Source organism: Eublepharis macularius, chromosome 5, assembly GCF_028583425.1.
Source record: "Eublepharis macularius isolate TG4126 chromosome 5, MPM_Emac_v1.0, whole genome shotgun sequence".
NCBI lineage: Eukaryota > Metazoa > Chordata > Lepidosauria > Squamata > Eublepharidae > Eublepharis > Eublepharis macularius.
The window spans coordinates 118715216-118859394 of record NC_072794.1 but is presented as its reverse complement, the minus strand read 5'-3'; positions in this window follow the sequence as shown (position 1 = coordinate 118859394).

The window sequence follows — 144179 nt, the reverse complement described above, 5'->3', positions numbered from 1 at the left end:
GTGTGGGACTGGAGTAGAAATGGCGAAATGTGATATTAAATTTGCATTCTGCCTGCTCCCAGTACACCCAGAGGACTTTGAGCTCCTGGGTTTTGCTTTTGAGGGGAAATATTATATGGACAGGGCCCTTCCTATGGGCTGCTCTATTTCTTGCTCAGCCTTTGAACATTTTAGTTCCTTCCTAAAATGGGAGTTGTGCTGATGGCGTAGGTGTGGGACATGGTGCATTATTTAGATGATTTTTTGTTTGTAGATCGGGTGGGCACTGCCCAGTATGCCAGGTTATTGGCTGGTTTCGTCTCCCTCTCAAGGAAACTTGAGGTTCCCTTAGCAGATAAAAGAACCAAAGGCCTAGCACAAGTTTTGATGTTTCTGGGCATTGAACTTGATATGGTGTGCCAGACCCTTCGACTCCCGGCTGATAATGTTAGTGCCCTTAAAGATCACCTAGATGAGTTTATAGGTAAGTGTAAAGCTTCCCTGATGGAATTGCAGCAGCTCGTAGGCCATTTGAATTTTGTGTGCAAGGCAGTTGCCCCAGGCAGACCTTTTTTGCACAGGCTGTGTAATGCTATGTCTTCACTATGGTTCCCCCACCATCGGCTGTGTATCAGTAAGGGCACGAGGGCTGATATTAAACTTTGGTATGAGTTCTTGAGATCCTTTAATCGGGTGACCTTTTGGTGGGATGATCTCCTGCTGGGAGATGGGTTGCAGGTGGCATCGGATGCCTCAGTATCCACAGGATTTGGGGCTTACTTTAGAGGACATTGATGTGCTGACCAATGGCCCAAAGAGTGGTCAGCTAGTGAGTTAGTGAGAGACCTTACCTTTCTCAAGTTTTTTCTCATTCTGTCTGGTTATGGGGACATGAATTATCCAACCACGTTGTGCACTTTAAGTGCAATAACATAGCAGTGGTGCTGGTAGTTAGCACCCTCACTTCCAAATCTCCCAGAGTAATGAGTTTGTTATGGGCATTTACCCTGAAATGTCTCCAGCTAAATATTATGTTTAGGGCTCAGCACGTTCCAGGGGTTGACAGTGGAGTGGCGGATGCTTTGTCTTGCCAACAGATGGAATGTTTCCAGCAGCTAGCCCCTGGGGCCGACAGTTAGCCTCCCTGAATGCCCCCAGAGCTGTGGCAGTGTCACGTATGCCTGCCTGCAGTACATATAACAGCAAAAAACTACGTGGTGTGTCTGACAACAATGGAACCAGTGTATTTAATACATAAAACACATTACACAGTAAAACACATAATTCTAAAATAGCAATTCATAAAACAAATACTACACTCCACATATACAATACCATTAAAAAAAGTTGCTAAACTACAGGTACCATAAATTGATAAAGTGCTGGTGCTACAAACTGCTACAAAAATTCATTGCACATGTATATAGTTAAAGTGTAAGTGCATTGTAACAACTCAGCATATTCTTTTTTCACAGGTCCTTGTATGCAACAGTCCAACAACGAGTGGAGGGTTCCAGTAAAATGAAATCAATCTCTTGTTGTATATTGTTTCTTGTTATTATTTCATATTGGCTGTAAAAAATCCAAAGGTAGTCCTCCGACGGGTTATCCAGATCCTAATGTGCCCCGTTTCCTACAATCTTTGTCAAGGAGTACACAATACTGAAAATTCAAAAGTAATTATCAATAAATATAACCATCATTAAAATACAACAGGTGAAATACAAACAAGATATTTTACTCATGTTAAAAATCCATCAATATCATTCATAGGTAACCATTCATAAAACCACTTCTTAGTGCTGTGTAACCACTGTCAGTAACAAGCTTAATATATCCAGCTGCTTCACACCCATTAGTTTGCTCATTTCTTAAAGGGAACTTTAATAATAGTCAAATACATCTTACTCTACTAGTGTTTAGCCCAAAAAACAAGAATAATCATTGGCAATGTTTAAGCCCACTGGAGTCAAGCTGTTAAGCTTGAAAATCCAGTATGTTTCTTTCCATCTAAGTTCCTTTATTGCATTTTCCGAAGTTCTCTGTTCTACTTTATACAAAATTGTAAATTTCATATCAATTTCCTTATGTGCAAGATCACTATAATGTTGTACTAGAGGTGCCTCCATAGCCTTATTTTTTATTCTGGACTGATGTTCATAGAGGCGAACCTTTATTGGGCGAGCTGTGCTACCCACATACAATAAGCCACATGGGCACTTTAAAAGGTATACTACATACTCAGAGTTGCAGTTAGCAAAGACTTGTGGTGCTCTGATGTTAAGCTCCTGCAATTCGTTCTCATTCATAATTAATTTGCAATGTTTGCACCTGCCACACTTATGTAAGCCCTTTGGAAGGCATGAACTCGGATTTACATATTTCAACTGTGTATCAGAATGTATAATTATATCTATAATGTTGCATGTTCTTCTAAAAGCTACAAAAGGAGGTTCTTGGCATCCTGGGATCTCATTAATCAATGGCCAATATTTCAAAATGGCCTGCCGTATCTGATTAGCCTTTGTGCTATAGTCCAGAACACAAACGGTATGTTTAGGTTTGGTTCGTTCCCTCCCTTGCTACTGCCTGCTGTACATGCCATGTGTATGTTATGGGCAACCTATTAATCCTCTGAAACTAAGGAGAGTTTTGAGTACTTTTCAATGCCTGTTATTTGGAAGTTCAGTGTGTTATCTCTGCTTTGAAGTTAAACTCTTTCACTTCTGTAGCCAACGGCCTTGGGGCCAGATGCAGCTAGTCTGAACTGTATCATCCCTGAGAACAAGGATGATTTCATACCCAGTTTGCTATTGTTGCTTATAGTCATCTAAACTCTGATACTTTTTTGTCTGTGGCATTTGCAACAGAATTTCAATGGACTACTAACCTGGAGGTGGGGCATTAACCTATAACTAACCATGCTTTCCTGCAATACGTCACTTTTGCCAATTTCACTGTCTGAGCACCTTGAACCTGATAGATCTCTAATAAAAGTTACCTCAACCAAAGCACCTGTGTGATTGATGTGGAGAACCTGGGGATTTACTTGCCAAGGACTGACAGGCAGCTTGGGAAGCGGAAGTGAGCAGAGCTATCCAGCTGGCTATTGCCCCCAGCACTCAAAGGGCATATGCACATACGGTAGAACAGTTGCTCGTGTTTAGGGAGGGGGGTGGGCTTGATCAGCAGTGGCCTATTCCTTTAGAGCACCTGTTGTGGTTCTGCATGGCTCAGTGTGAACAAGGTTTGGCTGTTAAGTTTATCAGGGGTCAGCAGGTGTTTGTTAGAAAGTCACAGGGATTGCTGGAGTTTACTGGTGATTTTCAGGTCCACAAGAGGCTCGAAGGTTGGGTTCGGGAGTCAGTTATGTCAAAGGATGAGAGAGAGCCCATTTCCCCAGCCATCCTTAAGGGCTTGGGATCTGTTTGGGGAATTGTTTGCAGCTCTGCTTTTGAAGATAAACTCTTCCATGCTGCAGCACTGAAGGCATTTTTGGGGTCCTGCGGGTGAGTGAACTGATGGTTCACTCACAAAAGGACACATCAGACTGGGCCTTGCTAGCCCAGGATATTACATTTATTATGAGAGGGTCTCGATTAGGATCAGGAGATCTAAGACAGATCAGAAACAAGTGGGGATGGTTATTATGGTGAGTCCCTGTTCGGCGAAGGGGTTGTGCCCAGTTAAGGCTCAGGTGTTAAGTTGCAGTTAGGGGCAATGACCAAGGGGTGTTGTTTTGCCACAGTGATCAATCTCTCCTGATGTGTTATCAGTTTTGGGCAGTGGCAGACAGGGCACTGTGCCGGTTGGGTCTATTGGGTGTCAAATTTGGCACCCATTCCTTTCAGATTGGGGCTGCCTCCACAGCAGTGGCCATGGGTTATACTGGTATGGATATTCAGAGTGTGGGCAGATGGCGATCATCTGCCTATCAGTCTTACATTCGTCCCCTGACTTCATTTGGTACTCATACTTTGTAATTTTTTTCCTAGGTGCGACGGGTCGCCTTGAAAGGAAGTGGATCCTCATTGCCGGACATAGTATGGTGTTCTGAACGGCTGTCAAAGCCAAAAGGATACCGGTTGCATCTCAGCTTGGGCTGAGTGAAGAAGCCTCAGTAGAATGGCTGGGCCGGTGGGGCCTCCGGTGGTCAGGGTTACTGCCTCTCCCATTTGGGGGAAGGATGGGTCCTCCCCTGCATGTTGTATTCATCCACTTGGGTAGTAATGACCTGGGTTTGATGAGAGGCAGGGCCCTGTCCTTACAGGTAATCACTGACTTTAAAGTGATCAAGAGCCGGTGGCCTGGGGTATATATTTTCTGGTCCAAGATGCTTCCTCAGTGGGTTTGGAGGGAGACACTGGACCCTAGGGGCATGGCTTGGGCTAGGTGTAGGGCCAATAGGGCCATACAGAAGGCATTGGGGGGAGGTCTTGGGATTTACCTTCCTCATCCTAGGATTAAGGCCACATTTGCCACCCTATATAGGGACAGCCAGGTTCACCTGTCAGTGGCTGGCAACATCTTCTTAGATGACCTGCGGCAAGGGCTCAGGTTGGCACTAGGCCACCTGTGGGACATGACGGCCTAAGCAGAGGCTTGGCCATTCACATTGTCAGGAGAAAGTTGGGTAATGGGGAGCGGGCCAGTGAGCACCCCTTTGGCAATTCCCCATTGGTGGTCTGTCAGGAGGGATGGTATGCTTCATGGCTACCACCACCTGTAAAGACCGCCTCCAGGAAACCCCCGGTGCAAGTCCTTCCTTCATGCTGTACAGCTGAGGCTTTAGGAGCATGATGGAGGGGAACCCTTTGCCTGGCTGGCCAGTTGAGGCCATTCCAAAAATGGCTCACACTTGGGGCAGTGGGTCTTACCCAGACAGGTCAAGGTAGAGATCTCGGAGTGACCCTGTGGCTTGGCCTGCACCACCAGTTTGCCTTTGCCATAGTTTAGTGTTGATGTTGTATTGAATAAAGCAGCCCTTAGTTCCAAAACCTTGTGTCTGTCTCATTCTTCCAATTATTTGCCAGTGCCACAATATTTAGTTCCCTACTGAGCAAACTAATGGTGAAATCAGAGCTGTTTTTGCTTGGCACTGACTCCTTTTCTACTCTCTTGGTACTGAACATACATCCTCTAGGATAACTAAAATAAATTCAGATTTCAACCCACCTCAGAAATGGTTGAATTCAGACATTTGCATACGAATTCTCCATATAGTGTGCCTTAGCAATAAATTACTGCACTGTGAAAAGGCATGCACTTAAAAAAAAACAATGGAAGGTAAAAGGAAATGATGAGCAAACTGTCCTAAAGCAAAAAATTTCCCATTGTTGCTCAGGGTCATTTTATCCTGAATGGTGATCAGTAGCTTCTGCAGCAGTAAAAGATGGGTAAAAGGCCTGACTAAAGAACAACAAACACATAACAGGCAGCAATCCCATCATATTACTTAATGTTCCTTCTGTTACACCTTTTCATTTTATTCTGGTCACCTTTTGGCCATGTAGTCCTCCATCATTTAAAAATTTATTAGTGACTTGATAGAGTGAGACCGCTGTGCCACCTAATTAAAAAATCTCCACAGAGAACTTTTTCTTCACCATCATTTTTTGGAGATGCATGTGACATTCTCAACGCAACTTTCATCTCAAACTCATGCTGTTGCCATAGAAATTGTAGCAAGGACTGCTCACTCATGCCCTCAGGGATTTAAAATGCTCCGAGACCTTGTTGCTTGATGTCTGCCAAGCTCCCTGCCATTTACTTTTTGGAAAGACCCGTCCCAGGTTCAAGTCACATGCAGAGTAAGAGGCAGCTTTGCAGATCCAAAACCAGGGTTATCTAAACATCAAAGATATTTTATAAAACAAACCTCAGAAACAGATACAGGGATACAGATGCCAATAATGCATTTTAAAATGGTGAGAATAAGAGGAAATGGTGATGGTAGGATGTCTGATGCTTTAGATGAGCCCATTATTGAGGAATGCAGAGCAATTTGCAGCAAAATTGCAAATATATTCAAAATCAATGTCAATTTACTGAATACAGGACCAAGTTTTGCCTCCATGTGAGTGTTTTATATCAAGTTCATACGTCTCCTGAAAAAGGGGTGGGGCAATTTTCCAAGTTCCACAAGTAGAATCAGTATCTGGCAAGATTCCCAGCAATTTTCTTCTTCCCAGCAGTACTCACCAACAGGTAATGTTCCTATGCCATTGCTTCTGGAACTGACAGAGGAAAAAGGAAGCATGAACTTTCATTCTTTTCCACAAATGAAGGGGTTGTTTTTTCTGCAGATGAAATATTGATGAAAAGCCACCCTTTTTGTTTTGGCTTAGCTCTATTAGTAATGTTATACAACTCTCAAGAATCTCGTCTGCTTGCATTCTGCTCTAGAACTATTTTTGTCGGCATAACTGAAAGGACACAGAAAGCTGAGAGGTAAGGGAACCTAACAATAAGGGGAAAAGATTACATGAAGGTTACCACATTCACAGGTTTCAGGGAGAAAAATACATTTTCCTTAACAGTCTTAAAAATGACTTAGAGGTAGTATTTTGCACTGGGAAAATGGGAGGGGAGGAAAGGATTAAAATGCCATTCTGGCCCCACACAAACCTGCTCTGCCTTGAGAAGGCAGCTCAGGGTAGCTATATTAGGAAAGGGGGTGTCTTTTTAAATGATCAAGGAACTGTATTTAATATGTAGTTCCACCTCAAAAATTAAACCTTGATTGAAATCATTGGGAACTGCCAAGCATTGGGCTGTGGAATTTATTATATCAATAAAAGCTTATGCTTAAATACATTGAACTGTCTGCAAGGTTGTAACGAAACCAAAATTAATGAAAAAGGAAGCAGTTATCTTTTGAGCATTTCATGGACCAATTGGAAAGAGGATTGCAAAATCACTGATTTTTATTCCACAGAGAAAAACATACCAACTGTTCCTTTTCTTATATCCTGAGAAATTCGGCTCTCCCAGCCGCGGCTCGCCGCGTAAGCTGGGAGCCGGCAATTGGAGCCCTTGGAAGGAGAAGGAGGCAGACTCCCTCCCTCTCCATCCGGGTTCTGGGAAGGGGCGGAGCTTGGCGCTTTTGTGCGCGTTCTGCCCCTTCCCGGCGTCAGATCTTTCAAGCGCTCGGAGGACTTGCTTCGTGCTCCGGCGCTTTGCAGCACAGCAGCAGGGAGCTTGGCCGGGCCGGCTGGGCCTGCTGCGGGCTGTGCACGGCCCGGAGTTGTTGAGCCGCCGCCGTGGTAACGGCGGCGGAGTGTGTGGGGCGCTGCCGCCGCGGTATCGGCAGGCTAGGCGCGGATCTTTGCGGGCCCTGGGGTTTTGGGTGGGCTAGCCATTTCAGGGCCGTTTACGGGTAGTGGCCCTGGTGGGCTTGGCTTTGCCCGCGGCATTCCTCTTTGCCTGGTGCGCTTTTCGGGCCCGCTAGGGGCTCCCCCCCGGGGCTTTTATTCCCCCCATTGCCCCTCCCCCATTGCAGAAGTCCGTTGGCTTTGTAAGTGGGGGTCATTTGGCTGGGTGTGTGCGGCTGACACCATCTGGTGGGTGCTAGCCGCACTGCAGGTGACTCCTGGTCCTGTTGCTGGGGAAAAGTGGTGTGACATCTTTGGGGGTGTGGTCACTGCAGCCTTGGCTTGTTGCTGGGGAGGTTTGGGCGACTCCTATTGGAGAGAGCTGTAACTGGTCTGGCAAGGGCTCCTGGTGACACCTACTGGGACAAGGCTGTTACTTTTGTTACTTGTAGTGCATCTTGAGCTTGCTAAAGCATGCCACCCAAAAAGGGAGGGGGCCCTGCTAAGGGCAAACAGCCGGTGAAACGGCCTGCACCCAAGAAACCTCCTCCAACTCTGTCCTCATCGGATGATGAGGATGGCCCTAGTAGGCAGGAGTTGATGGAGCGCATGGCTGCCCTGGAAAAACGGGCAGCGGGTTTGGCTGCGGGTGGGGATTTACCCCAGCCGCGTAGGGGTGCGAAGCGAGTCGCAAAAGTGGGATTTAACAAAGACTTTGCCTCTCGTCTGTTGGCACTAGAGAAGATGACAGCCCTGAGTACAGGGGAACCCAGCTCCAGTCATCATTATCCTACTGCGCCTGAAGCGGAAGGAGAAGGCTATCTGCCTGGGCCTGGGGACTGTGGACAGGTGGCTGTGGCGGTGGACTCTCCTCTGGCTGAAGGTACGGAATATCAGGCGCACTTGCACACACACCAGAACGCTGTTTGGCCGTGGGGGGCTGGAGGGCAGTCCACTCCTTCTGGGGTGTCGCTTCCTTCTACCTCTGGCGGTTATAACGCACAAGTTTGGCCCCCATTAGGACAGCCCATTTGGCCTACGTGTGCCAGTGGCTCTTTGTACCAGCAGTTGCCGTCAGGGACCGCTGCCTGGGACGGGCAGGGGCATAATCCATCGAGCACTGGTTGGCCCTATGGTTACGGGACTCAGCCTGGCCTGCCCCCCTATGGGATGCAAGGATTTGGTGTGGTTCCGTATAGGGCCCTACCTACGGGGGATACGGCGCTGCCATTGGGGGATCACCTGACGCAGGCCACCCGTGAGAAGATTTTGCGGGGAGAATATGTCGATGTCTTTACCCTTCTCTTCAGGGAACTGGAGAAGAAGGATAAAGATGATCTTGAGGATAGGGACAAGGAGCGGATCCGCCGGAGGCGGATCGATAGAACCTGGGCCCACTGGCTTCCAGGGTTTTTGGTGTATGCGGGTGTTCTCGCCAGGGCGCAGCCGCATAGGGCCCTTCCCCTGTTTCAATACATGAACATTATTTACAGGGGTTATACTGATTTTGAGGGTGGGGCCTGGCTGCGCTACGATGAGGAATTTCGAATGCGGGCCGCCTTAACCCCTAGTTTGCCGTGGGATCAGATTTGGGTCCAGCTTTGGGTCCAGGTCATGACTCCTTCAAAGTCAACGGTGGGGGATAGGACCGATAGCGGTCATTTGATTATCAAGCCAGTTCAAGGTTTGGGTCCCCGCACCCCTGCGGGGCAGCTGGTTCAATCACGGCTGCTCTGCTGGGACTTCATGTCCAAAGGGGTCTGTTTTAAGCGAGCATGTAAATTCCGGCACGAGTGCCCCACTTGTGCTGGACCCCATGCCCACTCTGCCTGTCCCAAGGGACGGCAGGGTGGCCAGGGAGGAAAGCGATTTGGGGGCGGCGGCGGCCAGCAGCCTGGTGCTGGCAAAGGGTCCCAGCCCGGTAAGGCTGAGGGTACTTGAGGAATGGCTTCAGGTTTACCCGCGGCGTCGGGACGCTGAGTATTTAATTTCGGGTTTTAAGTTTGGCTTTCGTATTCCGTTTCACGGCCTTAGGACACCTTTCATGGCAGCCAACCTTAAATCAGTGGCTGGCATGGAAGATGTGGTGCGTGGTAAGATATTAAAGGAATGTGCTGAGGGTAGGGTATTGGGCCCTTTTGATGCCCCCCCTGTCCCGTCCCTCAGGGTTTCTCCTTTAGGGGTGGTGCCGAAGAAGGCGCCGGGGGAGTTCCGCCTCATTCATCACCTCTCTTTCCCAAGAGGGGGCTCGGTGAATGATGGCATACCCGAGGAACTCTGTTCAGTGCATTACACCTCCTTTGACCAAGCAGTCAAAGTGGTGCGACGCTGCGGGGTGGGAGCCGAGATGGCAAAGTGCGACATCAAGTCTGCCTTTCGCCTGCTCCCCGTTCACCCGGGAGACTTTGATCTCCTGGGTTTTGCATTTGAGGGCAAGTTCTATATGGACAGGGCCCTACCCATGGGGTGCTCCATATCTTGCTCTGCATTTGAGCGCTTCAGTTCCTTTTTGGAATGGGAGTTGCGTCGCCGCTGTGCCTGCAAGGACACCTGTCACTATTTAGATGATTTTATGGTGTCTGGGCCTGCGGGTTCGGGGCAGTGTGCCCGGCTGTTGGCAGCCTTTACTGAGCTTGCTGAGGAGCTAGGGGTCCCCTTGGCCCATGAAAAAACGGAGGGACCGTCGGTGATCCTGACGTTTTTAGGTATCGAGCTCGATACCATGCAACAAACTCTGCGGTTGCCACTAGAGAAGGTGGCAGACCTTAGAGCGAGACTGGAGGACTGCTTGAGTAGGGACAAGGTGTCCCTCCTTGAGTTGCAGCAGTTAGTTGGCCATTTAAATTTTGCTTGCAAGGCCGTTGCGCCCGGCAGGCCCTTTCTCAGACGGCTGTGCGATGCTATGGGGAACTTACAGCTACCTCATCATCGCTTACGAATTAATAAAGGTATGCGGGAGGACCTGCTAGTCTGGAAGGAGTTCCTTGCCGCATTCAACGGGGTGACTTTCTGGAGGGAGGATTTGTTGCTAGAAGCTGAACTCCAAGTCACCTCTGATGCCTCCGGTTCCACTGGTTTCGGAGTCTTTTTTAGGGGGCATTGGTGTGCTGACCAATGGCCCTCTGATTGGGTGGCCCAGGGATTGTCCAAAGACCTTACGTTTTTGGAGTTTTTTCCCATGGTAGTGGCGCTTTGGCTGTGGGGGTCTCAGTTGGCAAACCACGCTGTCCACTTCTGGTGTGACAACTTGGCGGTGGTACACGTGGTCAACACCATGACCTCCAGATCCCCCAGGGTGATGCGGCTGGTGAGGGCCTTTGTACTTAAATGCCTACAGCTGAACATACTTTTTAGGGCCAGGCACGTTCCAGGCGTTAGCAATGGTGTGGCAGACGCTTTGTCTCGCCAACAGATGGAACGATTCTGGCAGCTTGCCCCTTGGGCCGACAGGCAGCCCGCGAGGATGCCATGGGAGCTGTGGGAGCTTGGACGGCAGAGGTAGATAGAGCAATCCAGCTGTCCATTGCTCCTAGCACACGCCGGGCCTACGACCGTGCGGTAGGACAGTTTCATCCGTTTAGGTCGTCAGCCAACCTCCAGCATGTTTGGCCCATTCCGCAGGAACATTTACTGCACTTTTGCGTCGTGCAGAGGGACAGGGGACTTGCAGTTAAATCTATTAGGGGCCAACTGGCCGCTCTGGCTTTTGCCAGCAAATCACGGGGCTTAGCGGAATTTACAGGGGCCTTTAGGATTAGGAAAGTGCTGGAGGGATGGTCTAGGGAAAAAAGGACGCCCCCTGACCCTAGACAACCCATATCTCCTTCGGTCTTGCGGGGACTTGGGGCGGCATGGGCTGAAGTGTGCTCATCCAGGTTTGAGCATAAACTCTTCCATGCAGCAGCGTTAACTGCATTTTTTGGGGCCCTGCGAGTTAGTGAGTTGGTTGCTTCATCGCGCTCTGATTTATCGGGTAGGGCCTTGATGGCCAGGGATATTAAATTTGTGGGAGACAACGTCTCCATTTGTATCAGGAGGTCTAAGACGGACCAGCAGCAGCGCGGAATCACCTTCCACTTGGGCCCTTGTTCTGAGGCGGGCTTGTGCCCGGTTAAAGCCCTCAAGGAATACACCGCACTTAGGGGTGATGCCCAAGGGCTGTTGTTCTTACACGAGGACCAAGCCCCTTTGACCAAGTATCAATTTTGGACAGTAACTGAGAGGGCGCTCAAGAAACTAGGCTTGTCGGGGGTCAAATTCGGCACTCATTCCTTTCGGATTGGTGCGGCCTCCACGGCAGCAGTTTTGGGATACCCCCCTCAGGCTATTCAGAAAGTGGGTAGGTGGCGGTCGAGAGCTTTCAGGTCTTATGTCCGACCCCTACAGCAATTTTAAATGGCGAACTAATTGCTCTTTCTCCAGGTGCCGTGTCGGGCCATGAGAGGAGGAGGATCCTGATATGTGGCCACAGCATGGTGTTTTGGGCGGCCAATCAAGCTAAGAACACGCCGATTGGATCCCAGTTGGGCCTGAGTGCTGTGGCCACAGTGGAGTGGCAGGGACGGCGGGGCCTCAGGTGGCCGGGCCTCTTGCCTCTCCTGTTTAGGGGGCGGTTGCAGCCGCCCCCGCACATTGTGGTCATCCACCTGGGTGGGAATGACCTTGGCATGGTACAGGGTAAGGCCCTGTCAGTGCAAGTAGCAGTGGACCTAGCATACATAAACGACCGATGGCCTGGTGTGCTGGTTATATGGTCCGAGATGCTACAACGGCGAGTTTGGCGGGAGGCTTTGAATCCCAAGGCTATTGAGAGGGCCCGCCGTAAGACCAACCATGACATCAGGAAGGCCTTGGGGCAGGGCTTGGGCATTTATCTGCCACACCCCAGGATTAGGGCCGAATTTGCCCACCTCTACAGAGGAGATGGTGTCCATATGTCACCTGAGGGCAATGATTTATTTGTAGATGACCTGCGGCAAGGGCTTCGGGTGGCGCTATGCCACCTGTGGGGCGCGAGGGTCTAAGCAGAGGCTTGACCCTTGCGTTGGCAGGAGTTTTTGGGAATAGGGTGCGGGCTGGTGAGCCCCTGTGGCATTCCCCAAGGTTGGGGAACAGGGTCTGCTGTTAGGGCGGTATGCATGGGCGGCTACCGTCAGGGAGGGCAGACGCCTGAGGGGATCCCCGGGAACAAGACCTCACCTCATGCTTGGCGGCTGGGGCGCAACAGGTGCTTGAGTGGGATCCCAGGGCCTAGCTGGCCGGGTTGCAGCCATTCAGGAGATGGCCTACACCCGGGGCATTGGGGGCTCGCCCAGACAGGCAAGGCGGTGGTCAGGTGCTGACCCCAGGGCTTGACCTGTACCGCTCAGTTAGCCCTTGCCGAATGTTATTGTTATGGTCATTTAATAAACGGCCCTTTTATCCAAGCCTGTGTCTGTCTCTTACATCCGACTGGGGGTACAATTCGGCTCTCCCAGCCGCGGCTCGCCGCGTAAGCTGGGAGCCGGCAATTGGAGCCCTTGGAAGGAGAAGGAGGCAGACTCCCTCCCTCTCCATCCGGGTTCTGGGAAGGGGCGGAGCTTGGCGCTTTTGTGCGCGTTCTGCCCCTTCCCGGCGTCAGATCTTTCAAGCGCTCGGCCCACCCACCTCACCCTGTTTTTAGTGCAGGAATAGCCGGCTGCTATTTATGGGCCAGGTAGGAATTTTTTCCCTCCTTCCCTGATTGGCGTTGTGGAAGGGGGGTTTTTCGCCTACCTTGCACTAATGGCGGTGGTATGAGTATTGTTGGGTTTAGCCGTCGGTGGTAGTGGCAGGAGTTTTTGGGAATAGGGTGCGGGCTGGTGAGCCCCTGTGGCATTCCCCAAGGTTGGGGAACAGGGTCTGCTGTTAGGGCGGTATGCATGGGCGGCTATCGTCAGGGAGGGCAGACGCCTGAGGGGATCCCCGGGAACAAGACCTCACCTCATGCTTGGCGGCTGGGGCGCAACAGGTGCTTGAGTGGGATCCCAGGGCCTAGCTGGCCGGGTTGCAGCCATTCAGGAGATGGCCTACACCCGGGGCATTGGGGGCTCGCCCAGACAGGCAAGGCGGTGGTCAGGTGCTGACCCCAGGGCTTGACCTGTACCGCTCAGTTAGCCCTTGCCGAATGTTATTGTTATGGTCATTTAATAAACGGCCCTTTTATCCAAGCCTGTGTCTGTCTCTTACTTCCGACTGGGGGTACAATATGCCAGCCAAATGATTCATTATGCCATTGTGACTCCCCCACCTCCGAAACGCAGCCATATAATTTTGAAAAAGAGACAATGCCTGCTGAATTGGACACAAGGTCACCTAATCAGCATAGCTAGACTTGGCTCATTTGCATGTTTAGCTCCAGATATTCAAGAAATGGAAGACAGTCCACTAATCTGTTAAGGTCAGACTTTATGACTCTAACCTTTAGAGCCTTGCTTCAAGTATCTATGGAAGAGGTAGCCTACTGTGCTGGCCACTGCAACCTTGAATATTACTGCTAGTTCCTAGATGACTGGCTTCAAGCAATACTGAAATATCACCGATTACAAATAAAAATAAGGATCACCCACCTTTGCAATAAAATTGTTTTTGTCTGAAATGTTGCTTACTGAGCAGCTATTATTTTATCTCTCCATAGCTTTGTATATGCCAGATTAGCTACAGGGAACACATTCAACTTTACCACTTCACTGGACAACTAGTGCTATATCTGTCCCTTTAGGAACTGGGGAATCAAACAGACTTGGTTGTAGGGGCAGACAGACACGTTTGCACTACCAGGTTCATAATTTACCAAAAACGGAGTATGGTTATATGTTAGTCAAGGAGCCAGCTTGAATTTTATGTTACTATTTTATTTTCATACTTTTAAAAAAGATTTGTTTAGAAATTGCTGTTTAGGTGAGTGGGAAAACAATCTCTTGGGCACATAACATATAAATTTGATCCCATGGTAAAGTTTTGTTTCATATAACCCATCTTGGACAGCCATCTTGCAGCAGTTTATGCCATTTTATGGCAAAATAGGGATCCAGTTGCCTCACACACTAACCACTATGGATCTATGCTGCAATAACATCAAGAAAGACTAGACAAAGCACTCTGTACTAGTCTTTCCTCAAAGTCAACTCAGAGAATCCAGTTGGTGCAGAATGCTACTGCTCAGTTATTATCAGGAGTTAGGCAGAGCATGTATATTAGTCCCATTCTGCAGTCACACTCATCAGTTACTGGGCTCAATGCAAGGTGTTGGCTTTCACATACAAAGCCCTTCCTGGCCTTAGTCCTTCGTATATACCAGAGCACATCTCTCTCTATACTCATCTGAATAGGGCCTTCTGCAGGAGCCACCCTGCAAATGGGAAGAATCAAGAGTTGCACATACATGCAGTGGCCCCATCTAATGGCCTGCCTGAAGAGGTCGGGAAAGCTCCCACTCTCCTGGCTTTACACAAACTGCAAAACCAAATTATTTAGCAGGGCTCACTTATACAGGTAATAGGGCTGTGCTATAAGGAAACGTTTCAGATAGATGCACTGGTACAGGGATAGGGACTGTTGACTATACTACTGTGTAATGCCTGTTGCTGTAAATATGCTCCTGATATGTAATTTCTGTATTGTGTAATGCACCATGTTTATATATGCTTATGTTTGGTTTTTAATTCTGTTTTTAGAAGTCTGCCTGTTTTCAGATTTTTTCCAAACCCTACTGCATCGTTCATTGGATATCCCAGCCATTGATCATATTTGTCCTACACTGTGTAATCCACCTGGAGTCTTCGTAAGAAAGTCAGGCTATAAATAACTTTGAACAACAACAACAATATATCACAGTGGTTTGTCTTTGGGATAGTCTTAGCAAATAGACCATTCCCAGGGCCAAACTACATGAGAGACTGACAGATCCAAGAATGGATCTACCCAATATTTTCAAGGTAAATTGCAGCAAGAGGAACCCAATTTGATCAGAACTGTGGCACAGAGAAAGACAGGGTTTTATCTTGCTCCAAGGATGGTTTTCCTTTTTTTTTTTTTAATAATTTTTTATTTTTCAATATCTAACATACAAAACTACAATGACAGTAACTACAAAAGACTACAATAGCACAGGGGAAGGGAAAGAAGGGAGAAAAAAGAGAAAGGGAAGGGGGGGTGGGAAAAAAAAGGGAAGGTAACTTACAAACACTAAACGCTACATTTCAATGCTTTCCCTTCATACTGCCATAGTAAAAAAAATAGCTTAATAAAGTAGTGACGGAGTGGTTGATCATACAAATTACAAATTACAGTTCAAATTAAATCTTTTTCCCTCCCCTGGGCCTCGGACGCAATTCCCTCTGCGCAGCTACCGCCGGAGCGCTCATTGCCTCCCCCCTCCCTTCAGGCTTCGGATCCTCTTCTTTTTGCTTGGTGTCTGGTCCAAATTCTGGATTTTTATCCACAAAATCCCTTAGCTGATCTTCCGAATTAATCTTGTGAGCTTGATCTTTATAACTAAACCCGATTCCTTCCGGGAGTAGCCATTTGTACTTCATGTCACGTTCCCTCAAAAGAGCTGCCAACTTCTTGTACTTAAACTAAACTAAAAATGGAACGTCCTTCAATATCTTGACTTTATTTCCCAGAAAATCCAATTCCGCATTGTATGAATTATATAGGATACTGTCCCGGACCCTCTTAGATGAAAACGCGATAACAATCTCGCGAGGCAGCTGCCGCTTCATTGCATATTTTGAAGATGCCCGACGGACTCCCAAAATGGCGCTTTTCACTTCTTCTTTAGTTGCCCTCGCGGGTGTCGCTAAAAGTTCCGAGGCGAGATCCCACAAATCCTCATTTTCCTCCTCTTTAACATTCTGGAGACGCAAAATGGTTTGTGTTCACTCCACTTGCAGTCCGATCAGCTGGTTTTCCACCAACTTTAATTCCCTGTTCGTTGCTCTCGTAAGTGACGCACTTTCTCGAGCAGACTTCTCTGCCCCCCCCCGCTGCTTCTTTAATGGCTTTCACATCGCTTTCAATTAAGCCCACCCTTTGATCTGTTTCATTCAGCTTGTCAACAAAGGGTTTTATGGCTTCCATAACCACTCTTTTAACCAGTTCCTCAAGCGTCTCGCCCCTCTGCAAGGCAGCCGTAACTGACTTGCCAAGAGCAGGACTCTGCTTTTTCGCTGCCATTTTAGGGGGGGGGGGGAAACCGCCAATCTTCCGAGACTCTATGGGGGGGGAGAAATCCGAGTCTTCTAACCTTCAGACCCCCGCACTCCTCACATACGCTTGTAGTAACAGAAGGGATTCGCTTACTTGCAGGCTTTCGCCTAATCCTGTTCCTTGCCGTTTTCCATAGCCCGGCAGCACACTAGGTGCCGCGCTCGTCTGCCGGCCTCCATAGGGACAAACAGGCAATTTACCCCCTGCCTCGATCTGTCAGAGGGCTCTTCCCGCCGCGCCCCGGACTCAGACTCCCTGCCTGAGAGTCTGGGGGCTAACCTTTGCAGATCAGCCGCCCGGCCAGGCGGCTCGGCCGCTTCTTCTCGGACCTGCTGAGAGGAACGTCCGACATGGCTGCGAAAACGAAACCGAATCTCCCAAGGATGGTTTTCCTGATTGAAACTGACCCACTCTTAACACTAGAAGGGGGAAAAACAGGCACCTTCTCTTTGTCTTTTCCCTTCAAGGGATAATAATAGAATGGGAGGTTTGTTTTGATTAAGTGAAAATGTAGGTTTGAATGGTTAAATCCCATAATTCCACTCTCCACCTCTCTGTCACCACTCCTACACAACACACCCTGAGTTCCCTACTGAGCCTGCCTTTATAGGGCTTCTCCCAACTTCCCCCTCCCTTCCTCCCAGGCTCTGCCCTATCCCTGATGCCCTCCCAGCTGGGTATGCCCTCAGGTGTTTCCTCTCTCATCCCAGTCTCTCCCTGCTCTCCTATTGTTTCTTGCAGGGTGGGGCTAGATGTAACCCAGCTGATGGCACCCTCAAGTGTTCCTGCTCTCATTCCTCCCTGCCCCTTTATCCTTTCCTGCAGGAGGGGACTGGCAAGGCCTTTCCAGGCAAATGTGGCTTGGCTGCCTCTGCTCACAAGGAGCCACCCTGGCCTCCTGGGTTATCCTTTCCTGAAGAATGGGGCTGGCAGGGCCTTTCCAGGCAATGTGGCTTGGCTGCTTCTGCCTCTGCTCACAGGGAGCCACCCTGGCCTCCTGGGTTCTGGCCAGTTCTACGGGGTAAACTTGGCTGCTGGTTCCCCCCAGGACATGGGCAGGGGCATCTAGCCCATTTGTCCTTGCATTAGCATCCCAGGTAGGCATGTGTGCCTCTTGCCCTTTAAGGCTTGGCTAGGCAGCACACACCTGGCTGGTTTCTCCAGCTGGCTCCTTTTCCTCCTCCCTCTCCACTGGCTGGTGCTGTGTCAACTCCTCTGGGCTCTCTGTGCCTGCTGCTGGGGTGCCATTGGTTTGCAGGTAAGGGGTCTGTGGCAAGTCTTATGTGCTTGGGGTACTCGCCCCCAGACAGCACCCAAACAAATAGCAGGTTCTGCAGCTGCAATTTGTCTTTAAACCCCCTTAGCAGTGATGTCCTTGGCTTTTACAGCAAATTATGAGAGATTATGATATCTGTGAAACTGGCCCTTGTGCCTTCAGACCTTTGTTCAGAAGGGATACAGATGAGATTGGCCAGGCAACCAGTTTCAGCTTGTCTATGTTTGAAAGGAGATGCCTTGAAAGGGGAGTCTTAAAAAGCACTGTTAGAAAGAGTTGACATAAATGGAGATACCCAGATTTGCACAGACCAATGGTTTGGGCTGACCTTGCAGGTCAAGGTTTATTTTTAAACAAGTAAATATAATACATTAGCCCTGACCTGTATGGCCCAGGCTAGTCTGATCTCATCATATCTAGGAAGCTAAGCAGGGTTGGCCCTGGTTAGTATTTGGGTGGAATACCACCAAGGAAATCCAAGGTCTCTGTGCAGAGAAGGGCAATGGCAAACCACCTCTGTTCGCCTTTTGCTTTGAAAACCGTAAGTCAGATGTGACTTGATGGCACTTCATACATAAAAAAGATGACATGAATTACCCTATGATTCGGATGATATCTCTCCTTTATGAAACCTGAGCTCCTATGGGGACTTATTCATGGGGGGGGGGACTGTTCTTGTTTTATTGCCTCACTTCCCCCCTCCCCATGATTTGATACAAATGCTCTGGAATAATCATCCCTTCAGCAATTTTTTGCAATGCTTTGACTCTCCCAAACCCAGCAAGACCTTTCCTGGACTTTAATTAATGAGATAACAAAAAGGAAACATCCAATGAGCCATCCCCCCTCCCAAGTTGAGGACTTTATCTGCTTTTTGCAGCTGCATCTTTCTTTCTCTCCTCATCCCATTTAAGCTGCATTCCAAGTCTCGTCAATACCATTTCCCATTAAGTTAAATAGCTTATTGACTAGTGCGAGACGTGGCCATGAGGCTGATAGGATCCTCATGCAGCACTTTCTCAGTACAAACAATCACAGGTCACTGCACAGTAAATCAGTTGGTAATGGAGTTTGAACTCAAGGAATCAGTTCTGTGTACCCTTTTTATTTGTTTTTAATTTGTATCAATGGTAATTCTGTCGGTTCCAATTTATGTGATGGTAGCAGGTTGAGGAGCAGCAGAAATGCTGTTTGACTTCTGGTTAGCCATTGCGCTCACAACATCTTGACAGCCAAATTTTTGACACAGTTTCTAAAATACCATGATAACCTCTCAAAGTAATAGATGCCTTTCATTTTGTCTGTCTAAAACAGAAATATTACCAAGGCACATGTTGGGGCACTGTGACCAGAGATGGACAGTCACCCAGATGTTTCAGTTCACAAACTGTCTGCAAATTGCAATCAACACAATGAGATGTTCAGCAAACTTATGTGTATTCCAACAGTTAACATATATTCTTCCCCAAAACTGACTGGACACGTGTTCTCATATTGTTTCCCTGTACCCTTTGTCCCTTCTGCTTCCACCTCTGCCTGGTCCTCTCTTCCTATGCTCTTCACCACATTCTTTAAGTACATAAATCATTGACATTTCACAGTGAGTGACTTACAGACATTAGGTATCTCCATCTTTCGTTGATGGCTACCTGATCTGGTTTTCAATAACATAAAAAGCAAGCAGTCCAGTAGCTATGGGAGCATCTGGTGGCAATACCCCCCTGAAATATGCCTGGCCAACTGTGAATTCCCATCTTCCATTTTTTAAAAAATAATATAAACAAAACTGTGTAAGTAGTTTGGCCAAGAAAGGAATGGTGGAGGAAAAGAGACAGGTTTGCCGCAACTGAGTCAGTTAACCCTTTACTGTCCAAATTCATTCTTGTCTGCTCTGACCCCTCACCTTTCCTTCCTGGGCCCTTTGCTTGTTTCTTGTTTGTTTCTGTCTTCTTCAGTGTTCACAGTGACAAGTGAGAAACATGGGCATGTTCCCAACTGGTGTGGCGCCATCACTTCTGTAAGGGATGTTGTTGCACCAGCCATGGGAACGTTCCCGCGTTTCCTTTGGTGCTGATTTGGGTGCCAAACGGGCTAAATCAGCCCCATGCTGAGCATGGGAGCACTCTTGTGGCCAGTGCAATGATGTCACTTATGGAAGTGACAGTGCCGTCCAGCCAGTGTGATGACATCACATCCAGAAGTGATGTCATCACACCAGCTCTTTGTTGCCAGCTGATGGCAACCCTATATATAAGCTATTTCTGCGTCTTCCACTTGCTGCAAGTTTGGGCCTTATAGGGCCAAAGAGAACTGGGGAGAGGTTCCTTCCTTCAAACTGGTAAGGAAGGGAACATTTTTTCACCTGTTCCACATGGTTCATAGGGTCTGATTAAACACAACGATTTGAAGTGCCAGTTCTTGCCTCTAATGCCCAAAATGCTTCACAACCAGGGTACTTGAAGGATGACCTCCTCCCATACTGCTAGTCCATCACTTGAGATCTGCCTTCCAAGCCCTGCTTTCTGTGCCTCCAGCAGCAGGGTGAGGCAGTAGCGACTTGGGACAGTGCCCTCCCAATTCCAATTCCTCTTACTGTTGTTTAGGCACCAGGCCAGAACATTTCTCCTTACCCAAGATTTTATCCAAGGGCTTTTTGCTGTATAGTCTGCTTTTATGCTGTGTTTTGTTAGACTGTTTAATGTTTTTACATGATGTTTTTATGCTCCTAACTTGGTTTTAGTTGCTTGTTTTAAATACTGATAATTTTGTTATTTTCTTGTTGAGCCACCTCAAAAAAAATTCTGAAAAGGTATAATATAAATTCACTAGACCAGGAGTCCCTTGTGTGGTGCCTTGGATGACATGACACCTGCCAACACGACACCTTTTCTGGGACCTACCAAGTGTTTTTAGAAAGTGGGCAGGGCCTGGTGGGGCTTTTGCCCAGCAGGGCTTCTGATTAGCCATGGATCTGATTGGCTGTGCATATTTTTTTTAAAAAAATTGCTTCGGCATAGCGGCCGCCACAGCACAAGGTTCTTCACAATGTGATAGAGATGGGCACAAACCGGATTACGAGCATCAAAACCCCACAAAAATGGTGATCACGCGATCGTGACCCGGTGGATCGTGATCATCCATGGCCAACGATCCAGCGGTCGGGAGAGGCTTGGATTGTGGTGTTCGGGCTCGGTTCGGGAATCCAGACACTCAAGCGCCAGCAATCTATTCCCCTGGCAACGGAGCCAGGGGAATGCCTGAGCTCTGTTTGCCCTCCTTCTGTCACCCTGGAAACCCGAATGGAAGCCCAGCTTTCCTTGATCAGCAGGGCTTCCTTCCAACCATGGAGCAGCAAAGCAGTTACAAGTTGGGAGAAGACACCCAGGGGAGGGAGGGGGAAGGGGGTGTTATGTAGCCATGGGCACTCCAATCTCATCCCTGCAAACCCTGATAGGCACCTCTGATAGCCAAACACAGACCTCCTGTGTTGCTGAATGGGACCCATGCTTATGAATAGCCATGGTCTCCCAGGCTGGGTTTCACTTTCTGCGAGCAGTGGAGTGGGACAGAGCTCTTGCTTGCCACTTTGGCCTCCACAAACCATGATCCGGTTTGCTAGCCTTTGGAGAGAGAGACTGAGAGAGTACAATTGAGCTTGGCTTTGGGGGATAGGGATCTATCTCCTCTGGTTCTAGGGCTGCTGCCTGGCTCTGGGGCGCCCCTCCGCTTTGGCCTTCACAATCCATGATCCACGATCCATGGTTCGGTTCAGGAACGGGAGATGTTCGTTGCTGTTCGGGAATTCGGGATCATGGTCTGCACCGAACCATGATCCTCTGGATCATTAATTTTTTTTGGTTCATGCCCATGTCTAATTCAAAGTCAGCTGTGTGTAAGCAAGAAAATACTTTTCAACAATATGTTTATTTTTAAAAGCATCCTGTTAATCAGAGCTTTGACCTGAAATATTGAAGTGTTACTATTAGTTATTCCATAACCTTACTTCCTGACATTTTGTGTTTGGCTCTGCCTCTTGTTTCAGCCATTTTGTGTTTGCATCCACTACCTAGTGTCAAAATTCCAAAGGTGCCTGCAGGCTTGTAAAGTTTGGGGGGCCCTGTACCAGACAGATAGATGGATGGATAGATGGTCATTATGACTAGTTAGGCCACAACGAAGGACAAGAACATTGTAGGTTCCTACAGCAAAGGTAGAACTAATTGGTGAGCACCCTGATTAGGGTTCCCAGGTGCCCGCCAATGACAGGCAAATTCCCAGGGATTTGCCCCCTCGTCCGTTGATCGCCCAGCCAAGTTGGCCCTGTGCTGAGTGCAGAAGCACTCTCATGGCCAGCATAATAACATCACTTATGGATGTGACGGTGCTGCACAGCCAGAGTGATGACATCACATCTGGAAGTAATGTCATCACGCCGGATCTGGAATCGACACAAGGTAAGTGCCAGGTCCCAACCCTCCCACTGGGAGGAGAGGGACCTGGCAACCCTAACTCTGATGCATCTAAGGGTAAAGGATTGTTCATTGTGTACAAGGATTGTGCATTAGGTATCCTGCCAGCTTGGACTGATTATGATGACCCATCACTGCAAATAGTGTAGTTTTAGCTTTGGTAGTGTCTTACCAAAAACTGATCAGGCTGAACCATATGCTTAATAAGAAGATACACATATTCATATTTCCAACCGCTGATAGGAATAGAAGCAAGACCTGAGCAGACTTTTCCCTATACAGCCAGTATAGTCTAGTGGTTAGAGTGTCAGATTAAGATCTGGGAGACCCAGATTTGGATCCTCCTCATTCTACCTTGGAAGATTGTAAGTTTTTCATTCACAACCTAGCCTACCTCAAAGTGCTGTTTTGTTGCAAAAGGAGGAGTGAGAATGATGTTATAAGTTGCTTTGGGTCCCACTGGAGAGAAAAGCCAGGTATAAATGTCTAAATTAGTAAACAGATGCAACATGCTAAAACAATCTTTTAACTGAACCTTAACAAAGTTCTAGGAAATTATTTTTAATGATTGCACCTTATCACCACACAATCTATGAGGACAAAATCTAGAAGGGTAGCTAAATTTGCCTATCACAGCAAAAACAAATGGGTAACTTGTGGCACCTTAAAGAGTTATAGATTTGTTGTGCCATAAGCTCAATCTGTTGCATGTTGAAGTACCCTACATTTTAAGAGAGATTTTGTTTTTTAAACTGAGGCATTATCTGAAAGAACCTTAATAAAGATTGTCTCATTCGTTGCTCATGCATTCAGCTGCTTGGAAGCCTTTAGCTGCTTAATGGCTTGACTGAAGTGATAATATGAGGTGATTTTGTGTCAGGATGTTAAAACAGTGATAAGACATTACACTTGAAGAGCATTATCTCCAATAACTGCACTATAATGGTCAGTGAAAGCCTATGGAATTACATAGACAAAGAATCAGTAAGTTAAAGCTTGGCTGTTCATTTCCAGGACTGCCAGAGCAGGGGCCATCATGGCAGCTTCATGATGCTTTGCATGCATAGGCAAAAATCTGTCAGCTACAATGTTGATTCTCACACTTAAAGACAAACACACGGTATTCCTTAACAATATTTTGGAAGCGTTAGAGAAACTGTCATGTCTATAACTTCTTTGAAAACAGGGTGTGCTTCTTCATTTAAACAACATTATCAATCATAGCCTGGGACGGAACCAGACAAGCAAAAGATAGATACACTTTTTTGAAACTCACAGAGCAAGAGTTCAAAACTAAATTCAAAATACAGAGTGCATGTTACCAGATCTTCTGGGAGTCTAAACAACATTTTGCAACTAAGATTTTAATGTACATTAAACTTTCTGATTCAAACAAGTTCATAAAATAAAATGCATTTCGTTACAAGCCCTGTGCTTGTGGATCTCCTTCACACGAAGTGGACAAATGGAAATCACTCAGATTGTCTCAGCATGTGTTTAAAATGGTTAAAATACAAATTGCAATCAGTTCACATCATCCACACAATTAGGTAAAATAATCTTATTCCTTCTTTACCAGGAAGAAGAGCCTCTTTTAGGAAAGTCATTGTTGTTCACATATTATAAAAATGAAGGCAACTAAAAAGATGAAGTTCAAGTATCATCTTTCTGAAGACTGGCTAAAGCGTTTATGGTACTTTAGGTTAGAAAAATGACAACATAGGAGAGTTCATAAAATTATGCATAGTGCAAAGAAAGTGGATAGAGATGTTCCTTCTCTCATAATTTTAGAACGTAGTTCTAACCTAATGAAGTTGATATACTTAGACAATAGATTCAGGATGGCTAAAACAAAGCACTTTTTCACTCAATGCATAATTAACATACAGAATTTTTTTGCCACAAAATGTATTAATGACAACTAGCACAGATGGCCTTAAAAGAAGACTGAACTAGTTTTGTCCAGTTTTGAACCTGACAGTCTGGTATTTGTGCTTGCTGGGAAATAAATTGAGAAAGGCTGGACAAATAAATGTCTGGTATTTTCTAATTAAACTTCTGATGTACTTAAGAGTTGAGGGGACAGCATGAGGGTGACAGTCAGGCTGTGAGGCTGGCATATGATGAGCAGTGAAGGAGGGAACACCACCACACCTATGCAACCAACCATCTGGGCCAGAATGCATGTGGCATAATTCAGGGCACCATCATGCTATGACAGCTCAAGGAAACAGAGATGGGGCAGCAGCTTCAGTGTTGCCCTCTGCTACAACTCTGGAGGCAAGTCTGAACTCCATTGCCATACAACGGTCTGATTTGGTAGGGCAATGGGCACCCCTGCAAAGGAAAATCACTTTCTGCTGACTCCTTTCTTTCTCGCCCCCATCTCAAGCATGGCCTGGCTCAACCAAAGCAGCCGCTGCCACCCATTCAGCCTCTCCCTTGACTTGCCACTTTCATGATAAGGGACTTCCCCTGTGCAGGATGAGCCTGGTTTAAAATGCCCAGGCAGTCAAGGCTGGGGGCCCGCTCATGTTATTCTATCCTGCCAGTAGCCAACCTATTTACATTACAACCTCACCACACCAATTAAAACCTTCCCCAAGTAAGGTGAGCACTGAAGAAAGATTACAGTTCTGCTCACTTGTGTTGCTGCAGGAACAGGCCCAAGAGATGCATGTCTAGCATGCGCTGTGGGGCTCCCAGCTCTTTCCTCCATTGGCAGTGAGAATAGTTTTCCCATGACTGTGCCATGATTGTCTCAAGTGTGAGTTTTGTGTACATGTGAATTATACATTGCTGGAGCAGGGAGAGAGGGGAGAAAATCCAAATGGCACCAGTTCTCACTGCCCCTTCTCATAATCAAAGAACAGGCATCAGAGCACCTTCTCTAGAATGGAAGGCTAAGCAGGGTTTGCTTCCCCAGTCAAAATCAAAGGCAGAGACCAAGGCTGGGATAAAATAAGGGACACTTGATTAAATACAACATAACATATCCTGTCATTATGGCAAGGGATCTCACTGCGGTACAGGTCAAGCCCCGAGGTCTCCCTGGACCTCTGCCTTGACCTGCCTGGGCGAGCCCCCACTGCCCCGGGGGTGTTCCATCTAAAGGATGGCTGGGACCCGGCAGCCAGGCAAGTGGTTCCCCTTTAAAGCACCAACACTCCACCAGTCATGGAGCCTGGGGGCGGCCTTGTCAAGGGGTCCCACCAGGCGGTCTGCCCTCGCAGCTGGCAGCCATACAGCCTCACCGGCTGCTCCTGACAGACCCCAATTCCCGCCTAAAGGGAATAAGCTAAGGGAGTCACCAGCCCGCTCATGTTATTCTATCCTGCCAGTGGCCAACCTATTTACATTACAACCTCACCACACCTTCCCCACAGTACAAGGTAGGCAAAAAACAACTCCCTAGTGAGCCAATTAGGGAAGAAGAAGAAATTCCTACCTGGCCCTGATAAACGGCGACCAGCTAATCCTGCACTGCATATAGAGAGAGGTGGGTGGACCGAGCACGAAGCGCCGACTGCAAGTGGGAGAGGAAGAACAGGCTAATAAGCCCTCGCCTTCACCACCACCACCCCCGCCAATACCCGGATGCCCGGGAAAAATTAGCTGCCTTTTCATCTTCCGCAGCAGCAAACCCGGCCCCCGGTTTCAGGCCTTGCAGGCCGACTGAGAGGGCCACATTCTTTTTAAGATTAGAACTAATGGTCCATTGTATGATAAAGAGTTATAAAGTTAAGCATAATATGGGGACTGGGAGCTTTTTTCCTCTCTCTCCCCAAATACTAATAATTGGAATTGTTTTCTCTCAAACTAACCTTCCTCACAGGGGTGTTGTTGCTGTGATATTAAAATGCAGGGGTGAGTGATACTGTAAGGCACTTAGAGAGTCAGAGCTGACTTATGATGGTCCCCAGAGCATGCATAATCCCAGCCAGCCAGTACACTGTGGACATGTCAAAGTAATGGCTATCCAGTCACTCGCCATGCTGAATGCCACCAACTGTGCAATGAAAAACCACTTGAAATCCTCCTTGTTTAAAACTGTGAATCATCAATGCAATTCTATGACTACTCCACTCAAAAGAAAAGAGCCAATATGAACAAGGCAACTTTGATTCGTGACTGTCTTATTTTGGAAAAATCAAATAATTACTAACTGAAACAGACATACAAACAATCTGACAGCCAACTATGCTTCCTGCATGAAGACATCAGCTGCCAGCAGAAGCTATGGGCGCACACACTCACACATGCACACACATATGGTGTTGTGTGAGTGTGCCTGCATCCTTTTTACTGCCAGTTTAGCATTTCTGGATGCATCATGCTACCCTTCTGCAGTTCTGCCCCTGGCTTTATAGATCCAGTCATCTCCCAGGCAGCTAAGTAACTCACTTTTCTCCAACAAGAATAATGTTCAGAGGCACAGCCCTCAGGATATGTGTTTTATAAAACCTTCACATCAGCAATCTGGTCCCTGTTGAGCATCTTTGCAAAGTAAACAAACAGGATGCAGATTTGTCATGGCTGGAATGCTAATTGCTGCTGAAGGGACAGAGAGGCTGTCTGTGCCTCCCAAGTGTGGGCTGTGGCTGTTTTTGTCTCCTTCCCTTTCATGTAAAATTGGAAGTGTAAATAGAGGGCATATTTAAGAAAATAGTAATGGGGGAAAGAGATAAAAATGCTGCCTGTCAGTTGTTTTGTGACTCAGGAAAAAAATGACGAGGAATTAACTAGTGTATATGCAGATGATTTTTAGCCCCTAAAAATTATAACGTGTTGGTATTTGAATGTTGGTGGTTTGCATTTCCTTGATAGCAGGCCTAATAAATCAATGCTGCTCACTAGAATACTTTCACTACTATCTTTTCCTTAGTCTTATTTGGAGCCCCAAAATTACAAAAGTGTTTCATCTTTGTACATGAGGAATCTCAGAAATAGACACCACTCGATTCACACCTTACAGAGCACATAAGTGGGATCTGGGTCGCCACACAATCTTACGATCCAATATGAATTGAGGGTGCCCTCAATTCCCTTGGGCACAGTGCCTGATTTGGCACAAGATATTCTTTAAGAATATCTGAGGGCCAAGCTACACATGACGAATGACACTTGAACGGCAAGTGAATTGAGTGGAGGGCAAGTGAACAGGGAGAAATACACTTGCTGTTCAAGTGTCATTCGTCATGTGTAGCTTGGCCCTCAGATATTCTTAAAGAATATCTTGTGCCAAAGCATCACTTCGGTCTTGTCTGGGTTTAATTTCAATTTGTTAATTTTCAACCATTTCACCATGGCTGTCAGACAGCGAGCTAAGATTTCTACTGCATCCTGCAGGGACCTGGATAGCAAGATATAGAGTTGGGTATCGTCCACATATTGATGATACCCAACTCCATAGCTGCGAATGAGTTCTCCTAAAGGTTTTACATAGAGGTTGAATAATTATAGTTATTTCCTTATTATAATTTTGCTTTTTGTAGGAGATTGTTTATTTCCATTATTTTTCTTCTGTGCAAAATAGAAGCACAATCTCTGTGCTGTGGATGGCCTTTCTATGACTTATTTGTCATGTTCTCAGGATGTTGTATTTTGGTACATGTTGGAAAGCATAATTCCAGCTGTCAAACAACACTCGCCTTGCCTTGGTCACCTTTAAAATAAATAGCACCATTAAATCATTACACTTTAGTGAATTGTCACCATTTTATTATTTTCTAGGTTAGATTCATAGAATCATAGAGATGGATTGGGCTTTACAGACCATCTAGTCCAGCCCCATGTCCAATGCAGGGAGTGGGTAGGAATTCAGCCAATCATTCTGTCCACCTGCCTGCACTTGGATGATGAAGAAACTCAACAGTGAGAACACCCTGCTTTGCAGCAGAACACTGAGCATCAAAAGAAAGGATTTAGATTTGCCCTTCATTGCAGGAACAAGACTACAAAGCGCAAGAAAATAGCAGCAACAGGCAACAGCAGAATGAAAGGGTAGTAAATTATTGGCACTATAGAAAAAGAAAAAAATGAACATGAAGCAGGATTACTTTTGAAGTTGCTGCATTGCACTGGTTGGAGTGCTCTCCTACTTGGGAGCACCTTGCTGCTGCCTCCCTCACTGACACTCATCTACTATGGGCCCATTGCTGTGTGTGTATATTATTGTGCTTGAGGTAAAACTCAGTGGATCAATGGTTTACACTAGGAGGGGGACTAATGGTTGGTGCTGTTTTTTAAAAAGTGATTGCTGTTTTCTCAATGACTGCTCCAATTCAGAAACCTACTTTTCTCTTCTTTACTAATGCCATGATAGCCAACGTCTTCCTGTTCTGAATCACACACCCTCATTCAGTATGCCCATCCTAAGCAATGTGAACAATAGAAAAAAATTATGATGTTACTAAAAAAAATGTGTAAGCAGAATCAGTAAGACTCTCCAGCCAAGGGACTTAGTTAGAACACTGCCATGCACTGCATGAGACACAAATTATTGGTGAAAATAAGCCTCACTGAATATAGTGAGACAAAAACATAAAGATGTTTAATGGCAGAAGGAAAATAGGGCCGGTCATATAGTCTCAGCCTAACCTACTACACAGGGTTTATGAGCAGGGGAAATGGAAGAGAAGAGAATGATGTAAGCTGCTTTGGGTCCCCATGGGGAGAAAGATGGGGTGTTAATAAAGTAAAAAATAGAAAAATAAATACAAGGCAAGAGGGCACATTCAGGATTTCCCCACAGTTGACATACTAATAATCTGCAACAGCCCATTTGGCAAAAGCTTATGCTTTCTTAAGTCTTCAAGGGACTACAAGACTGCTTGCTTTGACTGATCTGTTTTAAGTGATCCCAAGTGAAGAAAGCCTTACAAATAATCACACATAATTTAACACCCTAGGAGTTATTTTTATAAAGCCCTGAAGAAAGAAAAAATGCACCACAATAAAGGAGCGGGGAGAGGGGGAAAAGGAATTGAACAGAAATCCTAAAGCAGTTGAAGATGAGAAACACACATAATTTGGAGGAGGGGGTGAAATGAGGACTTCAGCCCACAGACTTTTTCCTCCTCTGCTGTCACATTAAGAAACCCTTCTGATGGGATCTCAGTTTACAAGACAGCTAACCAACTCCTCACAAACTTCCAAGAATAGACAAATGGAGTGGAGGTGGTTCAATTAGGCATGTCTAATTAGCCACTACTTCCTCCAATGGAAACTGTTAAAGACTATATTGGACATGCTTTTAAGAAATATCCCCTGCCAAGGCCTTCTGGGAGGCATGCTGAATTTAAGTTATACTACTCCTAAATTCACTTGAAAATAGAACATGCATCAGAGAAAAATATATGCAGATGTGGCTGCCGAGGCTGCACAGTAAACCTCACCCAAGATTTCTCCCTCCCTTAACTGCAGTTGCAGTAGAACCAACATAATAACTTTTCTCACCTCCAGAATCTTTGGCATTCCACGTTGCTGGTTCCCCTGGTTGCAGCAGTAGCTACAATTAAGCATTGGCAGCCACACATGCATGTCTGAGCAACATGAAGAGATTGCTCAGGGCCTGGGAGGCAGAGCATAAACTGACTCATGTGCTTGAGCTGCCTAGTCCCAGCTTGCACAAAGGAGCAAGATTAGGCTGAGGCTGCAACCAGGCCATGTCTGCTTAATGTCTCTTTATACAAGACATCTTACACAGGGATGCTCAAGTGAAAGAACTTACACTTGTCCTCCCATTAAGGATATACATGCACTGCTAGGGAGACAGTACACTTGAATATAAAACCACACAGAAAATAAGTCCCTTGAGAGTCTCTCTGCACGAGATGAATTACACGAGGATGCTCAAGTGAAGGGAGACTCAATGTTAATCAGGAAACCAAGTTTTAAAAGACAGATCGGAAGGCTCAATCAATTTCCCCTCTCTACAGAGCCAGCAAAGATCACTCCTCAGGGGGTTTGTTTATTTCCTCTTTGCCTCCCCAAAGGCTCTGTCAGCTTCTCCTCCCCTTCTGGGATGCGAAGAGGAAATAAACAAACCCCCTGAGGAGAAATGGGGCTAAGCCACACACTACAATGGAAATTAGTCCACCCCTCCTCAGAAATAATACCTATACTGCAGTGCAACCCTAAACAGAGTGCCCTGCTTCTAAGCCCATTGATGTCAATGGATTTAGAAGAATGTCACTCTGCTTAGGACTGACAGTTCCCTGTAAGACACTTTTTTATAAATGCCAATTTACAACCCACCACTTATTTATTTACAACAATTTAAACATATATTGCTTGAGAATTCACTATAAATTTTTCTTCCACAAACTGAACCTTCAGTTTCTATTATATTTGTTCTTTTTCCTCTCATCTTCCCACCTTTGGATAACATTTTCTTTTATAACTCAAACCTCAGGCAATTACTTCGGAGGAAAGCTTCTCAGTCCTAGAAGCAAAACTCATAGCCCAGAGATGTAAGGTTCACCCAGATAGTCTAGTTTTTAGGGGGGCTGTCCAGGGAAAATGTTTCCTCAAAACCAGACATGTGACCTCCCCTTTCCCCCTCCCCTTTCCCTTTCTGTAGCTGCATGGTGGCACCGGCGGTGGCCCAGAGAAGAGGCCAGTCAGCCTAGGCACCCAGGCAGCCTTCTGCTGCAGCACAGCACTGCCCAGGAGTGGCCAACCAACCCAGGTGCTCTACCATCCTACTTGTAGCTGTGTGGTGCCACCCAGGAGCAGCGCCCAGAAGTGGAGGCCAGCATGATGACATCAATTCCTGCAGTGACATCATCATTCCACCTCAGGAGCTCATATGCACTCCATTCATGTACATTGCATAAAAAAAGTAAGCTCCCCAGTCTCCTCTGGGTATGATATTAGTCTGGACCCTGTCTGGAAACTCTAAGGTCCCTGTGAGTGGGCACATGGAAGGAAACACTTTTGTGAAATACCAGAACAGAAATTAAACTGAGGACAACAGACATTTTTATCCATTGAGTGGAACTTGTGCATTGTTAAATAAAGTTTCTTTGCAAGAATAGTCCATACAGTGAGAAGTAGGAAATATTACACTTATGTCTCTGCTGTCTTCCTCAAAATGAAATGGATAGTCAGCTACTATCCTGCATTCTTCTCTTCTTCGCCTACATTTTATAGGGCTTTACAATCAAGTCGGTTTAAAGTATTATGGAAAAGATAATTTTGCATTTATTAGGACAAAAAAAAAGAAATTTCTCCACTAAGACCTTCTGTTCACCCTAAGATTGCCAGGTTCCCTTACCCTCCCAGCAGAGGGTTGGAACATGATACTCACTGGATAGATTATCTTTGTGTATGCACAATATGTGCACATACTCCCAGCGGTGACATGATGATGTCAGTTTCAGGAGTGATGTTATAGTGCTGGCTGCAAGAATGCCCCCGTACTACATGCCAGGCCAACTCTTTAAAAATTGGCGCCAAGCAAAGTGAGGCTGCATTCTTGCAGCAAGCACAATGCTGTCACTCCTGCTGCAGGTTTGCCCACTTTTCATGCCCTACCTCTGCTGCTCATCATTCATTGCACATATTTTAATTATTTAAAACATTTTAAAGCTGCCTTTCCACCCTACTTATGGTCCTTAATGAGGCAAACAATAAAAACATTAAAACTCACATTAAAACACATACACACTTGTATATACATATAGACAATTAAAATGTGGATGTGTGAAAGGCCAGGAGGGTCAGAGAGCGTCGGTTAGGAAATGCCAAACAAAACAGAAAAACCTTCATCCAGTGGTGGAAAACAATGCTAAAAGATGACAGATTAATCCCCTGGAGAGGGAGTTCCAAAAATTTGGTGCCATGACTCAGAAGGCCCTTTCTTGGATTACCTCCGCAGATGAATTGGGCACCTGAAGCAGGACTTCCAAACATGACCATAGTGGCTGGATAGGTTCATATGGAAGTAAATGGTTCTTAAGGTATACTAGCATCAAGCCATATAGGGCTTTTAACATCAATACCAGGGCCTTGAATTGGGCCCAGAAGCAAATTGGAACCTTGTGGGCTGCCAGAGGCAGAGGTTCCAAGCATCTGAAACCAGGCAGCACTGAAAATTCCATAGAACATTGGCTCACAATTCAAACCCTGAAAGGCATTCCAGAAGGATACCATGAAGAATGGTATCAAAAGCTGCCAGCAGGCCCAGGGAAATCTACAAGATCACACTCCCTCATCGTCCACCTGGTGCAGGTCATCCATTACAGTAACCAAGGCTGTTTCTGGAAAGGTTACAAACAATCCACTTCATCCAGAAGTCCAGCAATCATTGATTCAATGGCATTGTTTAAGAATGGTACATTTGAGACTGGAGATACAATCATAGAATCATAGAGCTGGAAGGTACCTCTAGGGTCATCTAGTCCAACCCCTTGCATAATGCAGGAAATTCACAAATACCTCCTCCTCTCCCACATACACACCCAGTGACCCTTACTCCATGCCCAGAAGATGGAAAAACACTGTCATGATCCCTAGCCAAACTGGTCTGGGGAAAATTGTTACCTGGCCCCAAGGTGGCAATCAACTTACCCTGGGCATGTAAAAAGGGTGTAAGAAGGGGCCACGAGAACTAAGCACTGATTTAACCCTTCCTGTCCTCCCTCTCATGATATGCCTAGGTTCACAGAATAATTATTGCTGTTGGATGGCCATCTAGTTGTTCAAGCCTCCTAGATCTGTAATATACTTCTTTAGGAGTGGGTGCAGCACTCAAAGAGGAGATCACCTTCTCACTCAAGCAGGCATTCAATGTCGTCTCAACACAGACCACCCAGCAGATTCGTGCAATTAGGATGGGCAAGGGCCATATATGCAGATGGTAGTTCTTAGACTTCCAAGAATCTTGTCCACATCTTCAGAGTGAATACACTTAACTGTATCCTATAGAACTTGACAAGCCTGGTGCCCTGGCACCATTTGATCCTATCGTTACTAATGTAGAGTCCAAATTGGTACAGATGTGAGAAATTTTATCCCCCAAATGTTGAGCAAAATGGTTGCAGCAGACTGATAAGCAGTCTACCATATCCCACAAGCCAGAATTATCTTAATTAATTCTTTACCTCTGTGGAGTCTTGGCATCCTTGTAAGTTTAAACCCCAGTAGGTAATGATCTCTCAAAAGTATGACCCACACATTTGTGTGGGGCCTGTTATTACTTGAGAAGGACTTGTCACAGAGGCCATGAAATCTTGAACATCAGATAGCCTCAGCTTGGCTGTTTATGTTCTCCAGGACAAAGCCTAGAGGTCTCAAAACCACCCAAGAAAACCCCTTCTAGCTCAGGAAAGGAAATGGTTAATCAGTGAATTGTGCGGTACACTAACAGAATCCCAATCCTATCTCACACTGGGCGCATATACTATCAAAACTAGAAAAGTCCTGGACAGCACACTGCACTAGAGGAGCAACACTGCCTTTCCCACCCTCCAAGCTTGTACTGATATATCACAGGGAGGCACAGTTGGGAAAGGTTAGCCCCTCCACCCTCCTCCAATCAGATCTCAGCAATTAATGCCAGGTCAACCCTCTCATCCATGATTAAATCCTGAATGGCTCCTGTTTTACCTAAGACTGACCTAGCACAGAAGAGCAAGATTTTATAGCTCAGCAAGTTGTTGATAAGATTTCCAGCATTATCCTAATGCTGGAGAAAGAACTGGAATAGACAACAGCCTGTAAATGTCTGCTGTCCTTTCCCATTTTCTGCTTTGTTCATTTCCTATCACCATACCTCCCCCTACATCGTACCCTATTGATTTTGGCACCATTCCAACCACTTTCTGCCCCCCCCCAAAAAAAACATCTCTTCAACCAGCAGGTATGACAAAAAAAAATGCAGACACATTCAAACACTAAACAAAGGACCAAATATCAACTGTCATCTGGTTCTGAATACAAACACACAAGTCCACAGTATACTTAAAATATATATTTCCTGATTTTGTCCTCTGAAGTCATATCCTTATCTGTCTGTAAGTACATTGTCATTCATTCCATAATTACCTAAAGGTTGAACTATTGCAAAATAAAATAAACAGCCTGCCAAATACTACCATCATAGGGTTACCAACCTCAAGGTGGGGCCTGGTGTTCTCCCAGAATTACAACAGATCTCCAGACTACAGAGATCAGTTCCCCTAGAGGAAATAGCATGTTTGGAAGATGGAGTCCCTCCCCAAACGCTCCAGGAACTGCCCCCAAATCTCCAGAATTTTCACAAGCTAGAGTTGGCAAGCTAAAGTGTGGTTCCTTCCTATAAAAGATTTGTGGATATTCACTTTGTTTCAGTAAAAATGAAAGAAAAACTGTTTTCGCCTGCAGAAATGAAAGTAACAAAATACAAAACTGCATGTTGAAACAAACTCATTGAATTGGCAGTCACTCTAGAAACATTACCAGAGATTTTGGCTTTATTAAATAGCCTTAAGTTATCATTGAAAAGCAAAAGGCAAAGCAATGGAAGAATAAAAAATACCTAGCTTTTTAAAAATTAATATCCTGTTTTGGAACTAGCAGACAAAAGTGGTTGGAATCCCTTCTGGTGGTCTACTCCTTCCTGGAAGAAAGTAATATAATGTCACAAACGTGTGAAGACATTTTTTATAATAAGAAGAAAACACAAAATAAACTCCAAGAGCCCCTATACTAAGTCTTTTCAGGGAGAATGTTACAATGTGAAAATTTCACTGTTGTTCAAAAGCTTAAAGGATTCCTTGCACTCTAACTGTTTTGCTTCTAGTCCTCTTCACCACACTGTTTTGTTCCAATTTTTGTTTGGGAGGGAGGGATATCTTGCTCAAATTTAATTAGTGTGATTTCTACAGCTGCCATTCTTCAGGGTTCAACTCTCTCTAGGGTCTCAAGAAGTTAAATTAAATCTCTCTCTCTGTATGTGTGTGTGTGTGTGTGTTATACTCTAGTGTAAATGCATGCACATGAACACTAACACAGCCTGTTATTTCAAGCGCAGTTGAGTCTCATTTTAAATTTTAAGTAGAAGAATGTAGGACAATAATGATTTTTTCCCCCTATGAAATCTTTGACCTAAAGAATACCCACCAGGCTTTTAAAACAGTACAGGGTTGAATGTTGCAGGATAAATACAGCTAGTATAAAATAATGGTCTGAGATGTGTAATAGGAAAGGTTTCTGGCAGTAATCCTTGCTATGACAACAACGGCTCTACAGCAAGCATATCTGTTTTCATCCATGAAGAGTTGGAAGCGGCAGGATTTTCAGTACTTCTCTTCTAAGAATTGCTGTTCACCTTTAATAGGTACCAGTATTTCAAAGCCATCTACAGCCTTAATTTTGAATATCTCCTTTGGCAATCTCCCTTATGCATATAATATCCCATCTGTATATCTAAAGCAGCACCATTTCGGACTGTATCCATTTTGGAATTTTAGTGGATAACATACTTATGATAAAATACTAAAGTCTATTCCGTTTGAAAGGCCCCATATTAGAGGCTCAATAGCACAGCTGACATACTTTTTTTTTTTTAAGCGGTATTCAAAGAGCCTTGCCAGTGGAAATGCTTCTTTAGGCTTCTGTTTGAACATCAAGGACTCCTCCTGTGCTACTCTTATTAACATCATAACTCAAGGAGCTTTCCCATGTCTGCAGCAAACTGTAGAGACTGGGGGTCTATAGGCTTTGGTTTTAACAATGCAGTGATCAATATTTAAAGAGGCTCCACAATGTGTCTCTCTCCTCCCAGCTGCTATCTGGAGATAAAAATGGGGGTGTTAATCTATGCTTCATTCATGATGACCCTGAACCTTCCCGTGCTTTCTAGTAGTAGAACCTTGGCAACATAAATGAGCCCTGAGACTGACTGGAACAGAATTAAAAGCAATCCTTGAAAAACTCATTTATATTATCGATAGTAACAAGTTAGCACAATTTCTGTATTCCCAGGCATGCCTAGAGTACCGTCTTACCCAAACATAGAAATTCATTCCAAATGAGAGTGGGTACCAGCTGTTACAATGGAAAAATCCAGTGTTTTAAGACTTTAATAACAAACTGGCTCATTACGTTGTCAGAAGAACCTAACTATAATTAGGTTCATGAATTCATAATAATTTTTCCCCTTATGCAAGCATAGAGCCAAGTGCACATTTAGAATTTGGAGAACTCTGACAGGGCCCATGAAAGAGGCATGGAGGATTTCTAGGATCCAATCTGTTCAACTGGTCCATTCCACCTTAACCCCTTTCTTCCTGCTTGATTCTGTTTTTTTCAGAAATGCTATGTTAGAGAGGAAAAAAGAAAGGATTTCTATATCTCAACACCTTGGTAGAAAAACAGTGAACAGTGTGTGAAACAAGAACCCTCAGTAATGTAAAGGGTACTGAAAAGTCTGGAGACAGAGTTCACAAATGAGGTATGAGGCAGAGACGGAGGGACAGCTTTGATTCTTCATGGGATTGTATTTTGGTTTTTTTGTTTAAAAAATATCCCCAGAGATTAAACACTTGACAGTATTCAGGCAGACTAGTGGCATGCTCTTTTCCTGATATCTGACAGAGACCTGACAAGTACTGGAACAGGTAGTGCAAATGAGTTGCACACCCTGTTTTCACACTTTTTCCATAACATTGAAGGGAGCTTGCGAGCTTGCAAGCTTGCCAACTAGATGTCATGAATCTCACGTAGAGTCCTATTCCAGTAAGAAATTATGTACAGAAATAAACAATGAAGAGGGTATCATGAAGCTAATATGGTAGATAGCATTCACACAACTTGTGCACAATGCAAGCACTCGCCTAGTGCCAGGAAATATTAAAATGAAATACAGACATTAGAGATTCAGAAGTAGTTAATGCTTTACACTGTTAGTTTAGATGTTGCATAGAGGTTTAATTAAACTAACAATGGTTAGTGTGTTATCTGAGCTCAGCCTTCTCACAAGGCATGGTTAGTTAGCCAGGATCTGAAGTTGTTTATTAACTAAGTTACTGTTAATTGTGGTTTTGCAGAGAATCCTAGATTGATCCTGGCTTCTTTTCACATTTCCTGGATTCCTGAGGAGCTGATCAAAACTGAGATTGTTCTCACTTTTCACTTCCTTCCCCTAGTAGTCTCCGTGTCTATACCTATTAATTCTCAAAGGAGCAGGATTGCTAGTATGCTTTATCCTTACATACATCAATCAAAGGAAGTTTAACTTTTATCATTATCCAAACTTAAGGTCACCAACCTCCAGGTGGAGTCTGGAGATCTCCTGGAAATACAGCTGATCTCTGCATGACAGAAATCAGTTCCCCTAGAGAAAATGGCTGCATTGTGGGTGGATTTTATGGCATTATAACCTCCCCAAACCATGCCCTTCCCAGCTTCCGTCCTCTCATCTCCAGGAATTTCCCAACCCAGGTATGGTAACCCTAAAGAGTAGCACTGGAGCAGGTCTGTCTCACTGCTGAAGCAAGGAAAGGCTAGCCTCTAAAGAAGCGGTAGGGCAGGGATGGCATGTACACCTGTGTTGTGCCACCACCAGCAGACTCTCCAAGACTGCATTTTTCTGAAGCAGGTAGAATGCCACAGGTCTAGAAGGTATGGCTCCATTCATATATGTACCATTAACAGAAGGCCTAGGAAGTGTGTCACCCCCTCCCTAGTCCTGCCTCACCACCATTGGTGTGTAAGGTGCACTCTAGCAGCAAAAATAATGGAATAAGCTTGTCATCTGTGGATGAAATTGGAGTGAGGTTTGCTGGAGTTCGTGTGTGTTGTGCAACTTAATTGGGATGCCAGTACCACCAGCCAACAGAATATGTTATTCAGCTGCTATTTTTAAAGGAAAAGAATGGAAAAGCAAGAAAGCACTTAAACTAGGAAAGGGAAGATTGTCTTAATGATCTGGGGGTTGAATCCTGGACACCATTAGAGAGCCAGTTTGATGTAGTGGTTAAGAGCAGCAGGACTCTAATCTGGAGAACTGGGTTTGATTCCCCACTCCTCCACTTGAAGCTGGCCAGGTGGTCTTGGGTCAGTCACAGCTCTCTCAGCCCCACCCACTTCACAGGTTTATTGTTGTGGGGATAATAATAGCATACTTCATAAACTGCTTTGATTGGGCATTAAGTTGTTCTGAAGAATGGTATATTAATCGAATGTTATTAATATTATTTTATTATTATTATTAAAATAAGTAATGGCTTCATGTTATGTTTGAACTGAGCTCGTATCTCCCATGACAAAGAAGTATGCCCAGGGTGGATGACATAAGTTCAAAATTCTATGGATGACAGCACAGGTGAAATCAATGAGTCCCACATTGATAGACACTAAGAAAGCTTTGCTTGCCCCATCTTCTCCCCTTTGTATAGCACATGGAAGATTCTTCATCCTATCATTAAACAGATATTTCCATGGCCAGCTGTAGGTTTTGGGTCACCATGAACAAGATGTCCTCCAATAACTTCCAAGTATGCTTCCACCACGTCATCATCCTCCACTTCATCTCTCCTGCACACACACAAAATAAATGAACTGGAACCTGCTGGGTTGTGGGAGCCAGACAGTCACTACTTCTCTCCTCCAGAACCTCTCAGAGCAGTGTCTCCGAATGCTACTATGATGACTTCCCATTTCCTTGGGGGGAAGTACAGCCTGACTTCTTTTGTGCTCCTTTTAGCCCTAACAACCCCAACAGGATAAAAGTGGTATTAAAAGTAGCCTCTTCCAGATTCCATTCTCATCTGGAAAGAGAATCCTGTGCTAGAGGTTCCTCCAGTGTTCTTGGGGCAGTCTTTCATTTCCTGATGGGACTGGATGGGCACAGCATACCTGGTCAGAAGTGTGCCATCTGCTGGGTCATCATGAGGCCCAACAGCTGCCCAGCTGTACACTCCTAATACTGGTCCTGATAGTGTTGTTAAGGGAAATTCACTTAATTCCTCTTTAGTCTCTCCTTAAAATCCAACAATCCTTTTCCTTTCTTCACTTTCCATTTGGATCAAAGAAACATTTGGAGAGAAGAGGCTGGAAGGGGAGTTCTGCAAACATTCTAATTTCATTCTGTATGTGCTCAGAGCCAGACAATGTGTTCCCAAACATAAAACAACAGCAAGGGCTGAAATTACAAAGGGGTACATTAATTTCCCTTCAAAGAGAAATCCAGAGGGGAAAGTCTTTTAAAAGAGAGGAAAAAACAGAATAAGAGGAATGAACCGCTATATATAAAAATTAAATTTCAAAAAAGAACACCACTGGTCCTGGGTAATTCTGCAGGTGAGATATGAAAGTCCTACTTCCCACACTGATATAGTTAAAGCAGGGAAAGGGAAAGTCCTAATCACTCTGCCTTCCTCATTCTCTGATTCTTTGTAAGATATAATATGGTCTTAAGAAAGAGCAAGAAAAGCTATTTGCAGAGTGCCTGGTTGACCAACATCCCTCCAGAAAACTAGGACATTTCATACGATTACATCTTGCCACCTTTTCTAGTGGCCCACTCTATCTTTTTAAGGAGTATGGCATGTTTCAGCAGTTATTGTCTCCTTTCTTAAGGTTAGTTTTATTATTTTTTATTTATCACTAGATGCTGCAGTGACAATAACTCCAATCATACCTACCGACCTGTATCTGACCCAGCCACAAAACAGACTGCAAGTCTATTTCCCACCATAAGGACACATAAAACTACATATTGTAGGGCTTTCCCTATGGTGCATGATTTTTCCCTTACTGGCCTAAGCAAGCAGGGCTTCTGACTCTCCATGTATTTACTGCCAAGTCAAACTTGTACATGGAATTTCAGAGAGGCTCACATTTCTGGCTGTTGGCATGAGCAGCTAAGCATTTAATGCTCATTGTTGTAAAACAAAAGGAAAAATAGATACAAAGGTCTCAAACACCAGTGGCTCATTTTCCCCTATTTTAAACTCCCTCTTTGACTTGCTCCTTTTCTGCTAATGCCTAAACCTACAAACTGATCAGGACTTCAGCAGAAGCCTTATTTGCTTTCTCTCTACCTAGAGGCAAGTCAGGCTGCCAAAGAATTAAAGTTAGAGAAAGGCTAGGGAATGAAAGAGCAAGAGTTTAAAAAACAAACACAAGAGAAGGGGGGGGGGTGAGTTGGTGGGAAAAACAAATCAGTAAAGTCAATATTGTACAGAGCAGCCAATATTCCTCATCTTTTGGAAAACTGCCAGCTAGCAATGGGGTAATGGCAGGGAGCGATAGAATAAAATAACCATACATTAGTTAGTAAAATGCTCTTCCCAGCATCTCCATTTGTTTTTGAGGAGAGGGGAGTTCAATTTACCCAACCAATCTGATTTTCTCATTAAAAAATCAAACCTGTTAAGCAGCACATGGTACAACAGCAAAGTTAATAGTGTCAGAAAGTCCTTATAGAAGTTGTCTTTGTGCCAAGAAGCTAGACTTCGCCATTAAGAGAATGAAATTGTGCTTGTTTTTCATATGTCATTTAGCTGAAGGGATGCACATATTCCATTCCAATCCACTTACAAGGACAGTAGCACAGGAAAAACAAGTCTAACACCTGTCTATCTCTGGTCATTCTATGAAGATAGTTCCAGGTGGGCACCTGTGTTGATCTGCAGTAGAACAGCAAAATTCAAGTCCTGTAGCACCTTAGAGACAAACAAGACTTTCATGGTATAAACTTTCGAGAGTCAAAGCTTATACCCTGAAAAACTTGTTGGTTTTTAAGGCGCTACTGAGCTCAAATCTTGCTGGTCATTCTATGAGACATTTAATTGATATTAACATTTCAAGACACGTGATGTATTTATCCACCCAGAGATGTATTTATACTGTCCTATGAAATATAAAAAGACAAATGGCTCCTTTGTACTCAATGCCAGGAGTGAGTAAATCTAGGATTTTCAGTAACAAGAAAACACCTAGTCCGTTTGGATCACAGTCAGGGCTGTATTTGCACTGTATTTGACACAAATGCAGGAAAACAACGGAGTACTGAACTAAAAATTTAGCTTCCTAGGGTTCTCAGCTTTGCATACACCTAACATATTAGCTAGAATTGGGAAAATGTGGAGGACAGGTGCCTTCATAGCATTAGATGGGATGTGCAATGTCAATAAAATGTACATTAAAATAAAATAAAATAAAATAAAAGAGGAGGATATTGTTAGGGAATGGGTAGAACTACTCATATATTTGTGTGTGTGTGTGTGTGTTTGTGTGTGCAGCGCCAGATCTAGGGTTGCCCATGCCCGGGCAACCTTCGGCCGGCCACCTTGCACGTGCGGCTCCCCACGCTGCGTGATGATGTCACTTCAGTGACGTCATCATGCAGGGCGGAATGGAGGCAGTGTGCGGGGCTGGGAAGCCGCCCGCGCCATTCGCTTCCCTTCAGGCGAATGGCACGGGCGGCCTCACAGCCCCGCGCACTGCTTTCACCTGCCCTGCAGGACAGGGGGCGGCAGGCAAAAGGCAGCACAGCCACCCGCACCATTCGCCTGCCCCACAGGACAGGGGGCGGCTGCCCCCCTGTCCTGTGGGGCAGGTGAAAGGCAGCGCGGGGGGCTGTGAGGCTGCTCAAGCTTCTGCCTGAGCCCTCTGGCAGCTGGCAGCTGCTCCCGGCGCCCCCTCCCTGGTGGCGCCGGCGGCAGACTACACCCTCTGCCCCCCCTCAATCCGGCCCTGCGTGTGTGTGTTTGTTTAAGAGGTGGAAATAGTAGAGAGGATGAGGGATGACAAGGGATGACAAACAACATTGTGGAATGACTGTCCAAACAAGCATAAGTGCACTGGCATAGATCGGTGCCTGGTTTGTACTTGGATTATTGGTAACTCTTCACTTCTTTCATTTCCATTTTTGTAAATCATCTCTAAGAAGCCCTTTATTCCCATAAAAAGCTTTCCGCACCATTCCTTTTACACATTAGATAGTCTGATACCCCACCTATCCCTGATATACTTTAATATAAAGATTTTTTTTTCTTTTTGAATGTTCTGAGTAACATTTCGCTCTAGAGCTCTTTGCTACAGTATTTGTATATTTGTGGCTATATTCACAAATGCATGTGAACAAAATTATAACTGAATTTACCAAAAGATTATGGGCGGGCTATAGGAAGAGTGCTTGAATATAGTTTCTTAATACTGAAAAGGGAGGCTCATCTTCATTGGGTGCATTTATTCTGTCAGGCACCACCCAATCAACACTTAGTTTGGATAGCATCCATGACGCCCAGAGCTGCTCCAACCAAAATGATTTTATATGGCAAAGCTAACTATGTATGACTATTGATTGTATAGCTTTAAATATGCAATGATTGATTGAATCACTAGCATGTCTGGAGGCTTGATATTTGTTCAGGTGGAGCCAATCAAGAATGATTTTCTCCTTTAGCCTCAGGACATGATCTATATTATGCCTCATTTTGCTGTAGCAAAATAATGTTTGGTTATGTTTTCAAAATAAAAGAATTTAGTATGTTTTAAAGATCAGTGTTTTGTGAAAAGCCTTTCAGAAGATGAATTCAGCCTTATTAATGAATCACAGTGACTCACATCACATTTAATTATCTGAGAACTGCAGAAATGATTTTAGAACTATTGGAATAAAAAACAGGAAAGTGAGAGACAGCAATTCTGCTCCCAATCTGTGAGCTCCAAAGACAATGTTTTAAGATATCAGATGTATAGCATGAAAACTCTGAAGATAATTATTGGATACACCAGCAGGATTTACTTCACTATGACAGACGAGGCCAAGGACAAGCAGTTTTCAAGGTGTATGTTGTTACCAGAACTGCTCTTTTTGAATGGGGAATTAGCTAGCAGTCTGGAACCAAATTTAGTGTGGATATTTTAACCAATATATACCAGGGTCCCTCTCCAAACGCTCATGCAATAGAGGCAGACTAAATAAAGATACAACGTGTTTTACTAAATAATGTGGCGTATGCCTGAACTAGTACACGCATACAAGGTTACACACAAGAGCTAGGAAAACAGAGTAGGAAAATAGAGATGGTTGCATTAGTGGGGTAGCCCACTTGAGAGCGATGAAGTTGGGTATACTTACAATCCTGAAGCGGAGCAAAGACGTAGCAGCGAGGTGGTCTAATGCCTGCACTAGATCCGAAGCAGAGTGACAGCAAGGAGTCTGGATAGGAATGGCACGCGCACCATGTGGCCTGGGAGACCAGCTTAAATACCCCAAAACGTACCCTGGGGCTGGTGCAGTTTCTAGTGGTTTTCACAGGCGAAACAAAGGTTTTAATGGCTCTACTATTACCCTAGATGGGCCACTTTAGGAATCTGATTGACATTATGACACCTTTGGGAAGAGGGGACAAAGGAGGGAGGGGGAGATCCGGGCATGTTGAATGGATGTTCCAACGGACAGGGCTTGTCCCAACGTCATCAGCTCTGGAATGCAGAGGCTGCTTTGAGATGCATTCTCTAAGCGCTTGGGATGGTCGGCACTTAGCTTCTTCTCCGGGGCGGCTATTAAGATATGCAGAGCAGGGGTGAGGCTCGCCGCTGCAGACATGGTCTGCTCGCTTCTCTGGAATGGCTTCTCTCAGCAGGCTGCTTTTCTGGGTCTTCTGGCTTCCTGGGAACATGGCTCCTGGCTGGGCATGGCTGGGGCTTGCTAGCAGGCTGCTCGGTAGCGAGGGCAAGCTGGGTGCCTGGCCCGCGGGAGGCTTCAGACAGGAACTGGCCAGGGGGTGGCTGGTCAGGCTTGCTGGAGGTCTCCCTGGCTGGCACCTGGCTGAGAACAGCGTGGCTTGGGCCCAGGGGAGGCAGGGTTCCATAGAGGCAGGGAACAGCAGGTATAACACAGTTGATAGCAGAGATAGGAACAGCCCAGTGTGGGTAATCCGTAGTAGAAATGTAAGCAGGAAACAGACACGTGTATTAGAGTCCAGACACATGTGAAAGCAGGATTCAGGCATGGGCAATGTTGCCCAGAAAGAGAGTCTCTAAGGTGGCTTTAAAACAGCAACGCAGGTAACTGACACAGTCCATTGCAGGCCTAAGACCAGGAGAGGGGGGCTCCTTGGCAACAATGTAGAGGTTCCTCTGCTTCACAAGGGCTCCAGTTTCCCTAATTAAATGAACTAGGCTGGAGACCAGGGCCTGTTGAACAGGACCTGTTGAACTAGGGCCTGTTGACGTTATGTGAGAGAGCTTCAGATTTTCCTACTTCATGTAAAGTATAATTTTCTGCTTCATCTTAAATTATTGTTTGAAGAACAAGGCTTGCCAACTCTAGCTTGAGAAATTCCTGGAGATTTGGGAGTGGACCCTGATGAGTGCAGAGTTTGAAGGACAGAGCTCTGCAGGGATGTGGTGTCATAGAGTCCATGCTCCAAAGCAGCCATTTTATCCAGGGGAACTGGTCTTTGTAGTCTGGAAATCAGTTGTAAATCCAAGAGAATTCAGGCCCCACCTCCAGGATGGCAACTCTAGCACGTGCATTCCAAAGTTTGCCAGTATGGACACAATGGCAAGCTAGCATATGGTTTTTATCCTATTTTTCCCCTGGAGATGATGCACATGGTTCTCCCTCCTCCATGCTATCCTTATGAGGTAGCTTAGGCAGGGTAGATTAGGCCTCACAACCTTGTAAAATAGATTAGGCTGAGAGACAGTGACTAGCCTGGTCACTGTGGCTAAGTTTCAAGACAAAGCAGGATGAGAGAGCTGAATCTGATTATCTCTGGTCACAATCAACCACTTTAGACACTATGCCACAGCAGCTTCTAGAGATTATAAATGGGGTGGAATTTGGTTGTGTGAGATCCAGACAAAGGACATGAATCCATGACTTGTTCATGTAACACTAAACCATGTTTTGACTTTACATGTAGTCTATCTTAAAGTTTATAGAGAGAGAATTTTCTAAGTGGACATTCTGCAGCAAGAAACCAAGATTGACTATATTTTAAGGTTAAGAGCTACACAAAAGCAAAAGATGTGTCTTTCAGCCTTTGATATTCATAGCTTCAGTAGTTTACAGCAACACAATTTACTCTTTTTTACTATGTTGTCCAAGAGGAAACATTAAACACAGATTGGATATTTTCTTTATGAGGGGAACAAGAGTGTCTCTGTCCAGCACACTGTGGCTCCTATCAGGATCGGGGCCCTCATGACATGTTTAAATCAATTTAAAATGGTAGTGTCATCTCAGTGGTGAACTCAAGAATTCCATCACATCTAAGACAAGGAAAACCTGGAAGAAGATTGGTGGCTGTTGTACAGCTATAGGTGATCTTTGAGAAAAATGAAAAGACCATAGCTGAATGTCTTTCAGAAAGTCATCAAGGTTTCCTGTATGATGGATACTGGTATTCTGGTTTTGGAGCAGAACAATAGCATACCAAACTCCAGTTAATTTCAGTCCTAGGCCAGAGGACTGATCTAGAGGTCTAGCACAGCCTGGAGTTACCCTTAGACCATGTTTGGTCTCAGTAATCTTGTGCCATAGCATCTATCACATTATCAGCTCAAGGGATCCAACAACATACTAGATACCTTGCCACATATGATCCTCTTTATGAAACATTACTACAAAGCATTACATGAGATAGTTATGTGAGAACTGTATCCAGGTCTGTTCTGGATGTAAATCCAGATTCTTACAAGCCTTTTCTCCATCTTGGCCATTAGTTATGCCATCTGTTTTTAGCAACTACTATGAGCATGAAAGTGCCAGCCCACATCTCTATGATTATGTAATAACCTTGGTCAGGACTAGAGATGGGCACGAACAGCAATACGAACTAAAAAAACCAATGAACAGCCCAACCTGCTGTTCACAAACAAGCTGTTCATGAGGCCCCATTCTAAATGAACAGGTGGTCATTGCAAGCCTTGTTCATTGCTGTTCATCAAACCAGACAGTCTGGCACCTGCAATCAATTCCCATGGCAACTCAGGGAGGGATTATCTGAACTCTGTCTGAACTCCTGCTATTGCCCTGGAAACCCCAAACTAAGCCCAATTTAGCTTGATAGGCAGGTCTTCCTTCCAAGTGTGGACTGGAGCTCCAAATTTGTTATAAGAGGAAAAGACCGGGGGAGGGGGGCTCCCAGCTCTGGCTTTCAGGGAGAGACAGCTGCTGTTAGAGAGACTGGGTGAGTGCATCGGAGCTTGAATTTTCTTTGTGTGGTGGGATAGGGATCTACCTCTTCAGCTTCTAGTGCTGCTGCCAGGCTCTGGGGCCAACCCAAATAGTAACAAACCAGAGAGGCAATTCCCAGCACAATTGCTTAACCAGAAAGTGGAAAACCACCCAGGAATAGTAAATAAATCTATTTAAAGTGACAATGTTCAATCTGTGCTCACAGTTATTACACTCATTACACTCATAAGTACACATCAATGAACATACAATTCAAATGCAAGTACAAAAGAATAGTCCAGGAAGGACAAAACACTCCCCTTCCGTGTCTTCAAAGGAAGCAGGATAACAACTCTGAGTTCAAAATGCAAGGTAAGTGTCAGTAGTTTTATGTCCTTTTTAGATGTTCAAATTTTCTCTGTTTTTCCTTTTTGCAGATGTCTTCAGCTTGTTTCCAGAACCAGAGATCCACAGAGATAAATGCCCAAGCTGAGGCCAGCTGGAATGTCAGATTTCGTCTCATGGACTTCCTCAGGGGCAACTCCGGATCACCATACAAGCCTTCAATTCTTTCTTTGAACTCAGATGGTGACAGTGACACAACAATCTAGCATCTTTTTTTTTTTTTGTCGTGTCAGCGTCACCCTCTGAATGTAATAACTGTGAGAATGGATTGAGCATTGTCACTTTAAATAGATTTATTTACTATTCCCTGGTGGTTTTCCACTTTCTGGTTGAGGCTCTGGGGCCAAGCTATTATTTATTATTGGTGCCTTTCCTGCTGCCTGCTCAAGTAGGGTTTCTGGGAGTGGTGCAGTAGGCATCTTGATGGCTGCAGGAGTGCCTGCTGGCCCCCACAAACAATGAACAATGAACATGTTCATGACAGGATCATGTTCATCAGTGTTCATTGTTCATAGATGGCAATGAACAACGAACACCATGTTCGGGTTTTTTTTCTGTCCGTGCCCATGTCTAGTCAGGACACAGTGCCTTTGCAACAGCATATATTATGCTAGCACAATGGTCTTTGTTCCACATCTTAAATTTAGCGAGCACACTGATGCTTTCTTTCTTTCTTTCTTATGCTACATGAAAGAATGTTTTAAACCCAAACACTAGGGACATTACATCCAATTAATCTGAATCCCATTATCTGAAATATACTTTACTGATTAGATTTTGGAGGAGTGAATTCCAACTGAAACTTGGCTGCTGCTGCTGCTTTCTGTCTTTAGCAAGTGGATTACTCATACATCAGACCTTCCTTTGTACAATGTAAAGTTCTGCACGAGTTGCTTTCAAGGCAGTGTTCATCCTTAACTTCATCCAAAAGCACCACAGAGCATTTAGATAATCAAACTCTATTTTGATAAAAAAATCCATATTGTGCAATTACTTCTTTCAAAGTGATGTTATCATTTAAATGCTTTGGGTGAAGGCTGAGGCCATAAAGGGTCCACAGGTAAAGATGTTCAATTCTGCAGTTATTCATTACCACACAGTTCTGAAGCATGCAAATATACTCTAATGACAATAGGATGACATCATGAACATGGAAAGATGGGCTGTGGTGCCAGGGTTTTAAAAAAGTCCTTAAGGTCCATTTGCCCAGGAAGAGGAAAAATTTCCTGGGAATACATTTGGGATTGATTCCTATGTAATTATGAGTGCACTGAAGCATTTGAAAATAAACAGCTAGAATTGAGAAAAGGTCTTATAGGATTTTTCTCAATCTTAATCACATAAATTAGATTAAAAAAATCTAATTAATCTAAAGGTGAAATAATAAACTCTCTTTATCTCAGGTATAGACAAAGAGGAAATGTTCTAAGGTGTTCCATTTCCTGTTTCAAGAAAACTGGCATCCATTTAGGGTTGCCAACTCACCCCCCCAAAAATCTCAGCCTACTTTCAGCATTAGATGGATCTTCAGAAAGCAGCTAGTGAAGGTTTTCTCCAAATAGAGATAAAGATATTGAATGTCTACAGATCAAGTTGCATTTAAATGCACAGTGGCTAGTCCATAGACAAAAGACAGTAACCCTCCCTAATGATCAAAACTTAGGTTGCTGGAAAGATGATTATAATTATCAGATAACTACTCAACTAAAGCTTTTATCACATGGACATTCATGATGAGTTTTTATATCACATACTAGCTGTAGCTATGAACAAAGATGAAAATGCCTGGATGATGAAATCATCACCATTCAAATGGAATGTGAAGAGGTCCCATGAATTCATTCTAAAAAGCCTTGCATGCAGCCTGACCAACTTTCAAACACTGCAATTCCCTCATGCCAAGTCAAACAAACAATCAGAGATGGTTGGTAGCATGACACCAAAATCAATATTAATATTCAGATGAAGCTTGTAATAGTTGCATTTTACCTTTTAGGGTGATCATGCAAGCCCCTATGATCCCCTTTTTGTTATGTATATATACCCTCCTCAGTGACATCCTAAGGAGAGTTACACCATTCTAAGTCCTTTGAAGTCAACGGGCTTAGAAGGATGTGATTCTGCTTAGGATTGTACTGCTTATTGTTGTTTATTTTCCTACATCTCTCTATCTCTCTTATTGTTCAGGTCACTCTAGTCTATTCCAGTAGATTGTGATGGGAAAGGATCCCTGCTGTGATTTAGGGACAGAAGACACCATAGTCTGGGCTAGGTAGGGTTAAGCAGTTCTCTCACATGGACACCAAACTTAATTAACCATAAAGTCATTTATAACCATGGGCTTAAGATGTATTCTTTATTCTCGCTGCAAAATCTGAAGGTTTTGGATCCACAGCCTCTGGCTATATCTATACAGAAACCAATTTCATATATGATGCTTAATGCTTCATATTCTTGTCCCATGCAGTCATAGAGGAGTTTAAGCAACGTGTTTAGTAGCCAGATGGAAACTAAATTGCATTCTAACCTCAGGATGACAAGGATAGCATGACATTGATTGAAAATCTTCCTACAGAGTGACTAATGCTTGCAATAATAAAATATAATTCTGTATCTCAACCTTTCCCTCCCATTTCTTTTTGGGAAAGAACTAAATTCATATAAATGAAATTAGAATAGCCTTAGTATTTAATTAATTTTTATTATTAAAGGTTTAGTGCAGCAGACATAATCTGAGCAGAGGCTCGATTACTGCTTCAGTTTAAATCTCCTTACATAAAGCCTGAACTTATCTCACCAGGATTCTCTCAAGCAGCTTCTGAACGTCGGATACTGAACAATTCCATGTCAGCTGGCTGTATACATTGGCTGGAGGTGAAGGAATCCAAAACTGTAGGCTATTGTGCTGGATTGTTTTAAGATGGTTATTTCCTAGAATATGGACTGGGGGAAATCCTGTTTGGATCCACTGAAGCATTTCTGAGCATGGAAGAATTTCTACCTACAGGCCAGAACATTCTCACCACCACCCTCAGGAGCATTTCAGGGGGACAGTTGGGGCTGCAGCAGGAGAGGAAAGCAAGAAAGTCGTGATTTGTGAGCAAAACTCTTTCCATCCATGAAAATGCTCCTGTAAATTGAAGCCTATCACTATCAAGCCTAACACCTATCACTATTATATATGTGACTAAATTATGATACGAAGCTCTTGTTTCTATTTGGAATATGGATGGAACATGGGATTCTTTGACCTCCAATCCCTTCCTTTGGCACCTCTCAAACAACTCTTAAATACAACAATAATGAAAATTAATTCTGCTGTTGATAGAAATTTATTTTCATTATCTTTGGTTCTTTCTAACTTTCCCCCCTTGGGGGGGGGGAATAGGGGATAGAGAATAAAAAACAGCTGCATGCACATGCAGTTGATAGGTATTCTTAGTACCTACTGTATTTCCATTTCTTTGGTTTTGTATTTTAGTTCTCTTCATGAGCAGCAGCACTCCCAATGACATCCCTTCTACATAGCTTTGCCATTGTCTTGTATGGTAATGATGCACAGACAGGTCACAGATAAAAATGTGACATCTTGACACAATTGGGTTATACTTGTGCCTAAAAATTAAGATGCAGTATAATTTGTCCAAAATGCACTTGGACAAGTCAGGCATAAATTGTAGGAAGTCTTTGAAAACAAGCAAAGTATTCCACAAAAACGAAACAACTTAAATCAACAAAATCTCTCAATGCAGAGCTGAAACATCCTTTTTTTTTTTTGCTATGAGAGCAGGATACCGAGACTTACTTTAAGAAACATGATATACAGTTATTAAAATTTTTGGATGAAGGAGCAACTTTTAGCATCATAGACATTGAAAATTCTACAAGTAATATAAGATGGGGGGTTGTTCTTAACTATTAGAAACTAATGACAATGTTCCATTGATTTAAAAACATATATCCAATTTAAAATAGCAAGCATTATCCATCAAAAGTTGACCACTTTCAAGTCTCATTGGTTGCAACAGGAGACAATTAACCACATGCTTAGCCAAACCGGTGGAATCAATGGTACTTGAAAGTTTTTAACATTGGCATCAGCATACCTATTTTTTCCAGATTGTTTCATTAGATCAGTCTTTGGGTTCCATCAATGGACACAGAAGATGGTTTTACTTTCAGCATTAAAGAATCTAGCCTGTCAGTATTTCATAAGGAGAGCTGGATTCATAAGGAAAGCTGGATTAGATCTAGAATAAAGTGGAGTGAAAATTGGTGGATGGAACCTTAACAATTTGATATATGCAGATGATACCATGTTACCGGCAGAAAATAGTGAAGACTTGAAATTACTATTAATGAAGGTTCAAGGAGAAAGCACCAAAGCAGGACTACCGCTGAACATCAAGAAAACCAAAGTAATGACTACTGAGGAATTACAACATTTTAAAGTTGACAATGAGGAAATTGAAATTGTTCAAGTTTTTCTATTCCTTGGCTCAATCATCAACCAAAAGGGAGACTGCAACCCAGAAATCAGAAGAAGATTAAGACTTGGAAGAGCAGCTGTGAGGGAACTAGAAAAGATCCTTAAAGATAAAGATGTCTCTCTGGGGACCAAGATCAAGATAATCCAAACTATGGTATTTCTCATTTCTATGTATGTGAAAGCTGAAAAATGAAGAAAGCTGACAGGAAGAAAAATGATTAATTTGAAATGTGGTGCTGGAGGAGAGTTGTGCAGATACCATGGATGGCCAAAAAGACCAATATGTGGGTTCTAGATCAAACCAAGCCTGAATTCTCCCTAGAAGCTAAAATGACACAACTGAGGCTATTGTACTTTGGTCCCATCAAGGGAATACATGATTCTCTGGAAAAGTCAATAATGCTAGGAAAACTGGAAGGTAGTAGATAAAGAGGAAGATCTAAAATGAGATGTCTGGATTCAATAAAAGAAGCCATGTCCTCCAGTTTGCAAGATCTGATCAAGTCTGTTGATGATAGGATGTTTTGGAGGTCTTTCATTCATAGGGTTTCCACAAACCAGGAACTCCCACAAACTGGGGCAAGTTCCCAAACCAGTTCATGGTTCGTGAGGTTTAAATGCCCCTTTCTGGCTGCTTAGCAGCAGGGAAAGGAGCATTTAATCATTTAAAGGGCCCTTTCCTGCCACTTGCAAGTGGCAGGAAAAGTTTAAATAGTCATTTCTCTGGGGAAATGGCCATTTAAACTGCCCTTTAAATGAACCAAACGAACCAGTAGACCAGTTCATGGAAGTTCGTGGAAATGAGCTTCCACGAACCACTGGTTCGCGAACCACGAACTGGGCTGGTTTGTAGGTTTTTTTGGTTTGTATTCAGGTTCGTACCCATCTCTAGTTACCATAGGTCGAAGGCAATTTGAGGACACATTACACACACACCCATCAGTATAAAATAAATAAGCCAGGTAGCAAGTGAATAGCAAACCCTAACAGACTAATTTTATGACATTTGCGATCAGTAGCACATAGAGAAGGGAGCAGGATTATGCCAGTGCTCCCTCCTCCAATTTCCATGAGTTCAGTGGAACATCTGAAGAGAGACACCATGTGTACTGCTGTAACCATATAGGCTCTGTTTGTGTAACCATTTATACCTGCCTCATACAAAGATCTCTTTCACACAAAGATAGTCTGCAGCTTGTACCGGCATACATCCTACTTTCATCTAGTCAGAAACACAGTTCCACTCATGCATTCAGTGAACATGGGAAAGGCTCAACTCTCCTGTTACTGAGATCTGTGTTGAAATGAAAATGATTTTTCCCTTTTAAGAAAGAAAGACAGTCCTAAAGATGGATGAAAAGCTTCTTGGAAGTTATCTCCTGCATGGATGCCCTTGTGAGACTGCTGAAGGTATCTATTGGTATGTTTTAATTAGCTATCTGCATACATTCCAGCTGTTTGATTGTTGTAGCAAGGCTGGTAGAAGCAACAGGGGGAGGGATGTTTCCCCCTTCAGTATCCACACTATTGCTTTAACTCAACCCACATGCAGTTATACACCTGGGAATGTTTGATATTCACATTGAATCAATACTATGATTTATGCATAAAAGCCGAAAAACTCAGTCACACAATTGCACAAGTAATTTTTCATGAAGCAGACTTTAAGCACTTGCCAACAGGCTAAATTACCCTCTTGTTAAATGTTCTGTTTTGCTTTTGCCTCTTTCTTCTCTTGCATGTACTCCTTAATATTGATAAGTGTTCTCCAGCACAAGAGAACATTAGCATTTTCTGCTAAACATTGTACTGTCAGATGCACCAAAGGCTTCCTTTGTTCATTCTCTCTCCTATTCTCTCTCTCTAGAACTTTTTCAAAGTTCAGATGTTGCACTGGAAGATGTAAGAAGTTGAACAAAATTGTCTTTTAGTTATTCATTCTGCTTCGGACCCTGCTGAAGTTATGGATGAGAAGTCATGCAAAAATCAGTGAGTCCAAATGCACAATGAACAAAAATTGAATAGCCCAATTGGCACCAAGGGACATATCCAGCCAGTTCAATCACTCTAGAAGAGTATCACAGTGTGGTTGGGACTGTGTCTCTGTGCATCTTCAACAGAAATGAAAGGCTTATTTATGCAAGCAGTCTCTATTGGTGGACTGGGGTATCTGTGTAAATAGTGGTCACTGGAGATAGGCAACTTCAAAATGTCTTCTGCACTTCAGTAAAACGCTTGGCAATCCCTGAAAGCTTTCCCACACTTTCCTGCAGATTAATGGACTTGTAGGCTGCTTCCACACACGTTGGATAATGCACTTTCAATGCTCGTTAGTGAACATTTGAAACTGATTTTCCGTGTGTGGAACCAAAAATCCACTTCTAAAGGATTATGAAAGTGCATTGAAAGTGCATTATTCAATGTGTGTGGAAATGGCTGTAAAGTCTCTTTCCAATTCTCCTCAGCTACAGTGCCTTCCCAGACATTTCTTAGGATAAGGTTATACTGTGTTTTTGATGGTGGAAAGTGCCATCAAGTCATAGCTGACTTATGGTGACTCCTGGTGGGGGTCTTCATGGCAAGAGACAGTGCAATGCTATGGAGAGTTACTCCAGTCTAAGCCCATTGACTTCAATGGGATTAGACTGGAATAACTCTTCATAGGATTGCATTGTAAGAGAGGTGGTTTGCCAGTGCCTGACTCTACAACCCTGGTCTTTGTTGGAGGACTCCCCTCTAATTACTAACCAAGGCTGACCCTGCTTACCTTTTGAGATCTGAGATCAGGCTTGCCTGGGCTATCCAGGTTAGGGCATACTGTTCTTTTATAGCTCATTTATTCAAAGAATTTTAACGGGGCATGCAGTTTATAGAGGGAAGACAGGGAACTTGAAGTGAATAGTCACACAGAAAATGTTCTGAAATCATTTGAGTTGCTAACGTCTCAGGTAGAAAAAGATCATTTTTATATGTTAATGTATGCAAAGGTATGCATGTTTAACAGTTGTCCATTAAAGGGAATTTTGAAGAGAAAAAAACACCTCACTTGAAAAATAGCTATTCACAGAAGACAATCTTTGCTTCTTAAAGATGGAATGTTGAAGCATGCTGGGTTTTTGTCACTCAAACTTGCATGGACATCAGTCACACTGTATTACCAAGAACTCATAAAGACAAAAGTGGTGATGGACAGAATTTCTATGGGAAACCAGTTTATACTTCATGTAAGCTTGAAGAGAGCAAAGGAAATAGGCAGACATACAATCCTCTTCAGCACTGCCTATTTAAAAAGAAAGAACTGATGAATCTTCTTGTAAGAAACACACTGTTATTGTAGCTTTACTTAGTCGTATAAAAGCTAGAAATGTTTTGTTGATATTTTAAAAGGCCATCAGTAAAAAAGATACCTGAAGGATGGCATTTACTTCTCATCGTGTTAAAAAAAGATTATTACCTAATTTGAATAACGGCTGAATTCAGTGCTGAAGGAAGACTCTTTTATGGGAGAAAGAACTTTCTTATCTCAATATATTGAGAGGGGTGGTGGTGCGAGTCCAATAGCATCAATAAATAAACCCTAGAGATCATGAACGAAGCATGAGAAGCGCAGGGAGCAAGGTTTTAGTTGCTATTATTTATTTATTTGATTGATTGATTGATTGATTGATTGATTGATTGATTGATTGATTGATTGATTGATTGATTGATTGATTGATTGATTGATTGATTTCTAGACCACCCTCTCCGTCAGACTGGCTCAGGGGGGTGTAACAGCATACAATTTGCAACATGCAGTTTAAAAACAATAAAAATATTATAAATAAACATTAAAACACTATTCCATATACAATAAAATTTCTCGATTGGCAGAATAAATATTAAAATACAGCATTTTAGGCACAGGGCTTGGCTCTTACATCATGCCCTATGCCACACTTATGAGCTCCTACATGGGTGGTGGATGGTCTTCAGTGGTATGGCCGGCAAGAGGACAGCATACCCCCACCGAATGCCTGACAGAACATCTCCATCTTGCAGGCCTGACGGAAAGATAACAAATCCCGCCAGGCCCTAGTTTCCTCAGACAGAGAGTTCCACCAGGTCAGAGCCAGGACTGAAAAGGCCCTGGCTCTGGTAGAAGCCAGACGGACCTCCCTGGGGCCAGGAACCATCGACAACTGCTTATTAGCTGATTGAAGCGACCTCCAGGGAGTTTATGGGGAGAGGTGGTCCTGAAGGTATGCTGGGCCCAGTCAGCATAGGGCTTTGTAGGTCAACACCAGGACCTTGAACCGGACCCGGTACTCAACTGGTAACCAGTGCAGCTGACGGAGGATGTGTGTTATATGTGCCATGATTGGAGCTCTGACATCCACTCATGCAGCTGCATTCTGAACCAGCTGCAGTTTCCAGATCAAGCCCAAGGGAAGCCCTGCATAGAGCCAATTACAGTAGTCTAATCTGGAGGTGACCGTTGCCTGGATCACTATTATTCTCCATGAGTCCTTCAAATTCCATAGACTCCCAGTACGAGCTATAGCTGGTATTGACTGCATGTTCCTGTCTCTGGGAAGTAAAGATAGACTGGGTATCCTGCTTGTTTACTGACCACCCAGCTCCCCAATAAGCACCCTTTCTGAGCTGGCAGAGCTAGCAGATATGGTATTGGAGACACCCAGACTTAGCATCCATGCTAAGTGTCCCAAGATAGGCCCAGCTCAGGAATTTATAGCTTCCCTGGCAACCCTAAGCCTCTCTCAAATTGCGGCAGGTCCTAAACATGAAAGAGGCCAAACCTTGGACTTAATATTTTGCACTGAGCCTTTGAGGGAATGTCTTGGTTCATTGTTGGAGATTTGGCCTGAACCATGGTCAGACCATCATCTGCTGAAGGCAAAAGTGAATAAGGCCCCAACACCTTGCAAAATAGGGGGTGCAGTTAAAATGATTTTCTCATGAAGGCTCATGGACCCTTCTAGATTCCAAAATCCCTTGGGAGATTTTACAATTCCAGACACATGCTCCATAGTAGCTACTGTAGGAGTGTGGAATGTGAAGCATCTTGAAGCTATTGACACCATTGCTCCTTGTCCACAATGGGAAAACCACATTCACTTGACTAACTCCAACTGAACAACTGCTCCTTCATTTGTTCATTCCTGTAATGGTCATACAAACTCACACAACCTAAGAACCCCTGGTAGATCTACCTACACTAACTATCCCCCACCCCCACCAGTTGGAATGAAAAGGCAGACACAAGGTTTGGAAATAAAGGGCCACTTTATTAATCTAACATCAACCATTAAATACAGCAAGGGCCAACTAGCAGTACAGGTCAAGCTACGTGGTCACCCTTGGACCACCGCCTTGAACTGTCTGGATGAGCTCCACAGCCCCACATGGGAGCCATCAGTGCAATGGCTTTACCCCAGCCAGCCAGGTGAAATGGTTCCCCCCTTCAGGCTCCTAAAGCCTCAACCGTACAACATGAGGGAAGGACTTGCACATGGAGTTCATTGCAGGAAGTCTTCAGGTAGTAGTAGCCATCACAAGCATACCATCAGCTCCTGGTAGACCCCATTTCCCCACCAATTGCTAAGGGGTGCTCACCAGCCCGCTCCCTGTCCCCAAACTCTCTCCTGCCAGTGACTTCCAATGATGCACCATCATTGCCAATTACTTCAAACCTCTGCCTGCTGTGCAAGGTAGGCGAAAAAACACCTCTTCCCCTTGCCAATATGGGGAGAGGAGAAAAAAATTCCTACCTGGCTCTGGGAACAGCAGCTGGCTAATCCTGCACTACTGCAGGGTGCGGTGGGTGGGCCAAGCATGCAGAGCAACTGCAAGTCAGGAGGATAGAGCTGCCTTCTGAAGGCTCTGTCTTCACCCCTCGGCCCAATCCCTGTATGCCTGGGAGATACCTCTGCCTCCTCCTCCTTCTGAGGGGGCAAAATACAGTCCCTGGCTCAAGCCACTGCATGGCAGCCAGGAGTACCATATTAGTACTCCTGGAGAGGGACATAAAATGTCCTAAATAAATACAAAATATGCACGATTGAATAAAAACAGTCCCGCTACTACAGTCTCCAAATGTAGTGACTGAGCTACCAACATCAGGAATTAGCAAGCAGCAGGGCTATAGATTCTTTTTGAAAGCATCTATGTATTGTTTGCTCATGTGAAAATTACAGAGTAGAAGCCACTGTCTTTTCATTTGGTGCCTCTGACCACCAGAGAAGGTAGTAAATAGAACCAATAAAAATTCTGAGCCTAGCCTTGGAGCCTCTCTTTTTCTTCTCCTCTCCTCTCCCTCACTAGTTTATTGTGCTTCAGGCCAGGCCACTGCAGCTGCATTTGCTGCAGGCTGCCACCTTGAGAACTATATTCCTCAAGATGTATGTTTGTGTTGTGCTTCAGATGCCTTAGAAAAATTATCCAAGGGGCTAATGAGGTGGGTAAGAAAGAGATCTCCTACCTTGTCTCATCATCAGGCTTCTCAGCCTGGCCAGCAGGCTATGATAAAAGCAAGAAGTATATAAAAAAGAGACGGAAAGAGGAGGTAAGCTTTGATCTCTGTGAGAACGAGTGAAATAAAAATGAATGAATGCTACAATAAATGGAACAAAAGCAATATATTTTTTAAAAATGCACACCTTTATTAATACTGTATCTTTGATAGAACCTTAAATTGACTTGAGATTTTATAAATATCAGAGTTTTATTCAGTGCAGAATAAAAAAGTATAGGACTTTTTACAGGACTTTTTAGTGGAGAATAGAAAATTTAAGAGTTGTTTTCATTGGCATTCTAATCAGTAAGTTTTTCTTTCATATAGTTGTGGTAAAAATAGGAGGGAGTGGGGCATCCTCTGTCCCAGCCTTTCACTCCTCAGCCCTGCTTGCCAGGCCAGTGGGAAAGAAGGAGTGTAGAGGCAGACTGGAAATCACCAGAGGACATAGTGAAATGGTCAATGAAGCACTTCTGGAGGAAAACTGGAAGCCATACAGGGCCAAATTACCCCTAAACATGTGAAAATGTTATGTTTGGGGGTAATTTTGTCCCTGCTGAGACCCTATCACTTCCATTTTTTCAACTGAAAGTGGGGCTTCTGGATCACATTTGTGAGGAATGTGGATCAGGCCCTTCCAACTGCCAATGGACCCCCTCCCCCCTCCAGTCCCCTGCTTTTGAGGTAAGGGGGACTGGCAACCCTAGGGAGAAGCAAAATAAAACTGTAAGCGCATTACTGAGAAGCATTTGCATTTCTTTCTCATAAACATTTGAAGTGTTGAATATTTTGGTCTTAAAACATTTTCAGGCATTAGTTAAACATGTTATTTTGCTGCATGAACACACTAGAAATTTGAAGAACCTACACATAATTTGCATGAACATGAGAAGGAAACTTGCTACAATCAAATTGCTAATTAGGGTCAAGCAGTTAAAAGCCAAGGATAGTAAGATGATCTTATAGTATCATTGGAGATGACCTTTTGGCTTCTTCCTGGCTTGCGGCTTTCTGTTCATAAAGGTCAAGTCAATTCAATTTTGCTAAAACCTCAGATTCCTGATAACAATAAAGCTTATTCCAGTTAAAGCCTGGTTTATCTCTAACAACAAGCTTGTGCTTGGCTTCAAAATCTTGGAATATGGAACTAAGAAATCAAGGTTTTCGTTCAGCAGAGAAGCACCATAGCACTATTATGGTTACCACTTAAGCAGTGATTTTTCTTTTATAGGCCATTTCCACACAAGTTATCTGCCCCAGGGCTTATAATGCTGTTGGGAAGCAGGTTTTGTCTCCCTCTTGCTTCCCCACAGCATTGTGGTACATTCACATACCTGTAAGGGGTTCCCTGGTTTTTCTCCAATCTTTCTCAAACCTACTTTGTGTTAGCTACAATTGCGTTGGATTGTTCTGTGTGAAGTTTAAGTTAAGGAAATTTTTATTTTAACTCAATTTATCTTGCAAGTTCTCTTTCTGTAATAGCCCCATAGAACCCACACAGAAACAGAGTATACCTTTATAGGCTCTATTTATGATAAAAGTTTTAAAAACCTACTACCATATAAATAGCAATGTCTCCATTGCCCCAGGTTTACACACATGGCGAATTGTTACCAGAACTGCTCTTTATTATAATGGGGAATTAGCTGTAGCAGTCTGTAACTTAATATTAAGCGCGGATCATAACCTATGTATACGGAGGTCCCGATCCCAGACACTCTAGTGAAAAAGAGGCAGACAACAAATAAGTTCCAAACACGTGTATTTAGTGTGGCGTAAGCCTAAACTTGCACAAGCATACAAGAAACACACAAGATCTAGGAAATACAGAGTATGAAATACAGAGACGTTCGCATTAGCTGGTTCCCAACGATGATAGGGGGAATACTCACTTATCCTGGAGCGAAGCAGAGACGCGACAGCGAGGGGGGTGGCCCAATGCCAGCACTGGAACCACAGACGGACAGCAAGGAGGTCTGGATAGGGAATGGCCGAGGCACCGAGTGGTCTGAGAGACCAGCTTAAATACCCCAAAACGTACCCTGGGGCTGGTGCTGTACTTGGTGGTTCTCACAGTTTAAAACAAAGGTTCTAATGGGCTACTGAATGGCTTGGATGGGCCACTTTGGTAATCAGATTGTGATAAGTGACACCTCAGGAAGAGGGGACAAAAGAGGGAGGGGGAAATCCAAGTGGGCTGAAAAGATGTTCCAGCGGACAGGGCTTGTCCTGATGTCATCAGCTTCTGGAATGCGGAGGTTTCTTTGAGATGCATTCTCTAAGTGCTTGGGATGGTCAGCACTTAGTTCTTCTCCGGGGCGGCTCCTAAGATATGCAGAGCGGGGCGAGGGGCTCTCGCTGCGGACGTGGTGTGCCCGCTTCGCCGAAATGGCTTCCCAAAGCAGTCTTCCTCTCAGGGTCTTCTGGCTGCCTGAGAACATGGATGCCGGCTGGGCATAGCTGGGGCTGGTTTGCAGGCTGCCCGGTAGCGAGGGCAAGCTCGGGGACCGGCCCGCGGGAGGCTCCAGGCGGGAACTGACCAGGGAGCGCCTAGCCAGGCTCGCTGGAGGTTTCCCCGGCAGGCGCCCGGCTGCTAGCAGCGGCTTGGGCCCATATGAGGCAGGCTTCCATGGAGGCAGGGGGAACAACACTTTAAAACACAGTCCAAAGCAGGGAACAGGCACGGTCCGTGGCAGATGGCAATGCAGGCACGGGGCACACTTGTAACAGAGTCCAAACGCACACTGGGAATTCCAGATACAGGTCAGGGCAGGGCTGCCCAGAAAGAGAGTCCTTTGTGCAGTTATCCAAACATGGCGTCAGGGAACCACACAGTCTATTGCAGCAGTAAGGCAATTGACACGCAGGCAGGAAACTGACACGTGTATCAGAGCACACACGTGCAAAGCAACATTTGTGCAGCAGTGAAACAGTAACGCAGGAAACTTTAACACAGTTCATGGCAGGCTTTAAAGCAGGGGAGGGGGCCTACTTGGCAACAATTCCCCCCCTCGGAGACCCCGTGGCGTCAGGCGCGCGGGTCTCCGAACTTGACTTCAAAGGCGAGGTGGTCGGCAATGTCCGGTGGTCGAGCTTCGAGCGGAAAAAGGAGTGGGAAGGGAAGGAGGGGGAGGCGTCACTCAAAAATTTAGTTTGGAGAACCACCTAACCGAATAAGTGCAATTTAGATCAGCCAATGGGCTGCAGGTCTCTGGGTTCACACCAGGGGGTGTGCTAAGTGCAATCGTCAGAATAAATAGCAATAATTCATAAGTAATAGCAATTCATAGTGGTATAGGCAGCAATGAGCAATTCATGTATACAAGCAGCAATAATTCATATCTGTGTACATTGATCAATTCATACATGGGAATACTTCATACGTACTAAAAACCAGGAGCAATTCATATACATGGATTAATTCATAGGCATAGAATTAAAAGCAAAGGCAATTCATGGATACAATTCATGAGTGTAAGAATAAAAGCAGGCTACTTCATAGGAAGTTAAAAGCAGAATTCATAGGTGAGGGAATAATTCATATAGGAAAGTGCAAGTCAGGCATAGACCAATTCATAGAGGGTAGAGCAATTCATAAATGGTTAAAATCATAAATACATATATATATGATTAAAAGCAATAAACCAGGAAGTTAAAACCAACTCATAGATAAAAGCAGCAATGATAAAAGCAAGTGCGAGGAAATAATTCATGAGGGTAAGCGGCGGAGGGGCTCATAGGGGGCAGAAAAATAAACTTTGCCATTAAAAGGCTAACTCATGCAGCCAGATTAAAACCAAATTCATAAGATGATAAATAGGCTAAAAATCACTTCGGCGGAGGGAGTCAGGTTAAAAGGCAATTCATAGGGTTAAAGCAAATTCATAGGAATAAAATTGATAGGGGGGGTGATTAAAAGATCCCAGTTCATGGGAGGATCATGGGCGCACTTGCAATAGATAGAGTGAGGGATTAATTCGGGGCTAAATTCATAGGGGTGAAATTCATAAAAAGCAATGGCAAGAAACTCATAAGACCATAAAGCAACAAAGATCACAGATGGCTCAGTCCGCAGTACAGCTGCTGGACTGGGTTGCATATTTACAGAAACAAGCAAACTTAGTCCATGTGTTCCAAAACACACTTCCACCCCCCCTTGCTGTCTGCGTCAATCTGCAGAGCAGGGTCGGCGGGCGGCGAGAAGGGCTTCAGACACACAGTACTAGTCCTCATGGAGGTGGCGCTGCTGGCAGGCGTTCGTAGGCGGGCCGTTGGCTGGGAGGCAGAGAAACAGGTCCCCCCCTAGTCCACAAGAGGGCCTCGGAGCGGTGTCCAGCAGCAAAGCGTCCATGGGGCTGGCTCAGGATCCGTACACATAAAGGCACAAGCATAGTTCATAATCACACAAGCAACAAAATAAACAAGGGCTAAAAACGGGGCGCCAAGAACAACCATTAAGGCAAGAGGAGGTCGGGATTGTAATGATCCAAACGGTAGGACAGTTGGAGTTGCTGGAGCTGTCGGCGGCTCCAACAGCCCAAATAAAGCAGTGAGGCACACAACAAAGCTTGAAAAGCCAAAATGACGACGATCGGGTGCAAAGCCAAATTGTAAATTCCAGTGGCAGTGGGGCTCCAGCCAAAGAGGGTTTCCCACCACGAGTGCTCACCAGTGGTCTTGATCTGTTGGGCAAGATCCAAAATCTCCTTGCCGTCATGGGACACAACCAAAGCAGTGGTATCCCCGTCCCTCTGGATGCTCTGGAGGGTGCGGTGGAGCTGCGGGTGGGTCAGGAGCTCGTGGATTAGCTCCAGACCGATGCCAAGGGAGATGGGCTTCACATAGCGATAGATGGAGGGTGCCACCAGGATCTCTTCTTGGGTCCAGACCGGTACCGTGTAGGTGAAGTCGCAGGCTGCCACCGAAGACAGGTTGCAGAAGCAGCGGTTGACTCCTGGGATCATGGGCTTAAGCTGGAACGAGTTCAGGATCACAAAGTCGCAGGCCGTTCGCACGCAGGCACATCCTTTCCCAAGGTAGACCACAGCGGAGCTGTTCTCCCGGACGACCTCGAAAGAGCACTCGTTGAGGGCGTCGACTTGCGGGGCTACACAGGGGTGATGCGGTGCAAAGGCTTGGTCTTGGCAAATGAAGCCGGTCTGGTCTCGATGCTGGCACCCTTGGAGGCTGACGAGCTGCCATCCGGTCGGGGTGAAGCGGGCCCAATGGTCGGGGTGACGGGCGTAGAGGACTTCGGTGTCGCTGACTTGGAGTCCCAGAGGCACGACTGGATACACATGGAATGACTCGTGCGCACTGGCCGTTAATAAAAATAATTTAAGCTCCTGGGTGGTCGGTGAGAATGAGGAATTTACAAGAGACCACCAGGATTCAAGCTCCAGTTCAATGGGTGACAATTTGGGCATAATCAATCTTTTAATTTCCAGGGGCAAGTGCCCGTCCGTAGCTTGCCGAATTAGCCCCATGGCCACAGCCTGGTTTAATTGTTGGGCTTGCATACATGCCATGGCTATTGACACGTTGCGTTCAAAAGACTGTGTTCCTTTGAGCAGCAGAGAAAAGTCTCTTTCAATTTGACTCTCCCAGTTAACTAAAATGGAGCTGATCTCGTGTTGCCCATTCGAAATGGAATTTAGGGACTGCACCACCGGTTTACCTAAGTCGGAGATGCTAGTCGTGACATGGGCAAACTTATTAGCGAGAGTCTCAATGTTGACCGAATCCATGATTGCTAAGCCTCCGGCTGCAGGAGCAGTCCAGTCGGCAATGCTTCGTCTGGCACGCGAGAGAGAGGGGGAGGGATCGATCCACAGTTGTAGCCATGCATTCCAACCCTTGCTACCGGCCTCCAGATAGGGAGCGCACTGCGGCAGCCTCTGGGTTACATTCAGCTCAGCTAAGTCTATGTGGATCTCTTTTAAAGACATTTGCGGGCGGACTAGAACTCTCTCTCGAATGTCAGTTTTCAAAACATGGGAGCCCACTATATGCGTGCCGCCTTGGCTTAATTGTTCATTGCTAGCAATCAAAGGGTCAATTTGGATGGCGTGGGTCTCCTGGGTCCGGATCAGCAGGGAGTAATTGCCTGGTTCATGAGTCAAATTTACAAAGAGCAGCCCAAGCCGGTGAAATTTCTCTACTAGGGGCTTGGTTTGGCATTCGGGCGTCTGTTGAACCAGTATCCAATCGGGTGGGCCGTGTTTGGCTAGGTCTTCCTCCTTTACAATCCAGGTCAGGTTCTCCCAGCGTTCTATAGCAAAGGAGAGAACTGCACCTGAAGGGGGCGTGATAGTGACTGATGCAGTTTCAGTGGTAGTAGTGCCTAGTAGGATGGTCACTCTAAAGGGGTCTCCTGCCTTCCATACTGCGGCCGACACTAGAATAACTTCACAGTATGGTCCGAAAGCCTCAGTGACAAAGGGCGAGGTTTCGACATTGGCAGGGGTGGTATATTTGTCTACCACCGGGACTGCAGTGGGGGCTGGCCTGATACGGGGAAGGAACATACATGGAATTGGAGCAAGTGGTGAAACCGTATCAGTAGGCGAGTAGCACACTAGCTCTTGGGACATAGTTTTCACTCCCACACATAAAATAACAAGCTCTGGGGGTCGGATCCACTGCTCTTCACAACTGCGGAAGTTTGTGCGCTCCATAGGGGTGGTCATATTACTCTGCTGCACAACCTTGCAGACCATCATTTCATTCCTTGCTAGGGTATTGATACATCTCCAGTGGGGGTAGGGCATTAATTTGTTTTTTTTTTTTAATAATTTTTTTTATTTTTCATAACTACAAAACACTACACCAGACTATCACAAGGAAAGGGGAGAGGGAAAGGACAAAGGGGGGTGGAAAAAGAAAAAGGGGGGGGAATGAACTACAAACACTAAACACTACACTTCAATGTTTCCCTTCATACTGTCATAATACAAAAATAGCTCCATAGAATAATGATGGAGTGGTTAATCATACAGAAAATAAACATTTCAAATTCTGATTAAACTTTCCTCCCCCTTCTAGGTCCCGGACGCAATTCTCTCTGTGCAACTGCTGTTGCGATGCTCTCCTCCTCCCCCCCCCCTCCGGCTCCTCCTTTTCTTCGTTCTTGGTGCAGCAGAGTTCTGGGTTTTTATTCTCAAAATCCTTTAGTTGATCTTCTGATAATATCTTATAGGCCTGATCTTTATATCTGAACCATATTCCTTCCGGGAATAACCATTTGTACCTTATTCCATGGTCCCTCAGAAGAGCTGCAAACTTTTTATATTTAAAACGCCGTTTCCGGACTAGAAATGGAACGTCCTTCAAAATCTTGACTTTCAAACCCATAAAGTCCAAATCCGCATTGTATGAGTTATATAGGATGGTGTCCCGAATCTTTTTAGTTGAAAAGTCAATAATGATCTCACGAGGCAACTGTTGCTTTGTTGCATATTTTGAAGAAGCCCGACGGACCTCCAAAATGGCGCTTTTAACCTCTTCTTTAGTCGTCCTCGCGGGTGTCGCCAGTAGTCCCGAGACCAAATCCCACAGATCCTTATTTTCCTCCTCTTTCACGTTTTGGAGACGCAAAATTGTCTGCGTTCGTTCCACCTGTAGCCCGATCAGTTGGTTCTCCACCAACTTCAGCTCCTTTTTTGTAGCCTTCACAAGTGACGCACTTTCCAGAGCAGACTTTTCTGCCCCCCCCGCTGCTGCCTTAATGGTTTTCACCTCGCTTTCAATTAAGCCCACCCTTTGATCAGTTTCGTTCAGTTTGTCAACAAAGGGTTTTATGGCTTCCACCACCGCCCTGCGCACCAACTCTTCGAGCGACTCCCCTTTCTGCAAGGTGGCCGAGATTGACTTACCGAGAGCGGGACTTTGCTTCTTTGCTGCCATTTGGGGGGGGGGGGGCGCCAACAAAATTCTGGAACTCCACGAAGGGGAAGAGCGAGTCTTCTTCAGATCAACCTCTCCTTCACAAACGCTTGTAGAACAGAAGGGATTCGCTTGTTTACAGGCTTCCGCCTGTTTCTTTTACTTGCCGTTTCTCGTTGCCCGGCGGCACTCGAGGCGCCGCGCACATCTGCCGGCCTCCATAGGGACAAACGGGCAATTCCCCCCCCCCCCGCATTGATTTCGGGGAGTTCTTCCCGCCGCGTCCCGGACCCTGGCTCCCTCCCTGGGAGTCCTGGGGGCTAATCCTTACGGATCAGCCGCCCGGTCAGGGTGCCCGGTCGTTTCCTCCCGGACCAGCCGAGAGGAGCGTCCGGCATGGCTGAGAAAACGAAACCGAATCGGGGTAGGGCATTAATTTGGACGGGCGTCCCTCTATTAGGGTGCCTGCCAGCACGAGGAAACACAGAGTAGCCAGGTGCCTCATCTCCTGGCCTTCTTTTCCTTTCTGTGGCGAAAATATCCTGGGGAGACCTGCGGATATAAGTACAGGTCCCCTGAGTTTGTTGCAGCAAAATAAATGAAGTGAAGCGGGGGGAAAAAGAAGGAGGGTGTTTTTCTGCCAGCACTGTATGTTAAGCGGGGTTCGAACGAGAAGTCCCAGGGGCACTAAGCGAGCCTTCCAGCTTGTTGCTCTGGGGGACTCCTGTGCGGGGGCTTCTTCCTATAGCATGTATATTTCAGAGGGTAACGTCTTTACGTCGAGAGGGTCGGCTGTGCGCTAGGCGGGATTATGCAAACTCGCCCCAGGGGTCCCTGGGTGCCTAGGCTATGTGGCCTTCAGGTGCCCCTTGCTTGGCGGCGGGCTATTTTTATTTTGCGGGCTGAGAGCTATCGGTCCGGCTCAGCCTGGCCTTGCCGCTCCAAAACGAAAAAAACTAGAGAGCGGTTTCCAGCAACTATAAGGGTTGCTGCAAAAGGAGACCTTCGTTCTATTTGCTAAAAATTATTTTTAAGTAGGGGTGGTTAGGGTTGAAGGTATGTTTTATGATGGTTTGCTTTTGCTTTGCCTTTTTCCCTCTGCTTTTTTGCAGGACCTCTTGTATGTATTTCGGCGGACCATTTTTTTCCTAGGAGCAATTTTTGGAGGGACTCCCTCGGGAGGCCCCATTTTCATGTTAAAAGAAAGAAACACACAAAGCAAAAGCACACGGGTGTGGGGTACTTTTAGGTTGCCCTTACTTGGGGTGCCTGGCATGGCTTCATTATAACTTCAATATGTCTCCCCCCCTTCTTTTCCCTTATACGGTACGGGCAAGGGAAAAGATTACGTGGGGTGAGCGGCTGTTGGCGGAAAGGGCCGAAGTGGAGCCGAAGGTGCTCGGCAGCGTTTATCGAAAAGCGGCGGAGACGGCCGAGATCTGCCGGCGCCGTTGGGTCTGGGTTGTTTGGGGGTCATCTTGGCGCAGGGGATCCTGGCTATGTAAATGAGGCACGCTGCCCCTTGTGCGTGGCGAACGCACCTCAATAACACATTCCAGAGGGCATATATTTACAGAATACTGGCGGGTCTTTTACCTTTGCACTAAAGCGTACTAGCTGGTGGCGCCGTATAGCAACTCACCATGACGAATATGAACATTAGTAAAAGAGGGATGTTGGGCTATCTGGGGGTCCTTTTCCAGGGGAGGCACGGCCCTCAAAGTCAAAGCCGACCATCATGCGAAAGCGTGGGTCTGGCAGGTGAGACCCCGAATCTACGTAGATGCGGGATCTTCACCAGCACGGCGGGTGAAATGTTTTCAAACAAAGAAATCACCTTATTTGGTGGTTTCACCGTTGGAAGACTGCATTCACTTTTGGGCTAAAGCCTCTCCAAACACTTTCACACACAGCAAATCTCTTTTGCCTGTGCAATTTTTTTCCGAACATGCGGCTTACAATCCAATTAAGAATCACTCTCGGTGGTGGTCCTATTTGGCTTTGGTTGCCGTGTCTTCCCCAAGGGTCCCAACCGTGGGGCCCGCCTAACGAAGTTAAAGAATAGAACTGGAAAAACTTTTGACATTCACACCTACATCTACATATTCTGCTGTTTCTTTTATACTAAGGCTACAAAGGTCTGGTCTAAGGGGACACAGGGTATCTCTGGCCCAGGGTGAAGGGATATCTGACGAATCACTGGGCAGAGGGGGGCTGGGCTGGCGGCGGCTCCCCCAGGGTCATACACTGGTGGGGCGGTCTGGAGCGGCTTCCCTTTCCATTCCTTTAATTGAGAGGCATGGAAGTATTTTAGCCAAGTGCCTCCTGTCTTCCTCTGGATAGCTACCTGATAGACGGCTGGAGAGACTCTTTTCGTGATTGGGACGGGGCCTTGCCATTTGGCGGCTAGTGAATGTGCCTTCTGTGAGAATTTTCTATATAAAACGAGCTGTCCTTCCTCCCACTGCCTGGGGTTCCTGACCCATCCTAGTTTGCGGTCCATATCCTTCTGAGCTGTGCCTAACTTCTGGGCCACTTGCATGTGGACGGCGTGTATGGATGAGATGAGGTCCTGAACCCAGGCGTCATTAATTACTACGGGCTGCATATCAGAAGGGAGCTGCGTGTCTAGCCAGAAGGCTTCTGGGAGCTGCATTTTCCGTCCTGTCATGACCATATGGGGCGTGAGTCCGTGAACTGCGGTGGTGCCTCTGATGGCCATTAGAATTATGGGGAGTTTTTCATCCCAGTCTCTCCCGGAGGAGCGAACCATCTTGCGGAGAGCTTCCTTGAGGGTCCGGTTGGTTCTTTCTATGGCGCCGGAAGCCTGGGGATGGCCGGCTATGTGAAAGCGCTGTTGGATGCCTAATGCTTTACAAAGCTCCTGGGTAACTTCTCCAATGAAATGTGAGCCTAAATCGGAATCCATAACTCGTACAGTGCCCCATCTCGAAAACACATTATTGAACAGTAGTTTGGCCGTAGTGGCTGCAGTGTTATGCTTACACGGGAACGCCTCGACCCATTTACTAAAGGGATCTATGACAGTGAGACAGTAGCGATTGCCGCGGGGAGTGGGAGGAAGGGGACCGATAAAGTCAATCTGTATACGAGCCCAGGGTCCATCAATTCTCTGATGCTGGAGGGGAGCTCTAGGCCCAGTTGGGTCTGCATTGACCATAGCACAAGACAGACAGTTGTCCACCCATTGTGCTACTTCGGTACGCATGCTAGGCCACCAACCAACCTCTTTGACCCTCTCCAGAGTCAGATCCTTGCCTCGGTGTCCCTGCTCGTGGACAAACTGAATCAGGTCGGCCCTGACTTCCAGTGGCACTACCCAGTGGCGTTCACCGGCTGCATCTACTGCCCAAACTATGCCTTCTTCTTCTTGGACCAGTAGTCTTCCTGTCTGATCTCTTCCTGCGGCTAGGAGGTCAGCTACTTCTGGGTCCGATATCTGTAGTTGGGCTAGGTCTAGTGTTCCTGCGATTCCCTGAGCCTGACTGCGGGCTTGTGCCCGGGTGGTGACAGGGTGGAGGGGACAATCGGTGCCTGGTTCCGGTAAGGGAGCATTTTCAGTGGCGGCTGCCTTGGCTGCAAGGTCTGCCTGGTCATTCCAATAAGCGGTCTCTGAGTTTGTCTTTTGGTGTCCTTTGACATGGGTAACCTGCGTTGGACCTGTGCGGGACTGAAGGAGCGCGGCTACCTGCTGCCATAGCTGTAGGTGGGCTACGGGTTTCCCATCACTAGCTCTCCACCCCTGATTCTGCCACACCGGGAGCCAGACTGTGGCGGCTTTGGCCGTCCAATCCGAGTCTGTGTAAATGGCAAGTGGGCTTTCTGGGGGCTCAAACTCAAGCACTGCCAGAAGCGCTTGCACCTCAGCTGCTTGGCTGGAATGGGGGCGGGCTGGACCTTTGAGGGTGTGGGCGTCGCTCACTCACACAGCGCCGTAGCCTGTCCGAGGGGAGCCTCCGACGTGAAAGGAGGAGCCGTCGCAAAACCAGCATGTGAAGCCGTTCAGTCGGGCTTCCTCTAGCGGGACTCCCCAAGTGACTGGCCAAACAACTTGCGGTGGCGGGTCCAGGGGGCACTCGTGCTCGGTCCCGGTTACTAACAGGCCATAGGGGGCTGGTGGCTCAGTGGTTTCCTTTTTGAACTCTACTCCGCGGTTAACCAATGCCAGGGTCCATTGTGCTATGCGGGCGTTTGAGACTTGTCCATCTTGTATTTTGCCAGACAGAATATATTTGAGGGGCTGGACTATCGTGCGCGAGCCACCTATGATAAATTCCCAATGGGTCAGACTCCAGACTAGAGCAAGGCAAGTCTTTTCGCATGGGCTGAACTTGGTCTCTACTGAAGTTAGATTGCGAGAGGCATAGGCTACTACTCTAGCGTCTCCCGCTTGTTGCTGGGTGAGCGTGGCTCCGATGCTCTTGTCTGACATGGCTAGCTGAATAAAGAATGGCTGGGTAACATCTGGATGGGCTAGGGCCGGGGCTGCGGCTAGGCTGCGCTTCAGCTCGGCTAAGGCTGTCTGTTGATCTGGTCCCCACTCCCAGGGAGTGTTCTTCTTGAGGAGAGCATAGAGGGGGCGAGCCTTGTCTGCAAAGGACTCGATGAAGTCTCGGGAAAAGTTAAAAGTTCCTAGAAGGGCTCTGAGGGAGGGGACATCGGTGGGTGCAGGCAGCTTGGAAATGATCTCCATTCGCTGGGCATCCGGGGTACGACCCTCGGGTCCCAGGGTCAGACCCAGGTACTTAACACTGGTCTGAACCAATTGGGCCTTTTCCCTGCTTGCCTTGAACCCAGTCTCGCGGAGGAGTTCCAGGACTTCCCTGGTGATCTGGCGGGCTAATTCTTCCGTAGGGGCGTGGACTAAAATGTCATCCACGTAGCTCAGTACGTGGGGCCTCGAGGAGGGTTGGAGGCGTTCCCACATCTGAACTACATGGGCATGACAAATACTGGGGCTGGAGTGGAATCCCTGGGGTGTCCGCTTGAATGCGTATTGCTGGCCGCGGAAAGTGAACGCGAACTTGTACCAGCAAGACTCATGCAACCGGATGGAGGGGAAAGCGTTGGCCAGGTCTATGACCGAGTAGAACCGGGACCCAGCGGCAATGGCCGTCAGGATCTCGTTGTACTTGGCCACAACCGGGGCAACTGGAGGGGTGGTGGCATTCAGAGCACGGAAGTCGACCGTCATTCTCCAGGTCACTCCATCTGCTTTTAGAACTGGCCACAATGGGGCGTTGCAGATGGACTGCATCGGGAGTATGACGTCCCACTCAAGGAGTCCTTCTATGGTCTTGGCTATCCCTGCCTCGGCTTCGGCTGGGTACTTGTACTGTCTTTGGGGAGGGGGGTCCTTTCCTTCAATCAGGACGCAGGCGCCCTTCACTATCCCACACTCGGCCTTGTCTGTCACCCAAACTTCGGGAAAGTCCTGAACCCAGGGGTCTCCTGTGATGGGGGCGAGAGGCAAAGGGGCCTTAAGGGCTGCACAACGATGGACTGCATTGACGAAGTCTGGGCCTCCCGGGATGCGCCACAGGAGCCCGTTCGCTAAGTCAATGGTCAGTCCCTCGGCTCGGAAGAACGGCATACCCAAAAGTCCGTCATCTTCTCCCCGGTTTGCGCATGCTGAAATCCGGGTGGCCAGGCTCCCAACGGAGAGGGGGATATCCTGCCAAACCGGGGATTCCTGCATGCCACCTCCAAAACCGGCGAGTTGCATGGTTGTGGGGGTCTGGGTGCCCTTCGTAACTAAGGTGGGCCGGAGTATATTAAGTGAAGCTCCGGTATCTATGAGGAGGGTGGCAGGCTTCTTCTTTTCCCCGGGAGTCCCGATCCCTGCCTTTACTGTCGGTCTCCCCCATGTGTCCGGCTTTAGTTTGGCAACTATGCCCACGGAAGGAGACTGGGACTCGGGGCGACCCTATTCTGATCCTGCGCACTGGTCGGTGGAAGCGGCGCTTCCTCTAAAGGGATTGTTGGGGCTCGGGCGTTCCCGGACCGCAGCTATCGGGGGACTCGAGAAGGGAGGGTCTGGCGGCAAAGGGGGCGCCGACGGGGGTACTGGGGGCTGCTGCTGGTCTTCCCACTCCATGATCGCCTTCATTAGAACGGACGTGGGCTTTCCGTCAAATAGCTCCATGTTCGCTCCAATGTTTTTGAGGCGCATCCAAAGTTCCCACCGGAGGGGGTCCCTGGACTGGGGCGTGCTGCCGCGGTCCCGGTAGCCCTCGTGGTCGCCCTGTGATGCTCCCCAAGCGTTAGACTGATCTGGAGGTGGGTAGACCTGATGGTTGTACGGGTGTGATGCTCGAGAGTGAGGAGGGGCTAGGGGCGCATCTTGCGGTCGGGGCTCGTGGGGTCCCTGCTGGGAGGAGAAACCGTAACTCGGGGTGGGTGCAAAGGAAACTCCCGGGCGGTAGTCCCTTGGCCCTCTTCCCCGGTTAAAGCTGCTGCTCCTTCCCCTCAGGATTCCTCCCCTTGCCTCCGAGTACGAGTTGCGTCCCTGCGGTCGGTACTGAGAGTGGGGGCCATGGTTGGCATAAGTGACTGCACTTATCGGCTCGCTCTCCTTCCTACGGGAGGCCGGGGACTTCACATGGCGGATGGCGCCGGTCTCTCGCAACAGGCCAGCAATGCTCCTGATGCGAGCTTCCAGGTCTCCCCATGAGATGCTCCCGGGTTCTACTCCTGCTAGGGCTAGGCGAGTGGTGCTGTTGAGCCCATCTATGACTGCCCTTCTGAATTCTAGCTCATCGAAGTCGGGTACATCGCTTGCATCTAAATCTACTTCATCTGCTAGCTCAGCGAGAAGCTGCTTCCTGGCTAGGTATGCTTCTGGGTCCTCTCCGGGTTTCTGGGACTCTGCAATGTATAGGGCTTTTAAGCTCTTGGTGGGCCATAGGAATGCGCACAGTTCTTTAATGGCTCCATACTGGCTGCGGGTGGCTAGCCTTCGATTAGAAACGTAAGCATTAAGGGCTGTGACTATTTCGGGGCTGGCGCAGTGGCGGGCCAGTTGGGCCACATCGGAACCACTAGCAGAGGGCTGGGAGGTGGTCACATGGGTGAACCACTGGATAGCCGTGTCTCGGTTTAGGGGCCCCAGGCGATCTGCTATGGCTTGGAGCTCATCGGGCCTCCAATTTCGGGTTTCCTTAACGACCCGGTCTGTCTTCCTGCCGTCCTCGTCCATGGATACAATTTCCTTAGTGGCTATTGGATGGAGGGGCTGCGGGGCTTCCTCGGGCTGGGGCGACTGAGATGCCCAGCTATCCTTACTGTCTTCTGGGAGGGCCAAGAGGGCTGCGGGATGCACGGCGGAGATTACGGCCTGCTGCATCCCCAGGTGCTGCTTTAGGGCCTCTAGCTCCCTCTTACAAGCGGAGTGGTCTGCTGCGGCTATCTTTGCGACTTTCTGCTCTGCCATGAACTGGGCAGCATGGGTTAATTTTGCAATCTTCTCCTGTCCTTCAATTACTGCGTGCTCAGCCATATCGGCATGAGCGGTGGCCACTTCAGCCTTGTGCTGAGCGTCTTGGAGGGCAGAGGCTAGACCCTGTTTTTCCATCATGAAATTAACGCGTTCTGAGCGCCACTCGGCTGCCTTTTCCTCATACTCTTTCTTCTCCTTCCTTAACCTTTCTATCTCCTGTTCCTGTTCTTCCTGAGCTACCTGTAGCTTATTAATTAGGGACATGCTGTCCTGTAGGGCGGTGAAAAGTGCCCAAGCTCCGTATCTATCTTTCTTACTGGACCTAGGTTTCTCCTTCTCACAGAAATCCTGGAAGGCACTTCTGACTATCTGGAGTGGGTCAGGTCCCTTGAAGGAACCGGCTTCCCAAGGGCAATCTCCCTTCTTAACTAGCCACTTCTCCAGGCGGGGCACGGTGGGGGCTGCCCGGTACATTTTACTTCGTTTAAGGCTGATCTCGGGGGAGGTTAAAGAGTGGATCAGCGACACCAGGGGTGGGGCGATTAAAGCTCCCTATAAGTTTTCCCGTCTAGGGGCCGTTCAGAGGTTATTTCCCTTCGGGTCCTCGGGGATTCTTACACTGGATTCTTAGGGGTTTTTAACAACTTTTTCCTCTCTATGTTCCTTCGGGAGGTTTATCCTTCCCTCTGGTTCTCAAGGATTTTTAACTGGGTTCTACACAGGTTTTTACCAGGGGTGGTTTTAAGGGTCCTACTTTTAGGTTTACCAGGGTATTTTTAAGGGTCCTACACTCGGTTCTTCTCCACCGGGGGAGAAGGAAAAATTCCTATTCCCGTTTCAAGCTTGCCTACAAGCCACGGGACCAAGAAAAGTTTACTGGCTCAGAAGGTGCTCTCAAGCTCTCTAAGCCCAAGAACCAAAACGCTCAGTGCTTCCAAGCCTCTGCTCAGAAGCCAAAGCTCAGGGGTCTCCCAAGCCTATACTCGGAAAACCAAAGCTCAGGGGTCTCCCAAGCCTATGCGCTCAGAAAACCAAAAAGTGTCTCCAAGCCTCTGCTCGGAAACTACAATTAAGGGGGTCTCCCAAGCCTATGCTCAGGCAACCAGAAATGCTCCCAAGCCTCTGCTCAGAAACTGAAGTGCTTCCAAGCCTCTGCTCAGAAGCTACAATGCTCTCAAGCTCTCTGCCCAAGAACTAAACTCAAAGTGTCCCCAGGCCTCACGCTCAGAGACAAATGATTAAACGGTCTCCAAGCCTCGACCAAAAGACTAAATGCGCTCAAGGACTGCCTCTGCAAGTCCCCAAGCAAAAGTGCCCAGGAGTAAAGCTTACTGTACTCCCAAGCGAGGTGCGCTCAAGAGTTCTAACAACTCCCAAGCAAAAGTGTGCCCAAGAGTCCCACTGACTCCCAAGCGAGGTGCGCCCACGAGTCTGACTTAAAACTCGCAAGCGGAAAGGCGCCCAAGAGTCTTCCTTAAAACTCGCAAGCACGGTGCGGCCGGCTGCCGCGGGGCTTCAGGAACCTGGCTTTAGATTCCCAAAGCTAACTAAACGAACGGACTAACGATCCCTTCACGTTTCCTCCGGAGCGGGGATTGAAGCCTAAGTGCTGGCAGGAACGGGGTTTGGACGGGCTTAGGAGAGACGGGGGAGGGCGGAAAAGAATTTTATATGTGCTGCTTCAGGATATATATATATATAGAGCCTACTTCTGGGATCCCACCCACATAGACGCGTTTAGGCGGCCCGGAAGGTGGCCAGGAACTTCACCAGTTCAGAGGTCCTCACCCACAGTACACCGGTTATAACGGCTGGAGGGCCTCGCGGTGCACCACAAAAGGCAAGTAGTCCAAAGCTGGCTGAAGGAGGAAATGGGGGAAAAGCCAACCCACAAGATAGAAATGCTCGCTAGAGCCACACACACTCACACTTTTAATTCCCTGAGCTAAATTGCGCTCTTTACACAGAGGTCTGGAAAATTTTCCTCTAAGTCAGTTCGCCGAAGACACGCGTGTCGACTCATGTGCATTCACACGAACTGGGTTATGCCCGCATATTCTCCACCAGTAAACTGTTACCAGAACTGCTCTTTATTATAATGGGGAATTAGCTGTAGCAGTCTGTAACTTAATATTAAGCGCGGATCATAACCTATGTATACGGAGGTCCCGATCCCAGACACTCTAGTGAAAAAGAGGCAGACAACAAATAAGTTCCAAACACGTGTATTTAGTGTGGCGTAAGCCTAAACTTGCACAAGCATACAAGAAACACACAAGATCTAGGAAATACAGAGTATGAAATACAGAGACGTTCGCATTAGCTGGTTCCCAACGATGATAGGGGGAATACTCACTTATCCTGGAGCGAAGCAGAGACGCGACAGCGAGGGGGGTGGCCCAATGCCAGCACTGGAACCACAGACGGACAGCAAGGAGGTCTGGATAGGGAATGGCCGAGGCACCGAGTGGTCTGAGAGACCAGCTTAAATACCCCAAAACGTACCCTGGGGCTGGTGCTGTACTTGGTGGTTCTCACAGTTTAAAACAAAGGTTCTAATGGGCTACTGAATGGCTTGGATGGGCCACTTTGGTAATCAGATTGTGATAAGTGACACCTCAGGAAGAGGGGACAAAAGAGGGAGGGGGAAATCCAAGTGGGCTGAAAAGATGTTCCAGCGGACAGGGCTTGTCCTGATGTCATCAGCTTCTGGAATGCGGAGGTTTCTTTGAGATGCATTCTCTAAGTGCTTGGGATGGTCAGCACTTAGTTCTTCTCCGGGGCGGCTCCTAAGATATGCAGAGCGGGGCGAGGGGCTCTCGCTGCAGACGTGGTGTGCCCGCTTCGCCGAAATGGCTTCCCAAAGCAGTCTTCCTCTCAGGGTCTTCTGGCTGCCTGAGAACATGGATGCCGGCTGGGCATAGCTGGGGCTGGTTTGCAGGCTGCCCGGTAGCGAGGGCAAGCTCGGGGACCGGCCCGCGGGAGGCTCCAGGCGGGAACTGACCAGGGAGCGCCTAGCCAGGCTCGCTGGAGGTTTCCCCGGCAGGCGCCCGGCTGCTAGCAGCGGCTTGGGCCCATATGAGGCAGGCTTCCATGGAGGCAGGGGGAACAACACTTTAAAACACAGTCCAAAGCAGGGAACAGGCACGGTCCGTGGCAGATGGCAATGCAGGCACGGGGCACACTTGTAACAGAGTCCAAACGCACACTGGGAATTCCAGATACAGGTCAGGGCAGGGCTGCCCAGAAAGAGAGTCCTTTGTGCAGTTATCCAAACATGGCGTCAGGGAACCACACAGTCTATTGCAGCAGTAAGGCAATTGACACGCAGGCAGGAAACTGACACGTGTATCAGAGCACACACGTGCAAAGCAACATTTGTGCAGCAGTGAAACAGTAACGCAGGAAACTTTAACACAGTTCATGGCAGGCTTTAAAGCAGGGGAGGGGGCCTACTTGGCAACAGAATATGCCTCACTATGTTTCTGTTCTATTACTAGAAAACCGCTCCAAAGAAGAAAAGAGTGGATGTGATTTTTCAAGGCATGTAGAAGAACTTTTCTTTCAGTATTAAGCTGTTCCACTGCTAGTATCTATCACTGCAAGATCTAGGTTAGAAGCTGAAGAGGGCTTGCATTTGCCTCAGGCAACTTATTAACAAACAAGAGAGGTGATTAGGTCTCTCTGGCATAGTAACCACCTCTAGGAACACAAGGGAACAATCCTGCTGATGTGATAAATGCTAATAGATCTAAAATCACTGTTTGAAATCAAAGGAAATGTTATCTGGTGATTATAGAATTAGCTAGTGTGGGATGGGTGTAAAATGTGATCAAAGATGCAAAGCCTTTTGGTGACAGAACTAGTGGGAAGACTTTTTGATGATCAGACCGTCTCTTCTCTGTGTTTTGTAGGTTAAGTTTCATAGGCTGTTCTTTCTACAGTTCACTGAAGCTAGAAAAACCCTAAGAACCTCTCTTTGGAATCATTCACAACTCTTTTTATATATTCTGTGTAGTAACTAGACCAACAAAAGGAATACTTGCATGGTTCTTTTTAAAAATTTGTTATCCCACTTCTCCCCCCAAAGCAATGACTCAAAGTGAGTAGCAACAAATGTTTTCTCCTCAGGTGAAAGAGGATCAGATGCCAATATTCCAAGCTCAGAAGCTCACCCCTCCTTCATAATTAACAGCTTTGCCACACCCCAGTTCAGACTGGGACTTCACTCTCTCCAATGTCTCAGTCCCCTTTCCTCCCCATCATTTCCCCAATCTGAAATGACATCACAGAGTTGTTGTTTGCCTCGCCATGGTAAGCATTGTATGTTGTCCGTGTCTTTGGTCCAACAGAACAAGTACCAGCTCTGTAGAGCCATTTATCACATCAGGGGAAATAAGTTAACACCTCACCCCATCACCACACTGCAGTTGCAGTTTGAACTGATTACTATTTACAAAGAAAGAAAGAAACACCTGGAAGCTCCAAACGCAAAATTCCCAGCACCTAGTTTGACCCATAGTTAAGCTGCCTGATTTTGACGTGTTGCAGTCTGGTTTAATAATGCATAGCTTTGTAGTTCTGTGACAACTACACAGCTATGAATTATTAACATACCTTTCAAAATAGATGTAACTTTATCTCAATGCCTTGCTGATCTCACAGCTCTTCTAGCAAACATAAATGGGAGGCAGAATTTGTACATACTATATAACAGAGGGTAGTAAGTATAGCAATGAGCCTAGGTGCCCCTAAACCACATTTGGCAAGTGAAAACCATTTCTGAATATGTATACTCTGAAGTAAGTTGGGATTTCAAAAGTGGTATCTTTGTGCAGTACTATCCCTGTTAACAAATCTCAGTTAGTCATAGACACATACTATGAAAAGTATAGTACTGATTGCCAGGTCATTCACATCCCAACAAAACCCCATAAAATCTGGGAGTATGTTCCTAATATCATTCATTTTTTAATCATTCATTTCATTTTTGCCACAATATTCCACACAACAGAGCCTCCAGGCTGCTCAGACCAATTAAAAGCACCATAAAAGCATTGAATGGTATTTTACAAAGTGTGTCGAGAAACTGACTTGTCTCAGTCAGTTTCTTGGTTCAGTTCAGGCTTTGGGTCTGATAGAAGCCTGTAAAGTCATCATGATTCTGCAATTTCAGAGCTAGGATTGAACTGTGCAGCTGCAATGAGGCCATAGCTGCAAGGTTCTGCACCTTGATTGCATTATTCTAGCAAAGGACCATGGGTGAGAGAGTACATGCACTGTCCTTGACTGGTGGCCAGTTGCAACAATTTTGGAAAAAACAAGGATCCTTGTTCTAACACGCACTGGGACACTGCTTGCTTTTGGACCCTGTATGGTTGCTGGAGGATTTCTGCTACTGTTTTTGTGCTCTGGACCTACTCACCTGGATTGATGCCAGCCCAGGATCTTTGCCTCTGGATTTTGAGACTTTGGAAACTGTAACCTCAGGCTGGAAGACTGAAAGTCTGTTTAAATATGTTAGTCTAGTTATCTAGTGTTTATTGTTTTCCACTTTGGTTGACAAGTTGTATGTGCTCTTTGGAGTATAACCCTGTGAGTTCTTTGGGAATTTAAATCCAGTACTTTGACCTGTTTTGGTCAAAGCTACCCAAATAGTGGAACTCAATCTGCAAAGTGGTCTACCTCACAGGGTTGATTTTATGTTTAAAATCTAGTAGGGCTGGGGATTTGCCTCTCTATTCCACAGCTGAAGATTTAGTCAAGAGAAGCTGATGGCAGCTCATTATCCTGGAAGTGGGGACTCACTCCCAATTTTGAGTGTTTTGCTCTTAATCTCCCACTCAGGTTGGCTTGTGTCCTTGACAGTGTACACGACAGTAACCAAATAAATGGATTTTCCTATCCCCTACCCCAACTGCTTCCTGTGGACCCCCCCCCCCCAAAAAACAAGCTGGCTCTGGGGATCTGTAGTAGTATATGCAGAGGACTATTGTAAACTTGGAGAAACTGCAGCACACCACTGACTCCTCACCTTGTGCTCAGATTGCTCTCCAGGCCAAGCTTGAACACTCTGTTCTAGGAGTGTGCACCAAGAAAATTGCCTTTTCAGTTTCAGTTCTGGAGGTTTTGGAATAATTCTCTTCCATTACTAGTTTGCTCCAGAATGGACAGTGCTGGATTGGAACTCATCTGACTGATTTTTTTTTCATTTTCATGAGTATCAGCATGTTGTGTGCATGTTGGCTGCACATATACAAAAGCACACTGTTCTTCTCAAGGGGCTGGATGGGAAAAGAAGGCTCTGGGGAAGGTGTTTTCTCGCTTAACCAAAAAACACATCAACTATTATTCCCCCTCATAGTCCAAACCACTGATCCACGGAGCACAAAAACATACATACTAGACATGGGCACAGACCTGGAAAGAACCATGGACCACTGGTCCATGGTCCATCATGTTTCACAGACCACAAACCATGAACTTTTCACGGACCCACCCCAGTTCATGGACCGGTTTGTCAGTCCATGGTTCATCACTGCCAGGGGCCCTAGGATGACCCCTTCACACTCAGAGATGCCAAACTCGCAGGATGTCTTCAACAGGCTCTCCTCCAGCCATCCACCAAGTTTGGAGAAGATTGGATTTTGGATGTCCGAATTATAGACACCGAAAGCAGCTGCCCCCAGGAAAGTTCCATTAGATAGGAGCCACAAATGCCAATTGACTTGCATTGGCTCCATTGAGATACATTGCAGCACCAAAAAGTTGCAATGAAAACGTGGAATCGAGTTAGAGAATCTTCCTCTGAGAACAGAAAGTGCTCTGCAGAGGCCCTGTTCTCTGTTATTTCTGCACAAGCTTAGATGCTCTGCTCTGCTCTGGGCCTAGGGTTGCCAGCCTCCAGGTGGTGGCTGGAGATCTCCCTGAACTGATCTCCAGGCCTCAGAGATGAGTTCATCTGGAGAAAATGGGTGCTTTGGAGGGAGATATCTATGGCATTATACCCTGCTGAGGTTCCTCCCCTCCCCAAACTCTACCTTCTTCAGGCTTCACACCCAAATTCTCCAGGAATTTCCCAACCGGGAGCTGGCAACCCTATCTGGGCCTGGAATGAAGGCCCCCAAGAGTGGAATGACAGTCCCTGGGAGTAGCCAAACTGCTCTGGGGATGGCATGACAGCCACCAGACTGGAATGACAGTCTTTGGGAACAGACCAAAGGGAGTTGGTAAAAGTCAGATCCAGATGATTTTAAACAGATCCTCATGAATTCATATGATTTTTATGTTGCAACAAAAAGGCTGTCATGTCCTAATTTACAGACAGCACCGGAACAGTCAAGCACCCACCAATCTGTGGCACCACCATGGCACAAAAACCACTTTAATGAGCAAAACAACTTGCCTTAATGCGTGCCTTCCCCAAGCATTCCCTGGATCCACGCATATGGACTCCACTCTCAAACTCAGTGGGTAAGTGGTTTAGAGGGAAGACTATTGATGGGTCTGTTGACATCTAATGGGTTGTGCAATATGTGTGCTGCTGTTTAATGATTGTTTTAATTAACTTTATTACTGTTGATGTTATTTTATCTTATGCTACGATGTTTTTATCTATTTGTATTTATGTTCTTTGTGGTTATCTGCTCTGAGTCTGCTTGTGGGGAGAGCAGACTATAAATTTAAATAAATAAATAAATTGGTGCCATTGCAGGCAAAAATAGCTGTCCCAGAATCTTGTTTCCCCACCAACCCCACCCCTTGAAAAGAAGAGCGTGCATTCACACATGCATGGCCAATGCATATATAACAGGCAAGCATCAGCCACCACCTCCTGATTTTGACCTCCTCCCTTCCCTTGGTTGCTGCCAGGAAGTACAGCAGCTGGGGTGTGCATGTTTTCATACTGTTAGTGTGCACCTAGGCTGCGGCAGGAATCAACGCAAAATGTTTTAATTAAATCAACTTTATAAACTATAATATACAATACAATTCCAGAATTAAGAGACAGAATAAGAAAAGAAAAGGAAGAAAGTTTGCTAACCTATTTGATCTCCCCTCCTTGCTGGAAGTTGCAGATTGGTGAATTTATAGAGTAGATGCTGTCCTTCCGCATCATCCCACTTATAGCCACACACGAGCACAGAAGGGACTGCTCTTTTTCAGTTCTCCCTCCACATGTGTCAAAAAGGCCTAAAGAATCCAGGCCTTAGATTCTGGAACTCAAAAGTCCTCCAGACACAGCTTGGCCAATAGAGAGGTGTTAACATAACAAAGAGATACCACGTTTTCACTTCTGGCTTTAAAATCAAGCCTATCTGCTTTAATAAGGCTTTTCTCAGCCTGGGTATCTCCTCAGATCTGGACAACCATCATAACTGACATATCCCATTTGCTCTTCATCCACCACAAAGGTATCTTCTTCCCTACCTACACCCCTCACATGTAGCTTAGAACTGATTTGTCCTCCAATAATGTTTTAATATATGAAGTAGCTGTTCCCGTATCAGTAGCAATAAGTGATACAGCACCTGTGGAACTTCTATCTCTCTAAAAGATCTTTAAAGGATGGAAGCTATGTCCCTTTTAGAATATGGTCACCTAGCAACTAGACCACCACACTGTCTAAGATCAATAGAGATATTTAATGTAGGTGCCACATTGTCTGTGACTGTCTTTATTGCTTCAGAAATTAAGCTCGTTAATTTTATCTCCTGTTGTCACATAGTATCAATTCCCATAATTTACAGACTCAGTCTGGAAAATGTGGCATTTCATTTGTGATTCCCTTTCTTACCCATTAAAGAATGTGTGTTTATTCCTTGCAAACACGTGCAATTATTTCTGCTCTGAGATGCCAAGAAAGTCAATGAATGATGTTACCTTTCTTGCTATTGCTAATACAGTTTATCACCACTTTCAAGGGAATTTGTTTTTCTTCCCTGGATAGTTCAGTTTGAGGAGGTAGCATTGATTCTTCTGAACATTTGAAATCTTGACAGCAGTACATAGAAGGAAGGTTTTTCTGTTCAGAAAAATAGACTCGATTGCTGCTATGTGCATGAACCCAAGAGACCCACTATTAACTTCTGTTACAGGGACAAAAGATTTCAGAGTTGTCCTTTTAAGCCAGCTCTGAACAGTACCTGTCTCTCTTCATTATGACAGTCCCTGCCTGAACCTAGCTTTACTGAGCTCCATTTATTCATTGGATTGGTTTCTTCTATGGCCTAAACCTTTGTTCAACTGCATAGCAAACCACAGAATCTGTTCCCTCAAGGTCCAGCATAGGGAACCCCTTATCTCATGCCCTCTGAATGACTTCCACCATGTGCATAGCCTCTTGCAATACAATTTAATGGTAATCACAGAATCTCCCTCCCCACCCACCCCCCGACCCATACTGCTATTTCAGTAGCAGATATATATTACAAGGGAGTCCACAAGGCCACAGAAGCCAAAGCTGGACTCTGCAGTTGCTCTCTATTAACTGATACAAGTAAAGGCTTTGTTATCCAGCTTTCAAGGGGAATGGAGTTTGTCAGCTCATCAATATTCAAGCATACTGCTCTGCCCTGCCCCAGAGGAATTCAAAGAAAACCCTGCTACATTGGGAATGTCATGGCATCAACCCCATACCTGTCAAAACCCTTCCCCTTTGCCCCCACACCATGGAGTTGTCACAGGCAGCAAAAGACAAGCAGCCCAGCAGCCTGGGAGCCCTCGGAAAGGGCTGGCCTCTAAGAACTCCAGGCCTGCTGAGGGGGAAGGAGGCATCTGACATCCGCTGACAGTGCCAACTTTCAGAAGCCCAGCAATGGCCAGAAGCATCATGCTGATCAGACGGAGAAGCAGCAGAAATCCATACAAATGTCCAAAGACACAGGGAAATGGTCATTAAGGGGGAGGAGTTTGTCCTCTGGGTGATGCTGGCTAACTGAGGGCCAGTTAGAAGTGATGAATTACACTTGAATGGCAAATGAACAGACTCACATGTATTCCTCCCTGTTCACTTGTGCTCCATGCTATCATGTGGAGTGCAGGTGGAGCGCAAGTGAACAGGGAGGAATACATCTGTTCACTTGCCATTCAAGTGTAATTTGTCACTTCTAGCTTGGCCCTGAGGGCCAAGCTACACATGACGAATGACACTTGAATGGCAAGTGGATTGAGTGGAGGGCAAGTGAACAGGGAGAAATACACTTGCTGTTCAAGTGTCATTCGTCACTTGTAGCTTGGCCCTGAGTGTTCTGGATAATCAAGTGCCAGGTAACAAAACTTTGACTGCATAGAGTTTTTATTAAGCTATCATGGCTAATTACAGTTAATAAACCTAAATTCCAGGAATGTATTTCCGCTTTTAATGCCAATTAAGCCTGTGGCCATCTTATGGCAGCATTCTTAAGACAAATTTTGTATGATGTTATACATTCTGTATTTCAACACAAAATGCAAAGTTTCAAAGAAACACACACACACACACACACACACACACACACAAATACTTGTTGGTGTATTACCTACTGCTGGTAGCAGGTAGATGATAGGAAGATAGGACTGCTATTGCACTATAAGTTATGAAAGGGGACTATAGATAATATAAATAAATAAATATGTATACACAGAAATTTTATTTAATAATTCCTTTTCCCCTGACTCCACCAGGACTTATGGAGATTCATTCCCTAAATGGTGGGGTTAGAGTAAATTAGAGAGCTTGATATCCCATAGTTAAACCATAATCCAACACTTGTTCCCTCATGGCTCAGCAGGAGAACATGATTTGCCTTGGTATGTTTTATATTAGAGGCACAGAAAATGCTCCTGTACACTCTATAAAATAATATTTTTCCCCTTAAGATGTTTAAGTGTCACAGTAACTTTTTGCAGGGAGGGATCTCAGAAACTAATCAGAGTCAGAACTAAGATGAGAGACTCTCTGCAGAGGAAGGCACTGGAAAACCATCTCTGCTTTTCACTTGAAAGGCCCTTGCTGGTGTCGTCATAAGTCAGTTGTGACTTGACAGAATTTTATTCATATAACTGTTGGGAAGGGAAAGTGATCATAAACTTTCTTTCTTTCTCATGTCTAGAATATTCCACCAGAAAAAACAAGCAGATTAATACATCGTTTCTTTTCATTTTAGATTATAATTTTCCTTTATTGATACCAGATATTCTATATGCCATGAAAATCTTCTCAAGTCTGCAGCAATGAAAAGCAGCAGAGAGTCAAATTAACTTTCCAGACAAACTAAACATAATTTGTTTTATAACTTAGTAGATCCCCTCCCTGTATTAAAACATTTATAAGAATAAATGAATATTACAATCCTTTCCATTTTTAATTTCTTAATTGCACTCTTATTTGCTTATTCAATTATTTAACACACACACAAACACTCACAAACAAAATAAACATAAGATAAGCATGAACATATACAAAAAATAGATTTTAAGAAAGATAGAGTAACATGTACCTGGAGGCTTAAAGAATGTGCGCAACTATGTTGTTTCTTCCCAAACATTGCTGCTGAAACAACCAATACAGCAGAATTTAAGGCTGTCGAATGGTAGAATGAGGGGAAATTATCTTAAATTGCAATTATGCCAATCTTCTATATGGTTTATTGTTGTTGTTACTGATGATGATGATGTTGTTATTGTTATTATGAACATCAATTGTAAACAAGGTCCCACTGTGAAATCACCTCTAAAAGATATTTAATCTACTTAAAACACATTTGGGGGGGGGACAGCCCTTTGCCTTAAGGAATTATCAATGTGAATTTGGAATACAAGGCAATCAACAGAATATATAAGATAAGGAACAATCAAGCAATAACAGAATATAAACTTTGGTGTCTCAGCAGTACACCAGGCTCCTCAACAGAGGCATTAAAGACGTCTTTAAAGGAAGAATTTGAAGAATAGCTAAAGAGAGTTGTGATTAGTGAAGGTAACTCTTCTCGGGCATGCAGCATGTACAAGAAACATCCTAATGCTGCTTGTTAGGAACTTCATTGTCAGAGGACATAGTTAGAGTTGAAACCTGGTGGTGGGGGGTAGAGCGAGGGTCAGCTTTTGTTAAATTTGATTTGCTGCCAGAAATAAGAGGTATAGGTTTTTTATGAGGGAATTTTCATGAGGAAATTAACTAGAAAATTTATATGCCGTCTCTCCAAATCTGCACAAAATATTTCACAACAATCAAATCAAATCAAATAGACAATAAGATTTTTTTAAAAAAATACATCATATCAATAAAGCAATCCAAGTGAATAAAAACAGCCAATAAAAGCAATCCAAGACATAGTAGGACATAAAATGGAGCAATCTTCAATGAAAAAAATCAGTCATTCGGTTAGAAGCAGATCACAAAGCATTTCAAAAACTGGAACCTTACTTAAAAGCTTGGGTAAAGAACAGTGCCTGGGTAGTTGTGGCATATGGGCAGATGGAGTAAAAGTGAGAAGGACCGTGCACTTGAGAGTTTGGGCAAATTCTACAGAGACACCCTGGTGCAATGGCATCACTTCTGGATCACACTGGAAGTGTCATCAAGGCATCAATGCAACACCAAAAATGAATGTCTCCACTCCCAATCTCCTTTCAGTTGCCATCCATGGGCTAGCAACCTTCTCTCTCTCTCTCTCCATAAGCACAATGCTCAAACATGTGTTATGGACTTCTCTGTGTGTTTATACCCCAAATCCCTCCTTCCTTTCTTACATGTGGGCTTGTGCTTGGCTCCACTTCTTATGCCAAACTTTTTGTATTTGACCTACCACTCTCTCTCAAAATTCCAAAGGTGCCCACAAACTCAAAAAGATTGCGGACCCTAACTTTATAGTCTTTTCAACTTTATATTTATTTGTTTCTAAATACACCAGAGATATTATCAAGGAACAACATACAAAGACTATTCCTGTAGACAAAAGAAAGGAAAAACCTAGATGGATGATGGAGGAAACTCTTAAAATTGTTAGAGACAGATGAGAAACAAAAGCAAAAGGTGAAAGAAATAGTATCAGAATTCTAAATGCAAATTTTCAGCTTTTCAGAAATAAAGAACTATATTATAATAACCAATACAAAAAGAGAGAGAGAGAGGAGGAGGAGAAGATCTGTTCTTCAAGATCCAGGAAATCAAAGGGAAATTCTAGCCACAGCTCGAGACTACAGTATCTGACCAGGACAAAATAAAAGAAAGATGGAAACAATACTCTGAAGAATTATACAGAAGAGATGGAAGGATGACAGATTCCTTCAAAGAAAAATCCTTTGATGAAGAAATGGAAATCTTAGAAAGTTAAGTGCAATCTTCACTCAAAGTAATTGGGAGAAACAAATCATCTCAAGTAGATGGAATACCACAATAAATCTATTTCAGGCTACAGAAATGGAGTCCATTTAAAAAAATATGGAAAACAAAATAATGCCCCATAGACTGGAAACATTCAATCTACATTTCATTTCCAAAAAAGGGGATGCCAAAAGGTGTGGCAACTATTGGGTAATCCTTGGGTAATTTCCTATGCAAGCAAAATGATGCTCAAAATTCTACCTCAAAGACTTGTACCATATATGGAAAAGAAATGCCATTCCAGTTCCAAAAAAGGGGATGCCAAAAGGTGTGGCAACTATTGGGTAATCGTGTTAATTTCCTATGCAAGCAAAATGATGCTCAAAATTCTACCTCAAAGACTTGTACCATATATGGAAAAGAAATGCCATATTTTCAAGCTGGATTCAGAAAAGGAAAAGACATTAGAGAACACAATGCAAATTTACAATAGCTAATGGAGCATACTGGGGAATTTCAGAAGAAAATCAGCCTGTGTTTAATAGATTACAGCAAAGCTTTGGACTGTGTTGATCATGAAAGCTGTGGATGGTGTTAAAAGAAATGAGTGTATCACATCATCTGATTATTTTGATGTGCAACCTGTACTCTGGACAAAAGGCTACTGTTAGTTCAGAATATGGGAAAACAGAATGGTTTCCAATTGGCAAAGGTGTCAGACAAGGATGTATATTATTTCCTTATCTGGTTAACCTATATGCAGAACATACTGAAAAAAAAGATGGATTAGATTTTGAAGGCAGAGTGAAAATTGATGGAAGGAACATTAACAATTTGAGATATGTAGATGACACCACATTACTAGCAGAAAATAGTGAAGACTTGAAACGACTACTGATGAAGGTTAAAGAAGAAAGTGCCAAAGCAGGATTACAGCTGATCAAGAAAACAAAAGAAATGACTACAGAGGGATTACAAAATTTTAAAGTTGACAATGACAATGAAGAAATAGAAATTGTTCAAGGTTTCTTATTCCTTGGCTCAATAATCAACCAAAAGGGTGACTGCAACCAGAAAATCAGAAGAAGATTGAAACTTGAGAGAGGGAAGTAGAAAAGAGCCTTAAGAATAAGGATCTCTCTCTGGGGATCAAGATCAAGATAATCCACACTATGGTATTCCCCATTACTATGTATGGATGTGAAAGTTGGATAGTGAAGAAAGCTGATCGTAAGAAAATTTATTCATTCAAAATGTGGTGCTAGAGGAAAGTTTTGCAGATACCATGGATGGCCGAAAAGACAAATAAGCAGGTTCCAGATCACATCAAGCCTGAATTCTTCCTGAAGCTAAAATGACAAAACAGGCTATTGTACTTTGGTCACATCATGAGAAGATAAGACTCTCTGGATAAGTCAATAATGCTAGGAAAAGTGGAAGTGAATAGGGAAAGAGGAAGTCCCAAAATGAGGTGGCTTAACTCAATAAAAGAAGCCACGTCCTCCAGTTTGCCAAGATCTGAGCAAGTCTGTTAATGATTGGAGGTCTTTCACTCACAGATTAATTCCCTATAATAAAGGAGTCTACAGAGGGATGTCTTCTGGTACTATTTATTTTAAATTTTATATTAATAATGTCATAGGAGAATGGGGAAATCCTTGCTTTTCAGTTCTATGATTCTCAATCACCACTTAGGGATTTTTGCTACATGTGGATAACATGGTGTTCTGAATCAAGAGGGAACTATGTAGAATATGGAGAAAATTTCTTGAGCATTGGGAGGAGGACTTCCTTTCTGTTAATTCCAAGAAGATCAAAACCTTGTTTGTAGTCCCCATCCCCATCCAAAATACCAAAGGAAAATGCTTGGAAATGTGGCTGTTGCCTAAATATTTTTAACATATTAAATTAAATATCTCCTCAATCTGAATAAGTCCTAAATCATTTTTCAAGAACATGTGAATCTTTGATAGTTTCTGTCATCCAGGTATTAGCCAAATCAGGAATCACTTGGGTTGCTAACAGAGATGGTTAAGATTTTAGAAACTGTTTTTAGTGCTACAGAATGTGAATGAATGTACTTCCTTCATCTTTAGCAATGCAGGTTTGTGTATCTCTCTGGGTCACTCTAAATGTTACTTCCTTCACGAGTTCTCCATGGAGCCAGCCCAAGCTTGAGCAGTCGCACAGCAGCTTTGGGAAAGAGTGTGTATGTGTGTGTGTGGGGGGGGGGGGGTTCCCATTTTGTCTGCTTCATGTGGAGGAATTTTGTGCCCATGAGGCAGCAGAACTGGGAAAACTGTCCCCACCTCACTATTTTTTGTATGGAAGAAAAAAGGAGCTCTCCTTTCCCCTGCACCAGCCTTCTAAGCCTATTTGGGTTCTCCTTTTGTATGCAAGCCATTCTCCAAAGCTGCTGTGTGTCTGCACAAGCCAGTGTTGGCTCATGAAGAACTCATAAAGAAAGTAACATTTACAGTGACTCTACAAGAGCAATCTTATGCAGCTCTATTCAGAATCCTATCCAAGTCTGTTCCAAAGGGGCGTAGTCTCAGGAATATGATCTTATTGATAGAAACTAAAGTTAATTTTGTAGTTGTCTGCTGTTGATATGAGCTTAGATCCTATGAACATGTTCTGTCCATGCTAAATAATCTCTGCCATAAAGCATGATTCCTCTTCCATTAAAATTTCTATTTGAGCTGGTGCCCACTGAAAAGCATTGGGTTTATGCAAACTGGGGGAACTGGAAAAAGGATAGAAAAAAGATATCAGTTTATGTTTTTAGTATTAGTCAGAATGAAACTATTTGTTGGAATGCCTTTCATATCAAGATACCAGGGGAAATCTGTGGTTTTTATTTTACAACAAACTAAAAAATAGCCTATATTGGAACTAAAAAATAAGACTTTGGGAAGGGAAAGATGCAGATATTACAATTTGTGTAGGTCACTTTGCTCATGCAGTTGTGTAAAATACTGTTTTTTGAAAAATATTTTATACTCTCAACTTTTTATTTGTATGTTTTATTTATAATGGATGATTTTTATGTATCTGTTTTTAAGCACTGCCATGAATTTTGGCTTATAGAATAAAGAATGACTGACTGGCTCCTTAAGTCCTTCTTTTAGCCTGACAGAACATCCAATATTTTGGGTTTGAAATGACTGCTGCTTCTCTCCCCACTCCCACTCCCACCCCCATCTCAAAGCCCTGGGCATCAACACTCCTTTTAAAATGCATTGCTGCCCTCGCTGAACCCAAAGAGCTACTCCTTTCCTTTTATTTATCTAAGCTTTTTATGCTTGAAGGCAGGTATTATATAGACTTCCAGCAGTGGACTCAGTATGTTTTAAGACTATGAAAAGCATCTGCCTTGGGGGCAAAAGTAGTCAGTGGTAAAACCAAATAGTAAAAATGGAAAATGCTTTCCTCCAGAAATTCCCCTCCCTCTCCAGGCCCTGAAAACATTTGCAGGAGTCCTGGAAGCTCACAGGAAGATGATAGTGTTAGCATTTTCCAGTCTATTCAGAAGGATAGCATTCATCTGCTAGAGGCCCTTTGTGCTGACTTTATCCTTTTTGCTCCTCTTTTGTGACATCCAAAGGGCAAGCATTTGAACAGGGTTGAGGGTCAGAAGCAAAGTGAGCTTGAAGGATGCTGTGAAGGAGTCCTCTGGTTGTTCTGCAGTCAATAACTTCCAACTGTCTTAAACTTAGATACTTAACTGTAAGAAATATGATCCTTTTCTTAAGAAAAGAGGCTGCTTATTTTCCTGTTCCACCTTAGCTGTGCAACCGTGCTTCATTTGATTCATTGATTGATGTCATTTATAGTCCACCTTTCTCACTGAGAATCAAGGCGGATTACATAGTGTGAGATTAGTACAATCAGTAGCAAGGACAAGGGCAAGCATTCCCATATAGTGTCAAGGTCATTTCCATAAACAATGTCATAGACTAAATGAATACAAGCTTACAAAGACATAGCATGAGCAAGGATCCAATACGGGGTCAAAGAATTGCTGAAACAGAACATAATCAGTTCTAGGACTGACATTAGACAACATGAAGCATGCCTCCCTTCCACCAGCCTGGTGAATGGACCGAGTGCAGCAGGTGGGAAGTTCCCCTGCCCCAGGCAGGGGATAGTAAACCTAGATTCATAGAGATGTGCCCCTTTCCAGTCTTGCATGTAGGCCACACTGTATATTGTTAATAGCCTTTACAGCCACACTGTGATTTTTACACAGTTTTAGAAAGGGAAGTTAGTGGTTGGTTGGCATGCTGCATCTTCTTAATTTTTTTCCATGTTTATCTCTTGCTAGTCAACACATCTTAGTGTAATCAGCTGGAAGAGGGGAAAGAGCCAGTCATATCAAAGTGATACAACAGCCAAATTAAGAGCTAACAGGGAAGAACGTTAGTACATTCTGTAAAAGGTCTGGAGATGAAGTAGAAAACATTTTGAAATATCTCTAGAGAGGTGAACGTATTGTTAAAAATGAAACGATGTTTTGATGAGCACTCTGTAACTGGGTTAACACTTACTTCTAAGGATTGAACCTTCAAAGGATTGTAATTAATAGCTTTAGCTCTGAATCATGTTGCAAGCAGAATTCATTTCCATCAGATGCAGGCTTCATATCTTTCTGAATTTGGGGAACAGAGGTAACATAGATATCTGATTTAGTAAGTGTGTTCTTTCATATCAGTAGCTCTCCAACTATAAAAGGAATTTGGACATTATTCAGATTCACTGGACAGGTTCATTAACCTGTTAAGAACATAAGAACATAAGAGAAGCCATGTTGGATCAGGCCAATGGCCCATCCAGTCCAACACTCTGTGTCACATAGTGGCCAAAAACCAGGTGTCCTCAGGAGGTCTGCCAGTGGGGAAGGGACACTAGAATCCCACTGATTGCCCCCCCCCCAAAACACCAAGAATACAAAGCATCACTGCCCTAGACAGAGAGTTCCATCTATAACTTGTGGCTAATAGCCACTGATGGACCTCTGCTCCATATTAGAGATGGGCACAAACAGTAATACGAACAAAAAAAAGCCACAAACAGCCCAATCTGCTGTTTGTGAACAAGCTGTTCATGAGGCCCCTTTCTAAACAAACAGGTGGTCGTTGCAAGCCTCATTTGTTGTTGTTCGTCAAGCCAGACAGTCTGGCACCTGCAATCAATTCCCGTGGCAACTTAGGCAGGGATTGTCTGAACTCTGATCGCCTGCTGTTGCCCTAGAAACCCCAATCTAAGCCCAATTATCTTGATAGGCAGGTCTTCCTTTCAAGTGTGGAGCTCCAAATTTGTTACAACAAGGGAGCAAAGAGAAGGGGGGAGGGGGGCTCCCAGCTCCGACTTTGCAGACAGTGGAGAGGGAGAGAGACAGCTGCTGTTGGCATTTTGATAGAGTGCATTGGAGCTTGAATTTTCTTTGAGTGTGGTGGGATAGGGATCTACCCCTTCAAGTTCCAGGGCTGCTGCCAGGCTCTGGGACCAAGCTATTATTTATTATTGGTACCTTTCCTGGTGCCTGCTCAGGTCAGGTTTCTGGGAGTAGGGATCTTGACTTGGATAATGGCTGGAGGAGAGCCTGCTGGCCCCCACGAACAGCCAACCACAATCATGTTTGTGAACAGGGCTATGTTCGTGGTTGTTCGTGAGTCCCTGTTTGTGGATGGCAACGAATATCGTGTTTGTTTTTTTCTGTTCGCACCCATCTCTACTCCCTATGTTTATCCAATCCCCTCTTGAAGCTGTCTATGGTTGAAGCTGCCACCACCTCCTGAGGCAGTGAATTCCATGTGTTAATCACCCTTTGGGTGAAGAAGTACTTCCGTTTATCCGTTACCACCCCCACCTCCACCCACCCCAATATATAAAACACCTACATGATTCATGTATCTTGGTTAGGGTTTTACAGTCTGAAAGGTATAAAGAGGCAGGAAAAATACCCCAAAAGGAAGAGAATTTGGGAGATTTTGTAGTGAAGGGTGGGTAGAGTAGTTATGATTAAATAGGCTACAGAGGAAAAACCTGAAGAATGTTGAACTAGAACTAGGTTGGAGGCTACATGGTTGGATAAATAAATGAATGTTGCTAACCCATCTTCACTCTATAGTTCCAATAAGACCAACAGGAGAGAGATCCTTATTCAGGAAGTGCCTTACACCGCAAATGTTTTAAAGTCAAAATAAAAGCAGGGCTATAGACAACTAATATGGCATTCTTGCTATTCTTTCTTTCCTTAATAAATGAGTATCACAAGAATCTCCTGTAGCAAGTGTTATTATTGTGAAGGAACATTTCTAATTTTAACCAGTTAATAGTCACAAAGGTTCTGGATTTCTTTTACTTGCCAAGAATAACATTAAACATTGTTTGCAGCCTATTGCTAAGGGTTCAAGGAGTGCAGCGGCGCGGCAAGAACCACCAAGACACAGTACATATGGGAAACTGGCCAAATTTTATTGACAGGAACAAAACAGCAAACGCAGGAGCATTGGCAGTCATGAGGATCGGATCCCGCAAAAGCATCGGCTGGCCCGCCTGCCAGCCGATGACCCCTTCCCCCTTCAGACCCGTGCTGAAGGGGGGGGTAAACCAGGAGTGGCATTCGGAGGGGAGATCATCTGGGTGTACACCCCTGCATGATCCCCCCTGCCACCTGGGAGTGGGGCCGCCCTGACAGCCCCCGAGCTGGGCATGCACCTCCGGCCCACTCCCAAGATCCCATAAGGGGATCCCCTTCCAGGGGACCAGGGCGTGCCCTGATCCCCGCAAAGAGATCCGATCCCATGACCACCGCCACCAGAGCCACCCCAGGGGCTCCCGCCAACGCTCCTACAACCTCAAGCATTCCAACAGGCCATCCCTCAGGTCCTGAAGCCAGATGTCTTGCCCCCAGGAAGACAAATGAACCCCATCTGGGCAAAAGAGCGCCTCCAACCGGAAAGAAATGTCTGGGTGCCCAATCGGCAGGCCCTGCCCCTCCGTGATGTATCGCGTCATGGCCCGGGCCACCCTCTGGCGGATTCCATCAACCTTCTCTGGATGCCGTGCATAGCGCCACACCCGCCTCTGGAGCAGGTCCGACCAGAGGAAGAAAGTCCCCGGGAACAGGCCCCGCAAGTAGTCCAAGTCTCTGCACATTGCCCGCTGGAGCTCTGGTCCTTCCCGCCGTCCGAGGTCATTTTCGCCCAGCTGGATGATGAGTGCGTCGGGTGGCCCCAGGCGGCGTGCCTGGTGGACCAAGGTGGGTACCAGCGCCTCCCACAGCATGCCGCGGGCTCCCATCCAGCGGATGTCGATGGCGTCGTCCAGCCCAAGGTGGGGCCCCCATCCAGACGTCGCCGCGTACTTCCCGGCCCAGTGAACGATGCTGTGGCCGCAAATCCACACCCTCCTTCGGTGACCTGGAGGCGGGAGGAACACAAAACAAAGTCAGCAAGTAAGGACCCTCGCGGGGCGGATGTAGGAAAGGAAGGCCCTGGACCTCCAGCGCCCGAGTCGGCAGACAATCCGATCGGGGAGACCCAGGCCTGCCGCTGCAGTGGCGGCCCCGATCCGGAAGGAGTGAGAGGCGAATTCTGCGGGGGGAAGGCCAGCGGCCTGGAGTCCTGCGCGCAGGATGGAGACAAACTGGAAACGGGTGACCGGGGCGCTGTCGCTGTGGACCAGGAATGGGCCTGGGAGGGGGGGCGGACCGCCAGGTAGGCCCGGACCGCCGCAACGGGGCACAGGGCCTGGCCTTGCAGGGCCCGTAGGCGCACCGTAACCCCCCGGCCCTGTTGATCCGTCTTTGACCTCCGCACGGTGATGGCCACGATGTGCCTGGAAGCAGAAACGTCCCTGAGGGCAACTGCCCGACCCGAGGTGTCCCAGCGAGAACCCGCCACCAGTTCGCTGACCCGGAAGGCCCCGAAGAAGGCCATCGTGAAGGCCGCCCTGAAGAGCAGGGCCTCATAGGTGGACCAGCACATGCTGGGGACCGCCCTGAGGATTGCTCCCAGGATGGGGAGGGTAATAGGCCTCCGCTGGTCGGGGGGGCGAGGGGAAAGCCGCCCCCACCCCTCTATGGCCCGGCGGGCCTCGAAACAATCGCAGGGGTCTGGGAGCCCCTCTGCCCTGCTAAAGAAGGAGATGCCTGCCAGGGCCGCCCGCATGGTCCTGGGCGCGAGGCCCTGGCCCCGCATGTGTGCCAGGTACTGCAGCACCAACGTGCGGGACGCCGGCCAGGGGGCCCGCTTGCTGTTGCTTGCGGCGAAGGCCAGGAAGCGTGTCACGGCCTTGGTGTAGGCTCGCCGGGTTGATGGTGCCACTGAATTCAGGATCCCCTCCATCACGGTGCGTTGCCAACTGCCCACAGAGCTGCTGGAAATGGGTCGGGTGTGCGGCTGGCCTCGGGAGCCAAGCTGAAGAACCTCTCCATCTGGAAGCGAGATAGTGCATCCGCGATGCCGTTATCCAAACCTGCTACATGGCGAGCCGAAAAGGAAATGTTAAAGTCAAGGCAGCATAAGACGAAATGGCGAACGAGACGCATGACCCGCTCAGAGCGAGAGGACTGCTTGTTGATAACCTGCACGGCGGCCTGATTGTCGCACCAGAAGAGGACGCGCCTGTCCCTAAACTGTTCCCGCCAGATGGTCACTGCCACCAGAATGGGGAAGAATTCCAAGAAGGTGAGGTCTCTCAGGATACCAGAGCCGGCCCAGGTGGGAGGCCAACGTTGGGCGCACCACCTACCCTCAAAGTAAACACCAAACCCCAGGCTGCCGGCCGCGTCCGATTGAACCTGCAGGCCGGAGCCCGGGGATAAGGGTGTCTGCCACAGGGAGACCCCATTGTAATGGGACAGGAATTGGAGCCACACCCTGAGGTCCTCCTTGATTGCCGCCGTTAAGCGGATATGATGGTGGGGCGCCGATGCCCCCCTGCAGGCCCTGGATAGGCGGGAGCAGAAGGCGCGCCCTGGGGCGACCACCCTGCAGGCAAAATTTAGGTGCCCAATGATGGCCTGCAGCTCCCTGAGAGTGCACTTCTCCCGGACAAGAGCGCCTGAGATGATGTCTTGTAGGCGACCCAGCTTATCGAGGGGAAGGCGGGAGAGGCCTGCCTCGGAGTCTAGCTCGATGCCGAGGTAGGTGAGCCGTGTGGTGGGGCCCTCTGTCTTTTCCTTCGCGAGGGGGACCCCCAGCTCAGCGGCCAGGGATTGGAATGCCTGCAGCCGGGACGCACACGTGTCGCCACCAGGGGGCGCAATTATCAGGAAATCATCAAGGTAGTGGCTGATGTGTGGGGACCCCATGCGGCCCTTGGCCGCCCATTCAATAAAAGTACTGAATGTTTCGAAGGCGGCGCACGCTACGGAGCACCCCATCGGCATGGCCCTGTCCACGTACCAACCCCCCTGGAATTTGAACCCCAGTAGGCAGAAATCTGACGGGTGGACCGGCAGTAACCTAAAGGCGGACTCCACGTCACATTTGGCCATAAGGGCCCCAGGCCCGCAGGACCGCACCAGGCGAACTGCCTGGTCGAAGGAGGCGTACTTCACGGTGCATAGCTCCTGGGGAATGAAGTCGTTAACTGACGACCCCCGGGGGTAAGAAAGATGGTGGATTAGCCTGAATTCGCCCGGGGTCTTCTTGGGGACAACGCCCAGCGGGGAGACCCTTAAATTGGGAATAGGAGAAGAGGGGAAGGGACCCGCCACCCGGCCCGCCGCCACCCCCTTGGCTATTTTGGCTGCCACCACCAGCGGCAGGTCTCTAGCGGACTTAAGGTTCCCCGAGGAGGTGGGAACCCGTGGGCCGGTGAAAGGGATGCGGAAGCCCCTTGTAAACCCTTTCAGCAGGAAGGCCGCAGCCAGCTTATTAGGGTATCGGGCGAGGAGGGGGCGGAGGGCGTCGACCCGAACCGGGGAGTGGGCGAGACCCAGCTCCGTGCCCTCGGAGCTACTTCCCGCCCGTGGCAGGTGGGGCAGTATTGGAGCCGGATCCCCCATCCTTGTGCACCCCGCTGCTGGAGGCCCGGCCCCCCCGAAAGGGCACTGTGGCCTGCGACCCACGGGTGCAGGACTGGTGGGGGTGGGGGGCCCCGCACGTGTCGCAGATGTGCTCGTAACGGCACTTGGGGCGCTGGCACCTGCCCTGATTGAATTCCCAGCACAGGCCGCGTGGTTTATCCCGGCGGCCCGCCCAGCGCCCCCCGCGGGGGCCCTCGCCCCTGCCGCGCATGTGGGGGCCAACCAGGAGCAGCCAAAGCTTCTGGCTGATTAGGTCCCACCGGGCCTTGGGGCTGTGGGAGGCCCTTTTGCGAAAGGCCTCGTCATAGTCCAACGCGGCCGTATCCCCCGCCAGTGCCCTGGCCCTGAGCACGTTGCTCAAGTGATTAGAGAGGTGCCATCCCCTTTCCGGGTATGCAATCTGGACCACCCCCATATAAACGGAGAAACCTTCCAGCCAATTGTTGAAGGAGCGGTCTGCCACCTCCCTCTTGCCCCCTTTTTTCTCCCGCCTGGAGGAGGGAGCACACCTGCCGTCCTCGGCCTCTGGCCTGAGCAGGCTGAAGATGTCGATGTAGTACCCGTCTAGGATACGCTCGCGGACCTTCCGCACCAGGTGCATCCCCGGGGGGTCCTCATTGTCCCCAGGGTCTCCTAGGGGGGGAGCCCTCCCCCTGATCAGAATCCCACACGCCCCGGGGGTCCCCTTTGCCGGTCTGGGCCCCCCTGCGCCTCTGGGCCCACCCTGGGACGCCAGGGACATGAGCCGCAGTGCCCCAGTACTCTTCCCAAGGGGCCCCTTCGTCCGCCGAGGAGGACTCACCTGAGGATCCATCGCTGCTAGATTCCTCGTGCTTTCTACGCCGCCGCCCCTCCTTCCGTGAGGTCCTCCTGCGCTTGGGTACTGGCCGCCTCTCTTCGCTGGAGCTGCTGGAGGGTGGTGACCGTGCGCCCCGTTGCCTCCTGTGTGCCCTGGGGCCTTTCTTCTGGGCACGGGATTGCCTGGGGACCTCAACGGGCTCCGGTGAAGGCGATGCCCTTCCAGACCCGGAGTTCCCCAGGCGATCCACCCGGGCTGTGAGCACCTCGAGAGCTCTGGCGATGCTGTGAAGGGAGCTGGGAGAGGCCTCCCGGCTCCTGCTGGGCTGCCTGCGCCCAGCGCCCCTCTCCCTGGATGCAGAGCGGGCCCGCCTCCTTCCCCCCGCTGCCTTGCCTCCCCCGGCGGTTGGCACAGGGGCTGCCGGCAGGCCCCTGCCCCCCCTTGCTGGGGCAGGGTGCCTTGTGCCCTTGCTGCTCTGGCCCGGCCCGCGCCTGTCCTGGGTGGCCTTGCTGGCCTTTGGCTGCCTTCCCTTGGGGGGTTGCGTCGTCCTGGGTCTGCGGGCGCCCGGTGCTTTGGGCCCCCGCGCCGGCCCAGTGGCGGCGGCCGCAGCCTTTTTGGCTGCCGGGGAGGCCCGTTGCGGCCCCTTTTTGGGAGCCATCTGCCCCTGCCGACCAGTGGAGGGGGTAGAAACAGCTCCTGCCCTCCCTCCCTCGGGAACCAAGCCGCCTGCCCCGACCTCCCCTGTGCAGGGTAAAGTGCTGCAAACTCCTGCGGGAGCACGGGCCCAGGGGGTTGAACCTTGCCCCCTGCGGTAGTCTCTCGGCGCGCCGGCGTTCTTTGCTCCCACCTGGCTCAGTCTGGGACGGGCCGGGGAGCCGCGCTGCGGAGGGCGCAAGGGAGAGGCTCAGCTAAACCTCTCCCTCTTCGTGCTCCTCTGGTCTTCTGCGCCGCGTGTCCCGCTCTTCTGACTTGCCGGCCGTCGATCCTCTCGCTGTCGCCGCCGAGACCGAATGCGGGGGTGAGGGGGCGCCGCCGGTATATATGCCCCACTGCCGGTCCTGAGGGAAGACTACCTCCCCCAGGTCCGGCCGGGGCCCCGCCCCCCCCAGGCGGCCCCTGATTGGCCGCCTGGGTTTAAATCTATTGGCTGCCGGCCGGCCCCTTGCATGCCGGGCCGGCCGGCCCCGCAGGCAGCCAGCCGCGCCGCCCTCCTTTCCCCCTCGGCAGCAAACTCCACGCCCGGTAAGTCGGGCGTTCGCGCTTATACTATCTAGACGTTACCAGAAATTGTATCCATAGCTGAGCTTGAAGAAATAGGAGGAGGAAGAGGAGTATCAGCAAGGTGGAATCTAAGCTCTATATGTCATCACTCCTGTACAACAGAAAGCAAATAAATACATCATACATGAATATATCAGTCCTCAGTTACAGAGGTCTATTTCTAACAGATGACTTCCATATTTATGTGGTACAATGAATCTGACCTGAAAACGTAAAACCTGGACATAACTGAACAAAGGGTAGAGAAAGCTTAATGTAGCTTATAATGAATTGATTGCTTTGTAGGAAAATACATCAGTCACTGAGTAATATGGAATATATTTGACTGGATCATTTTTTATGCAGTAGGAAACCACTAGATGGCTTTCACTGCAAATTGCAGAAGCATTGTTACTTCATACATTACCCATCATACAGAAGCAGGAAAAAATATCGATAGAGAGATAGATCATACAGGAAGAGAAACTGTATGGAAATGAACAAAAGAAGAGCATTTTCTGGTATTCATAAGGCTACTGTTTGAAACAGTGGCATACATAAGAGGGGGGAACAGTTTGGGAGATATCCATTATTTTAGCTCTCTGTACTGCTGCAGCAAATGCAGTTTGATGCTGCCTGATGATGCCTTTGTAGTTGAGCCAACTGTTGATAAGTTTCTGGTGTCACTATGAATGTTGCTACTTCTAGAAGTATTAAAATGTCTGAGAAACATCTCTACCTAATTTTCATTTTTCTCCAACATTTTCATGCCTTTTTGCAACAAATGAGATTCTGATTTGCAGCTGCTTCGGTGATGAAAAGGCCACACATCCTCTTTAGTGAGGCAAGTAGGTCTATGTGATATACTTTGCCAAAAGTACAAAACATTCCCCTAATTCATCTCTACTTGGGAATAGTCATGATGCACAACTACTTAGAGTCTCTCTATACAAGACTTCTGGCACGTGTCGGCATGCCAGAGGCGGTGGAGGGCTTTAAGAGAATCTGTCTCCTCCAGAGAGATCTCTGCCAGATCTGTGCTTTAAAACTATGCTTCCTGGCTAACATTGTGTCTCCAGCCACTTGATGAACATGCACCCAGGCATCTTGTGTACAGAGAGACTCTCCGGCGGAATGGGAATGGGAATGTACATGTGCATTCTCTTTCATGAGCAACTGCTCCTTTGTTAACCATTTTGTACTCTTTTTGTTAAAGAATAGAAAATGTTAAAAGAAGAGGGCAAAAAAATGTTAATGAATCATTCAAGACCCTCAGGCAGCTCCCACACAACCAGCTAACTGAAACAGTCATCCATTCATTGACTTTGACCACATCCTTAGGGATATGACTACATGCATTCTCTGAATGTCTAGACCTGTTGTGAAAACAGGATCACATAGCAAGTGCCAGCTATCCATTTACCAGTTTTAAATACCCTGATTTTTAGCATGAAAATGTAATGGGGTGGGGTGGGGGGGTCACTTATCCACATTAATTGAATTTCAATATTTGTACTGATGCAGCTATCTATAATCAGTTTTCATTGTCATTAACTTCCCCCTAAAATGTCAGAAAGAAGTAAGTATGAGTCACTTATTTTTCAAAGATGATTGCACTGTGAAAGCATCTAATCCAGAGTTAGGAAGGAAAACTATCTACAGGTAGAAATAGGTATTTCAATGCTGAAAGATAATAGAAATTTACATCTTCTGAGGCTGGCAGATGTCCTTTGATTTCTGCTATTTTATTGGAACATCTGTCATATCAATTACATAGAGCTTTCTGTTTATCCTGTCTCAGGTTCTGCACAACAGATTTTTAACTGAAGTCAAAGATAAAATCCTGTTCCTCAGAGCACATGAGTTGGATTTACAGAAAAACATACTACTTATTTAAAGGACACAACATATAAAAATGAACTCGGCCGCAGTTGTATGTGGTTAGTGAGACTGTCTTTTGTTTTTGCTGCCTCAGGCTGACCGAGTAGCACAAGGGCACAAGGGGATCACTGCCACAACTATCTGTAATATCACAGGATATTATGGAGTACAATCCGAGTTTGTATGGTGAGCTGTTCACCCTAGAGCTGATGCTGGACTTGCTATTTCCTCTAATGCCTTCTTTCAGCAAGATGGGAGCAGTTAAATTGTTTCGCCTCAGACCAACCTAACCTGTGCAGTTGTTAGACCCTTCTGCCAAAATCAGCTTTACCACAGCATGTATGTTGTGGTACAACATTTGCATCTCAACAAAGAGCCAGAAGACGTTCAAAATGAAGGTGAGCATACCACTTTACTATCTTCTTTCAGGAGATTTGCTCTACTCCCCTCAAGACAAAAAAAGAAGAAGAAATAATAGCTGTGATTAGAAGCTTGTCCCATTAGGGAAACGGAATCTGTCGCTGGACAGACTAGAGTCCTCTGTAGTGAAAGTGGGGAGCATAATAGGGGGAGAAACAAAAGAGGGAAGAGAAAGGAAAGCAGGTTCTATAAACAAGACACAAGAACAAAAATGTGGGTTCAGAATCCTGCCTTGAGTTGTCTCCATACCTGCATCGATCCTCATAAAGGTGGTGGCTTATCACAGTGAGTGGGGGGAGGAGAATGCCTGAAGCAGCACATAAGGGACGTTGTGCATGCTGCCCTCATGCACAACATTCTGACACTGACTGGAACAAACAATGTCCAATCTTTCTCTGCTACAACCCTCAGTGGATTTTACTCCCTTGTTGCTGTTAGAGTTGAATGACAATGTTGCCATTGGTGTTCTACTGCTTTTGCAGAAGAATATTGAATGTAAAATTTGTGGTAGCTAGGAATAGAGCTAAGAAGATGCTATAGTGCTTCATTATCTTGAGTGGTCTGTGCACTTTAGAGAATGCACATAGCCATCCCCTACATCTATGGTATTTCACAGGTTAGCACAGTGGCCAATAGCCTCAGGTCCCCTGTCTCGAAACAGCTGCATCTGACACTCCATCTATGCATTACAAATTCCTTATGTTTGTTTGGAGCTTTTGTATTACACATACAATGGGAGTTTTGTGCCTCCCAGATGCACGCTGGCTCTTTTCTGTTTGCAACCAGAGCACGGCAGGAGAAGCGGATGTAGCCTCCTCCTCATTGCTATTTTGCATCCTCAGACTACCCCATGGAGCCATTATTGGCTCTGTTGTAAAAAAAAAATGTTACCTTCATGTCTATATGTATATTTTATAATGGGTTGAGGTCACGAAAGTAGCACAGAGGTGGAGGGGGGGGGCTACAGCCACTTCTCCTTATGTGCTGCTGTCTCAAGCAGAAAAGAGCTAGTGTGTGACTAGGAGGCACAAAACATGTGATACAAAGTCCCTGTGTTGTCCCCTAACAAACACAAAGAATTTCTAATGTAGCTGGACTCTGAGATGTCTATAACACACCAGTCCAACTACCCCTCTCTCCTCTCTTCAGCCCCTAACGTGTCAGTCAAGAGTCCTGATATAACTTTTGGCCAGAATAGCACATAATAGCTATTCAGACACAAAAACATGGCCCTTTCAGCCTCTTCTTTCTAAGATCATAAATAGACACCAGATATTATGAAAACAATCAAATTATTAACTACAAAAATGACTCCCATTGTCATTATGATGTTTGTGATACTTTGCAATCTGGTACAATTGCTTTATCCTGAGCAATTGCTTGTGGCATAACTTCCTTTTCTTAAAATTTCAGCTGACAGTACAAAGGAAATTTACAAATAAAATTTCTAATTACACATTAAAAAACCCCATCAACTTCCAACTTTAAATGGTTCACAAAATAACAGAGGCGTTTCCTCATCAGGAGACTGAGAGTTATGCTGTTACTGTGGCAATGGATTTCATCATACCATAATGAAAAACGATTGTTAAAAGGTTTTAAAAGATAGTGAGTGATCAGCTTCCAGAATCAAGAGACTATCAGAAACTGACAGATTGGGTCAAAGAAAGATCCCATCTGGAACCTATCTTTGAAAGTGACCTCTGTAGGACGCTTCAGAAGATGCAGAGAAAAAGCAAAGCTGTTTAGTGACTGACCCCAAACTCCCCAAACTAGAGCATCATGAATCACATACATAACAGCCATTCATTTGTTTTCCATAAACTCAGCAATCTTTCTCAAACTTTCACCTGTTTTTAAGAAACAGGAATACTATTAACCCAAGTAGAATACCAACTATTTATTTATTTATTTATTACATTTCTAGACCGCCCTCCCCATCGGACAGGCTCAGGGCGCTGTAACAACATACAATTTATAACATACAGTTTAAAGCAATAAAAACATAAATAAATATTTAAAATATTATTCCATGTGCAATAAAATTTCGCAAATGGCAGGTATAAATATTAAAATTCAGCATTTTAGATGCAGGGCTTGGCTCTTACATAATGACCTGCATCACACTTTATGAGCTCCTGCATGGGTGGTGGATGGTCTTCAGTGGTGTGGCCGGCAAGAGGACAGCCTAGCCCCCACCAAATGCCCGCCAGAACATCTCCGTCTTGCAGGCCCGGTAGATAACAAATCCCGCCGGGCCCTGGTCTCCTCAGACAGAGAGTTCCACCAGGTCGGAGCTAGGACTGAAAAGGCCCTGGCTCTGGTAGAGGCCAGATGGACCTCCCTGGGGCCAGGGACCACCAGCAACTGCTTATTAGCTGATCAAAGCCACCTCCGGGGAACATATGGGGAGAGGCGGTCCCGAAGGTATGCTGGCCCCAGTCCGCACAGGACTTTTTAGGTCAACACCAAACCTTGAACCGGACCCGGTACTCAACTGGTAACCAGTGCAGTTGACGGAGGATGGGTGTTATATGTGCCATGACTGGAGCTCTGGCAACCACTTGTGCAGCTGCATTCGGAACCAGCTGCAGTTTCCAGATCAAGCCCAAGGTCCCGCACCCATGGACCCCAGACCCACATGTAGGACCTCCGTCTTCATGGGATTCAATCTCAGCCGACTCTGCTTCAAACATCCAGCCACAGCTTTGAAGGCATGTTCCAGGACATCTGGGGCAGAGTCAGGCCGGCCGTCCATTATCAGATACAATTGGGTGTCATCTGCATATTGATGGCACCCAAGTCCAAAACTCCATACCAGCTGGGCTCAATGTTTAGCCCAATGTTTAAAAAATTCATTTCTAAAGAATAAGGTTGGATGTTAAGCAGTAATCAGCACAGATGTAATACAATGAGTACTTTGTAACAAAACAGCTTCTATTCTATGATAATTAGATTGTTGACTTGAGAGATTCTGTATATAATAGAATATTATTAGCTACTTAGTTTGATATCTTCAGCACCCAGGGTGGCTAAAGCATTTGAAAAAACTTGCCCAATTCATGGGTCCTATCACATTTCCTACCTCATTCATATTAAATTGTCCATAAACCCGAAGTAATATTTTTAAATGAATATAAACACAAACATTACACTAATCCATTCCCATTTCTTTTTCCTCCTCTCTGCACAAACGTTCCCTCATCTATTATTCTTTCTCTATCCCTGAATCCATTCCTCCACAACTCAATTTTTGTCTTGTTCCGCTGACCCTAAATTCTTTAACAAAACTAACATACTTACTCCATGCCTGCTTTGATTCCCCAAACCTCTTATTTGTTCCCTTTAGAAGCTGACAGCAGTCATTGGTGAAGATATAAGAGAGGGAAGGCAGAAAGGAGTCCAATCCAATAGAAAACATGGTGTGATTCGGTTTCATTTTCGCGGCCATGTCAGACGCTCCTCTCCGCAGGTCCGGGAGGAAGCGGCCGAGCAGCCTGACCAGGAGGTTGACCTGCGAGGGTTAACCCCCAGGACTCCCAGTTAGGGGGCCAGGGTCCGGAGCGCTGCAGGAAGAGCCCCCTGAAGCTGATCCAGGGGGTAAATTGCCCGTTTGCTCCTATGGAGGCCGGCAGACTTGCGCAGCACATCACATGCTGCCAGGCCATGGAGAATGGCAACAAGCAGATTTAAGGTGAAAGCCTGTAAGTAAGCAGATCCCTTCTGTTATTCTAAGCGTATGCGAAGGATTGGTGGGAGTTGAAGCTAAAGAAGGTTCGGAAAGCTTCCCCTTAAGTTTTGGAACCTAGTTGGCGGACTCCCCCCCCCCTCCCCTAGGATGGCGATGAAAAAGCAGAGCCCCGCGGTGGGCAAATCGGTTTCGGCTGCGTTGCTGGGGAAGGGAGAGACTCTTGAAGAGGTGGTTAAACGGTCAGTCGTTGAAGCTATGAAGCCCTTTGTTGACAAGCTAAATGAAATCGGACAAAGGGTTGGCTCAGTTGAAAATGAAGTGAAAACCATTAAAGAGGTAGCGCTCGAAGCAGAGAAATCTGCCTGGGAAAATGCAACACTCATGAGAGCTACAAATAAAGAAGTAAAGCTTCTGGAGAATCAATTGATAGGACTACAAGTGGATCGTGCTCAGACAGTATTGCATTTACAGAATGTGAAGGAGGGGGAAAGTGAAAATTTAAAGGATTTGGTGTCGGAACTTTTGGCGTCATTCGCAAAGGCAACTAAAGAAGAGGTAAAAAGCGATATTCTGGAAGTCCGTCGGACATCTTCAAAATATGCAATGAAGCGTCAGCTGCCTCGCGAGATTATTATTGATTTTTCATCTAAGAAGACTCGGGACACCATCTTATACAATTCGATTCATGTGGACTTGGACTTTCTGGGCAACAAGGTTAAGATACTGAAGGATGTTCCATTTTTAGCTCAGAAAAGAAGATTCAAATACAAAAGGTTTGCAGCTCTTTTGAGAAAGCGTGACATAAAATATAAATGGTTATTTCCAGAAGGCATATGGTTTAGATATAAAGACCAAGCCTACAAGATAACATCGGAAGTACAGCTGAGGGATTTTGTGCTTAATCATCAAGAGTTCCAGCAAGAAGAAGATTCAGAATCTGGAGGGGGGAGTGGGGAGGAGGGAGTGAGTGCAGCTAGTGTAGCTGTTCAGAGAAAATTGAGACCGAGACGCAGGGTGGGGAAGAAGACCTGATCCTGACTGTAGTTTGTATTTTATAAGATCTGCCAATCTAATAGCATATGAGAAAGTTTAACTTTAAAGAATTGTATTATGAAGGGAATTCAATACTTGTAGTTGTAGTTTATGTTCTTATGTTGTTTTTTACCTTTCCCCTTGTTTCCTTTTTCCTTTTTCTGTTTGTAGTTTGGTTGTAGTCTGGATGTTAGTAATTAAAAAACATTCAAGTATGAAAATTAATGCAAAATGCACCAAGTAAAACCACTACCATGTTGGGGGGAAATCATTTCTTGCATAGCAGTTGTACAATTCTTGAAGGACCTATCTTAAGAGAAATGATGGACATCCTTTCGTCGATGGTAAATCTGTTTGTCAGATCAGAAGTTGACAGAATGTAGAGAGATACGTACAAACTCTTTGAATAATATATTAGCAATCTGAAATGAACTTGATAAAAATGGGCATAAAACAATTTAATGAAATTCAAAAAAATCAAATATGAACATGTGTGTGTGTGAATGATACATTAGTACTTCTGAGAAAAGTCTAGTAATGAAAGTACATTGAGCATTAAATATGAACCAGTGAAAAGCATTCTGATATCATTAACAGAAGCACTGTAGCAAAAAGTAGAAAGTGACTGTGCGTAGTCTATTATACAAAGACCTGAACTTGTTTATAGCTAGCTCTGTTATGGCTTTAATTGGCAAGAAAAGAAGGCATATAAATGGACCTGGTGGTTTGGGCCAAGCATAAAGGGGAAAGTAGGATAATAGGGATGCATTCTTATAGAAGACTAGCAACAAGACCCATTGTGAGAAAAAATACAATGGGCTCTAGAAAGGGGAGGGCGGGTAGGCATTCCCTCCTCCTCTGTCACTGATCCCAGCCAAGCGGCCACCTCCTCTGCACCTGATCCTGGCTGAGTGAAGGGGGGGGGCATTAGCATCTGCTCTGCGCTTGATCCTGGCTGGGTGAAGGCAGGGGTGGGAATTGCCACCTGCTCCAATCCTGATCCCAGCTGGGTGAAGGTGGGGGGTGGGCATTGCCCCCTCTCTGCTCCTGATCCCAGCTGGTTGAAGATGGAGAGAAGGCATTGCCACCTGCTTCGCTCCTGATCCTTTGCTAACCAAAGAGGGGCGCCACGGAGTACACACAACCGGAAAGAATAAAAACCTACCACAGAAGGAATCTATCAACCTAATCATTCTTAAAGTGCACCGTGCAATCGTATTATAATATAATTTAATATTTTGGGATTTAGAATTAATATTTGAAAGTTTTACAGCAACACTATAACTTATTTAAAGTGCAAGGTGCCCAAATTAGTAAGATAAATACAGCAATAAATAAGTTCACATCCAAGATTCGCAATTCCAATATACAAGTAATTATAAGGCCAGCAAATTTTGTTTTTCTTTTTCAGTCAAGCAGTATAGTTTGGAGACTTGGAGTTAAGGTAAGTTTTCCAATTTGATTGTAACCATATTTCTTGTTCTTTTCTAGATGCAGATTCAACCGGGTGGATGTAACCCATGCAGTAGCCGTCTCCCAGGCAGGAGGATCCACTGAGGACCCCCAAGTCTCATGGAGAGAAGAATCCTCAGCCACCTAGAAATGCTCAACAGGAAGCTAGCAATTCTCCTGCTTCGGAACAGCTTTTTCAAGAGCATTCCACCAGCAGTTGTCTACCTAAAGCATAAAATCATTTAATAAAAAACAACCTCTTTACAATTTGTATCAAAGTGCAATTAATTGCAATATCTAGTTCAATACTTACAGCTCCAACTATTCAAAGATGTTTCTCACTTTTCCCATCCCCTGGGTGTCTTCTCCCAACTTGTAACTTCTTTGCAGCTCCGTGGTTGGAAGGGAGCCCTGCTGATCAAGGAAAGCTGGGCTTCCATTCAAGTTTCCAGGGCGACAGAAGGAGGGCAAACAGAGCTCAAGCATTCCCCTGGCTCCGTTGCCAGGGGAATAGATTGCTGACGCCTGAGTGTCTGGCTTTCTGAACCGCGCCCGAATGCAACAAACCAGGCCTCTCTTGACAGCTTGTTTGTTGGCCATGGCCGATCACAATCCGTCGGGTCACGATCATGTGATCACCATTTCCATGGATTTTTGAGGTTCGTAATGCGGTTTGTGCCCATCTCTAGTAGCAAGCATTCACAAATAGTATTGACCAGTCCAATACCTGATTCAATCCCTTAGGGGTGACAGTATCTAGCTGGAATATCCAAAACAATTCTCTTCTTATTAGTTCACATTGTAAATCAATAGATCTAGAAGTTCTGTGGGATGTAAAAGGAGAACTGTGGCAGCTTGAAAATTTTTAAAGAATAGTGTTGCAATGAGAAGAGAGAAGGGATCTTACCATTTAGGGGGAATGTAATTATAATCTAAGCTAATATAATATTTAAGGGGATTTTATATTGAGTATATGGGATAATGAGAAGGGGTAAACAGATATCTCAATGAGGTATACTATATATGATATATAACATAAAACAATGGGTTAGTAGATCAGACTCTACAGACTCTGTGTGGTGATGTGTGCTATGCTACATTGGTGGCATAGCATACAACATATATATAATATATTATTGTGATATATACTATATTGATAGTGTATTTGATGGAGTATATGTTTAAAATAAAAGAAATAGAATAAGTTTAAAGTAAGAGATAGGGCGATCCTTGCTATATATTATATTATATTAGTATGTTATATTGATTTGAGATATACTATATTGATAGTAGGTTTGATAGAGGTTATGTAAAAATAAGAATGTGCTTAGAATAAGAGATATTACGAATTAAAGTTGGTAGGGAAATATAAATTAAATAGATTTAAGTAATAAGAAGGGTTAGGGGTTGGAAAGCTGTCGGAAGTCAATAGGGAGGGGGGAGGAAAAGGGTGGGGGATAGAGCAAGGGGTAAAATGGGATTATTTGTGTCAAATTTGCAAAAAAAATTTTGTTTTACCACTCACTAATAAAAATTTTATATAAAAAAAATAGATCTAGAAGTTCTTCTGATAACCTGTAACACAGAGAATCTGAACTCTCTAGGGTCTCCATGCCTGCCCCCTGTCCTTTTCGCTCCTGATCCCAGCTGGGTGAAGTCAGGGTATGGGCATTGCCACCTGCTCCTCTCCCGATCCCAGTTGGGTGAAGGGTAGGCCAGCATTGCCACCTGTTCTGCTCCTGATCCCAGCTGGGTAAAGGTGGTGGGTGAGTATTGCCTCCTGCTCTGTTCCTGATCCCAGCTGGGTAAAGGCAGGGGTGCAGGCATTGCCACCTGCTCTGCTCCTGATCCTGAAGCCCAGTTCCATGCCTGGGCTTCTCACCACGGTGTGCTCTTGAGGCTGTCTCATCTGGGCTTCCCTCCACAGCAGCGCTCTCTGGTGGCGCACCAGGGTAGGAGGTGAGTTATCTTGAATACACTTAGCCTTTTATATAGTAGGATACTGTATTGTTGATGACAGAACCTAAGCATCATTTACCGTGCTCAGTTCAAGGTATTAGTTATTACATACAAAGTTCTTCATGGCTTTGGTCCGGCATACCTACGGGACCATTTCCCTCCCTATGTTCCTCCATGGCAGTTTCGCTCATTTGAACAGGGTCTCCTGCAGGTGCCAGGCTGCATACAGGTGAAGTCAGCAGTAGCCTGTACACGGGTTTTCTCTGTGGTGGCCTTTATCCTATGAAATGACCTTCCTGAGGAAGTCAGAAGAGCCCCCACTCTCCTGGCTTTCCATAAATGATGCAAAACCGAACTATTCAAAAAGGCTTTTTACTCAAATTGGAGAGCTGTATTATAGGGATGGGGTCTTAGATGCTTTGCTAACAAGTTGGGGATCATAGACTTTTTGCTTTATCTGCTGCTTTAAATATGTACTCCTATGTACATCCAGCATGTTATCTAATGTTAGTCCTAGAACTGATTGTTTTGCTCCAGTATTTTTTCTACTCTGTCTTGGATCCTTGCTAATGCTATGTCTTTAAACTTGTATATGTTTACCTTATGGTATTGTATTGAAATGTACTTGATACTGATTGTATTAACCACATACTGTGTGATCCGCCTTGACTCTCAGTGAGAAAGGCAGACTATAAATGACGTAAATAAATAAATAAAATATTCTAGGCAATATTCTAGAAGCTGCTTGCAGCAAGGTTGGTCAGCCCAGTTCTACTGCTGGACTGTCAGAGCACAGGGCAACCTTGAATTAAGAATTAGAAAATAGTTTTTGTGCAGAGGGACCAGAATATGCTTCCTAGTTACCCAGTGTTGGTGGGAAATCTCCCGGGAGTTTGCCCACCGATTACTGGCGATTGGCAGGAGGTCACAAACCCCCAGTGATCACCTGCCACTGGCAGGCAACCTGGGAAAGTGTGTACTGGGCACACTCCCGGCAGGGCATGATGATGTCACTTCCCAAAGTGACAGGCCAGAAGTTCCTAAATGGGCAAGGGTTAGTCCTGCGCAAAGAGCAGGAGCCCATCTATGGCTGGCATGATGTGAGGTCATTGCACCTTGCTGGGAGCATGCTGGCGCTTTGCCCGCATGCAAGGAGACTACTCCAGGTAAGTCCTGCCCCCCACCTACCCCCCACCGAGAGGGTAGAGGGACCTTGGAAGCCTGGACTAGAAACAGTTTGACTCTTCAGTCTCTCAATGTTGTGTTTGTCTATGAAAGTTTTAAGCCTTGTTGGTTATTATTTTTAAAGATCTCTGTGCATTAAAACAGAACAAACACACTTCTAAACAAAGGAGTCAGCTTTGAAGCCCAGTTCTACATTTTGCTTCTTATTTTTATTATTATAATTATTAAGATTATTATTATTTACATTACATTTCTAGACTGCCCTCCCCGTCAGACGGGCTCAGGGCGGTGTAAAAACCAACAATTTACAACATACAATTTAAAACAATAAAAACATCATGAATAAACAAAACATTTAAGCATTTAAACATTTAAAACATTAAACATAATGTTTAATTTTGTCTTCTTTCCTCTCATTTAAGTAGTCTTTTCACAATATAGTAAGTGACCAGGGAAGTCATGCCTTCAGCTGCAGCAACGTTCACAACCAAAGAAGCATCCAAACAGATCATGCTACCTTTTAGACTTGTAGGTTTCCCCCATTATGGCACCTGAGCAAATAAACCACTTGTGTAGAAAATGAGGGAAGAAAGTTGCATTATTGTGAGAAGGAAATATAGCAATTATCTTACCAATCTGCAGGAAAACATGTCAGAACACAAAGCAAAAACTGAGAGACCTCTTAGATGCATCTTTGAGGCAAGTGGTAATAAATTGCTTAGGACTTTTACCAGGAAATTATAGATATCCGAAAAAGGACACCTCATTGGAACAAGCTATTCCAATTTAATTTGGTACTGTGAGGTCTGAGAACAACTTCTCCTGATACTAAAGCTTCATAAATCATCCTGCCTTTAATTACTGAGCCATGATATTAGTTACATAAGGTACAGTATGTAATAATTTTTGAAATAAGTGGAAAATTTTCCTGATGTTAATATGAGGCTCCCATTTTGCTGATCTTTTCTTTCTCTAAGTACTATGATCTTATGTTTCATGCTGTGCAAGAGACCTGCTTGACTTTAGAAGCTACATTCATAATCAGAATTGTCTGAGGACTCTAGACTTGTTGCAAGGTGGGGGAGGAAAAAGCAAGGAACAAGATTTAATTTAGATAACTAAAGGAGAGAGAGAGTTGGTACATATTTTGTTTGATAGGAAAATTTTCACATTAAGAACTAACAAATAAATAGATTTCAGGCCGCAACAGAAGCAATATAAATGTAGACACATAAGCAGCATTTTAGATAATAACAGCAATAAATACCACTTGCATGTGGATCATCCCTCTTGATTAAAAGCAAACCAGTTACCTAGGTTCATAGAACCATACAGCTGCCACTGTATATACTACTAAGATATAATCAGATAGTAAAATGGAGGAAATGTCTAGGAAAGACTTAATAAAAGCTTACCCAGAACTGCACACAGATCTCAAATAATCCTAAGCAGTAACATCTTTCTAATGAAAGGTGGGCACAGGTGGAAACAACCAGAACTTCACCATTACTACTTCATACCCTACACAGATAGTTGCAACTGAGATAGGCTTGCCCTTCTATGGTTATGGTTTCATCTACACATACAAAATAGCCATAGACTATGGAATTATGTAGACATTGCAGCAGTATTTTGCAAGTGTTGAAAGGTGATATCTCAATATGAGTCCCTTTGTCACCAGTGGCTTGCCTACTGATTCTATTCTGAGCTAGGCTTTGCATTGTTATTGTCATAAGGGGCTTTCAGTCAGTTCTTCAAGCTGTAATTCCTGACCCTGGATGGATAATATTTGATATCCAGCATTTGCAAAATGGTTGAGAAGCTGACTCAAAATTAGTCTTAAAAATAAATTAAAAACATATCCATCAAATAGAGTTCCTCAGGCTTTTTTTCTGGTGGTATGCACTGGTACATAGTACTGGCACTTCTTTAGGCTGACAGGCTTGGACTGCCAAGGCAGCAGACATCATGAGTAGACATGGGCATGGAACAGGAAAAAAACTAACCATGTGGTTCATAGTTCATTCATTTTCACGGAACACGAACCACGAATTAGCCAAACTTGAGTTGGTTCCAAACCAGTTCGAGGTTTGATGGAGCCCGGAACGGGCACCTTCATGCTAACAGCCAAACTAAACAAGACTTTCCCAATGCCCAATACCCACCAAATTTGTATGTGACCTAGTCCTCACTGCCCTCTAAAGATCCCCCAAGTTTCAGAGGGATTGAACTCTGGGAAAGGCATGATCCATGGGTCCCCCCTTTCCTGTCATTTTCTCTTCGCAGGGGCAAAAACTGGAGCATCTGCTGGCAGCTACTTTGAGGGGCGGGCCCTTTTCCTGGCTGGATGGGCCAGAGTGGGAGCTCTCTAGTTCGCAGAGACAGCTGCCAATCAAGCGTGGAGGCCTCAGACTGGGGGCAAACAAAAGACTGCCATCGTTGCCTGGGCGATGGATTGAATGGCGCAAAGTGTATGGCTTCCCAAACCAACAATGGAACGGAATGGAACAGTAGGAAAAGCCATTTGTTCCATAAAAACGTGGACCCACGGAACACATTTCTTTGAAAACGAACCAGCTGTTCCATTTGGAATTTTGTTCCGTGGTTTGTTTCATGCCCATCTCTAATCATGAGTAGTGGCACCTCTTTTTAAAAAGCACTGGAGTTCCCTGTCTCCATCTTCTAGAGGAGCCTAAAATGCTCTCCAAAATCCTGAGGGGTCCCCTCTCCCTAAGGAACACAATGACAGGTGCCATTTCAGGAGCTGGAACTACTGCATTCTACAAGCAGATGCCTTCTGCCTGTAGACACACTAGTCAGGATTCAATACAAAGCCCTATATAAATATCTTCTAGATATGTTTTGAGTCAAATGAAGGTATGGCAACACTAAATACAATCCTGTCCTCCTTGATAAATACAGCTCTCTTTTGTTCCAGTGCTATTTTTGAGTCACAATAGATGAACATTTATTCAAAACAAAGTGCCTACCAACCAGAACAGACTCTACAGGGCAACATGGAGAATTGCATAAGAGACTGTGTTATGCAACACTACAATACACAATGCCAAAATTTCTACTCTATCAAACAAACACATGTCTGTGGACCATGAGTTACGGGTGACAAGGAAAGGAAACCCACCAAACACAGTACGGTAGTCTAACACTGTTCACTTTGCACAGGAAGCTCACTAGCTTGTTTAAAGAAAATTCTGTACAGCAGGAACAGTGCCATCCTAAGCAGAGTTACACCCTTCTAAGATCATTGACTTCAGTCTGGTTAAGATGGTACAGTTTTAGGTTACATCTCTAAAGACAGATTCCTGGGAGCAAGCTTTGCTGAATAAAATGAATGCTATTTCTCTTAGGCTTACTACTGAAGATTGCTCCCTCAAATACTTGTCTCATGGTCAGGGATGGTATAACATGGAGTGAATATTTCAATACATAAGCTGTAGTGGCATTCATAGAAATGTCATTTTGGCTCTGTTTTAAAACAGTTGTAGTCCAAATCATTAAATATTGATTAGCAGATCTCTATTTTGTCTCTCATTTCTACAGTCCTCATATCCTGTTTGTCCTCATTCCTATTTGGGGATATGTGGAAAATGTAACTTTGAATTAGGTGATGACATGACCTTTCGAAGACAGAATATAGAGTGCAGAATTGTATAGAATGGAATTCCTGATCTGGATAGCCCAGGGAAGCCTGATCTCATCAGATCTTGGGAGCTAAGCAGGGTTGTCTATGATTGATGGCACTCTCCACCACCACCAGAAAGAATGAACACCCATTAGTCTAAATGGATATACATCACTAAAACCCATGTTGTCCTGTTTGTAGAGACCTTTCCAAGGCAATACATTTATAATTTTATCTGATTAAAAAAAAAGAGTTAGCATGAGGCCCAGTTTTTTTACTGCCTAAAGTCAAGGGGAAAGTATGATGTTAACCATCATTGTAAACATTTTAGGGGAACTTGGAAACTGTGAAGCATTTCCCCAGAGATGGCTTCTAAGTATAGAGTGAAGTATGAGCACCATGCTTTGAGCATGCTCAGTTAAGATTAAAACTATTTAGCTGATCAGGAAGTGCCAAGAAGAAGCAGAGCCTCTAGCACTAAGGGACCAGCTGCAAACTGAAGAGCTATGGCCTCTCTGACACTTCTTTTATATACAGCAATTCAGTTCCTTGGCTCAGAACTAGTAACAGGGAGAAATAAATGGCCTAAGCCATCTACATCCTAATAGATTTCCTATAACTTAATGCAGGAGCTCTTCAATCAACCCATTAATGTGCACAGTAAATGTGGCTTTCCAGTGCTGAAAAAATGGCCAAGAAGAATAATGCCGAGCTCATACCCAAATATACATGTATTAGACTTTCTCCCTGCTGTGACAAAGGAGAAGGAGTGATCAGCCCTGCCACACTATCTTAAATTGCATTGTAGGCATAATGTATTATGGAGAATTCCCTACTTACCCAAAGAGAGAAAAATGTTACAGAGAGAACTGGAAATGTATAGTGTTCTTCTTAGTTCTGCCACTTTACAAATATGTAAAGAGGCATGTAAAAAGGCAAATATACTGAGCATATTGGGAAGAAATTGACAATCCTACATAAGGTTTCCAACTAGAGCAATTGCATCCTAATGATATTTCAGTGTTAGTTAGATCCAGCTGCCCGACCTTGAGGAAATTTGGTGTCTTCTGATGAGCTGAGATTTGTCTATTTGAAGCCGCATTTTGTGGGGGTTGGAGCTGATGTAACTTTTTTTTGTGCAAGCGTGGTAACGTTGCAGTGTTGGAACCTCTCTCCCCACCCCCGAATTTGCTAATTGGGCTGTGAAATACTCACTGGAGAGGCAATTGGTAGTGGAGTTCTTGGAGAAAACATGTACTTTTCCTGATTGTTCCACTCTCATTTTTTAAGCCAAGCCACAAAAGTGTTAAAATGCTGTTGCTTCATTCCCTCAGGGCAGCTTCCCTGTTGACTTGTTTCTAAACTTGCAAAATATTTGGTTTTTTTCTGTTTGGTATTAGGAGAAGCCTGAAACACCTGGGAGGGAGGGGGAAACAATCATTTAACTCTTCCCTGGCTTTTAAAGCCAGGAGGAATATGCAGTAAGGTTACACTGTAACAACACTTTCCTGACATTGCAAAAAAGAGAGTGTGTGTGTGTTCATACCCATTTAACCCTTCCTTGGCTTTTAAAGGCAGCAGGGAATAAGTAGCCACATTAGGACTTGTTCTTGGCTTTGGAAAAAAAATAAGAGAGTGTGTGCATACCTGGGAGGAAGGACGCAAACGGAGAAGGAGCCTTATGACCCTTAACTCACTTAAGGACTAGTACAGAGTGCTTTGTCTAGTCTTTCTTGATGTTATTGCAGCACAGATCCATAGTGGTTAGTGTGTGAGGCAATTGGATGCCATGGCAAGACATAGACATTTATTTATTTTATATATGTCATTTATATTCTGCCTTTCTCACTGAGACTCAAGGCAGATTACATAGTGTGGGATTAGTACAATCAGTGCCAAGGATAAAGGCAGGCATTTCCATACAGTGTCAAGGACATTTCCATAAACAGTGTCATAGGGTAAATGAATACAAGTTTACAAAGACATAGTATTAGCAAGGATCCAATAGGGGGCTGAAGAACTGCTGAACAGAACACAATCAATTCTAGGACTTACATTAAACAACATGAAGTACAGGTAGTATATAGGAGTACATATTTAAAGCAACAGATAATATGAAAGGCAACATAATGGTGAAATATATGGTTCGTAACTCATTAGTGAAACATCTGGGACCCCTTTCCTACAATACCACCCTCTTAGCTGAGAAAAAGTCCTTTTTGAATAATTCAGTTTTGCACTGTTTGCAGAACGCCAGGAGTGTGGGGGCTCTCCTCCTGACCTCCTCAGGCAGGCCATTCCATATGGTAGGGGCCACCACAGAGAAATAATAACAATAACAACAACAACAACAACATTTGATTTATATACCGCCCTTCAGCCATTCCTCCTACAATGCCCCGTTTTTTAAAAAAGCAAAAAATGTTTGGAACACCCCCTTCCCCCTTCCTTCCCTGGGTCTCTTCTCCCAACTGGTGGTGAGTGTGTTGCTGCTTTGTGGTTGAAAGGAAACCCTGCTGATCAAGGAAAGCTGGGCTTCCATTCGGGTTTCCAGGGTGACAGAAGGAGGGCAAACACAGCTGAGGCATTCCCCCTGGCTCCGTTGCCCCGGGAATAGATTACTGGCACCTGATTGTCTGCATCCCCGATCAGATCCCAATGGCCCAAATCAAGACCCGATGAAGCCCCCCCCCCCAAATGCTGGATTGGTCCCCATGGACGGCACCGATCCACTGGGTCCCGATCGCACGAACGCCATTATCGTGGGTATTTTTCTATCATAATGTTGATCGTACCCATCTCTACTTGCCAGCCCCATCCTGCAGGAAAGGATATCCCAGGAGGCTAGGGTGGCTCCTCATGAGCAGAGGTGGCCAAGCCACATTGCCTGGAAAGGCCCTGCCAGCCCCATCCTGCAGGGGCAGGGAGGAATGAGATCAGGAACATCTGAGGGTGCCACCAGCTGGGTTACATCTAGCCCCACCCTGCAAGAAACAATAGGAGAGCAGGGAGAGACTGGGATGAAAGAGGAAACACCTGAGGGCATATCCAGTTGGGAGGGCATCAGGGATAGGGCAAAGCCTGGGAGGAAGGGAAGGGGAAGTTGGGAGAAGCCCTATAAAGGCAGGCTCAGTAGGGAGCTCGTGGTGTGTTGTGTAGGAGTGGTGATAGAGATGTGGAGAGTGGTGAAGGAGTGGAGAGTTTAGGAGAGTATGCAAGCAAAGAGAGAGAGGCCGCCACTGCCAAGGAGGGTTGGAGGCCAGAAGCAGACGTGGAAGGGAGCTCAACTGGTTGAGCAGGCCTGCAAGTGGTAAAGAGGGAGCAAGGGTGATATATACCTCCCCTCCTTCCACAAAGCTGGAACCTGTGCTGTCCCTGTCTGCACCGGGGAGCTGTAGTTCAGGCTCACTGCCACTCTGTGCAGCCACTTCCATGCCAAAGCCTGACACATGTTCACAATAAGGCAGGGGAAATGGAAAGCATAGAGGCACAGATGCTGTTTTTTGTCACTGTACCTTCTCCAAGAGGTAAGCAGTGCCAACCAACCCACATGTTCTTCAGAGGAAACACCCCATTTACATGCACTGGTGGATTGGCAGATCTGTGAAGATAGGGGAAACTGACTGCCCATGGACTGCCACAGTTGCCATGCAAGGATCATGAGAAACAGGAAGACAACACATAGTGGCAGGCAGGCAGGCCAAACTGAGACAATCAGGGCAGAAAAATCAGGTGCCTCTGCCACCACTATCCCTCCCGTGATAGAGATAGTGCCAGCTACCTACATGTACTGCAAAGAACAGAGAGAAATGCTTCAGCGGGGTGGACTAGATGACCCTGGTGGTCCCTTCCAACCCTATGATTCTATGATTCACACTAGCTAGTTGGCAGGTGTGGCTACAGAGATCGGAGAGACAGAGGAAGAAGATATCTCCTTCTAATCAATGATAAGCAGGTCACTTACTTTACCGACAAAAAGAGGAAATGTTTAATTGATCTATTTAAGTATATTTTACCAATGCAGGCAGAAACTAATGGCCAAATTAGACAAGATGCGTGTCCTCAAGTTTGCCTTTTCAGGCTTTTTTGCTCCTCCTCCTGCAGCTTTACATTCTCTTCCTCCTATCTTTTACCCTTTTGATTTGTCTCTCACTCTCCCCTCCCCTACACTGACACTAACAGAGGCTGAGGGCCAAGCTACAAGTGACGAATGACACTTGAATGGCAAGTGGATTGAGTGGAGGGCAAGTGAACAGGGAGAAATACACTTGCCGTTCAAGTGTCATTTGTCACTTGTAGCTTGGCCCTTAGAAGCCTCAGCAGTGTTAAGATCTCACAATGTATTTTCACAAGATCTACATTTTCCCTGTTTGTAGCATGGCCCCATTTTACAGGTTTTTTTGATCTACATTCAAAGGCCATTGTTCAGAATTAGATATTGTAACAATCTTCCCAGATAAGGACATTAGACACTTTTTGTTTCCTCTTCCTTTCATTACCTTGGGGGCTCATTGATTCATAAATCTTGATCAGTGGGAAATACATATTCCTTATTTTTTTGGATGCAAGGGCTAAAAGGAGTGAGACATATTTTGCAATTGCTAAAGTCAGTTTTGGCTTCTTATCACTAAGCAAAAGAGCCAGGGTTTCTGGAGTATAAGGGGACAGTTGGTTAATTAAAGACTTAATATAGTAATCCTTTGTATTTAAGAACCACCTACATTGGAGCAGGGCATGAAATCCTATTAAGGCCAAATCCTATTAAGGCCACAAGGGCAGATTCCATTGGCAGAGGTCTATTCAAAATGATAATAATGATAACAACAACAACAGCAGCAATAACAACATTCGATCTATATACTACCCTTCAGGACAATTAATGCCCACTCAGAGCGGTTTACAAAGTATGTTGTTATTATCCCCACAACAATCTCCCCTGTAAAGCCATTGTGGGTTTAATATTAAATCTTGCAAACAAGAAAATTCTGATATTAGACAGCAGTATGAGGGTTAACTACTTTATTAATGGCTACATTAAATATCCCTGAATTAGTGCAAGTTGGTGCCAACGTCAGCCTACCATGGCCACCAGCATTTCGGGCAAAACCACTCTGGCTCCAAACTCACCTAGTATTATTGCTGAATTTGTTTATCCGCACCTTCACACAAAACACTGCCAAGAAATGTTCAGCCTCATTTTCTCTCTCCCGCCCCTGCTGCTCAAGCAATTTAGAGCATGGTTGATGCTGCTCAACCAAGGGTCTTCCCTGCCCAGTTTACCTGTCCATTCAAACCAATGATCAGCTAGCTAGGGAATCTTAGATGGCTCAGGGTGTGTGCCAATTATCCCTACCTCTATGGTAGCATCTCATAGTACTACTGCTCCACAAGACATTGGGAATGAGCAAAATAAAAATGCAAGCCCTCACCCTGTTAATTCCCAGGTAGTAACATGTGGGATAATATGGTCCTTCAGATTTACCAGTCCCAAGCCATGTGGGGTTTAAAGGCCAGAAACAATACCTTGAATAACTCGTTATATGACGTATTGTGTCCCTGCCCCATGGAAATTACAATATGAATTTGAACAGCAGTAGATGCATCTGAGCAAGGTTGAGAGCCAAAGGTTAAAAACAGCAGAGGGAGTTATGAAATGGAACCTGCCTGGGTAATGAAGTTAGAGTGAGCAAAGGCAGTTAAATGGGTTTAGTTGAGAACAAGAAGGCTAGGGAAGTTAAAGACTTCAGGATAAAAGGTGATTTTTGAAGCAGAGGAGGAGCAGATTAGAAATTAAGTGCTCATGATAGTTAAAGTACCTAAGAAACATGTAGTAAGAATGATCCCATTATCTCTTTCCTTTTTAAAAACAGTCTGCAGAGTCAGCTGTAGTTCAGTCAATTTCATCCTTGTCTTCTGAAAAGCTGTTAATTCATTGGACAAATACCACAAAATACAAACCAACTAAAAGTCCTCACAAAGAATACTAGCCACATGGACACAGTTTGCTCAAAAAATTGATATACAAGTTGTGAAAAATTTCAAAACCCTAGAGAAAAAACTAAAACTCTTCCTTAAGTTTAACTAATCTTTCTTCTTCTTCTAACACTCCCAGTGAAATCAATAAACATGATTGATTTTGCCAGCATAAATCATAGATGGCTCTTACTGCTTAAATCTAATGAGACTGAATGGGAAGGGGTTTTTTTTCTTCAGTTTGTACCTTTCCCCCCTTATCTGTGTGAGCTGTTTTTCATGTTGAAGAGGTAATCTGAGTGCTTCCCTTCACTTAGGACTGATTTAAACAGAGATTTATTTTTACAACGTGTGTATCATCTTGTTTTTGATACGATCCTTCCTGCAAAAACTTTTCTATGATGGCAGAATATATGGTCTTGCATTTATGCAGGTTTTGTGGACATTGTCAGTGTCTCTTTTTCTCCCTTTACTACTAACATGATCTCACTTTCGATTAAGGGATTGGAGTGGGGGGGGGGGGGCTGACTTGATAAGAATTTAACATATGCATTGCTGTATCCCACCTTATCCCTTAAGTGCAGGGCAAATACTAACATTTCTTTATTGCATTCATCCCCACAAAGGCAGTTTGAGGTCAATTACTATCATTCCCATTTTACATATTATTATTAAAAATAATTTCTAAGAAGCATTTTAGCACAAGTAAAAAAGAGTATTTTATATTACCTTACTCGCCTATGAGATAGGTTAAATTGAGAGATAATGACTTGTTCAAGGTTACTGAGTGGGCTTCATGACTGAGTGGGGATTTAAACTAGTCATGTGTAAAACCCTGCCAGAAGAATCTTGTTTCTAGTTCCATTTTCTGAGCAAGATATAGTGGAAATTTTCCCTGAACATAAAAAAATGGTCCCATTTTATTGCAAAAGTGGAAATCTCTCAAAAATGAAGGGATTAGCTAAACAGCAGTCAACAGGGGGAGTCAAGAAGGTCAAATGGTGGTTTGGAAAATGCTTCAAATTTTACAAACCACCATAATAGAATCTGTATCATAGATTAGGCAAGGTACAAATCCAAGAGGATGCAAACATGGTCAGCAAGCAGAAAGGATGGAAGAAAAGGAATGGAATTATTGCAAAGCTTATTATTAATTAAAAACGAGCACAGATTCTGACAAAAGTAATAGAAGTTGACAATAAAGCAAGCAGGAAAAGAATTTGCAGTCCATACTGCTAAAATATTAAAATGAAGAAGAAACATTTATGTAAATACATCAAGAGTAGAAAGTCAGCCAGGAAGAACTGGCTGAGATGGCAAAGACATACAATTATTGAAGGAGGATAGAATGCAGAGAAACTAAATCAGTAAGTCATATTGAAGAAGATCATGGAAAGATACTTATGCCTAAATGATTTTTTATCAGGGACAATATGAAAGACAGGTGGCTGTTCTGCCCTTCTTTAAGTACCCAATACTCTATCATTGAGTTCTGAATGTGCAGAGCCATAGACACATACAATCAGGAGGGTGAGAATGTTAGAAGCCCCGTGTATACGTGTGTGTGTGCGTGCGCGTGCATGCATGTGCGCGCAAGAATCAACTGATTATTCCTGTGGTTATTCTGGGAGGAAAGTTTCTGTCTGCAAAGAAGATTAGTAGGCTAGAAGTCTAAGGGTCTCTCTACAAGAGACATCTTACATGAGAATGCTCAAGGGTAGGGAGATGCAATGTTAGCCAGGAATCATAGTTTTAAAAGACTGTCAATGTCATCTCTCTACAGAGCCTGCTGAGATCTCTCCTCAGAGGGTTTGTTAATTTCATTTTGGACAGAGCCTCCAGAGAGGCGAAGATGAAATTAATAAATCCTCTGAGGAGAGATCTCAGGAGGCTCTGTGGAGAGAGCCTTCAGATCTGTCTTTTAAAACTATGCTTCCTGGATAACATTGCGTCTGCCTAACTTGGAGTCTCTCTACACGAGACATGTTACACGAGAACACTCCAAGTTAGGCAGAACTTGCAAGTCGTTGCAAGTCTCGTTTGTAGCTGCTCCTTGCTGTTCGTCAAGCCAGACAGTCTGGCACCTGCAATCAGTTCCCATGGGAACTCAGGCAGGGATTGTCTGAACTCTGTCTGAACTCCTGCTGTTGCCCTGGAAACCCCAATCTAAGCCCAGTTTATCTTGATAGGTAGGTCTTCCTTCCAAATGGGGACTGGAGCTCCAAATTTGTTACAAGAGGAAAAGACCAGGGGGAGGGAGGCTCCCAGCTCTGGCTTTCAGAGAGAGACAGCTGCTGTTAGAAACACAGGGTGAGTGCATTGGAGCTTGAATTTTCTTTGTGTGTAGTGGAATAGCGATCTACCCCTTCAGGTTCCAGGGCTGCTGCCAGGCTCTGGGGCCAAGCTATTATTTATTATTGGTAACTTTCCTGCTGCCTGCTCAGGTAGGGTTTCTGGGAGTGGTGCGGTAGGGATCTTGATGGCTGGAGGAGAGCCTGCTGCCCCCCACAAACAACAAACAATGAACATGTTCATGACAGGATCATGTTCATCAGTGTTTGTTGTTTGTTGTTCGTGGATGGCAATGAACAACGAACACCATGTTCGGGTTTTTTTCTGTTCGTGCCCATGTCTACTTAAGAGATAGAAGGACAGGTCTTTGGTTCAAGCATAGGAAACAATTGTCTAGTCTGCCAGAAGTGGAGGGATGCCAATGCCAGGTCTGTCACCACCCTGCCTGCCTGTGGCATCAGGATCTGCTGCAGCAAGTGACAACCCCAGGTGGTACACCCAGCCCCAGCTGGGAACCTGCAGTGAACCTACTATTTCCCTCCTCTCTTTGTTGAGGTGCAGGAGCTCTGTTTTATTATATTTTATTTTCCTTTGGGAGGATTTTAATGCAAACCTGGGGGCTGACCGAGAGTTGTACAAACATCTCCTTGATCTTTTCCTGACACCACTGTATGGATTTAACAATCCACATGCTGAGTTAAATTCAGAATTAGATATATGTTGTGTTGAATAATGTATTTAGTTCTGATCTCCCATCTCAGAAATGGGTTACACCTGCAAAAGGTACAGAAAAGGACAATTAAAATTATCATTTTTATTTACAAAATTTAGACCTTACCTTTCATTTCATGAAACAAAACAATTTCATGAAAGTTCGTGGTTCGTTTTTTTCTGTTTCATGCCCATCTCTATTTCAGACTAATGAGAGTTTCTTAAGTGCTTCACAGTTACTTAATTTTTTATGTTGAGAGGCTTTTGTTCCAGTGTTTTCCCAAACACTCTAGTACACTTTCTTTAAGTATTCTTTTACTCTTTTTAGTTTTCAGAAGGCTGGTACCCTCTTTCCAGTACCCAAACCTCTCCTCTTCTCTTGAAACACCAGTACTCGTCTTGAGTTTTTAACTCACTCTTAAAGTCTCCAAATGTAGTTTCTAACCAAACCAGACCAGGGATCTCTTCACTCTTCAGAGCTAACTCCCTATTTGACCGGGTAGGGAAATTCTCTTCTTACCAAAAGATCTTTCCCTTTTCTTTGTCCCAAATGGGAGTCTGCGCCTACTTCCCATACTGCCTTGCCAACTTTCCCCCACTTCTCCTGTGTGTGTTAAACTGCTTTCAGACAAGGCTGAATCTCGAAACTGTCAGTACTCGACCTGTCTCAGCTAGGACTGAAATCAGACTTCCTTCTCCCTAGCATCCAGTTCAGAAGTCTTTCTCTGTTCAGCTCATGCTACCCGATCAGATTCTTTGGACTAGCCAGTCACCCAAGGTTCTCTGTTTCTGTGAAGAATTAACTCTGTACAGTCCTTCAGCTGTTAAAAACAAGCAAGGCAGATCTCTGCCTTGTGGTGATTGCTAAGCAACCACAAAAGTACTTCCAGCCTCTAAGCTTTGGTTTCTGTCAGTGAAAGCCAAGGGAAGGGGTAGGGCACTTTCCAGGGCTATTTGGCCTTCGAGGGAGAATTCAGTAGGGCCAAGGCCAGAGCAACCACAGAGTAGCTTATATGACTCACCCCAGACTTGACTACTTACTACATGTATGATATTGTTTTCTTTGATTCCTATAAATTAGCATCAGTATCCTCAAGCTTTTAAAACTTTATATACAATCTAATTTGTAATACCCCTTCCACCCTCTTCCTGGACTTTAAAGACTCCTACCTTTTTCCATGTGTCTGATGAAGGGAACTTTGACTCTCAAAAGCTCACACCCTGGAAATCTAGTTGGTCCCTAAGGTTCTACAGGACCCAAATTTTACTCTTCTACTACAGACCAATATGGCTCCCCCCCTGAAACAGCCTTATAAGGGGAAGCTTGACAGAGTTAGCCTGAAAGACTACTAAACTAACAGCACAATCCTAACCAGAGTTACTCCAGTATAAGACCATTGAAATCAAAGGGCTTAGATTGGAGTAACTCATTTTAGGATTGCTCTGTAAATTACTTTGTATTTCCATAGTGGGATACTCTGTACAAGTAGATTTCTGTGGTTTACCCAGATTTCTTACAAGGGTCACTATTTTATCCATTTGTTGAGAGGGCATATCAGATAATATGGTTAGCTGCTCAAGGTTAGTCATAATTTAGTTTAACTGATAATGAATTTGTTGGTCCATTTTAGCAATCAACACAGTTTGTTCTTTTAAAATAAATCTTCAGTCTTTTGAACTCTCAGAAAATGGACTGGGTGAGAGGATGAGATGGAGTTGAAACATTCCTCAATATTTTGAGAGGAAAGTTCTGGAACATCAGAGCAAAGAAGGTCATGTCTGTTGATCATGAAACTAATTTGCATTTCAGTATCATCCCCAAAACACTTAGAGAAATATATAGATAATCAATCCTACTTTGTTTATATGTAGGTATCAGATTACATTCCCTAGAACTATTAACATGCTTTGATTTGCCTCTAAAGTTTTGTTTTAATAGTTTCCCTCTATGGGGCGGTGGGGTGGGGGGAAACAGCCTTAAAAGTTGCTTATAAGAATTTCAGTGGAAACAAGAAACTTAAAACCAATATGCATTATGCAATATCCAACCCAAAGATATACACGGAAACCATGATTTTTCAGAATGGTAACAAAAATCCAAGATGCTTGGGAATGATGAAACCCCCTCAACTCGAGTTCAAGTGCTTACCAGCAATGTAGCATGACCTTGTGTTTTTCTTTCATTCTACTAATTTCTTGGGCAATGACATTTATCACTTCCAATCAGATTTTTCCCAGGGAAGCGTACTGAGCTCTCCCAGCCAATCACCTTTGGAAACAAACTGCTGCCTTTCTCTTTTGCTCCTCTCTTTGAAGGGGCAGAGCCTTTTTTCTCCACATAGAGCAGCTGGAGCACTTTGTTCAGTGGCTTGCACAACTGGAACCCTTGAAAACTCTTAGGGCGTACATGCAAAGCTGTCATTCTCCTTCCTTGCTTTGTGAAACAAACAACAGGCCACAACAGGGAAGGATGGCAAACAGATCTTTCTGTGGAAAGATTTTTAAAAACCCTTATTGTCAGTCATTCACTGCAAGAATAAGAAAATTAAGTGAATGCAGACAGGTTTTTTTTTAAAAAAAAATGCTAATGGCCTCTTGCCATTTTCCTCCAATAAGAATTAGTGGATAAAACAGTGACTGCACCTGTGTCCAAAGGCATCTACTTTAGAGGTCTGTAAAATCAAACCCCTTTGTCCAAATCATATGAAAACTTGGGAGATATTCTTAGATTAGAGAGAGGACTATGTTCTATGCAAATTTGGTGCCATTATCTTTATAAACAGCTGTCTCAGACCTTCCAATAATTTCCCCATTGAAAGAATGGTCCTAAAGCACCCCCCCCCCCCACACACACACACACGGATACGAATCGCAAATCTGCAATATCTTACACAAACATAAGTAATTATGGAATCCCCCCCACCCAAAATAAAACACACAGACACAAAGGTATAATGATTTTTTTCTTGGTATAAACCACTGTTAGGGTCACACTCTTCATGTTGTCAGTTCCAGTGAGGTGATTCCATCTCTCTCTCTCACTCCATCCCCAACAGAAAAAAAAAACCTTACCAAAGAAGTGCTTTCCTCAGTTCGTTCAGTCCTGTTAGGATGTGGGATGGTTGGAAACTATGTGGCTCATCTCCAGTCTTGCCTTCCTGATTCCCAAAGCTGAGTGTTTTCAGTTTAATCCAGCAATCTAAACTGGATTGTAAATATTTTGCACATTGTTGAATTGCTGTCTGGATATTATAGTTTGATCCAATACATTCCGAGCAAGCACCCATATGATGAATACCACTGACTGATTAATGCTGCCAGCTGCACAAGCACAAAGGCAGCACCTACATTCAAAAGACAGCTGATTTTAAATGATGCACAACCTGCCCATGATGACCTTGGGACATACGTAACCCAAGCAGACCAGGAAATTGTGACCATACACCAAAGCATTGCCCAGACAGCGAACATGAATTGTGGACAATTGTGGACATTAATTGTGGACAAATAATCAGTGCAATTGTGTGTGGGATGCTGATTCAAGAGAAAATTGTCAAATAAAGTTCAGTTTTTTGATTGACTTATTCTTCAAATAATCACTAATTAAATTGAATCATCACTGATTAAAAATTACTTAGGAGAACAGAGCATTCTTTCAATTCTTGATCATTTTATGTGCTATTGTTATCACAATGTGATGAGGTACAAAGGAGCAAGATTTTAAATTTAAAATTATTTAGTATATTTTGTATCCTGCTTTTTTTTCAATGAGTCCAAAGCAGCATACATAATTCTTCAGTCCTCCATTCTATCCTCACCACAACCCCATGAGGTAGGTTAGGCTAAGAAAGTTACTGGCCTAAGGTGACCCAGTGAGCTTCCATGGTATACTGGTGATTCAAGTCTGTCTCTCTCACATTCTAGGCAAACACTCTACACAACATGCAGGATCTTCTAATTCACATTTGGCAGCAAAAGAGTCTCACCATCTATTCACTGATGTAAGTGGACTAATTAAATCCCACTGATATAAGTGGACTTCATGATTCTAGAATACAATTTGTAATGAAAGAAAAAACATGGCAAGCAAAATCTTTGAGGTCCAAGGTGAATGCAAAGTCTAGCAGGAAAGAGATCCTTGTTTTGGCATTTTCTTTTGGAACACAGCTATTTTTTGGCAAAGAGAGCCTCTCATCCTCCTTTGTCAAATGTTTCTCCAATCAATTCTTGATCATTTTATGTGCTATTGTTATGACAATGTGATGAAGTACAAAGAAGCAAGTTTTTAAATTTAAAATCCTACACAAGCAAGATACCATAAGCAGAGATGGCTTACATTTGGGGCTTTCCTTATGACAAACATTTATACATGGATTAGATAAGGAGCCTTTTTATGCCAGAAATTCTCACAGGAACATCCCATGAAAGTGCTTTACCAGGAATGAATATATAATCAAGATGTTTCTCTTTTACAGCAATATCTTCTGTGCTCTGTTTCAAGATGCATGCACGCACGCACACACACACACACACACACACACACACACACACAAATCCCTCCAGCACCCCTAGCCTCTGAACAATATACAAAGGAGCACTGCATCTTGACCCCAATCACTTCACACCCTGAAGCATGAGGATGATAGCAGTTGTTAGTTTTTATGCTCACCAGTACAGCCACTAAAGCGATTGTTGCTATTATTGTGGAGGCACCAGGCTTGTCAATATTGTCAGGGAATAAAATTCTATTCTAAGTGTTGGGGGGAAAGAGTAAAAAATAATTTAAAATCAGAGGTGCAATGTATCTTGAATCAATAGAGAGTCAAAACGTCAGTTTGCTTTTAAAAACATTTACTTCTAAAGAAAAAAGTACACAGGATTGCTAGAAAACAATAAAATCTATGAGCTACTTCTTTACTGACCACGAGTACAAACAAAGAGAAAATAGCAATGGGGATTCTTCCTCCGTCTTCTCGACCCTGAAAGAAAATCACCTGACCTATTGACCATTAACAGTTTACAAACACATCTTAGTTTCCTGGGCTTCCAGGCTATTGGCTCTGTGCCCGGTTCTCTTCCAGGTCAATATAAACAATAGAACAATGAGTAAATGCATTAACCCCATAATGACTGAATGTCAGACCTTGCAACATTCCAACACTAAGGTCTCTCCTCACTCGAAACTGTTATTAGTTTACACATTCTGCATCTCCTCACCCTGTCCAAAGCTTGAAATAAGGTAAGACGACAGGTGATGTGAACATTTGCATTATATCATGGTGGATGCAATATGATCAGTATTGCAAAGTCTTTGAATAAATGTTGTGTCACCTACGTTTGGCATACTACTGATCCGGTCACCCCATCTCACAAAAGACACTGTAGAACTGAAAAAAGGGAGAAGTCCTTTTTTACAAGGACTCATAACAACTTCCCTACAAGAAAAAGCTAAAGAGTTTGTGACTTTTTAGTTTAGAAAAAATGGCACATAAGGAGGAACATGATAGAGATTTAAAAAATAATACCTTGTAAAGAGGAAGTGCATTTTTTTCTTCCACAATATTAAAATGCCTTGCATTCCATGAACTTGATGGGCATTATATTTAGGACCAAAGAGGAAAGGCCCTGAGGAAAGGTGTGAAGTCAGTCTCCTTGCTTCACGTTGGTTCTGGGGGATTCCATTCCCTTGTATAAGTTTGCTGCTAGTTGCAAGACTGTACCTTGCTTTATTTTGGTTTGGGCAATTCTCTGATGTGATGTTGGTCCTCAAAGGGAACAATGAAGAGTGGCTGGTCAATGGTTGTTGTGGATTTTCCGGGCTGTATAGCCGTGGTCTTGGCATTGTAGTTCCTGACGTTTCGCCAGCAGCTGTGGCTGGCATCTTCAGAGGTGTAGCACCAAAAGACAGAGATCTCAGTGTCACAGTGTGGAAAAGATGTTGGCAGGTCATTTATATCTGCTCAGGAAGGTGGGGTTGGGCTGAGTCATCCTGTAAGAGTTTCACAGGGTGTGGAATGCTAATGGAGGGAGTCTTCACTGTATCCTGAGGAGGTTCTTTTGCATATGGATTGGTGTTTGATATGCTAATCTTTTCTGCAGGGCTATTGTAGGGTGTCAAGTATTTTGTTAGCCTGGTGTTTTTCAGGTCTGGAAACCATGCTCTATTCATTCTTAAAGTCTCTTCTTTCCTGTTGAAATTGTGCTTACGCTTATGAATTTCAATGGCTTCCCTGTGCAATCTGATGAAGTAGTTGGAAGTGTTGTCCAGTATTTCAGTGTCCTGGTTCCGGTTTGTAGATGATACCTTTATCATTTGGCACCACGATGAAGAAGAATTGATGGAGTTTTTAAACCACCTCAACAATATCCACCTGAACATACAATTTACCATCAAGAAAGAAATCAGGGGAAAACTTCCATTTCTAGATATCTTGGTCATCCACAAAGCAAACTTTCAGTTAGGTCACAAGGTCTACAGGAAACCCACTCACACGGATCGGTACTTACACAAAAACTCCAATCATCACCCTTGACAGAAAAGAGGCATAATAAAAACATTAGTAGACCGTGCAAGACGGATATGTGAACCACACTTTCTCAATGAGGAAACTAAATCTAAACCATGCACTTCAAGCAAATGGCTACTCCAGAAATGAAATCAGAAGCGCAATTAAACCAAGGATAAATCAAACAACCAAGGAAAAACAGTCTCCCACAGGAAAAGTGTTTTGGCCATATATCAAAGGAATCCCTGATCAGATGGGAAAGCTTATGAAAAAGCACAACCTTCAAGCAGTATTCAGACCCACCAGAAAAATACAACAGATGCTATGATCAGCAAAAGACAGTAGAGACCCCCTCACCTCTGCAGGAGTATACTGCATACCCTGCAGCTGTGGAGAAGTTTACATCGAGATCACACAGCGTAGCATCCAGACAAGAATAAAAGAACATGAAAGACACTGCAGACTTGGCCATCTGGAAAAATCAGCAGTGGCTGAACATAGCCTAACTCAAACAGGACACAGTATCCTATTCCAGGAGACTAAAGTACTGGACAACACTTCCAACTACTTCGTCAGATTGCACAGGGAAGCCATTGAAATTCATAAGCATAAGCACAATTTCAACAGGAAAGAAGAAACTTTAAGAATGAATAGAGCATGGTTTCCAGTCCTGGAAAACATCAGGCTAACAAAATACTTGGCACCCTACAATACCCCTGCAGACAAAATTAGCATATCAAGCACCAATCCATATGCAAAAGAACCTCCTCAGGATACAGTGAAGACTCCCTCCATTAGCATTCCACACCCTGGGAAACTCTTACAGGATGACTCAGCCCAACCCCACCTTCCTGAGTAGATATAAATGACCTGCCAACATCTTTTCCACACTGTGACACTGAGAGATCTCTGTCTTTTGGTGCTACACCTCTGAAGATGCCAGCCACAGCTGCTGGCGAAACGTCAGGAACTACAATGCCAAGACCACGGCTATGCAGCCCGGAAAATCCACAACAATCATTGACCAGCCACTCTTCATTGTTCCCTTTGAGGACCAACATCACACCAGAGAATTGCCCAAACCAAAATGAAGCAAGGTACAGTCTTGCAACTAGCAGCAAACTTATACAAGGGAATGGAATCCCTCAGAACCAACGTGAAGCAAGGAGACTGACTTCACACCTTTCCTCAGGGCCTTTCCTCTTTGGTCTCCTGTTACTTATTTTTCTCCTCTCCGGAACTTACATTAACTAGTAACTAACCTCATGAAACAGTTTAAATTATCAAATCACATAAAGTGCCTGGCCAAAAATGAGAGTTTCTCTTAAAACCTACCTACCTACCTACCTACCTACTTACCTACCTACCTACCTACCCTAAAAGCATGCTTTTGTGGGTCTATACCTGGAGATGGACATACAAAGTCCCTATTTAGGTATGTGGTGTCTCTTCAAGAATCAAGCTATCCCTGGCCTGAATCCCCATCTACAGGTAAGTCTATGAAAAAAACTACTTCTAAGGTGCCTGGCCTGACTCCAAGGGGGGCATAGGTGGGCAGGAAAACCCTAGCTAAATGTCACTAATGGATGGCCTAGTTAAGAGTTTGGCTAGAACCTGAACTCTTCTTACTTCCTCAAAAGCCTATTAAAGGGGGGAAAGACTCTTTGGTCCCTAAAAGCTACCAATTAAGTTTTGCTTTACAAGACCTACAACTAGCCTATCTTAAAAACACTTTTTAAAAGTTCACACAATTCTCTCTGAATACCCAAAGTATACTCAAACACCACTAGGCAAAAGTGCACCAAACAGCATCCATACAAACCCCCAAAGAAGAACAACCAACCAACAAAACTCTAGAGTAAACACCAAGCCAAAGTGCTATGCCAACAAAAAACAGAAACACAAACCAAACTACTATAAAGAAAGAGCATCCCAAATAACAGGGGGACAACAAAACACCCACAACAGGGGAAAACACAGGACCCTCCCCGAGAATTACAAGTGTATCTGATCAGCAGGAACTATAAAACCGCAAACAACAGGATAAACAGAAGAGCCTCCCACAGAAGAACAGCAAATAAACACTAACTATAATAAGTAAAAGCCAAACCAAAGCACCCCACACACAGTAAAAAGTTTTTAAAATGCAAAGAAAAACATTCTCCTCCTCCCAGCCCTATCCCTCCCAGACACCAGGCCAACCCACCTCACTCCAAAGAGAGAAGAAAACCAGTGAGTTTACAACTCTCAAACCAGGCAGCAGCAGCAGTCCTCCAGGTGCGGGTCTCAGCAGGAGGAAGGAATCCACTGGGCATTAGGATCCAGTCACAGTCCATGCAGAGTCCAAAGCAGACCCCAGAGACGGAGTCCACAGCAAGCTGCAGGCAGTCTCAGATCTCTCCAAGCAACCAGAGCACACAAAATGGAGGCTGCTCTGAGGCTAGCCTGACTATTTAATTCCTTGCAGAGCAGTTTTAAAAAGGCACTATCCTTCTAGAGAATCCCATTGGCCAGAAAAGGAGAGAAGGAGAGCTCCTGCAAGGATTGGCCCTTCTTTCTCCTTCCCTCCCCCCTCCCTTCAGCCTTTGCCTTACCCCCCTCTCTTCTCTCCTTTCCTAACTGGTAAAAAAGGCAGGAAACATTTTTTTTTTGCTGTTCCTTAGCAAAGGAACAGCAAAAAAACATTTTCGTGCCTTTTTTACCAGTTCCTTAGCAAAGGAACAACAAAGGAACAGTCCAGCTGTTATTATCAAACTTTACCAAATTAACCCAAATTAATTTGGTAAACTTGAGTTTGGGAATACCAAATCTGATTTGATATTTCCCTTTGAGTTTAATAATACTGAATTTTACCAAATCAGGTAAAATTCGGTATTTTAAAAGGTAAACCAAACCCAAATTGCTCATCCCTAGCATAAGGTGATGAACAATGGAACAAAAATTCCCTACTTCAAGTATATGCCAATGGAAACTGAACTTGCTGAGACTCGGAAGGAAAAAGACCTTGGGATCATAGTGGATAGCATAATAAGTGTTAGTCCAGTGAGCTGAAATAGTGAAAAAGGCAAACTCTATGCTGGGGTTTATTAAGAAAAGGATTGAAAATAAAACAATGTGTTTGTACAGATCTATGGTGTAGCCGTTTTTGGAATACTGTGTACAGTTCTGGCTACTACCATAGATCAGCAAAGACACTGCAGAGATGGAAAAAGTACAGAAGAGGGCAACCAAGATGATTAGGGGGTTGGAGCACTTTTCCTATGAGGAAAGGCTGAAGAGTTCAGAACTTTTCAGTAAGAAAGAGAGAGTTGTGGGGGTTGGTGGGCATGATAGAACTTCATCAAATTATGCACGGGGTAGAGAGACTGGCCAGAGAAAGGTCTCTTTGTCCCTCTTTCAAAAGGAGCACAAAGGTGCCACTTTTCCTAGGCTACATTATGAATTCATATGGTGAGAGAAACTAGTGAACAGATATTCTGCCTATATCCAGGAAAACCAGAAGTTCCCACATATGCAGGCAAACAATTATAACAATCTGATGGCCCCAAAACAATCAGAGATGAACTGAAGATAGCTGTACAAAGGGACTGGAGCCTTGCAAGAACTTACAGCAGGATCCTGTATAGCATCCCATGAACTTTCCAATGATGTTTAGTCTTCTAATACGATGAGAGGTCTTGGGACAGCTGTGCATTACAGCATCTGAGCTGAGCTTTTATCTGGGCTTTCTGCCTTCTCCACTCTTGGGAGTGACTATTGGCACTCTGGCAGTAAACAAATCTCTTTGATGGATTCTTTGGCTGTCCCTGTCATGAACCTCTCCAACCAGCTCAAATGACTCTGACTCAGAGTCTTCAGGCTAAGGAGGACCAGTGGGACCAGGAAGGTGTCTGCCAGGGAAACCCACGCCAGACTTGCCAGGGCTGCTGCCTTCCCCCAAGGCCCCACCAACCTCCGAACCTGGTCCAGTGGAGGCGCTGAGGAAGGAGCACCCAGCCAGAGTGCAGCAGGTGAAGCAGGCAGTGAGGCGCAAGCTGACAGGTCGCCAATCAGCTGGAGTGGTGCCAGGAATGGGGCAGGAGCCTCCGCATCTGGCAGCAGAAAGGCTGGGGACGCAGCAGGCATCAGCTGGGGAGGCCAGAGAAATGGAGGCGGAGAGGCAAAGGAGACCAGGGTGGCAAGACCAGTCTACTTCTTGCCCAATGAGACAGAGGCCATCCCTGGAACCCAGCCAACACAGCTGGGGATGGCCCCCCGGAGCTGGGTGCCTGGGAAGGGAGTGTGCCCCAGATCAGCTGGGGCAGGGCAAGTGCGCCCGGGCTGCTGCTGGGGAGCTGTGGAGGAGGCAGAGGACATTGGCCAGGGTGGATAGATGTCAAAGCCAGGAGCGGATGCACAGAAGAGGAAAGGGCCCGCTGAAACAGGGGCGAGTTACGGGCCTGGCAGAACCCATCACCAAGGGAAGGTATGCACACAGCCACCAGGCAGACGGGTGATTGGTGGTGGGGAAGCCCCAGCAGCTGTACAACAGGTGATTGGTGAAGGAAGTGGGAGGGAGGAAGCACCAGGGGGAATAAAGGGCAGTCTCCCAGGGAAGCCAGGGATGAGGAGTGGAGAGGTATGTACAGTCGGGTAGGAGGAGGAACAAGGTGGTGCGACCTCCTCCCCTACCCAACTCTGAGGCAAAGGGAGACTGCCACCCCTTCTGGGAGGTGAAAGGGGGGGCAGTATCCAACACAGTGGTGCGTCAAGCAGGTGGAGCAGGGGAGGCCGGGCCTGACAGGAGGATCCAGCATGTTACTTGAATGGCTACTCAAATTTGTCCCTGGCCTCTAGAGGCATCTCTCTGAGCATGTCCAAGTGCAAACCAAAACACCATTGGGTGAACATTTGCAAGGGGAACTTTCTCTCTGTATACTACTTACTAGGGAGAGAAAGATCTTATAACTCTCCTCCATTACAACTTGCTAATGTGGGGAATGAACATTACCTTACCAACTTCCAAAGAACCATTTAGACAACTCATGAGTTTCTGTTATAAAGATTTTTACTAACTCAAGGTAGACAGATACAGGATTGATAACAAAAGTATAATTAAATTCCATACCACAACAAACACTAGATATAACAAAACCAACCAGGAATACAATTTCCCATTCCCTAGGCAAATGTAAATGCCAATCTCAGCCTCTTACGATCTAACATGAGGCTTGGTTAAAATTACATACAACATCAAAGGAACAGTCACTAAGGCAAAGATTAAGAAAAAATATTCCAAAAATATAAGCAAAGAGAGGAATGTTGACCTGCACATACTCCATAAGATACAAAATGTAGTTTTCTATATGCACCAAATAAATGAGCCTAGATTACTATTAGGCAACATAGTTTTAATGTTTAAGTGTGAGTACCTAAGGAAATCATACAACCTGTCCTGAAGAGAGGTCTTTCTATCCTGGTTGATGAGTTTCCAAATTTGGTGGTGCACATTAAGAAAGAAAACTGAGCATCATGGGCATCAGGAGAAGGAAGGTAGCATTGGATACTTTGAGAATGATATGAGAGATATACATACACACAGAGAGACCAAAACATTCAGAGCTGCTAAAAGTCGCCAAAAGTCACACACATGCATGCAAGAGTAAGGGTAGAAAACTAAGATCAGGAAAAGGGCAAAAATAAATAAAGTTTGAGGTGGCACAAAGGAGGTGAAGAACCATATTGGCTGCATGCAGCTTCTCTGTAGTTCCACAGGAGAGTGCTGAGAGAGTAGTACATTCTTGCAGGATCCTGGCCAATGTGCAACACCACCTGAAGAACTCCAGCAGTTGCTACCAATGTAGCTGAGTCCAATTAACTTCCAGCCTACTTCAGCTGAGTCCTGAGAAGACAGTCTTGTGAGATTAATTGATCTGTCAGGTATAAGCCTTGTGTTTTCAACCCCAAGTACCACTTGAAGAACCCAGACTAGCCTTAAATGCAGAGCACAGAAGAGTTCTAGTGCCAGCCTCTGACCCTGGCTTGGCTTCTGCTCATGGGCCATCTGGACTTCTGGCCCAGCAGCCACAGCTGCCTGTTGGTCATCTGACAGCTCTTGGGAATCAGTGGGTCCAGAATACTCAGGGTCTTGCCAGGGTTATGACCCCCAACCACTGTGGCATTTTCATCGATGAGAGATCATCAGGCCAAACCCTGGATACATTTGACTGATGATGTCATCCAGTTTGCTGAAGTGGTTACATGAGTACATGGATTGCACTAATTCAGTTTAGATCAAGAAATGAAAAAGCTGTCTCAAGCAGGTTCTCTGGAGAGGTGGCATATTTTTTTTTCTAAATAAACACTGAATAATTAAAAAGAAAAACCTAAACCTTGCATCTCTAGAAGTAAGTAAGCTGGCCCTTACAGGAAAATGTTAAAAGGTTAGTTCCAGTGAAAGTCAAGCCTGAATTGAAATGTTATAAACGTCTCCCTTTTCAGTGTGTTTTGTTGGTATTAGATCATAGTTTTGCTGTCAAACATGGCTTCTGAAAAAAAGAATATAACATGGACAGAAAATGAATACTTTTTAGTCACAAAAAAGGGAACTCCACCAGTCTTTTTCAGTACTTGATCACCTAGACAATTTTTATGGCAAAGTTTCTTTCAAAATATGGATTCAACCCTCAACAAAGCTTGGTAAAACCTCCTATGCTTGTCCCTTTAGAGTTTATTTTGAATCTTCCCTGTCTCATAGTTACACACTCACTCCTGAGCAACTATAGAACATTATTCTGATTCCATTTAGCAAGGAAGTATACCAATTGATTTCCATGTCTGCACCGATCAATATTTATGTGCATTAATTTTTTATTTCCTGCATCTAGCCAACAAGGAACATGAATCTTCTGTGTGCTCCCCTACACACTCATGTTCTGGCAGCACTTTAATACCCTAGTGCCACCTGTCATGCAACAATTACCGAAAGATCAGAAATGAATTAGTTAAATGCTCAGCAAACCAAGTTATATGGTACCTGGCTGGTATCAAGAGCATTTTATTAACACTAAGTATAATGGTGCAACTCATTCCACTCAATGCTCAATACCTCACAGTTGTACAGCATTCTAGGTCATTTCAATAAAAAAACCACTTCTGCAGTATTTTGTTATTATTTAATCATTTTGAAAACAGGTAAGTTTGTGACATTTGGAGGATAACTGATCTGCTGGGTAGAACACTGAAGCGGACACACAGTAGTCATGACTAGACATGAGCGCGAACAGAAAAAAACCCTGAACATGGTGTTTGTTGTCCGTTGCCATCCACAAACAATGAACACTGACGAGCATGATCCTGTCACGAACAGGATTGTTGTTCGTTGTTTGTGGGGGCCAGCAGGCTCTCCTCCAGCCATCATCCAAGTCAAGATCCCTACTGCACCACTCCCAGAAACCTGACCTGACCAGGCAGCAGGAAATTTACTAATAATAAATAATAGCTTGGCCCCAGAGCCTGGCAGCAGCCCTGGAACCTGAAGGGGTAGATCCCTATCCCACCACACACAAAGAAAATTCAACCTCCAATGCACTCATCCAGTCTCTCTAACAGCAGATGTCTCTACCTGGAAGCCAGAGCTGGGAGCCCCCCTCCCCCCTGGTCTTTTCCTCTTGTAACAAATTTGGAGCTCCAGTCCACACTTGGAAGGAAGACCTGCCTATCAAGCTAAATTGGGCTTAGATTGGGGTTTCCAGGGCAACAGCAGAAGTTCAGACAATTCCTGCCTGAGTTGCCATGGGAATTGATTGCAGGTTCCAGACTGTCTGGCTTGACGAACACAAACGGACGGCAACAAACAAGGCTTGCAATGACCACCTGTTTGTTTAGAATGGGGCCTCATGAACAGCTTGTTCGTAAACAGCAGAGTGGGCTGTTCGTGGGTTTTTTTAGTCCGTATTGCTGTTCGTGGCCATTTATAGTAATGACAGCATCCAGATCTGGTCCTTGCTGTGTCCTGAATGGCGCCTTCAGTCATTCCTGTGATACATAACACATTCACCAGGTAGAGTTAGGAACATACAACATTGAGCTGTATGAGATAAACATATTTCTCTGTTAAGGCATTGTCCGCATTGGCCAGGCTTGCCTCCATTTTTCATGGGTCAGGCTTCACATACTGCTCTTGGTTGCTGTTTCCTGATAATAAGATCACCCTGCTGATCATAAGCCTGAACCTGACTTGATCTGTAATTCTACTTTGTTGGCTCATGTTACGCCTAAGGCTATCTCACAGCTACATTTTCTTATAAATATAGTCATGACTTTTGTAAGTGTTCTCTAACTTTTGAGTTAGTGGAAACTAAGCTCAATGGACTATATTATGTGTCTCTTCCACAAATATATTCAGAGGAGTTAGCCATGTTAGTCTGCAATAGCAAAATAGCAGAGTCCAGTAGCACCTTTAAGACTAACCAGCTTTATTGTAGCATAAGCTTTTGAGAGCCACAGCAATCTTTGTCAGATGCATGTGATGAAGAGAGCTGTCGCTCTGCAAAGCTTATTCTATAATAAAGTTGGTTAGTCTTAAAGGTGCTACCAGACTCTTTGCTATTCCACAAATAAGTGTGACTTCGATCCCTAATTTAGGAACCTGTTCCATTTGCTATGGCTCACCAATAAAAAAAGCTGTAAACTACCTGCTTATTATTTTATCATAGGTAAATATCACTCTATTGAATAGCACAAAATACCATTTTACTTTTTATTTCAGACTGCAGTTTTATGTTTTATGTTTGTTGGGCTAAATAATGAAGCAAATATCTTGGTTAAGTAAAACTGTATGTTCTGATTGGGAATATTACATACACCCAACATACACCAAAGCCTTTATCTTTTATCCAAGTTGATAAGAATCTGATCACTCTTTGGGAGAAATTGGATAATTAGAGACTGGAAGCTAATATACTGAAACTCAATGCATAAGCAAAGTCTCTAAACCAAATCAAGCATTCCTCATAATTTCTATGGATAGGATTCCCTGAACCACAAAGGGCCAACCTGATTTTCTGTGGATTCTCTGTTTCCTCATGAAGGGAACAGATTCTACTGAGGAATTCCTATTGGTTTTTTACCTACTTTCCTTCTCAAACATGAATGTTGGGTACATTTTGCATGCAAATATTTGAGCCCCTAAGATTTGAAATACTCATTTTAAACATTCCTATCCAGGATGTTTTCGTAAGTAGTTTTCTTCTGCAGATGCTGTTCATCTTATCCAAGAGTTCAAGTAAGTGCATATAACATTCTCTATTATTCTGTTCCTTTCTTCTCCAAGCTCCTTTGAGAGAAGAGTAGCAAAAGCAGCCTGGATCAACAATATTGTTTGGTGTCAATGCAAGATGTTAGCCAGTACAGCTCATCTTAGCTGTTTTCAGTCCATTGCCGTTTTTAAAGGAATTTGATTAGACACACTCTCTTAACTTTTGAAGGTTTTGTGCTACATGCTTGGAGGGTCCAAGCAGATGCAACTATTATTCATAAAGGCAATTTCTCCTTAACATGTATCATTCAACTTTGAGATTAAAAAATAATCCTTTTCTTGCATAAATTGTTTTGGCATATTTTGGCAGCTGTTTTTATCCCTCTTGTTACTTCTTTAGCTTTCAGGGGTCCAAGCTTCTGTAATCTCCAGTGTCCACCTTGGAGTGCAACAGATTTGATCAGGAACTAGATCTGAGACTTTGGTATTACATTGTCAAGTATAAATTGCATGTTGTTTCACAATAATTTTAATAAGACATGGAAAGAAATAAAAAAGACTTATTAAGATGGGGAAAATTACAATTGTCTTTGCTGGGGAGAATGTAATTAAGATGAATGTTTTACTTAGAATGCTATTTTTGTTTCAGAAAATACCAATATTGACCTTTGATACAGCACTTAAACAATGGCAGAAAGATATGTCTAAATTTGTGTGGCAAGGGAAGAAACCACGTGTTAAATATAAAATACTACAAGATGCAAAGGAAAGAGGGGCTTTAGGTCTACCTGATCTGAAAGTATATTTTGATGCTTGCTGTTTGGTATGGTTGAAGGAATGGTTAACTTTGAGAAATAAAAGGCTATTGAAGCTGGAGGGTCAAGCTCTAAGATTTAGATAGCATGACTATTTGTGGTATGACAAAGTTAAAGTTAATGTGAATTTTAAAAATCATTATATTAGGCATGCCATTTTCAGAATATGGAATAAATATACATTTAGGTTGTGCCCAAAAACACCATTCTAGATTTCACCACAGGACGCCTTTTTTAGAAGAGAAATGATATTCAAGCGTAAGTGGTTATGGTGTCAAGATATATTGAATTTTTTACAAGGTGAATGTAAAATGATGTCAAGAGAAGCTTTGAATACACAAGGATATATTTGTCAATGGTACTTTTATGCACAACTAACAGAAAGATTTAAGGTTGATAAAAAGATGTATGAATTTGATCAATCTATGTCAGTATTTGAAACTGAGTTATGTATGAATGATGAACATGTTACAGCTAAAATGTATAAACTTTTGTTGAGACTGGAAATAGAAGATGAAAGATTAAAGTATGTATAATAAAATGGGCAAAGAACTTTGGATATAATATACAATTTGAACAATGGGAAAATATGTGGCTCAACGGAGTTAAATTTACACTAAGCTCAGGTTTTAAAGAAAACTTTTATAAAATGATATACAGATGTTATATGTCACCCAAGAAATTATCAAAAATGTGTAAGAATGTGTCTAATAAATGCTGGAAGTGTGAGCAGCAGGAGGGGACATTTTATCATCTATGGTGGACATGCAACAAAGCCAAAAACTTTTAGATACAAATATATGCAATTATCCAGAAGATCTAAAGATCTAATATACAAATGAAACCAGAGGCTTTGTTGGTGGGGCTAATGGATAAACAGTCAGAAACTACTGGTACACTTTTTTTTGTATATGACATCAGTAAGAATGTTATATGCTCAAAAATGGAAATCTACAATATTACCTACAATAAATAAATGACTGGAGAAGATGATGGAGTAAGTTGAGCTGGCTAAACTTACATCTCTGATTAGGGAAAAGTCTCTGGATAAATATAGTGTTACTTGGAAGCCCCTTATTGACTTTTTGTGGGAAACAGAGAGAAATGATGGCTAGTGCATTTGAGAACTAAAAGGTGAAGAAACATGTTTGAGAGAGAATGGAGATGTAGTCACTTAAAATTAATTTGGAGTTAAGCTATAAAGATAAAGTTAAAGGTAAATTTGAAGTTAGGTTATAATATGCAATATTTATATATCTTTTCACCGAAAAATTATACCTCTTCCTAATTTCTTTTTGGTTATGTTTTTCTTTTTCTCTTTGCTGTATTTATTAATCTGGAAAAACTTGTTAATAAAAAACTTCTTAACAGGAACTAGATTTGAGACATAGGGTTGCCAGCTCCAAGTTGGGAAATTCCTGGAGATCTGGGGGATGAAACCTGGAGAAACCTGGAAAAAGGGGGTTGGGGCAGGGAAAGGAGCTTGGCATGGCATAATTCCATAGAGTCCACCTCCCAAAGTAGCCATTTTCTCCAGGTGAACTGATCTCTGTGGCCTGGAGACCAGTTGTAATTCCGGGGGATCTCCAGCCACTACCTAGAGGCTGGCAGCCCTACTGAGACATGAGTTTTCAGATCACCTGTGGGCCAAGCTACACATGACGAATGACACTTGAACGGCAAGTGTATTTCTCCCTGTCCACTTGCCCTCCACTCAATCCACTTGCCGTTCAAGTGTCATTCGTCATGTGTAGCTTGGCCCTGAAATGCAGTCACTTAACCAAACATTAATGTGGCAACTGCCCAGTTTCCCTGGATGTGGGTAGATTGAGAAAAAGGCTTATCTCTTGAGATGTTACATGAGAAGTGGAGAGTTAGATGCGTTTCTATAACGGCCCAGTGAATGGATGTCCAAATCAGAACATTTTGAATACTTTAGACACCGCTTGTTGCACTAAACAGAAGCCTTTCTATTGTCTTGGCTGGCAGCTGGACTGAGCCCAGGATGCTTCTGCTTATGTCTCTCCTCTTGTTTATTTTCAGTGCCTCTGGGCGAAGGGGAAGAGAACAACAATTAACCTTCCCACAGAGTTTACTTTATGTCTTTACCTAATCTATTCTGTATGTCATTTTTATTACTTATTTATGGCCTATTGTTTATCTTAGATGTTCTTTATCCTCAGCATTTTCCTTATTACTAGATAGCTCTTGGGGATTGGTAATTTATGAGATATGGAGCCTTTCATAGCAAGGTCAGTGGCTCAAAATTACCCTAGTTCAGTGGCAAGAATATGTTGCTAGAAATGGGAGTGCTGTGAAACAAAGCCAGAACATTGGGTTCTCAGGCAGGTCGGAGAGCATTCCAGTCAGTTGATGTTTGGTTGGCCATTCATTTTTAACAGGAACTATATTATGAATTAAGAAAAGGCTTATTGTCCTCCTCCCTGCTTTGTGTGGATTTGTTTATATTGCATTTTACTCTATTTATATATACATTTAAATGTTGTTTTAATATTTTAAATGTTGTAATATTTGTTGTTTAGTGCCTTTTAAAACCTATTTTTTTGGGAAATACAGCCCATAAATGTTTTAAGTAAATATACAGAAATAGTAGAATTAATTACACAAAATGGCCCATCCTTACAAGAGCTGAGAGACAAAGGGTTTTCTCCTTTCAAGTATGAACAGCAGCAGAGATTTCTCTTTTCATGCTCAGCTGCTTAAGGAGGAGCTGTGGCTCAGTGGTAGAGTATCAGCTTTGCATGCCGAAGGTCATGGGTTCAATTTCTGGCATCTCCAGTTTAGAAGATCAGGTAACAGGTGATGTGAAAACCTCTGTCTGAGAGCCAAGCTACAAGTGACGCCTGACACAGGTAGGACACTTGTCAGCTCCCTAAAGTTTTGATGGGAAATGTAGGCATCCTGATCTTGCAGCTGTAATGGAGAGCCAAGCTGTAAAACCAGGACGCCTACATTTCCCATCAAAACTTGAGGGAAGCTAACAAGTGTCCAACCTCGGTCAGGCGTCACTTATAGCTCGGCTCTGAGACCCTGGAGAGCTACTCCCAGGCAGAGTCAACAATACTGACGATAAACAAATGGTCTGATTCAGTATAAAGTAGCTTCATGTGTTCGCTTACATGCCTGGTCTACAAGCAGCAAAATGAAGTGGGCATAATGCTGATATGGAAGAATGGATTGTTCCACCTCAGAGCACAGGTGGTGGTTCCTGTTTCAAAACATTCCTTCATGTGAAAAAATTCTTTGTTAATTTTTAAAAAGCTGCACTACAGATAAAGGACTATATTAGAGCATTTATCTGAAATATCCTAGTTTACTAAGATCATCAGGTTATGAGGGAGGATTCAAAAGTTGTGTTTCCAGAAATGGTTGAATCCATTTCACCACGTCATTGTGTTTATATAGGCCAGGACCCAGTCAAAGCCAAAAAACTGTTTTTCATTCCCCAGTGTAAATAGCAATAGAGAATGTGGCTCTCCCAGCGCGGCAGAATGCCGCTCACGCTGGGAGCCGTCCTTTGGAGCCCCACCCGGTGGAAAGGAGACAGTCTCCCTTCCCGGGCATCCGGGGCTTTGCTGGGGGGTGGAGCCTTGAGCCGTTTACTGGCTGCTCCGCCCTTACCCAGCGTTAGTCACTTCGATCGCTCGGAGAGGTGGGAGCTTTTCTCTTCAGCCTCTCCCGAGCGTCGAAGGGAGAGCGTCGGCCTTGTCCGCGGCCGCTGGAGCTGCCGCTGAGGATGAGGAGGAAGTAGGCAGAGGCCATTTTCGGGCCTCCCCCGAGCGCTGGGGGCAGCGCTTTTGGCCTCTGCCTGAGCAGGGCGGTCAGGCCGTTCGCCGCTGCGGCGGAGCGGCGACGGCTGAGGCGGCCGGACGTAGGGGTCGCTTGGCGGGCTGCCCTTGCTTCGCCTTTGTTGAAGCAGCCGTTGAGTGCTGCATTTCATTGAATCGGCCCCCGTGGTTGCGGCGCTTCCGTTGTTAAGCGGCCGCTTGGGGACCAAAGCGGTCGCTTTGGGGGCCGCGTTTTCGGTGGCGCGCCAATGCGCCTCTTCGCTGCCACCTTGGTAAGGGGCAGCAAGTGGCAAGCAAGAACACACACACACCTCCGGTTGCCCATAGCCCCTTGTTAGCCCCCTGTTGAGAATTTTATTCTACCTATAAATTCTCCCTGAATGGTGGGGGGCGGTGTAGGGAGCCTGTCCCCGGGACTGAGCAGCCATTTTAAAGTTTTTGCCTGCCTTGCAGCCATTTTGTGCCTCGTCTGGGGCTTTGGCGCCATCTGGTGGTGGGTTATATATTTAAAAAAAAGAGAGAGAGAGAGAGGTTTACGTACGACGCCACCAAGTGGTGTAACTGGATTGTGGGCAAGGTTTTTAACCTTGAGATCCATTATGCCACCCAAGAAGGGAGGGGGTCTGCCTAAAGGCAAGCAGCCGGTTAAAAGGCCAGCGCCTAGGAATCCACCTCCAACTCTGTCTTCTTCCGACGAAGAGGAGGGACCGAGTCGGCAGGAACTTATGGAGCGCCTGTTGGCGCTCGAGCGGGCAAAAGGGGGCATGGTGGGGGCCAGAGAAGGGCATGCAAATTCAGGCACGAGTGCCCTACCTGTGCAGGACCCCATGCACATTCCGCCTGTCCCAGAGGGCGTAAGGGAGGACAAGGTGGAAGACGTTTTGGGGGCGGTGGGGGCCAGCAAGGGCCTGGTAAAGGGGCCCAGTCCAGTAAGGCTGAGGGTACTTGAGCGGTTGCTTCAAGCATACCCACGGCGCGTGGACGCAGAGTATTTACGTTTAGGTTTTGAGTTCGGCTTT